Source organism: Cyanistes caeruleus, chromosome 9 (genome assembly GCF_971803275.1).
Source record: "Cyanistes caeruleus chromosome 9, bCyaCae1.hap1.1, whole genome shotgun sequence".
Lineage (NCBI taxonomy): Eukaryota > Metazoa > Chordata > Aves > Passeriformes > Paridae > Cyanistes > Cyanistes caeruleus.
Window position 1 is genome coordinate 857492 of NC_141709.1, and position 142171 is coordinate 999662.

A 142171-nucleotide genomic window follows, 5' to 3' on the forward strand; every position below is an offset into this window, starting at 1 on the left:
ATCCCTCACTGACCCCAGGCAACAAATGAGAGGGACTGTCCACAGGGAGAGCAAGAGCAAAGCCTGTCTTAGAGAACTGGCCTTAACTGCACACTAAATTTGGGTTAATCATGAACACATGCTCCAAGATAAAACTTGAAGGAAGAGCTGAGCATCAAATACACAATGAATCTAATTAACGTGAACACAGCTAATTAGATTTGAATCTGTTCTCAATATTGCGTGTGTGTTCGAAACTGCTGGCTTTATGGGAGTAATTAAAAAAGTTAAGTAGGGTTGGATTCACATATTCAGCAGCCCCAACAATTTCTTTTTAGGCGTGTGGTCTTTCCATAAATTGTTGTTTTATTTTATTTCTTGAAGGAACTGTTATTTGTGGATCATTTGTTCCCCCAGAACTTGACAGATTCGAGTTCCCAGAGGTGCTGCTGCTGTTCCTGCACGGGGAGATGGGGATCTGCAGGAGGAGCCATTTGGCACAGCCATTTAGGGAAAAAAAATATCTCCTGCCTGGGAGATTGCCTGCAGAGCAGCAAGGGAAGGAGCCCAGCAGCTGTTTGGCCAGACAGCTTGGGATGGGCAGATCCAAACTTGGCTCCCAGGTTGGGAAGGATGGAGCCCAAGACAACTGCTGTCCTTGCAGGCTGTGCTCCCTGCCACGAGCCTGCCGCACTCTGGAGCCTGGAGCAGGGCTGCTGAGCACATCTGGGCACACTGGAGGCAGTGGAAAGGTCCCAGGGCCAGCCCAAGGGATGGGAATTGGGATGGGGCAGCATTGCTGGGGGAGAAAGGGCAGCTCCAGGCTCGTGGGAATGTTTTAGTGGTGGGAGTTGGGTTAGGGATGTAGCACAGGCTCTCAGGAAGAATCAGCAGTCACTGTAAGGTACTCACCCCAGCTCTGGGGGGCTGTAGGGGGAGAAGCTGCTGGATTGATGGCTGAAGACATCATGTTTTGCTACTTCCCAGGGTATCTGTGGGTTAAGCAGCCTGCTGGGACAGCCCCTCTCTGTGGGAGGGAACAACCAAGGGATGAAGCCTCTTGGAGCCCCGCTGGGCTGAGCCCACAGATGAGGATGCTCCTGGAGCAGGGCTGTGTGGGACAGTCAGCAAATTCCAGCAGTCCAGCCCCACGGCCAGTGCAGCTCCTGGGGTCCCTTGGAGTGTGCTGCTAGTGATGGAGAGGGTCTCTGTATGCCATGGAAGTTATTTGTGTTGAGATGTATCACTGATCTTAGAGAGGCTCAGCCCACTAATGAAATCGGGCTGAGTCCTTAAAGCTCTTTCTTTCACAGTTTTTTCTGGTTTTTTTACATCAGATCTAAAGGTGAGACTTTTAAAAAAGGAATTGTGATTTTGGTCTGTGTTTTATGCTTCTTACTCCTGCTGCTGCTTTTCACTGTCACATAAAGACTGCTCTGGTTAAGGCTCCTGTCAGTCCCTTTATAGCTGGAAATCCACTGCAGCTGATGCTGCTGGTTAAAGGTTGCCCTTGTGATCTCGTGCTCTGATCAGTGGATCCAGCCTGGACCAAAGCCCTGCACAAACTCTGCACAGTGTGCACAGCCCCTGATCTGCAGTTCACGCTCCATTCCTGCTGCCTCAGGAGCCTCCTGCCCGCTTCTGGTTTTGTTGTGTGGTACCTGAGGGGAAAATCGGATTTTTGTTCAAGCCACGTGTTTACAGAGCGGAGGAAATGAACAGGGTGGGGGAGATGCAATGGAAACTTGCCTGGGAATTTTGAACACTGGCACATCCAGCAGAGGCAGTTGGCTTTACTTAATTAAAATGATCGTTGTGCTGAGATACCTAATTAGATTCAGGCACCTGTAGCCAGACAACCACAGTACTGTGCCTTGGCTCTGGTGGCAGTGCTGCTGCTGCTCTCCCTCCTGGCACCGTGTCAGATGGATGCTCTGCTTCATTGGGCTTCTGCACGTGGTGGGCCCAGCTCAGGGGCAGCCCTGCAGAGCAATTTTCCAGCATGGAAAAAAAAAAATTACCTTGACCTTTTGTGTGCACCTTTCTGCCATGGTGCTCGAGAGTTCAGTTAGTCAAGATCTTCAGCCTGGGAGCTAACACTCGGTGGCCACTGAGACAGCCCTAGCAGCAGCCAAGGGTTTCAGGGGAGTTGGGATTTAAGAACTCCCAGCCCCAAGGTCGGAGGCTGGAAAGGTTGGATTCAGGGGATACGTGTCTTGCTGGGAATGCTCAGCTCATACAAACATCTCTGAGGCTGCAAGGAGCTGGGGCAGGTGTGAGCTGGGCCAGTCATTTCTGCTGCTGGGGATGGACAGAGCCCTGAAGCATGGCCACGTGCAGACCCTGGGCTTTGTGTCACCGCCTGCCACCACGGCACAGAGCTTCCTTCTGCCTCCACCAGCACATCCCAGGGCCTGCAGGCACCTGAGCAGCCCTGCCATTGTGCATGGACATTGCAGGCCTGTATTGCACCCTGCAGAGCCTGCAGAGCCTGTGTTGGACCCCACAGACCCCTCAGGTCTGTATTGCACCCCACAGACCCTGCAGAGCCTATGTTGGACCCCACAGACCCTGCAGAGCCCGTGTTGCACCCCACTGACCCTGCAGAGCTCATGTTGGACCCCACAGATCCTGCAGAGCCCGTGTTGGACCCCACAGACCCTTCAGGCCCCATGTTGGACCCCACAGACCCCTCAGGCCTGTATTGCACCCCACAGACCCTGCAGAGCCTATGTTGGACCCCACAGACCCTGCAGAGCCCATGTTGAACCCCACAGACCCTGCAGAGCTCATGTTGCACCCCACAGACCCTGCAGGCCCCATGTTGCACCCCACAGACCCTGAAGAGCCCATGTTGCACCCCACAGACCCTGCAGAGCTCATGTTGCACCCCACAGACCCTGCAGGCCCCATGTTGCACCCCACAGACCCTGCAGAGCTCATGTTGCACCCCACAGACCCTGCAGGCCCCATGTTGCACCCCACAGACCCTGCAGAGCCCATGTTGCACCCCACAGACCCTGCAGAGCTCATGTTGCACCCCACAGACCCTGAAGAGCCCATGTTGCACCCCACAGACCCTGCAGGCCCCATGTTGCACCCCACAGGCCCTGCAGAGCCCATGTTGGACCCCACAGACCCTGCAGGCCCCATGTTGCACCCCACAGGCCCTGCAGAGCCCATGTTGCACCCCACAGACCCTGCAGAGCCCATGTTGCACCCCACAGACCCTGCAGAGCTCATGTTGCACCCCACAGACCCTGAAGAGCCCATGTTGCACCCCACAGACCCTGCAGAGCCCATGTTGCACCCCACAGACCCTGCAGAGCTCATGTTGCACCCCACAGACCCTGCAGAGCTCATGTTGCACCCCACAGACCCTGAAGAGCCCATGTTGCACCCCACAGACCCTGCAGAGCTCATGTTGCACCCCACAGACCCTGCAGAGCTCATGTTGGACCCCACAGACCCTGCAGGCCCCATGTTGCACCCCACAGACCCTGCAGCCCCTCCCAAGCTGGGGCAGGGGTCTCCAGGGCCCGGCTGGAGCAGCTGAGCCCAGGCAGCTCTGTCAGGGCCTGTGTGTGGGAGCTGGCTGGACTCAGGAGCGGGAGGGTGCCAAGTGCTGACGCGCAGCTTTTCCTTACGATTGATCCGGAGGCAGAGGGAGCTGGGAGTTAATGAAGCTGGCTGTGGATTTAGACAGGTGAGGATTGCTGGTGTTCCCTTAGCGGGGATGAATCACCAGTGATGGCTCCCCATTCCTTGCTGCTGGAATGCCAAGGGCTCCTACAGCCCATGAGCCCCTCGTGAAGGGCCATGAGGCCATGAGGCCATGAGGCCATGAGGCCATGGGGCCATGAGACCATGAGGCCATGAGGCCATGGGGCCATGAGGACATGAGGCCATGAGGCCATGGGGCCATGAGGCCATGGGGCCATGAAGCCATGAGGACATGAGGACATGAGGACATGAGGCCATGAGGCCATGAGGCCATGAAGCCATGAGGCCATGAGGCCATGGGGCCATGAGGCCATGAGGCCATGAGGCCATGAGGCCATGAGGCCATGGGGCCATGAGGCCATGAGGACATGAGGACATAAGGCCATGGCTTTTGGGCAAGGGTGATGTGCCCAGCTCTGCACGGAGAGCGGCAACGGGGCACGACTTTGGGTGCTGGGAAGGAGAGTGACACCCCTGAGCTGCTGGAACAATTTGGTGAGTCACCACGTCCTGAATTTCACTCCAGCCCACCCATCTGTCATGGCTTGGCTGCAAGACAGAGCCGTGAATGAGCGATCTTCCCACACGGAGCAGAGCAGAAGCAGACGGGAATCCGCCCTGCGATTCCAAAGTGGGGGTTTTGATTACCACAGAGCACAATAACTGACAAGCTCCTTGTGGAGTAATTATTGTTGTGAAAGTGGAAGCAGCGGCGCTTGCCTTCGCACGCGCTGCGAGCGCGGCTCTGTCAGCACGAGGAGCAGCTCCCAAAGGGGGATGGCTGCGCACAGCGAGCGCCTCTGGCCAGGGGGAACACGGGGGACAACGGGGAGAGAGGGAAACGTGGCCACGGAGCACTGAAGCCTTTGTCTCCGCAGGGCATGTGGGCTCCTCCGGGAACACCGCCAGGACGTGGCAGGGCTCCAGCAAGAGATCCTGTAGATCATTGTAATGCGCCCGTGTCTTACAACTGCACAGGGTGTGCAGCAAAGGGATGTTGGGATCAGTTGAGCTTTGTCCTTCCCGAGGCTGGGGCTGATCCATCTCGCTGCTGGAAGCCCTCTGACACTGCGGCCGTGCTCAGGAGCCGCGGTGCAGGCAGCAGCGCACGAGGAGGCTGCAGGAGATGAGCGTGCGGTTTGCTCCTCGTGCACAGCCCTCTCTCTCCTGTCAGATGCACAAATTGGAGTTATTGCCACAGTATTTCCCAGTCTTCTTGGAGCCAGAAGCACATCAGTACTTATTTTGTTTAATTTACGCTTAGTTTCCTGCACGGAGCTTCTTGCAGTTCTATCCCCAAAAATATGTTCAGAGGAAAAGGTCAGCTCTTCAGGGCCCAGCACTCTATAAAGCCCACAGTAAGGGAACATAATAGAGCAGACAGAGCAAAATTGGTTTCTCTGTTACTGAAAGCCCCTCGGGTCACTGCCTTGTTTGCCAGGCTCTGAGTAAATCATTTCTCTCCATTTCAAGTGTTTCCCAAAGTACTTCCCAGGGGGTCCCCAGCACCTGCACTGCCCAGCTCAGAGCTGCAGGGTGCAAAAGCCTTGCTCCCAAATCTGACAGTAGGATATAACCGGGTTTGGAAATTTTATTTGACCTTCCTTGCTCGCAAAGGCTTTGCTAGTGGCAAAGTGATATTTCTGTGGGGGAGAACACCCTCTTCATTACTTGGTGAACAGCTCTCTCACTCACTGCTACTGCCTGGGTAGTACCAGGCAATTTTGGAACCAGTTCTTGTCCAAAGTCCATTCCATTTCAGAGCAAATCAAACTCTGGCTGCTTCCTACCAATTGTGTTTCTGGCGTGTGAGGAGCAGAGGCATTTCCAAACAGAGATCTTCCCCTTGAATGCTAATGAATACTGGGTTTTACAGAGCCATCAGAGGCCTCCCCAGATGGTCCAGCATACTGGGCTTTCTTAAAAAGGGTGAGGGAGAGATTACTCTTTTCCTCTCCTAGCTTAGGCATCCTTTTCAAGGTAGGATAGCTCTCAGGTCCCCGATGATTCTGCACATCGTGCTGGGACACCCAGGGGCACCTTGTCTTTCCCAAGAAAAAGAAGCTGGTCCAGCCTCCAGTGAGTGCCAGGCTGGGGAGGGAGGGATGTACAGGGAAGCTGAAGTGAGCCTGGGTGCTTGGGGGAAAGTCTGGTTGTCAGGCTGAGTCCTGTCTCCCCCGAGTCTGGGTAAAACCTTGAACTGTATTCAGGAAGCATCCAAACACGGATGTGTTATCAGCCAACTTCCCTCTCCAAACTCATTTGCAGAAATTAATTTCAAGAAGCATTCTGGAGAAAAAAAGAAATTCTTGCTGTTTCAGTGACCAGAGATGTGTTTAAAAGAACAAAAAAATCCTTATTTCACATAGAATGGAGCACTTGATTCAACTCATAAGCAAACACATTGGTAAGTACTGCAGAACAAACCCATTCTCATTTAAATTTAGGTTGATTTCTAAATGAAACATTTCTAATAGATCACTGGAGCCTTTCAGGATTGTTTCTATTTAACATTATGACTTAGCAACTACCACATTTGGTGAAAGGAAAAACACTTTGCCAAATGTAAAGTCATTTAGGCGAGCCTGAAATGGTGAGCAGCCTCTAAACAGATGGCCATGTTTTCTGAGCCTTGTTTGGGGCCCACTGACACTGAGCTTGAGCTGTTGTCCTGGATGTTTCTCCCAGGCATGGAAAAGCCCCAGGTCTTTCTCTCCATCCATGGGAGGCTGGGCAATGTTTGGCAAGACGTGCAGGCAGGGGACCAGTCATCATGGGGAGGGCTTTAAACCTCTTCCCCATTTCTCTCCCTGCCTCCCACACCCATAAATTATTCACTTCATTGCGGAGATCTCATGAATTATTGATCTCAAATTTGGTGTCTCCTAGCAACATGTTTACTTATTCCACCGCCATCCTTGTCCATCTCTTGGACACACGGGATGCCTCTGGCCCCTCTCCCAGTGGCTCCCCTCGCTCCCCTGCCCCCAGCCAGGTGTCCCAGCGTGGCTGAGCCGCTCTCTCTGGCTCTGTGGGGGACATGGGAAGAGTTTTCTTGAAGCTCTGAAGTGAAACTCTCTCCTAAGGGCAAAACCCGTGGCCTTTGTGCCATCCCAGCCCCACAGGGGATGCTCCTGCCTCTCTTGATCTGGGTCTGCTGCTCCAAAGCTGCTCCCAGAGCCCAGGTCACTGAGCTTGGATCTGGGAGCTGCCTTCAAGAGTTTCCTGCCTCTTGGGAAACAAGGAAAGGAGGATCAAGGAAAACAAACCAGCAGGGTTGAACCTTTTCAAATAGTGCATCTGGAAGGGAAAAAAGACCTTAAAATCACCTCTGTCTTGTAGCAAACTCTTCTGTTGGGTCATTTCCCTGGGAAAGCAGATGAGAAGGAGCTGTGCAGCATCTCCCAGGCACAGACTCCCCAGTATTTCCATCCCTGCAGCTTGCAGGGCCATTGCTGAACCCCTGCCTGCAGCTGGATGGTTTTGAGGTGGGCAGCAGCTGGAGCCAGCTCTGGCAGCTCTTGGAGCTGATCTGTGTGCCCATCTCTGGGGCTCCCCAGGAGGCAGGGTGAGGAGGATGCAGCCCAGCTTCCCTGCTGAGTGATGCTGCATGCCATGCCTGCTTAGGCAGCTCCTTGGCACAGTTTTCCCTGCAGGCACTGTGCTCAGGTGAGTGGGATCCAAGTTTTTTGGGGACTGTCCTGGGGCTGGTGGCCACTGAGCAAAGGGAACCTTGTCCCCCATCCACTCATCCTTTATAGCTCCCCCCTGAAGCTGAGCTTGGTTTTGGGGCTGGCAAGGGCCTGGAGGGTGGATTTGCATCAAGTCTTTCCTTCCAGCTCCTGCTGGAGCAGTCCCACTCTCTGCAGGTACCTGACTGGATCCCCAGAGCCTGTGCTAAGAAGGGGCTGAGGCAGCCCCATGCTACAATCTCCTCTAAAATGCCACCTTCTCTCCCTATGTTTCATGCATAATTCAGAGGTTCCTCTAAAAATAAAGTTCCTCAGGCAGCCTCTGAGGCCTGAGTAATTTGCCTCCCTGATCACAGGAGAGGTGAAGAGCTCTGCTCTCCCTCGGGGCCGCTTGCTCGAGGTCTGGCTTGGTCCCAGCCCTGCCCTCACTGCTGGGGCAGCTCAGGGAGCAGAAACCCTCCTGGCACAGGGCAGGATCACAGCTCTCCCTGCTGTTACTGGGCTCTGCCTTTCTGCAGGGACAGCAGCCCATGAAAAGCATCCACTGACCCTTTTTACTCTCTCCCTCGTTGTCCTACCTGACCTGCAGTGACAGTGACACCCTGGGGGCTCCAGGGGACCGTGTCATGCACAGCAAGAACAGCAGAGGTTGTTTGCTAACAAGACAACAACAACCAGATGACTGCACTGGGCTGTCACACTCTGACTTATACACACAACTGCCTGCTACCAAATCAGGAGCTGTGCAAGGTAGAACACAGTGGGAAAGCGTTCTGGGTGTGCTACATCACCCCCAACGCAAGGTTTAATAGCTCTAGATCAGGTTTAATAAAAAAGGAGCTCTCAGCCTTCCTCCAGTGCCTCCAGCTCCTCTGAGATATTTTGATGGTGTTCTGCTTTAGTGAAGCCAGGCATGCACCTAGGTCCTAATATGCAGCTAGTGGTCATTGTTATTCGTATTCAGTGACACTCAGGATAACATTTAAAAGGTCAGGAAAGTCTCTTCCCTCTTGTTTGGTTGGGTTATTTTTAGCATGCTGGCAACCCAGAGGTTATTGCTAGAAATCCTTTTCAGATCAATGGGCTGATAAAGACCTTCCTTATGCTGCCAGTTATGCCAATTATGTTTCCCCCTGATCCCTGGGACTTTTTCTGCCAATCTGCAGCAATTTCCATGGGTGGGAGTGACAGGTGGGCAGCGAGAGGATGCCAGCTTTTCCTTTGGTTAATGGCCTTGCTGGCAAAGCCCAGGAAAAGCAGAGCATGACTAGAGCAGCTCTGCTCTTTGGCCCTGGCTGTTTCCACCGTGGGCAGCCAAGAAGGGGTGGATTGCTCAGGGAAATGATGGGCAGCAGATGAGAGCCCCTTTGCATTTTCTGCAGGTCCATTAGTCACTTCCTGATTTCCCAAAACAGCAAGCAAAAGATAAAATAAAAATAGTTCTTTTGCGCTGGTGTGACAATAATAAATAGGTCTGGAGTGACTCTGTGCTCTGCTGGGGCAGGGCTGCAATCCTGACATCCTCTGAATAAAGCATCCTACTGCAGGTGCCAGCGTGGTCCCAGGGGCCAGCCCAGGATCTGTGCTGGGAGGGAGGCAAGGGCAGCACAAATCCCTGCAGATTGCACATTCTGACTCCTTTCCCCATGGCAGGGAGTGATCAGCAGGCCCAGCAGCTCAGGGTGCAGTGAGTGCTGAGCATCTGAGTGCCTTTGAAACATTACCAGGCAAGTAATTGAAAAGAGCCCTGTGCCAGCCCCGTGCACACCTCCATCTGCAGGACTCTGTGACAGGCACTGGTGGAGTCTGAGACACACAGTGTGTGCCCTTGTTTCTAATACTTACTTCTAGGATCCAAAGAAACACTGAATTTCATATCACATGAAATTCATGAGCATGTTTTCATGGTGATACATGAGAACAAATGTTAAAGTTAGATAGGAAAAGTGTAAGTGTGTAGATCAGAAAGTTTTTTAAATCACTGGGTGAAAAAGTAGTTTAGAGAACAGGAGACAAGATGAGGATTTAGGGTGTTGTGTCTTGTCCTTCTTCTTTCTTCTTCATGTTCTTCTCCTAGGGGTTTTTGGGTGGTAGTGAGTGATTGGATAAAAGATGTTGGAGTGCAGCACACAAGTGTTGGGTCATTGGGTCACTAAGAAAAATAATTGATTTGGCATCTGTTAATTGTGTAAATGGACATATAAAAGCCCTTGAAGAGGATCTTTGTTGGCCATTTTACCCCTTTTCTATCATAGTGCACATAGCTCCTTGTACCTTGTAATGCTGATAAGAAAAGAATAATCAACTGAGACCAAACAAGAGAAAACTGCCTCCCTCTCGTCAATCTTCAGTTCCAAGGGAAAAAGAACCCAAATGCAGAAGTCCTTAATGGGACAAGGCACGGGTGTGGGGCTGGCTGCTGCAGCCTGACAGACCAGGGGGCTGCAGATGGAGATGAGAAGGCAACCAGGGACTAGGCAGACAATGACTCTTCATTTAAAATATTGTTTCCAGACCGTGGCTATTGGTGTGGGACTTCTCCTCCTGACACTCTGGAAGCTGACCTCATCTCATTTTTCCTGTTTTGCTCTGATCTAACTCCCTGGGGGACAGTGGGGTGAGCCAGGGTCTTGCTGGGGGTCAGGGGTCTCCTTGCTCAGCCTAAGCAGGGATCCACAGCCCCGCAGCGTGGCCTCAGGGAGGCTGGGAAGAGCCTGAGATACATCTCCTTGGACAGGAAATCAATACCTAGCTTTAAGATACTTTTCTATTGCTGTTGATTACTTTATATTATATTAAGAGCCCTTCAGGGCTCTGTCTTGGAAACAGTGCTCTTTAATATCTTCATCAGTGGCAGAGACAGTGACAGCGAGTGCACCTCAGTGAGTCTGCAGATGACACAAAGCCAAGCAGTACATGAGTCAACAAAAGGGAGGGAGGGAGGGAGGGAGGAAGGCTTGGACAATCTTGGGAAGAGGGACAGGAGACCCTGAGGTGTGGGAGAGTGTCCAGCAAAGGGCAAGAAATCTGGGGAAGGATCTGGAGCATTAGCCTGAGGAGGAGTGACTTATTCTCCTTTCTGGAGAAAAGGAGACTCAGGGGGGAACTTTATCACTCTCTATAAATTCCAGAGGCTGTAGCCAGGTGAGGATCAGGCTTTTCTCTCAGGTAATAAGTGACAGGACAAAAGGAAATGGCCCCATGTTGTGCCAGAGGAGGTTTAGGCTGGACACAACAAAAATTTTCTTCCCTGGTCGTCAAGCATTAGAAATAGGCTGCCTAGGGAAGCAGGAATTCTTCTTCATCCCCTGACCTTCTCTGTTGGCCAAAATAATGCTTCTTGCTTTGCAGCTATTGGTTTCAGCATGGAAAACACGTGTAATTGAATTGGAGACAGCTGCTGGGTTTGCACAGAGCCTGCAAGAGTTACTGCAAGACACCCACAGCTGCGTGCACCTGACTGAGCTCCTCATCAGTGCAGGCAGCACCCTCACTGCTTTCATTGGCATGGCCACAGGAGAGGAGATCACCCAGCACAGCTGGGACACAGGAAAGGGAAGGAGCTGGGGAGGTGTGCAAGGTCAGCTGCACCATCTGGTAGATGAAGCTATTGCAGAAATACCCCCGGGGCCTTGGGTGCAGGCAGCGTGACCAGGGCTCCAGGGTTCTCCTTCCCCAGTGTCAGAAAGCACAAACCTTGTTGGGGTCCAGCATGGCTGGAAGGGGCTGAAAATCTGAGAAGTTCCCAGTCTTTCCTAGGCCAGAGAAGGAGGCAAACTCCTTGGGTGTAGAGTGAAGAGACACAAGCCACTGTCCTCAGAGTGCTGGGACATGAGGCAGCTGTTTTTCCCTCTTTAATCCAAGCAGAGCAGGCACCTGACAGGAATGGCAGAGCACAAGAGCCTCGCTCAGATGCCAGGGGGCTGTGCAAGCAGGAAGGCTGCAGGGCCCTTGAGGACTCTTTTATCTCAGGAACAGCAGGATTTGCCTTTTGCTGTATCTTTCCACATAATTACTGGGTGCTGCTGGCTGGAGCACTGCCAGGATCTCAGCACAGCCCTGTCTGTGCCTGTGAGCGGACGGGCAGCAAGGGCTAAATGTGAGAGCACTCGGCCTGAGCTGACCTGAGGGGGGAAACAGCAGCTTCAGATCTCCAGCAGCTGGGAGGGGAAGGCAAATTGTGGCTCACACAAGCTCTGGGCAGCACCTCTGCTCTCCTCCAGCAAAACACACGGTGGGGCAGGCCAGCACCTGACACGGGTTCAGGAGATTTGTGAATGAGGAGATTTGGGGACAGCCCCTGCCCATGTCTGTGCTGGGTGAGAGAAGGTTCTTTGTGCAAACCCAGCTCCCTGCAGAACGTTTGGGTCAGGGCTGGGGAGCAGCTCCACTTTTGCTCAGACACTCCTTTGGGCCCTCCCCGAGCTGCAGCCAAAGCCGTGTCCTGTCTCAGAGAGCATCCCTGTGCAGAGCATCCCATCCCTGCCCTGCCAGCACACAGCTCTGCTGGGCTGTCCCTGCAGGGTGAGCCCCCAGCACACCCTCCCCATCCCATGCCATCCCATGCCATCCCATGCCATCCCATGCCATCCCATGCCATGCCATGCCATGCCATGCCATGCCATGCCATGCCATGCCATGCCATGCCATGCCATCCCATCCCATCCCATCCCATCCCATCCCATCCCATCCCATCCCATCCCATCCCATCCCATCCCATCCCATCCCATGGTTCCCATCCCATCCCATCCCCATCCCATCCCATCCCATCCCATCCCATCCCATCCCATCCCATCCCATCCCATCCCATGGTTCCCATCCCATCCCATGGTTCCCATCCCATCCCATCCCATCCCATCCCATCCCATCCCATGCCATGCCATGCCATGCCATGCCATGCCATGCCATGCCATGCCATGCCATGCCATGCCATGCCATGCCATCCCATCCCATCCCATCCCATCCCATCCCATCCCATCCCATCCCATCCCATGCCCTGCCAGCACACAGCTCTGTTGGGCTGTCCCTGCAGGGTGAGCCCCCAGCACACCCTCCCCACCCTGCCCTGCCCTGCCAGTGCTCCTGTGTGAATTTGGCTTTGCTCTGGTGCCTGCTGCTGCAGCTGCTGGGGATGAGGAGGCTCCTGATGCTGCAGCGTTCCCAGGTCTGTCCCTCTGCAGTACTTCATAAATTCACCTTGGGAATATTTGTTTTAACAGCGTGACCCATTTAGCACGTTGGAATGTCTGCTGCTGAAGTGACAGGTTTAACATTTCCCGTTACCCAGCACAGATTGTGCCACCTCTGGGTAATGTGTGAACAAATCACACTGTTAGGGCTGTGCAATAAACCACTTTTATCTGGTGCTGGGAGAAGCCACCGAGGCCTCACTGACACCACGCTGCCTTTGGAAGCTGGGGGACAAGGCTGGAACCTGCTGATATTGGCTGGCCAGCACTGTGCACAAAGGCTGAGCCCCCAGGAGAGAGGTGGTGCTTTCCCAAATGGGAGAGGGGGTGTCACAGCTCCCAGGGCTGCTGGGAGTGCCACAGAAATGATCTCGGTGTCACCTCAGAGTGGGACAAGTGGCCCAAACACATCAATAAGGAGCAGCAGGTGCAGGCAGGCTCTCTTTGCATCCCCAAACTGGGCCTGGCTGCGTGGCTGCAGGGCTCAGAGAGAGGCAGCTCTGCCCTGGACACACAAGGAGAAGGAGCAGAAGGAGAAAGCTGTGGATATACTGGAGCCAGCCCAGTGCAGGCCAGCAAGACTTTGAGCTGGACTGAGCACAGGTGGGGAGAGGCCAAGACCACCTTGGGGGATGCTGCTGCTGCTGGCTGCAGCTGTGAAATGGGAGAGCAATTGAGGGAACAGATGAATGCCGCTAAGAAATTCAGAGTGAAGCTTCCCAAGGAACAGACCCAAAGGAAATGCAGTGCTTTCCATCATCTCCACATCTCTGTGCTCCCCAAATCCTGCCCCTCTGGGCTGGCAGAGCATCTCCCAGGGGTTTTTGCTCCTACTCCTCCTGGTGCAATCTGTTTCTCTTTAAACAGCACTGCCAGGGGGGAAGGTGAATTATGTCTGCCTTGTGAAGCTGCCAGCTGGAGCCACAATGAACTTTACTTACACCATAAATCTTGTGCCTGACCCCTCTCTCAGCCATGGCTTGGCTACAACATCTCTATTGAGAAGTGGGTTTTGTTTGGTTTTGGGTTTTTGTTTGTTGGTTTTTTTTGGTTGTTGTTGTTTTTTAGGCTTTTGTTGTTTGTGGTTTTTTGGTTTGTTGGTTGGTTTGGTTTTTGGGAGTTTTTTTGGGGAAAAAAAAGTCAAAGGGCAGCACTTTGTCCTGGTCAGGAACAAGAAGCTCACAGCTTCCAGCTGCTGTTTGGGTGAGCATAGGTCAGCCCTAAGCCCCTCTTAGAGGCTCATCCCTCTAAAAACACCCCACTCATGATTGATCAGGGCACTGATCATGCAGGCTTTTATTAATGATGGAGGACTGCTGATCAGCCAGGTAGCAAATAGGGTGTAATTCTCCTAAAGTGCTGTGCAGCTGGGGATGAAGACACTGTCAGGATGCAGAGGAATTATGAGTGCTCATCAGGAGTTTAATGCTGTGCACAAATGGACTGGTGAGATCCTTGGATGAATAAAAAGGAAAAAAGCTGAGGAGAGATACAGCTGCTATTGGCATTTACTGATCTGCCTACACATCTAAAAGCACATGTAGGAAAACCCAGAGAGCTCAAAGAAGGGTCATCTCTAAAAGCCACTTTACAGGGAGAAATGTAATGGTTTCAACCCATTTAGTTTGTCCTGAAGATTGAGATGGCTTGAACAGAGTTTTGTAAAAGTCTGTGTGAGGAGATTGTGCTTCCAAGTCTATTTATTTAAAGGCTTGTTTATATACAGGGCTTTTAAAGCAGGCAAAGCCATAAAAAAGATTAAGGACAGGATGCCCTAATGTTTTTTATGCAGGGAGTGTAATTGACCCTCAGATGTTCCACCACAACTCCAATCAAGCTGTTTCATCGTGTGGCATTTCAAAGACAGATTTTGATGACTCTTCACAGAGCCAGGGTGTAGCTGGAAGGGGCTGTGTGGAACAGAATGGAAAGGATGCTCTGGATGGTCTGAGCAGGGTCCTGCGTGGAACAGGGGGTGCCTGGGACTGTCCCAAGCCCTGCTCATGGCACAACAGCCCAGTGAGTGCTGGGGAGGAGGACAGGGGTGCTGATGGCCCAGGGAAACACCAGCTCAGGACACTGTCCTTGCACCTGAGCCCAGCAGGGACACGGGGGGGGGGGACACGGGCTCTGCTCCTCTCCTCCTGCTCCCTTTATTTTCCTTGTTGCTGGGTAACTCTGTTTGCCCAGCACTGAAGGACTCTGTTTTCAGAAGAATTCAAAACCAAAGCCTTTCTTCTTCAAACATAAGAAATGATTAATCAGAAACTTTGCTTGGTTTTTAGGTTTAGGTTTTTTATGCAGCTACAGGCAGCAGGAAAAAAAAACCCACACCCAAAACCAAAGAAGGAATAAGCTTAAAAACTTTTGAGTACAAACCTGAACAGATCTGTTTGCTGCTCTTGGCTAAACTCATCTTAAAATTAAATCCAGCTTTGAGGTTTTGAGGCTGTCACAGGTGTGGCAGCACTTGAGACAAGCAGAGAGTGAGTCCTTGACGTGGCATTCAAGGGCAGAATCCTGACCAGCCAGGGCTTCTTGTCCTGTTTCCAGACCATGGGCTGATCCCTGCCTCTTCTGCTGCTCCTCCTGCATCATTTGCAAACTGCCAGAGCTTCTCTGTGAGGTCCTACACAAAACCAGGGAAAGCTTCCATTTCTCTCTTCTTTCATGGCCAGCTCAGGGGTCTTAGAGCAGGCTCAAAGTCAGCTTGAAAAATGTCCATCAAGTCAGACCTGCCAGTGCTTTCTGAGGGAACAGGTCTCCTCTTGTCACCTCTGTGTGTCACCTCTGTGTCACCTCTGTGTGTCACTTTTTGTCACCTCTGTGTCACCTCTGCCTTCAGGGGCCTGGGCTTCCCCAGCAGATTTTTCTTTCCCCAGTGCAGATGAGATTAAAATGTTATCTCCATCAAAATGTGGTGGATTTCTCTTCTGCCTGCCACAGCCCAGGTCAGAAGCAGAATTCTGAATTCTGACATATCAGAAGCAGATATCACACCACAACAGAGCCTGTGAAAGGCTAACCACACACCTAAGGGGAAAAAATGTGCAGAATAATGAGCTGAAAGGAGCTGTGAAACTCGTGCCCTGTGGCAGGAGGAAAGAGAAGGGAAGAGAGTTTGCTGTATTTCTCAAACAGAGAGGTGTGAAGCAGCCCAAAGCCTGGCTATCACTCAGCACACACTAAAGCAGGTACAGTGAGCAGGGCAGGGTTTCCAGAAGGCAGCAGGACACTGGCCAGCTCTCACTGGGGAGCAGAAATAAGAGCACACAGGGAAGAGTCCACAAATAACAGCCAAGGATTCAGAAGCTGCAGAGACCCAGAGCAGCGTGCCAATGTCCAGGTGACCTCCCTGAGCTTTGGGCTACACCCTGCTCCTCATCTTCTGCCTGGGAGCTGCTCCCTGCTGTTGGAGTCTGAGACACAGAGTGTGTGCCCTTGTTTTTAATACTTACTTCTAGGATCCAAAGAAACACTGAATTTCATATCACATGAAATTCATGAGCATGTTTTCATGGTGATACATGAGAACAAATGTTAAAGTTAGATAGAAAAAGTGTGTGTAGATTAGAAAGTTTTTTTAAATCACTGGGTGATTTAGAGTAGTTTAGAGAACAGGAGACAAGATGAGGATTTAGGGTGTTGTGTCTTGTCCTTCTTCTTTCTTCTTCATGTTCTTCTCCTAGGGGTTTTTGGGTGGTAGTGAGTGATTGGGTAAAAGATGTTGGAGTGCAGCACACAAGTGTTGGGTCACTGGGTCACTAAGAAAAATAATTGAGTTGGCATCTGTTAATTGGGTAAATGGACATATAAAAGCCCTTGAAGAGGATCTTTGTTGGCCATTTTACCATTTTCTATCATAGTGCACATAGCTCCTTGTACCTTGTAATGCTGATAAGAAAAGAATAATCAACTGAGACCAAACAAGAGAAAACTGCCTCCCTCTCGTCAATCTTCAGTTCCAAGGGAAAAAGAACCCAAATGCAGAAGTCCAGGTGGGAAAAGAGACAGCCTGCCCAGTCCCAGCACAGCACTGCCCAGGCTCAGCGCCGTGCTCGCCTGCTGAGGGCTGCAGCCTCCCTGATCCCATGCAAACTGAGAAACACATCATGCATGGGTTTAGGCAGAGCTGCTTCTTCCCCTTTAGGACATTTTAAAGGCTCTCTTTGGCTGTCTGGGCCCTTGGGTTGGCTCAGGCATGGCTGGGTTTGCTGGCTCACACCAGCTGTGGGTGTTTTCCTTCATGTTTGTAGGAGTCCTTGCTTTTTCCCACCCCCACGCTGCTCAGGCTTCGTTTTCTGCCTCCAAGGCCGAGCAGAAGAGGATTGCAGTCAGAAAATGGGTGTGATTTATTGCACCACCTCCCTGCAGGGAGGGAAGCACCAAAGGGAGGCGTGATTGACACCGGTGTACATAACTCACAAAACCTTCTCATCTTGGTGCTGGTATTAGCAGCTCTCCAGGCCCAAATTCCTCCCAGAGCTTCTCCGTGGGATGACTTCTCCTGTGCATGGCCTGCCTGGACTGCAGCCAGCTCCAGCAGATAAATGGCTAACACGTGAGGAAAAGGAGAGGCAGCTTTTTTCTCAGTGCCTAATGCTTCAAAGCACTGGGTCTGATCCCTGCTGGTGGGGAAGGACAGGTGAGCCAGCATTCCCCCTCCATCCTCCCTGCTCTCCTGGCCAGATTTAAACCCCTCCTTCCCTTGGGATCTGCTCCTCTGAGCAGCTGCCCTGGCTTTTTGCTGCTGCACAATCATGCTTGATGAGTTCCTGGAAATACAGAGCATTATTTCCATTGCAATTTGTTACAGCCACCGAGACGTAAACTCAGGAGGAAAGGAGCAAGAGGATACTGCAGGTAAAGGTTTTCAGCAGGCAGAGGGGGAAAAAGACAGGAAAACGAAACCTTTTCCATCGAATAGCTGAGAAAAGCTGATTGTGAGGCAGCGCTGCTGGGGAGCCACGCCAGCCTCAAGAGCAGATTGCAAGGACAGTGCTGGGAGGAGATCAGGGAAGGGGAGAAGAGGAGATCCTGAAGGGAAGGGATGGCAGGGAAGAGGGGCAGGAGCAGCAGGGCACAGCAGAGGCTGTGGCAGGGCTGGAGAGGAGCAGATTGCACCTGCAGAGGGTCCAGCTGCTGCCTCAGCTCCTGCAGGATGCGCTGCCCTTGCACCCCCTTGGAGGGAGAGAGAGAGGAAATTCTGAACACCCAAAATCAGTGATTCTGCTGCTGAGAGAATTCCTGCCAGCACAATTCCACAAGTGCCTGTGTGACAAAACGTGGCAAGAGGTCTGTGGCAGCCCCAGAGCAGCATCCCAAAGTTTTTACCCCTGCAGGGATGCTGCTAGAGCAGCAGGAGCAATCCTTCAGTGGGAGGAGGAGGCACTTTGCTGGCACTTGGGTAAATTCAAACTGAAACCAGCCTGTGGGTGGCTGCTTGAATCCTTGCCAGTGGGAAAGAAGGTGGAAAAAATAAAATTATTGCTTTGCAAATGACCTTTTTTCTCTTGGGTTTATCTAGATTCTCAATGCTGTTCTCCATCAGCCGGAAAAAAAGACAAAATGAAAGGAGAATTCCTTTAATTAAAACATGTCTGAAAAAGAAAATGTAAGGATGGTGTAAATATCCAACACAATTGGTTTTACAAAGCCAAGGGCCAAGGCTGACTTACATCCTCCCTTAGAAATTTAGTAACTTTGAGTTAACAAGAGCAAACAGGCTCAAACCACAGGGACTGGCATGTGGATGACAGGTCTCTCCTCCCTCCACAGAAGCCTCCTGTGGCTGAAATATTGCCTGAAAAGAGATTTTCTGTGGTTGAAGGGATTTTCTTTTGGGGCTGCAGGTGGGCCAGCAGCTCAGAGCTCCCCAGGCTGCTCCTCTGGCCCTTGGAGACCCGGCAGGGAGGGGGTTCTGTTGCCAGCAGCACCCAGAGGATGCCCCATGAGGGCTCAGAGGTGTTCTCTGCCAAGCAACAGAGCCCTGGAGTTAAGAACACACCGAATAATTCATAGGAAGAAATGAATTATTAAATAACTTCTCATTATTTCCATCCTAATTAGAGACCGTTAATTTCATCTCGGAAAGGTGCTGGGGTGTTCTTGCTGAATCACATTTTGCTGCTCTCAGATTTGAGGGTTTCAACATGTCTGCAGTGCTGGAAGGGAAAAGCAAAGCTGGGAGAGCCAGGGCAGGAACCTCAGGGGCAATTTCTCCATTCGCTCTGCAGTAAAACAGATTATTTAGAAAATGCCTTTTCCCCCAACCCCTGGGCAATTGAAATCACCTTGCTGCACGCAGCCTCAATGCATCGCAGCAGCAGGAGCAGCCTGGAGGCCAGAGGGGCAGTCTGCAGGACATGGAGCTGTGTGTTGGGAAGCCAAAAGGGGTTGGTGGTGGCCAGGTAGTGCTGGGAGCATCCTGGCTGCTGTGGGAGCTGTGTGTGCCAGGCTGGCTGGCACTCTGGGACCTGTCCTGGGGTGGGATGTGGGCTCTGGCAGCTTCCCAGCATCGGCCAGCACCTCCTGGCAATGCTGCTCCTGGAAGGATCACTCCAGGGAAACCCAGTTCTGGTTTGTGTGAGCCTCCTCGTGCTTTTACAGCAGCCCATAAAATGGATCAGGTCTCAAAAGAGATGGGCAGGCAATCAGCAGCTGAGCTGAGCTCTGCCTGCTGCCCTGGCACAGCCTGGCTCCACATCCCGGGCTCCATCAGGGCCTGTCACTGCCCAGCTCTCAGCAGGAGCTGGGGACACTCTGGGGAAACTCCTGGCTGGGGGAAATGCTCCCTTCTCCTAGGAGAGCAGGAGACAGCCACAACTCTATTTTCAGCAGAGGTTTCCAAGGCACTTGTTTAGCAGCAGTGCCAGTGGAAGCTGTTATCACATCGGGGCTGCTGACAGCTCTGTCTGCAGCTGATCTGCAGGGGAAGCACCTCAGAGGCACTGGAGGCACTGTGGAAGGGAGAACAGCAGCTTGGAGCACATTAATCAGAGCCTGAGTGGAGGGACCCTCCTCATCCTTGCTGGACAAGAGCTGTCCCTGCTGGCCAGTGCCAGGGGTCCCCTGGGGTGCTGGATCCTCGCCAGGGTTAGGTGGCAGTGCCAGGATGGTCCCTGCTGAGCATCATCTGCCACATCAGCCAGATCCAAAGCCGATTTCTTGCCGTGCCTGGGGGGTGCAGAGGCTCTGGAGCAGCCCTCCTGGAGGCTGTGCTGCTCTCCCTGCCGTGCTGCTCTCAGCCAGTCATTAGGTAATTACCTGGGAAGTCAATTGGGCTTGCCTGGATCCATTTATTTACCGCACAACCATCCTGCTGATTCCTCCCAGGCCCAGGAGCTGTGAAGAGCTGCTCCCAGGCACCGAGGCAAGAGGCCAGCAAGGCTCAGGATCTGATCCTGATCTGATCTGATCCTGATCTGATACTCCAGGAGACACTGAGCCGCTCTGCTGGAGCAGAAAGCAGCTCCCACCCTCTCTGTGCATCTCTGGGGAGCCTTGTCCTGTGCTCCAGCTGCTGCTGTTCCTGCCCCATCCTGGCTGCCTGCTGCCACATCAGGGCACCCTGGGGAGCTGGCACAGGACACCCAGCCCTGGCCTGGCCCATCCCCATCCCTGCAGAGCCACCAGGGACACCCAGGGGAGCAAGGGAATGCTTGTCCTGCAGAAAGGGACGCGTGCTGCGGGGACACGGGGCCTGGCTGGGCGTAAATCCCCTTCAGCCTTGTTCCAACAGCGTGCTGGAGGAGGCAGCCCAGGGAGCATCCTGTGAAGATTCCAGCCCTACGTCAGTCTCCCATCAATTTCCTGGAGTAATGAAGAGGTAATTAAATTTTGCAGTGGAAGGGAAGCTTCTCGGATGGCGAGAGCATATTGTGGCTGCCGAGCTCATCAGGGGAAATGCCGGGCTCCAAATTAACTGCATTTACTGTTTCATGTACCCTCACTTACAATCCTTGTAATGAATCTGGGAATTAATTGTTTGCCCATTTAAAACAAGTCCCCTCTTGCACCGTGCCGTGCTCCCCTCCTCCCAGCTCTCCGTAATTTGATATTTCAGTTAGAAAACAAATTGACATTCATTGGAAAATCAATCTTTTCATTGTTTAACTCTCATTTCTCTGGGGAGCGCGTGGGAGTGGAATTACATCCTCTGTTTGGAACCCTTCCTGAATGCCTGACTGGGGCTGGGGAGCAGGGGGGTGCTGGCCCCCCAGGACCCTGCTCTGGCAGAGCAGCCCATGCAGGAGAGCACAGCTTCCTCACTGAGGAGCCCATCATGCATGGAACCTGCCATTTATCAGCTGGGATAAAACATCTCCAGGCCAGCTGCCTCACTGGGGATCCCATCATGGAACCCCTCATGGAACCCCTCATGGAACCTGCCATTTATCAGCTGGGATAAAACATCTCCAGCACAGCTTCCTCACTGAGGAGCCCATCATGGAACCCCACATAGAACCTTCCATTTATTTGCTGGGATAAAACACCTCCAGGCCAGCTGCCTCACTGAGGAGCCCATCATGGAACCCCTCATGGAACCCCTCATGGAACCCCTCATGGAAACCCCTCATGGAACCTGCCATTTATCAGCTGGGATAAAACATCTCCAGCACAGCTTCCTCACTGAGGAGCCCATCATGCATGGAACCTGCCATTTATCACCTGGGATAAAACATCTCCAGCCCTGCTGCCTCACTGAGGAGCCCATCATGGAACCCCTCATGGAACCCCTCATGGAACCCCTCATGGAAACCCCTCATGGAACCTGCCATTTATCAGCTGGGATAAAACATCTCCAGCCCAGCTGCCTCACTGAGGAGCCCCTCATGGAACCCCACATAGAACCTTCCATTTATTTGCTGGGATAAAACACCTCCAGGCCAGCTGCCTCACTGAGGAGCCCATCATAGAACCCGCCATTTATCAGCTGGGATAAAACACCTCCAGCACAGCTTCCTCACTGAGGATCCCATCATGGAACCCCTCATGGAATCCCTCATGGAACCTGCCATTTATCAGCTGGGATAAAACTCCTCCAGCCCTGCTGCCTCACTGAGGATCCCCTCATGGAGCCCCTCATGGAGCCCCTCATGGAACCCCTCATGGAACCCCTCATGGAACCTGCCATTTATCAGCTGGGATAAAACATCTCCAGCCCAGCTGCCTCACTGAGGATCCCCTCATGGAACCCCTCATGGAACCCCTCATGGAACCCCTCATGGAACCCCTCATGGAACCCCTCATGGAACCCTTCATGGAACCCTTCATGGAACCCCTCATGGAACCCCTCATGGAACCCCTCATGGAACCCCTCATGGAACCTGCCATTTATCAGCTGGGATAAAACACCTCCAGCCCTGCTGCCTCACTGAGGAGCCCCTCATGGAACCCCTCATGGAGCCCCTCATGGAGCCCCTCATGGAGCGATTTTATCAGCTGGGATAAAATGGGAAGCGCTTGATGCCACAAGGAGCGTGAAGAACAGCCCCAGCCACACCGCCTTGTCCTTGTCCGGGCTGGGGAGGGGAAGGACAAAGCAAATGTGGAATTTTGGGTCAGGCTCCTGCCAGCAGGGTCCCCAGGGTGCCCTCACAGCCCTGCCAGTCCCCTTTGCAGGGGGACAGAGCAGTGCCCAGCAGGGCTTTGCTTTTTCCCTGTAAGTGGGCACTTTCTGAGCACCCCATGCAGCTGGCCTGGCAGTGATCCTCCTGCTTCCCACGGAGACCCTGGCTGCTGGAATAAACTGCTGTTTTTATGGGTAACATTGGTTGTCTTTTACGCTTACTGCTGGAAAATGAATAGCCACTTTTATGCAAAAAGGTTTTACTGCGGTATCAGAAAGTGCTAATGAATACACAGAACCAAATTAAATGGTACCCCATGAGCCAAAATGCCCGGGCAGAAATTTACAGCAAAACGAGTGGCAGGCAAAGATAAAAGCCTGCAACCAAAGTGGGTCATATAATTAATACTGGGGACAATAAATTCTTGAGAAATTGAGCTGTCAGCCCCTTCCATCCAGACTCCCAGCTCCATTTCAAAGCTGAGGGAGTGGTAAATCCCAAATAAAGGAGTTACCACGGCAGATAAAGCCCCAGAGCTAAACCTGTGTTCACAAGGGATGAGGTTTCCCCTCCCAGAGCAGCAAAGGGGCTCCCTGACCTCCTGCCAGAGCTGCAGTGTCTGAAGGGAATCTCCAAGGAAGCCAAAGAGGGACTCTCCAGCAGGGTCTGTGGTCACAGCACGAGGAGTAATGGGTTCAGAAACAGGGAAAATTTAGGTCAAACACAGGGGGAAAATTCTCCACTGTGGGGGTGGTGAGGCACTGGAGAAGGCTGCCCTGAGAAGTTGTGGATGTCCCTGGATCCCTGGCAGTGCCCCAGGCCAGGCTGGACAGGGCTTGGAGCAGCCTGGGACAGTGGGAGGTGTCCCTGCCATGGCAGGGGGTTGGAACAAAATGAGCTTTCAGCCCTTTCCAGCCCAAAGCGTTCCATGGGTGCTTGAAGGGACTGCCTGGGAGCCACCCAGCACACCCAGGGGTGGCTCTGGGGGGAACCAGCCCCATCCCCAGCTCCTCCCAAGGGTCCTGGCAGGCCAAGAGGGAAGGCTGAGGGTCTTTAAGGCACAATTCCAGCCTGCCCCTCAGCCAGCCGTGCCTTTGGGAGCAGTGGCTGTGGGAGACAGCGTGTCACTCACTCTCTGCAGCCCCATAATCACATTCCCTGCCTTTTCTCATCCTCTCACTTAGCAGCACCACATGAGCATCTTTTGTCAGCTGCATATTAGGAGCCATTCGTCATAAAAAATTAAGGGCTGTGAAAATAAAGTGACCTCTCCCAGGGCTTCAATTACACTGGAAGGTAATTGTGTCTTCCCCGGGCCTCCATCAGGGTGTTTGGGAGTCTTCAGGAACAATTTATGTATTTATTACAGTTTAAGTACCCTCAGCTCTTCCCAGTAATGAAAATATACAGCGCAGAACCCAGCAAACAGAGAGGGAGCCCTGTGTAAAATAGGATGGCCATGGAGGAGGGGGCTGTGACCCCCAGCAGCCTCAGAGCTGCTCCCACAACACCTGCACAGGCACAGACAGGCAGCAGGGCAACAACAACCACAGCAAAGGCTCGGGGTGAAGCCCCCCGCTCGGGGACTGCCACCAGGGAAAGGCAGAAAGCCTTTCCCAGGGAAAAAAACACAGATTCATTATTAAAAAGTACAGATTCATTACTGCTCCTGGCACTCAGGGCTGCTGGGAATGGGGACAGAGAGGCAAAGCAGGTTTATTTTATCGGGGGTTGGTTGGGTTTCTTTCTGCAAAGGTTTTTTGGCAGGGGAGGAGCGGGGAATGGCTGCAGGGGCTGGAGGCAGGTTCAGCTCCAAGCACTCGGGGATGGGGATGGGGATGGGATAGGGATGGGATGGGATGGGATGGGGATGGGGATGGGGATGGGGATGGGGATGGGGATGGGGATGGGGATGGGATGGGATGGGGATGGGATGGGGATGGGGATGGGGATGGGGATGGGGATGGGGATGGGGATGGGGATGGGGATGGGGATGGGGATGGGGATGGGATGGGGATGGGATGGGGATGGGGATGGGATGGGGATGGGGATGGGGATGGGGATGGGGATGGGGATGGGGATGGGGATGGGGATGGGGATGGGGATGGGGATGGGATGGGGATGGGGATGGGGATGGGGATGGAGATGGGGATGCGATGGGATGGGGATAGGGATGGGATGGGGATGGGATGGGATGGGGATGGGGATGGGGTGGGGATGGGGATGGGGATGGGATGGGATGGGATGGGGATGGGGATGGGGATGGGGATGGGGATGGGGATGGGATGGGATGGGGATGGGATGGGGATGGGGATGGGGATGGGGATGGGGATGGGGATGGGGATGGGGATGGGGATGGGATGGGGATGGGGATGGGATGGGGATGGGGATGGGATGGGGATGGGGATGGGATGGGGATGGGGATGGGGATGGGGATGGGGATGGGGATGGGGATGGGGATGGGGATGGGGATGGGATGGGGATGGGGATGGGGATGGGGATGGAGATGGGGATGCGATGGGATGGGGATAGGGATGGGATGGGGATGGGATGGGATGGGGATGGGATGGGATGGGGATGGGGATGGGGTGGGGATGGGGATGGGGATGGGATGGGATGGGATGGGGATGGGGATGGGGATGGGGATGGGGATGGGGATGGGATGGGATGGGGATGGGATGGGGATGGGGATGGGGATGGGGATGGGGATGGGGATGGGGATGGGGATGGGGATGGGATGGGGATGGGGATGGGATGGGGATGGGGATGGGATGGGGATGGGGATGGGATGGGGATGGGGATGGGGATGGGGATGGGGATGGGGATGGGGATGGGGATGGGATGGGGATAGGGATGGGATGGGGATGGGATGGGATGGGGATGGGGATGGGGTGGGGATGGGGATGGGGATGGGATGGGATGGGATGGGGATGGGATGGGGATGGGGATGGGGATGGGGATGGGGATGGGGATGGGGATGGGGATAGGGATGGGGATGGGATGGGGATGGGGATGGGATGGGGATGGGATGGGGATGGGATGGGATGGGGATGGGGATGGGGATGGGGATGGGGATGGGGATGGGATAGGGATGGGGATGGGATGGGGATGGGGATGGGATGGGGATGGGGATGGGGATGGGATGGGATGGGGATGGGGATGGGGATGGGATGGGGATGGGGATGGGGATGGGATGGGGATGGGGATGGGGATGGGGATGGGGATGGGGATGGGGATGGGGATGGGATGGGGATGGGGATGGGGATGGGGATGGGGATGGGGATGGGGATGGGGATGGGGATGGGGATGGGGATAGGGATGGGGATGGGGATGGGGATGGGGATAGGGATGGGGATGGGATGGGGATGGGGATGGGGATGGGGATAGGGATGGGGATGGGATGGGATAGGGATGGGATGGGATAGGGATGGGATGGGATAGGGATGGGGATGGGATAGAGCTGGGGCTGGGGATGGAGCTGGAGCTGGGGATGGAGATGGGGCTGGGGCTGGGGATGGAGCTGGTTTTACCCAGGGCTTTCTCCGAAGCAGAGGCAGCACAGCGAGCTCCAGCTCACCTGTGAGGTGCCACAGGTGGGTGCAGGTGAGCCCTGAGCTGCTGCCACGGGAGCTGCTGGCTCTGTCCAGCGCTGCTCCCTCCCTGCCCGGGACAGACCACGAGAGGAGATGCTGGGGAAAAGAAGGTCACTTAGAGCAGCTCCCAGCCTTGAAGGAAGCTCAGAACCCTGGCAGCAAAAGGGGCTTTGTTTCCCCCTCAGCCCGGAGGAGCAGGTCTCACTGCACCTGCACAGCCAAAATATGCTCTGAAGATGCAACAGGAAAAAAAAAACAAAACAAAAAACCAGAGCCTTGCAAGATGCCACTGGAAAAAAGGAAGACAAAAAGCAAACGTGTTTTCTTTTTCTTGTCAGAAAGACACCGAGTCCTACACCCTGGGTGGGAAAGAGATGATTTAAACCCCCGGGCTATCAATCATTCTTCTCACACTTAACAGGCCCTCTGTGCCATAGGAGCACAGGAGCCCGTGGTGGGGATTGCAGCTGACCCAGGATAAACGGGAAAACGGGCCCAGCCACTTGTTTTATGGTTGTAGGAGAATTATACAGCACCTGGGAAAAATCTCCTGCTGCTGCCGAGTTGCAGCATGTCGTGAAGAGGATGCAGTCAGCAATAGATGTACCTGGAAGATCCAAGGGCTGGGGGCACCCTGGAGGAGGGTGTTGCAATAAAAACCCTTTTGGTCACTCATGCAGGTGGCTTCATCTGGCAATTTACATTTTTGTTTGATTTTTTTTTTTTGGCGAGTAAAAAGAAAAGAAAAAAAAAAAAAAGCAGAAAATGAAAGCAGAAATTGGTGCAGGCAGCCTCCCACCCACAGGGTCGTGATGCTGTGGGGGGAAAAAAATCTCCTCTGGGGATGTGTGGGACCAGGGTGAGTGTCAGGAGAATTTCCAGAGGGTTCAGATCTGGTGCAGAAACCACCAAGCCAGATGCAAGAGGATGCTCTACTGCTGCATTGATCTAATTGCTAAAGAAGAGCTAATTGCTTGGGGAGTAGTGTCTGTGATCCGATTATAGTCAGTGGGAGCAGAGGGCAGCCCCAGCCAGCAACAGAGCCTCTCACTGCTTCAAAAACGCTGAAATAAATCAGGGGAAATTACCAGCAAAACTGACTGGGTGGGAAAAAAAACAATAACTAAATGGGTGTGAATGGAAAGTGAAAGAGCTCTTTAAGAAGTGTTGTAGAAACAGTGAAAGGAAGGATTTAGGCAGAAGTTAGCTAGCCTGACAGCTGTTAGAAATCAGAAAACAAGAGCTGGGAAAGGAGAAAGGGAAAGGTGTCTGAAGAAGATGGCATGAGAGGCACGGGAAACTGGGACGAGAAGCGAAGCAATAATAAAGATTTCACTGTTGGTGTAGATGTTCCAAGGAGGAGAATTTAGAGAGTGAGGAAAGAGAGGATCCTCCTGTGGGCAGGAAAGGCTGGCAGTGTGCAAGAGGCGGGCAGGTGTGATTGAAAGAAGGAGGGCATGCATTTATCCCAGCTGAAGGTGATGGATGCTCTCTCTTCTATTTTCACCAAAGAGACATATTTAAAAGTGGCTGACCTAGCTAGCTGCCTCCCTGGAGCCTGCAGCGCTGTCCAGGTCACTCCTGCCCCAGCTTTAGCTGCTGAACCAGCCTGGAGCTGCTTGGGGACACCAAGCCAGGGCAGTGCCACCCTCCTCCTGCTCCCCACGCGTCCTTGGCAGGGCTGGGGGCCCAAGGTGGTGATGGGGACACCTTGTGCCCACCTGTGAACCGGCTGAGAGGGGCCAGGAGCAGCTGGGAGCTGGTGAGATCCCACCAGGCTCCTGGTACAACCAGCAGGAACCAGGTTCTACTTCACAAGAGCAGCTTTCAGGGGGTGGCTGCAGGAGCAGCATCTCCCAGCTGGCTCAGGCGAGGAGCCACGTCCCTGTGCTGGCAGTTCTGGGAGCACCACTGCTCAGCCACTCTTCTGCCAGAGGTTTTGCTCATTTGAGGGACACCACTGGTGTGGGAAGTGTCTGCTCAGTGTCCCACTGCCCTTCCTGTCTGGCAGAAAGCAGCGCAGAGCCCTCTGCCCTGACTTGCAGGTTCCCCAACCACCAGCACATCCCCTGATCCCCTGCTGGACCACAACAACTTCATCGTGGCTTACTTTAGGTTCAAACCTTTCCAGGGTGATCCCAAGGAGAACAGCCCTGAGTTAATGAAGGGTCTTTGTTCTCCTGGCCTCTGGGTGTGCCCCAGCAGCGAAGGTGAAAGTCCTGAGAGCCAGGAATTAACCTCCACAGAGCCTGCCTTTCATTCCTTTGCTGCCATCGATCCTCTTCTCTTAACTGCTTCTTGCTTCCTCCTCTTTTTAAAGGCTCAGAAATGAATGGGCAGCTCAAAAGGAAGCAGTGCTGCTGTAATGAAAAAAGATAGTTCAGTTCTCTGGGGGCCTCCTTTCGTTTGTTTCCATCCGAACACCATTTCCTCCCAACAATATTGGATTAGCCTTAATTCTGACCCGGCTGCAATTTCTACCAGAAAGCTGTTTCAGCTGGGAAATGGGCAGATTTGCTCTTCAGGCCAATGAAAACAGGTCTGCCAGCTTGAAAAGAAGATGTCAAAACCAGGCGCTAAAGATTGCTTAAAATGATAACAGTTGTGCTTGAAGCAAAAATTATACACAAAGTTTTCACCCAGCAATTTTCATCCTCAGAAAGCAAAGTGCTTTACAACAGAGATCGCTGTCAGCAGCCCTGTTTGTAAAGGTGAGCAGAAACAGGGATTTTGCTTTCCTTGCTGTGTTTCTCCAGCCCAAAGCAGCTTGTTAAGCAGCCCAGAGGTGTTCCTGCTCCCCCAGGACGTGTCAGTGCCCACCTGCAACAAACATTCCCAGGCATTGCACCAGAGGTCTGGCACCACAGGGGCCGAGGAAAAGTCTGAATCCTCCTTCTCCCTTTTGTCTTCCCAGCCATGGCTTGAATCTGAGAGGGGCAAGGCAGCTGCTTGGCTTCTGAGCCCTGTTGGCTCCTCCTTGGGCTGCAGAGCCACCAAAACACGTCCTGCTGCCACCAAAACAGGTCCCCAGCTGCCAGCAGACCCTTTCTGAGCTGCACCTCCTGCTCATCCTCATGGAGAGGGTTTCCTCAGCTCAGTTCCATGAGCTTTCCCCATGGAACCCTGGCACCTGCTTCTCCTCACAGCTCCGTCCTCCTGCAGAGATGCCCCAGGAGCGCTGCTGGAATCGCTGCTTTTATCGAGCCCTGGGAGCTGCACCCTCGGCTGGGCTCCTGCTGGGCTTCCCCTCTTCCCCTCCTCTCTGCTGGAGGAAAGCTCAGCCAGGCAATCATTCCTGCAGGAAGTTTAATTGCAGGAATTAAGCCTTTCATCAAACTGCAGTGTGCATCTCTGAGCAGCAGTGCCAGCCCCGAAACACGGGCACACAGCCACCCTCCTGCCCACCGCTGATTTTACTGGCCCACAAGCAGGCAGCTCCACTCTTGGCCAGAAAATCGACTTTTGAAAGAATAAATAACAGCCACAAGCACACAGAGACGCACGAGCAAACCTCTCTGTCCTCAGGAAATATCCTCCCAAGGGCTGTGAGGCTGGCTGTGCCGGGGGATTCTGCTGCCCTGACCCCCTGTTATAAACCCAGATTGGGATATTGGCTTTTCACAAGTATTGAGATGAGTGGTATGTGTTAAATGCTTTTGCTGCGTCTTTTTTCTCCTGCTAGCAAGTTTTAGGCGTAGCTCAAGCAGAATTTTTGGATGTTAGGGCAATGTCCTGTCCGTGCAAAGCCAGAAAACCTCCAGTGGACAAGATGATGCTGTCAACACTCACCCCCTGTAGAAGAAAGAACCCCAGCCCGAATAAAAAGATGATAAAAGAGAATTTAGAATCAAATGTGCATACTCTAAAAAGGTGGACTAAAAAGGGAGTGGCTACACAAACTGGTTCTAGTTCTAGGAAAAGTTTGAATGTGCATTAAACCCCCCCAGCAGGATGGGATTTAAGGGATTTCCAAAGACATCAGGAGTGCTCCTGGCACCCGGCCATTTCAACCCTTTGCTTAATTATCTTTGTCTCCTAATTGTCTTTTTGTTTCTATTAAACCTTTTATCATTTATTAGCGAGTAAAGCTCTTTTTTCACCCCCCCAGGACACAGAGCCCCCACACAGGCAGCCCAGCCCTGCTGGAGCTCAGCTCTGCTCCCCAGGAGCAGCAGAGACTGTCCTGATGTTCTTACCTGGGTAAAAAACTACCTGTACTTATATATTCCTGTATTTATGTATTCCTGTACTTATATATTCCTGTGTTTATATATTCCTATATTTATATATTCCTGTATTTATGTATTCCTGTATTTATATATTACCTGTACTTATACATTCCTGTATTTATATATTCCTGTGTTTATATATTCCTGTATTTATATATTACCTGTACTTATATATTCCTGTATTTATATATTACTTGTATGTACATATTACCTGTATTTATATATTACCTGTATTTATATATTCCTGTATTTATATATTCCTGTATTTATATATTACCTGTATTTATATATTCCTGTATTTATATATTACCTGTATTTATATATTATCTATATTTCCTTACCTGGATTACATATTACCTGTATATATATATATATATATATTACCTATATTTATATATTACCTATATTTCCTTAACTGTTTTACATATTACCTGTGTATATATATTACCTGTATTTATATATTACCTATATTTCCTTACCTATATTACATATTACTTGTATTTATATATTACCTATATTTATATATTCCTATATTTCCTTACCTACATCACATATTACCTATATTTATACATTACCTGTATTTCCTTATCTGTTTTACATATTACCTGTATTTATATATTACCTGTATTTATATATTACCTATATTTATATATTCCTATATTGCCTTACCAACATCACATATTACCTGTATTTATATATTACCTGTATTTATATATTACTATATTTCCTTACCTACATCACATATTACCTGCATTTCCTTACCTGTATTACATATTACCTGTATTTATTTATTACCTATATTTATATATTATCTATATTTCCTTCCCTACATTATTTATATTTTAATTTTATATAAATATATATTTATCTAATTTTTATATTTAATATATATTTTATGTATTTATATATCATATATATAAGACTTATATATTTTATATATAAATCTTATTCACTAATAATCTAATATAAATAATAGAATAGAATAGAATAGAATAGAATAGAATAGAATAGAATAATATAAAAATATAAATAATATAATATGAATAATATAATATAATAAAATATGAATAATATAATATGAATGATATAATATAAATAATATAATATAACATAATAAATATAATATGAAAAAAATAATATGAAAAAAAATAATATGAAAAAAAATAATATGAAAAAAAATAATATGAAAAAATATAATATGAAAAAATATAATATGAAAAAATATAATATGAAAAATATAATATGAAAAAATATAATATAATATAATATAATATAATATAATATAATATAATATATCTAATTCACTGATAATAATTCTTATCAGTGAATAAGAGTGTTATCTTTTATTCACTAATATATCTTAAACTCTAAACTCTATCTCATCCTGTGACTTAACATAATTCTCACATATAATAATTTATTGCTTTATATATAATATAATTATATCATTTAATACGTGTTAAATATGTTATTATATTATATATGACAAATAAATTATTTTATAATTTTTTGTTATTATTATCATTATTATTATTACATTTATATTTATATTTATATTTATATTTATATTTATATTTATATTTATATTTATATTTATATTTATATTTATATTTATATTTATATTTATATTTACATTTACATTTACATTTACATTTACATTTATATTTATATTTATAATTTATATTTATATTTATATTTATATTAATATTTATATTTATATTTATATTTATATTTATATTTATATTTACATTTACATTTACATTTACATTTATATTTATAATTTATATTTATATTTATATTTATATTTTATTTATAAATTTTAGAAATATAAATTTTAGAAATGAAATGTACATTTATAAATTTTATAAGCATCTAATATTCCTATATTTATTATATATTATTATATTTATAAATATATTATGTTTTCTATTATTATATTATATATGACATATAAAGACAATGATAATAAGGATAATGATAATGATATTAATGATGATGATAATAATGATATTAATGATAATGATAATAACGATAATAATTATAATAATGATAATAATGATGATAAATTAAAATTAAAATAAAAATAATAATAAAAATAATAATAAAAAATACTAAAAATAATAAAAATAATAATCCTAAAATATAATAATAATTAATAATAATAATGATAAAGGATTAAATCTGGCAGCAGCAGCAGCAGCAGGCTGAGGTCCTGGCAGGGCACAGGTGTGGCAGGGGAGAGCAGCAGCAGCAGGCTGAGGTCCTGGCAGGGCACAGGTGTGGCAGGGGAGGCTGAGGTCCTGGCAGGGCACAGGTGTGGCAGGGCACAGCAGCAGCAGCAGGCTGAGGTCCTGGCAGGGCACAGGTGTGGCAGGGGAGGGTGAGGTCCTGGCAGGGCACAGGTGTGTCAGGGGACAGCAGCAGCAGGCTGAGGTCCTGGCAGGGCACAGGTGTGTCAGGGGACAGCAGCAGCAGGCTGAGAGCAGGCACCCAGCAAGTGTTGGCTGCTACACCCAGCCCCACCAGCAAGAGAAGCTCTGACCCAAATCTGGAGCATTTTAGACAGCAGAGCCCGGTTCTCCTCCCAGATGGGAGGTGTCATCACCCCTCCCCTCACAGAAGGGGGATCAGTGCTGTGGGATCACTCAGATCAGTCACACTCATCCTCTCCTGGGCCATTAAAGCTCACCCCAATCAGCTTTAAAACAGAGAGTGGGATCTCCATTCCCTTCCACAAAGCTCCCAGCTGGGTTTCTCTCCACGTGTTGGAATGACATTTCTGCCCACTGAAAACACTCCTTGCAAAAGACTCTCTGGATAGTTCATTTGCTGCAAAATAGAACTGACAGCCCAATTAATCTCACAGCCTGTGACTTTTAATCCAGGGCTGTCGGTGTAGGTGCTGTGGGATGAGAAGAGAGAAGAGAGGCTGATAAATACCACGAGATGCTGCTGGAGCTCTCCAGCCTCCCCCTGCTGCCTGGCACCTGCCTGCTCTGCCCCATGTGTGCCTGCCAGCACATCCATGGGCTCCTGGGACAGCCTTGGTGCATTTGGGACATGCTCTGTGCCTCTGGGACATCCTTTGTGCCCCAGGGACATCCTTTGTGCCCCAGGGACATCCTTTGTGCATTTGGGACATCCTTTGTGCTCCTGGGACATCCTTTGTGCCCCAGGGACATCCTCTGTGCCCCTGGGGACATCCTTTGTGCCCCAGGGACATCCTTTGTGCATTTGGGACATCCTTTGTGCCCCAGGGACATCCTTTGTGCCCCTGGGACATCCTCTATGCATTTGGGACATCCTTTGCGCCCCTGGGACATCCTCTGTGCTCTGGGGACATCCTTTGTGCCCCTGGGGACATCCTTTGTGCCCCTGGGACATCCTTTGTGCCCCTGGGACATCCTTTGTGCCTCTGGGACATCCTTTGTGCCTCTGGGACATCCTCTGTGCCCCTGGGACATCCTTTGTGCCCCTGGGACATCCTTTGTGCATTTGGGACATCCTTTGTGTATTTGGGACATCCTTTGTGCCCCAGGGACATCCTTTGTGCGTTTGGGACATCCTTGGTACCCCTGGGACATCCTTGGTGCCCCTGGGACATCCTTTGTGCATTTGGGACATCCTTTGTGCGTTTGGGACATCCTCTGTGCCCCTGGGGACATCCTTTGTGCCCCTGGGGACATCCTTTGTGCATTTGGGACATCCTTTGTGCCTCTGGGACATCCTCTGTGCCCCTGGGGACATCCTTTGTGCCCCTGGGACATCCTCTGTGCTCTGGGGACATCCTTTGTGCATTTGGGACATCCTTTGTGCATTTGGGACATCCTTTGTGCCTCTGGGACATCCTTTGTGCCCCTGAGACATCCTCTGTGCTCTGGGGACATCCTTTGTGCCTCTGGGACATCCTTTGTGCCCCTGGGACATCCTCTGTGCCCCAGGGACATCCTTTGGATGTGTGGATATGTAAATAAGAGATGATATTTTATATAATGTTAAATTTATTTTATAGATACGTATTACATTATTGGCTTTTTGCAAATATTAAAACGAATATGTGTAAGGTTAGAAAACTTTGTTGTATTAAATAGAGTTTCCTTCTACTTCTGTTATTGATGAAACTCAGAAACAGTGGTATAAAATACATATATATGTTGAGCTATGGCATAGTGTTAAAACAAAAACTATTTTTGAATAACCCAAAGACTGAAAAAGATGGTCAGAGACCCCCCTCCATTCTTAGATTATCTTATCCAGATGAGGACAGCAGTGACCAGAGCTCTGGGGGAGGAATTTATTGCATTTCTGGTATCAGGGAATGTGAAACTTGGTGGAGCCAGGAAGATTGATTTATTGAGAAGGGGATGAGTTTAAAACTAAACAAAGAAACATCCAAAACTTGGAATGGAAAAGAATGTTTGAATTATGTGTGAGAATTTATGGATGTGTAGCAGGGTTCTGTTTTTAAGGGACAATCCTTTGTCAGTGAGGTGTGCTCTCTTGGCTGAATGCAATGTATCTGTATATTTTACTTTGTTTTAGCTCCTATTAAACTTTTAAATTCTATATAAAAATACGTGAGCCTCGTTTTTCACCCCCAACCTCCGGCTGCAGGCTGGAGGGGAGAGATCCTCAGGCAGCCTCAGCAAGGGGTTAATTTAGGGGGAGAGATGATCAGCCCCTCTGTGCTGGGCAGGGGAGCAGCCACGCTGCTCTCCTCAGTCCCAGCTCCTCTGCAGAGCTCTGGGAGCTGTTCCTGTGTCCTGAGCTGGGCTCTGCTCCCATCCCAGCAGGATCCCCGGGCATCAAGGACTCACTTTGTGCTGCAGCACGCAGGGAAAAGAGCAGAGGAAATGTTCTTGCAGGGCTGCCGTGCTAAAATATGACCCAAGCTGGGCCATAACTCACCTGCCCTTGTGTTTCACATCACTTCTAGTGAGGTTTGGCATTAATAAATGACCTGTGGCTCCCCTCTGCCCCAGGGAGCTCAGGCTGGCCCTCCTTCAGGCATTCACCCCGGGGAGTGCTCCCATCATTTTCCCCCTCTGCAGCCAGCAAGGGACAAAGCACCAAAGGGACTGGGACCCCTCTGGGCTGGGCTGGGAAAGGTCTGGGCTGTTCCCTGCCCACACACACACACTCACACACACTCCTGTGTGCCCGGGAATCTGCCCATTGCCATGGAAACCGTGCTGAAATCAGGCGCTGCTAACGTTATTCCAATGACTAATTGCTTTATGAACGCTGAGCCAAATTACTGAAACAATTTCCAGGCCCTGGAGATCCGTGTTTAACAGCCAAAGAGCGTCCCTCACCTGCAGGGATGCTGGGCAGGGCTGTGGGAGCACAGCTGGGGACTCTTGCCCAGGTTTGGATGTGTGGCACAGAGGGGTAATTGGGTAAATCCCAATTTTCTGTGCTCCCTGAGAGCTGTTTTGTACCTATTTCATCTGCCTGGGTAGTGCCTAGACTCCAAGCCCCATCCAACCTGGCCTGGACCACTGCCAGGGATCCAGGGGCAGCCCCAGCTCCCCTGGGCACCTGTGCCAGGGCCTGCCCACCCTCCCAGTGAACAATTTCTTCCCAGTATCTAATCTAAACCTGATCTCTTCCAGTTTGAAGCCATTCCCTCATCAAATCCCTCTTTTTCACAAGTAGTGGGAAGAAGCTCCCAGCCTGAGGGAGCTGCAGTGCAGTGTCTGGGATGTTGGGTATGCCACCAGTTCACCATTTCAGAGCATCCAGCAGGCTCCAGAACAAGGCAAAACCCCAGGAAGGAGGTGCTCTGCCCCCAGAGCTGTGGGAGGCACTGGGGGATTGGCCTTTCAGCTATTTTTGGTTTGAAATAACAAACACCATTAAAAGGCCCCAGTCAGAGGCAGCTCACAGGACAGGACAGTGAAGCTCCTGCTCTCAGCAGACAGCTGTGGGTGCAAGGCTCACAGCCTGTGGGCTGCTTTTCTCCGAATCTGCTGCATCCTGGAGTCAGTCTGATGGAAAAAAACCCAAACCAAAACCCAACCAGGCCATGTATGTTTATTCACTTCAATATTTTAAATCCCTTCCTTAAGGATATGTGATAGCTTATTGCACCAGCAATTGATAACTCCTGCCTCCCTGCAGCATCCTAACTGTTTATGGCTCTGTGTTATTTACTGCCTGACACCGAAAAAAGAAACATGATGGGAATTTCTCCAGGAGTTACTCGGGTGCCCCAGAGGCAGCGGGGAGGTGCTGGCACAGCTGTGGTGCACGGAACCCTGGGTGCCCAGCCTGCAGCAGCCATGCCTCCCTCCCTGCATCCTTTCCTGCCTCCCTCATCCCTCCTGCCTCCCTGCATCCTTCCCTGCATCCTTACCTGCATCCCTGCATCCCTCCCTGCATCCCTCCCTGCATCCCTCATCCCTCCTGCATCCCTGCATCCTTCCCTGCATCCCTCCCTGCATCCCTCCCTGAATCCCTACCTGCATCCTTTCCTGCCTCCCTCATCCCTCCTGCATCCCTGCATCCCTCCCTGCATCCCTCCCTGCATCCCTACCTGCATCCTTTCCTGCCTCCCTCATCCCTCCTGCATCCCTGCATCCCTCCCTGCATCCCTCCCTGCCTCCCTGCATCCTTCCCTGCATCCTTCCCTGCCTCTCTGCCTCCCTGCATCCTTCCCTGAATCCCTCCCTGCATCCTTCCCTGCCTCTCTGCATCCCTGCATCCATCCCTGCATCCCTCATCCTCCCTGCATCCCTCCCTGCCTCCCTGCATCCCTCCCTGCATCCATCCCTGCATCCCTGCATCCCTCCCTGCATCCCTCCCTGCATCCCTCCCTGCCTCCCTGCATCCCTCCCTGCCTCCCTGCATCCCTGCATCCATCCCTCCCTGCATCCCTCCCTGCATCCTTCCCTGCCTCTCTGCATCCCTGCATCCATCCCTGCATCCCTCATCCCTCCTGCCTCCCTGCATCCCTGCATCCCTCCCTGCATCCCTCCCTGCATCCCTGCATCCCTCCTGCATCCCTGCATCCCTCCCTGAATCCCTCCCTGCATCCTTCCCTGCCTCTCTGCATCCCTGCATCCATCCCTGCATCCCTCATCCTCCCTGCATCCCTCCCTGCCTCCCTGCATCCCTCCCTGCATCCCTCCCTGCATCCCTTCCTGCATCCCTGCATCAGTCCCTGCATCCCTGCATCCTTCCCTGCATCCCTTCCTGCATCCCTGCATCCCTCCCTGCATCCCTTCCTGCATCCCTGCATCAGTCCCTGCATCCCTGCATCCTTCTCTGCATCCCTTCCTGCATCCCTGCATCCCTCCCTGCATCCCTGCGTCCTTCCCTGCATCCGTCCCTGTTTCCCTGCATCCTTCCCTCCCTCCCTGCATCCTCCTCCGAGCCCTCCGGGATGCAGGCATTGACGGAGCATCATCCCGCTAATGAGTGGCAGCCCCTGATTGCTCCGGGAGGCGTTAATTAATCACATCAGGCCAAGGCTGAGCCGCCCGAGCCGGGAATTATCTCAGAACGTTCCCGCAGGACTCCAGGGCTGCGTTTGGCACAGCAGCCGCGCTCCCAGCTCCCCATCCATCCATCCATCACCAAATGTCAGGCCCTCCTACAGTGACAAGAGCACACCGGCCTTTTATTTTTATTCTTTTCACCGTCAGACAAAAAAAAAATAAAAAAATTAAAAAATTAATATTTCTCCTTTTTTCTTCTTTCTCTCTTTCCCTGTGGCCGCAGACAGGACAGACAGACAGACAGACAGACAGGCGGCTTTCCCCGCGGGCTGCCCCGGGCTCTGGCTCAGCTCCTGCTCATTAATGGGCTCATTTAGGAGCCGTCCCCCGCAGCGCCCATTAACACTCAGCAGAGAGTGCCCCGAGCCCAGAGCTCCGCTAATCAAATGTGCTATTAACACCCTAATCCTTTTCATTAGCCCATTTCATCTGACACTCAGCGTCAGAGATGCTCAGAGATGCTCAGAGATGCCCAGAGATGCCCAGAGATGTTCAGAGATGCCCAGAGATGCCCAGAGATGCCCAGAAATGCTCAGAGATGCCCAGAGATGCCCAGAGATGCCCAGAGATGCTCAGAGATGCTCAGAGATGCTCAGAGATGCCCAGAGATGCTCAGAGATGCTCAGAGATGTTCAGAGATGCTCAGAGATGCCCAGAGATGCCCAGAGATGCCCAGAGATGCTCAGAGATGCTCAGTGATGCTCAGAGATGCCCAGAGATGCCCAGAGATGCTCAGAGATGCCCAGAGATGCCCAGAGATGCCCAGAGATGCCCAGAGATGCCCAGAGATGCCCAGAGATGCTCAGAGATGCTCAGAGATGCCCAGAGATGCTCAGAGATGTGCTCAGAGATGCTCAGAGATGCCCAGAGATGCTCAGAGATGTGCTCAGAGATGCTCAGAGATGCTCAGTGATGCCCAGAGATGCTCAGAGATGTGCCCAGAGATGCCCAGAGATGCCCAGAGATGCTCAGAGATGCTCAGAGATGCTCAGAGATGCTCAGAGATGTTCAGAGATGCTCAGAGATGCCCAGAGATGCTCAGAGATTCCCAGAGATGCTCAGAGATGCCCAGAGATGCCCAGAGATGCTCAGAGATGCTCAGAGATGCCCAGAGATGCCCAGAGATGCCCAAAGATGCGCTCAGAGATGCCCAGAGATGCTCAGAGATGCCCAGAGATGCTCAGAGATGCTCAGAGATGCCCAGAGATGTTCAGAGATGCTCAGAGATGTTCAGAGATGCCCAGAGATGCTCAGAGATGCTCAGAGATGCGCTCAGAGATGCCCAGAGATGCTCAGAGATGCCCAGAGATGCTCAGAGATGCTCAGAGATGCTCAGAGATGCCCAGAGATGCCCAGAGATGCTCAGAGATGCTCAGAGATGCTCAGAGATGCCCAGAGATGCCCAGAGATGCCCAGAGATGCTCAGAGATGCTCAGAGATGCCCAGAGATGCCCAGAGATGCCCAGAGATGCCCAGAGATGCTCAGAGATGCTCAGAGATGCCCAGAGATGCTCAGAGATGCTCAGAGATGTGCTCAGAGATGCTCAGAGATGCTCAGAGATGTGCTCAGAGATGCTCAGAGATATGCTCAGAGATGCCCTGAGATGCCCAGAGATGCCCAGAGATGCCCAGAGATGCTCAGAGATGCTCAGAGATGCTCAGAGATGCCCAGAGATGCTCAGAGATGCTCAGAGATGCTCAGAGATGCTCAGAGATGCCCAGAGATGCCCAGAGATGCTCAGAGATGCTCAGTGATGCTCAGAGATGCCCAGAGATGCTCAGAGATGTGCTCAGAGATGCTCAGAGATGCTCAGAGATGCTCAGAGATGCTCAGAGACGCTCAGAGATGTTCAGAGATGCCCAGAGATGCCCAGAGATGCTCAGAGATGCCCAGAGATGCCCAGAGATGCTCTCAGAGATGCCCAGAGATGCTCAGAGATGCTCAGAGATGTTCAGAGATGCTCAGAGATGCCCAGAGATGCTCAGAGATGCTCAGAGATGCTCAGAGATGCTCAGAGATGCCCAGAGATGTTCAGAGATGCCCAGAGATGCCCAGAGATGCCCAGAGATGCCCAGAGATGCTCAGAGATGCCCAGAGATGCTCAGAGATGTGCCCAGAGATGCCCAGAGATGCTCAGAGATGCCCAGAGATGCCCAGAGATGCTCAGAGATGCCCAGAGATGCTCAGAGATGCTCAGAGATGCTCAGAGATGCTCAGAGATGCTCAGTGATGCCCAGAGATGCCCAGAGATGCTCAGAGATGCTCAGAGATGCTCAGAGATGCTCAGAGATGCTCAGTGATGCTCAGAGATGCCCAGAGATACTCAGAGATGCCCAGAGATGCCCAGAGATGCTCAGAGATGCTCAGAGATGCCCAGAGATGCCCAGAGATGCCCAGAGATGCCCAGAGATGCTCAGAGATGCTCAGAGATGCCCAGAGATGCTCAGAGATGCTCAGAGATGCTCAGAGATGCCCAGAGATGCTCAGAGATGCTCAGAGATGCTCAGAGATGCCCAGAGATGCTCAGAGATGCCCAGAGATGTGCTCAGAGATGCTCAGAGATGTTCAGAGATGCCCAGAGATGCCCAGAGATGCTCAGAGATGCCCAGAGATGTGCTCAGAGATGCTCAGAGATGCCCAGAGATGCTCAGAGATGCTCAGAGATGCCCAGAGATGCCCAGAGATGCTCAGAGATGCCCAGAGATGCCCAGAGATGCTCAGAGATGCTCAGAGATGCCCAGAGATGTTCAGAGATGCTCAGAGATGCTCAGAGATGCTCAGAGATGCCCAGAGATGCTCAGAGATGCCCAGAGATGCCCAGAGATGCTCAGAGATGCTCAGAGATGCTCAGAGATGCCCAGAGATGCTCAGAGATGCTCAGAGATGCCCAGAGATGCTCAGAGATGCTCAGAGATGCTCAGAGATGCTCAGAGATGCTCAGAGATGCCCAGAGATGCTCAGAGATGCTCAGAGATGCCCAGAGATGCCCAGAGATGCCCAGAGATGCTCAGAGATGCCCAGAGATGCTCAGAGATGCGCTCAGAGATGCGCTCAGAGATGCCCAGAGATGCTCAGAGATGCTCAGAGATGCTCAGAGATGCCCAGAGATGCTCAGAGATGCTCAGAGATGTTCAGAGATGCTCAGAGATGCCCAGAGATGCTCAGAGATGCTCAGAGATGCTCAGAGATGTGCTCAGAGATGCCCAGAGTTGCTCAGAGATGCCCAGAGATGCTCAGAGATGCTCAGAGATGCTCAGAGATGCCCAGAGATGCTCAGAGATGCTCAGAGATGCCCAGAGATGTGCTCAGAGATGCCCAGAGATGCTCAGAGATGTTCAGAGATGCGCTCAGAGATGCGCAGAGATGCCCAGAGATGCTCAGAGATGCCCAGAGATGCTCAGAGATGTTCAGAGATGCGCTCAGAGATGCTCAGAGATGCCCAGAGATGCTCAGAGATGCCCAGAGATGCTCAGAGATGCCCAGAGATGCTCAGAGATGTTCAGAGATGCTCAGAGATGCTCAGAGATGCTCAGAGATGCTCAGAGATGCCCAGAGATGCCCAGAGATGCTCAGAGATGCCCAGAGATGCTCAGAGATGTTCAGAGATGCCCAGAGATGTTCAGAGATGCTCAGAGATGCTCAGAGATGCTCAGAGATGCCCAGAGATGCTCAGAGATGCCCAGAGATGCCCAGAGATGCTCAGAGATGCTCAGAGATGCCCAGAGATGTTCAGAGATGCCCAGAGATGTGCTCAGAGATGCTCAGAGATGCCCAGAGATGCGCTCTGTACCGGGGCTGGAGGCCTGTCCTGTGGAAAAATAATCTTTATTATTAAACCCATCATTCCCTTTTATCGGTTTGTTTCTGGAGCTGAAGGGATGTGCAGAGATTCCAGGGATTTTCCCTTCATGTGTGAACGTGTCATCACACAGAGTGTGAGACTGGGAGGGGTCAGGGCAGCAGCAACACCCAAAAATGAAAGGGGAAATAAAAACCCAGCTGAAAACCAGGCCAGTTGATTATTTCATTACATATTACCGGGCTGTATTTTCTAGATGAGCCTCCACAGAAGATCCTGGAGACTGAAATGATTAAAATCTTCAGGTCCATCTGAAATAATTCCTGGTTTCCCTCTTGCTTTGAATGTCAGGAGGGTGAGGTCTCCGAGCTGAGCAGAGAGGCGGAACGAGGAGGGAAATTGAGATTGTTCAGAGGGTGAGGAAGAGCTCTGCTGTGTCAGCCTCACTCCCTGCACAGATCCTGGCTCTCCTCCTCATCACAAACCAGCCTGAACACCATGCTGGGTTCTGCCTGGCAGCTCTGCACCGCCCTGGGGGCTTTGTGTGTCGGGAAAGGTCATAAATCAGCAGATAAACAGGTCTTCATTATTAAATAAGCATCCCTAAATGTATGGACTTCCCACACAAAAACGCACTTGAAACTGCCTTAAAACTTTGTGCTATTAAGGAAATATTTTCTGAAGCAGAACTTTGTGGTGTAACACTCATCTCGAGGAGTAGGCTGCTCTCCAGGAGCAGCTGGGGAAGATGCCCACACTGAGATGCTCCCACTGACAGAGCTGAAATGTTCCCACTGCAGGATAAGCAAAGCTCCCACCTGGATGCAGCTTCTGCCTGCAGCTCCAGGGCTCCCCTGGGAGCAGCCCCGTGTCCAGCAAGGATTCCAGGGCACCAGAACCTTGCTGAGCTCAGCCCAGAGCTGCCTCTGCCCCCTGGCAGGAGAGCAAAGGGGGCACCCAGGCTGGCTGGGCACAGCCCTGTGCCACGCTGCCAGCAGCACCCACCTCGCTCCCCATCCCCAGCAAGGTGGGACAGCACAGCCTGGGGACATCCCCTGCCTTCTCCTGAGCCTGGGGACATCCCCTGCCTTCTCCTGAGCCTGGGGACATCCCTTCTCCTGAGCCTGGGGACATCCCCTGCCTTCTCCTGAGCCTGGGGACATCACTTCACTTCTCCTGAGCCTGGAGACATCCCCTGCCTTCTCCTGACCCTGGGGACACCCCCTGCCTTCTCCTGAGCCTGGGGACATCCCCTGCCTTCTCCTGAGCCTGGGGACATCACTTCTCCTGAGCCTGGGGACATCCCCTGCCTTCTCCTGAGCCTGGGGACATCACTTCTCCTGAGCCTGGGGACATCACTTCACTTCTCCTGAGCCTGGGGACACCCCCTGCCTTCTCCTGAGCCTGGGGACATCCCTTCTCCTGAGCCTGGGGACATCACTTCTCCTGAGCCTGGGGACACCCCCTGCCTTCTCCTGAGCCTGGGGACACCCCCTGCCTTCTCCTGAGCCTGGGGACATCCCCTGCCTTCTTCTGAGCCTGGTGACATCCCTTCTCCTGAGCCTGGGGACATCCCCTGCCTTCTCCTGAGCCTGGGGACATCCCCTGGCTTCTTCTGAGCCTGGGGACATCCCCTGCCTTCTCCTGAGCCTGGGGACATCACTTCTCCTGAGCCTGGGGACATCCCCTCCCTTCTCCTGACCCTGGGGACATCCCCTGGCTTCTTCTGAGCCTGGGGACATCCCCTGCCTTCTCCTGAGCCTGGGGACATCCCTTCTCCTGAGCCTGGGGACATCCCCTCCCTTCTCCTGAGCCTGGGGACATCCCCTGCCTTCTCCCGAGGTGGGAGAGCAGGGACAGGCCCCGTCCCCAGAGCCAGAGGTGGCAGCAGAAGGGATGAGTGGCAGCCACAGTGGGACCCTTAGGGGGACACAGCCCCTTTTTGATCATTTTTTAGCACACAGAGTCCCTGCAGCCAAAACAGCAAAATCCCTGCTCCTTGCTCTGTTCTAACCCACTTTTTCAAGACAATTTCTCAGCAATTGATGGGGGAAAAGAACCCAACTTTAAAAAGCATCTTTACTCTTAGAAATTCAACGCCATCTGCTCCCTCAGCATTGCCCAGGGCATTTGCCTCCCCCTGAGCTGCCAGGGGATGGAAGCTGCTCCCACCTGTGCCCACCCCCGGGCACTGCTGGGTCCCTGGCAGAGAAACAGAGCTCAGAGCCTGGTGCCACGCTCCTGTGCTGGAGGAAATGCTGTTGGGAGAGAGGGAAGATGCAGGGCGCTGCTGGTGGCACTGCAGGAGCTGCCAGGGGCTCCAGGCACAGCAGTGCTGCCCTGGCAGAGGAGGCAGAGCCCTGGGCAGCTCCTGGGTGAGAGCAGCAGCAGCAGCAGCACAGGATGGAGGCAGCAATGCTGGGCTGCACTGGCACAGGGGGTGTCCCCACGAGCTGCTCGGGGCAGATTCAGGATTTCATGCCTACATTAAACACTCACAGCTCGTGCCAGCAGCACAAAACTTTGGCCCCAGGCTCTCTCCTGAAGGGGGTGGGAGAGCTGGTTTTATGAAGCACCATGAGGTGTGAGAGAGCCCTGCTGTGGCACCACAGACCACTGCCACCCCTGTCCCCACGGCCACAGGGGCTGTGGCTGGTGGGCAGCAGCGTGTTCATGCACAGAGTGTGTTCTCCAACCCCTTGGGGCTGGGGTCTTCTCCCTGGGAATCCTCCCAGCCTGGGGGTCCCTGTCCCCAGCGCAGGTGCCAGGGGAGCAGCGGGGCAGGGCATTCCCTGCTGGCTGTCCCCACAGGACCCTCCCAGGATGGCACCTTGGTGTGACACCGTCCCTGCCCAGCCTGCAGCCCCCCTTTCCCCACAGCACTTCCAGTCCCAACCTTTTCATTCACCTTCCCAGCTCTGTGCCCATCCCAGCTGGAGACCCCAGCGTGTCAATGAAAAGCTCTTCCTAACTTAGCAACATGAATTACAGCATCATCTAAAGGCCTAATAAAGGCTGATTCCTAGAACAAATGCTGCCCCCGTGGCTAATCAGCAGAATATTTCCTTCATTGAGAGACAAAATTAATATTGCTGTTTGGCAGACGCAGCGATGCCGAGCAAATAACTCGCAGTCGAGCTTGATTGTTACCACGCCTTTGGTTGCTGGCCTTGGCCTCCAGAGGGAAACAACCAAAAAGGGGGAATACAAATTTATTTCAGGCTCTACAAGGCTGAAATGAATGCAGGCCCTGAAAGTGCAGGGAGCCAGGGTTTAATGGGAGACATCAGCGTGCACAGCACGGGCTGGGCACGCTGCCCCAGCAGGAGAGAACTCGGGCTCACAGCCTGGGCCAGGATATCTGCCCCAGCCCCCAGGCAGCCTGGACCCCTCACTGGGGGCTTTACAGTGTATTTTCATTTTTAAAAGGGGTCTGGGGAGCGAGAAGCCACTGTGTCATTAATCAAGGGTGGTAGCCTGGTCTCCTTGCCAGCGGTTAGCATTAAAAAACACATATTAGCATTTTTAATATTAATCAGTGTAAACAAGAAAGATGCTTCTATAAAAATTAATTAGAAAGCTCCTTTACTTAGAGGACACTAATGAATTAATGTCACATCTCAGGGCTGGGAAGCGTTCATACAGAGTGAACCTCCTCAGGCTCGTGGCTCGCCCACACCTCACTCCACAAGCCAGGGCTCATTCCCTCGGGCCAGGGGCCACCCCTGGCCCAGGAGTCACTGGCCACCTTGTGCCAGCCCCAGGATGAGCTTCAGAGCCCATGGCCAGCCTGAGGCTTCTCCCTGCTGAGCCTTGCCACGGCAGTAATGGTGCAGCCGGGATAAACCGAGTTATTCCAGGGCCTGAGGCTGTCCAGGGATGGGGCAGAGATCCCTGTGCTTGCAGAAAGCACAGCAGCTTTCACCTGCGTGCCATCCCTCCCTGCCACAGCAGCACACTGCACGGCCAGGCTGGCTCAGCAAGGCCTCCATGGAACAGAACCCCAGGAAAAGCGCTGGCCCTGCCTTTCCATGGCCAGATCCCTCGTGGCCCGTGCCCTCCCGGGACCTGGCTGGCAGCACAGCCCTGCCACCCGCTGCCTCATGGCCCGGGAAAGCTGCAAGTGCCACGTGCAGGACGAGAGGCTGCTAGGATTAAACAAACTCCTCCACTCAGCCCCGCCAAGTGCTGGAGATTTTGCCAACTGAGCAGTTGGGAGGGCAGAAAATTCCAGCCTTTTTTTTTACCTAGGGCTTGTATTTGTAAGATGAAGGGTGTTGGTGGCTCCTGCAGGACGGGCCCAGGGCCAGCACAGCCCCTGGCCTGCTCCACTGAGCCACGTCCTCCTCCCAGAGCATCCCCAGCTCTGCTGCCTCCAGAGCAGCTGGGGCTGCTGGAAGAGCAAAGGAGGCATCCTGTGGAACAACCAGGCTGATTTAATAAGGTCAGATGGGAGAAGAAGAGCATTAGCAGGGTCTGAGAGCCTGCTTTGACTCCAGCCCAGCAAATCCCTCGCTCGCTGCTGTCTGCTGCAGGCAGCCACGCTCAAATATTCCTGAGCTGTGCTTGATGCTAAATGAAAGCAGGAGCCACCAAGAGAGCCTGGGGGGCCATGCTGTGCCCCTCCCCGTGCCCAGGGCTTTCCCAGCTGCTTGCAGGCCCTTTGTGGGTGCAGCTGGAGCTCCAGGAGGGCTGTTCTGGGTGAGCACAGGGCTCTCCCAAGCAGCAGCAGCGGGTGCTGGCCCTAAGACTCAGGCTGGGAATAAGGTGGCACCGCTGGCAGTGAGGGTTCCTGCTGCCAGGGAAGGTGACAGATGAGTGGGACACGGCTGGCTCATGGCTGGGGGAGGATGGCAGAGCCTGCTGTGAGCACAGATCCCATCAGAGACAGAGGCTGGGGCTGGGACAGGCAGAGAATGGATGCTCAGACGAGGGTGCACACCTTTGTTTTCCCTGCCTCTCGTTCCTGAGCAGCACAAAGCCTTTTGTGATGGCAGCAGGGCTCTGGCCACGGCCTGGGACACAGCGGGGGTGTGAGGGGCCGCAAGGACAGGGATCTTCCCAGCCTAGAGGTGAGACCAGCAGGGCTGGGGCTGAGCTGAGGAGCAGCAGCCCTGCCAGACTGCTCCATACGAGCTGTGGGCTCCAGGAGGCGAAGCGTGAGGGTGAAAGAGCCGAGGCTCTCGCTGGAAGAGGCTGAGGGTCAGAGGAGAGGGAGCTGAACCATCAGGCATGTGTTCACTCCCACTGAGCCGCTCACACCAACTGCTGTCAGCTCATCCTCCAGCAGGAGCCGGCGCAGGAATCCCACAGGGAACCCAAAACACTCCAAGGAAGAACTGCTCACAGCCACTCTTATTTTTAAACACGGGTTGCAGCCCTTATTTCCCAGCAGGTGCAGCGCTGTCGGGAGCGGTGACTGCAGGAACCTCCTGTTTTGACTGCAGGCTAAATGATGCTCACTTATTTGGGGAGGAGCATTTCCAGCCACGCAGTGAGAGCCAGAGTCATCAGCCAGTTCAGGATTTATGGCCAATTCCATTTCCTGGTGAGATGCCTGGAAAGCGAGCGCCAGTTACATCAGAGCAATGGGTTAAAGTGTGTAAAACACCTCCATGCCGGCCCACCAGAGCCTGCACACACACACAGCTCCCACAAAAACTCCTCTCAAGGCTCTGCTGGACAACAATCCATCGGCAGGGTGTGGTTTAAAGGCTGCAGCAGCATCTCACCTGTCTGCAGTGAGGCACCAGCAGAGCAAAAGGCCATGGGCTCCCAGCCCTGTGAGGAGGAGCTGTGACAGGGGCTTCCCATGGACAGGCAGTGCTGGCAGCTGTCCCCAGGTGGGCACCTGGGACAGCTCTTCCCTGCCAGGGATATCTCACAAGCACGTGCACCTCTTCCAGGTGCTGATTTAACCCTGGTTTCCTGCTTTTCCAGCATCACTTAGTTCCCAACAGGATCCGAGCCCAAACTACACCCTTCAGGATGCACCAACAAGGAGAAGTGCTTCAAACAAAGCAGAAAGCAAACCAAGCCCTGCTGCCCACCCCAGATGTTTGGACAGCATCAGCAGCAGCTTCCCCCACCACGTGAGCTCACTGCACACAGTGTGGCACTCACAGCTCCCAGAGCCACTGCTCTTCTCTGCTCAGCTCCATCAACAATCCCCTGCTTCCACAAGGGAGCTACAACCCATGGGGGTATGGCAAAGGGCAAACCTGTTAACAGCTTGTCCTCAGCCTGTAGTGGGTGCTTACAGCACTCTGCGTTTCTGTGCTGTTTCACATTTCAGAAGCTGCAGGAGCCCGTGGATGGCAGGCTGTGCTTGAGTCACCCTCCTCCTGCCACACACCAAGCAGGGCACAGCACAGCTCTCCCGGGGCAGCAATCCCCCTCTGCAGCATCCTCAGCTGCTGACACAGGGCCAGGCCCCAGTGGCCAAAGGAAAACAGCACAAGTACCGTGGTAACGGTGTGAGGTGACAAACATCCATTTGTTCCGAGGTTGTAGCACATTAAGTGTAACTGTGGTCCCTCAGTTCACTTTCCTGCCCTCACTGCAGCTGGTGTTAACCCAGGGATATTTTCTTGGGCTTTCAAGTGGTGTTTATCATTCATCATCTCCCAGCAGCAGCAGCAGCACAGAGACAGCTGATGGCTCACCAGGCTCACGAGGACCGGAGAGCTCCATTCCAGAGGCATTGATATGCCTCAGAAGCTGTCACCAGTCACCAAGGCACGACCAGAGCTCAGCCCCTGTGTGTCCAGCTCCCAGGGAGGTGCTGGGATTTTTGAAAGGAAAAATCACCCTCCAAAACTCGGTGTGGGAGAGCACCAAGCCCCCATAGCACCTCCTGCTTCGTGCTCCCAGGGAATCACTCATCCCCAAGTGACTCCTGTCACCTTAGGTGCACAGCAGGACAATAAATCCTGGCACCCAGCACTCAGCCAGCCCTGAGAAGCCACAGCAGGGCATGAGCCAGACCTGCACTTCAATCTCAGGGCTCTTGCCATGCTCAAGAATATTTGCCCACCCTTCTCTGCTGAATATCCCAGGAGAAGAAAAGATCTTCTAAGGGCAACATTTTAAACCTAAATGCGATGCAGTATGAAAATTTCCTCATATAAAAGCTAAAGGAGGATATAAAATACTCAAGGAGAGGGAGACTGGTGCTGCCACTCTTGTTAGTTCTGGGATATACTGCTTTGCTCCCATTCATGAATAATTTTCTGTGAAATCTGTGTCTGAATGAGTCCTTTCATGCATTAAATGTCAGCAGTCCTGGAGCTGCCCAAAGTTGTAGCAGCCTGAAACGGGCAGCCTGCACCTACAGAGAGGGTTTGGGAAGCAGAGTGGTGTGGACTGGCTTTTGAAAGCTGTGGAGATTCTTCCAGGAGCAGCAGCCTGGGACCACCTGCCCCAGACGTGGATCTTGGCAGTCCCAGGGGGTTTTTCTGCTCCAGGACTGTCAGTGCTGCTGCCAGCAGGAACACTGCTGTGAGTGACAGCCTCGCACAGCACACACAAACACCCTGCTCCCAGGGGCTGCTTCCCCAGACAGAAGAAATCCCACTGCTCACAGCAATCCACAAATGAAAAGCAGACCGGTTTCTTCCAATATTATTTATTCCTCAAAGCGTCCAACTGGAATATAAAAATATTCCTTGGTGAAAGCAAACCAGGAAAGGGTTGGAAATTAAGGCCAAAGGAAAAGCATTTCACTGCTCCAAGGGAGCAGAGAGAGCTTGGAGACTCCTCAAGCTTGGAAGTTAAGGTTGTATTTCTGTATCACAGAAACTCCTTATAGCAGGTCCATAAGTTATCCATCTCTTTGTGACTCATAACCTGATGGAAGGGGTTTCTAGTTTGTTCTCTTTGAGAACCCAATTACTTCAAGTGCATCACACCACTAAATGAAATCAGTGCAGTGCTTTATTTATTATTAGGCATTTGTTTTTCTTTATTGTGACTACATTATAGCTGCCACAAATACTCCAAGCAGCTGAATTAAAACAACACTCTCGAATATTTCCAATCTCTCTAAGCCTTGGTATTTTTCATGTTCTCCAATACTCGGATTTTTCTGACTAATGAACTCTTCCAATTGCTGGGAAATATTGAATGCAATTAGTACTTCAATGCTCAGCCCCAGTGTACGCCGTGCTTAGCAGCTGAGCACCGAGAAAGAGCCCAGTGCTTGGCAGAAGAACTGGAAATCCACAAGATAAAAGGGAGATTTATGCACACTCCCAGCGAGGCCTGAGGCAGAATTTAATTGGCAAGGTGAGCAGTAACGGGGCTGCAGGGAGAGCACCGAGGCTGTGGCCCCAGCACAGCTCCCAGAGCAGGCACAGGCTACAACTCCCAGGCTCAAGAATTAGAAATTACATTTGGCTCCTCAGCCTGTGCTCCAATGTGACCGAGCCACTCTGCTCCTTTGCTTCTCTGAGGTTTCTCAGCCAGGTTTCTCTCCTCAGGGGGAGACACAGATCACTCCCTCCAAGCCCTCCGCAATCCCATCCAGCCTGCGCCGGCACTCGCGCCGCAGCCGCTGCAGCTCTCTCTGCAGGCTGGCCTCTCTCAGCTGCAGCTCTGCCAGCACCTCTGCAGCACTGACAGCTGCAGCAGCCTCCTGGGCACAGGCAGCAGTGCCTGCTCTGCTGGCAGCAGTGCCTGCTCTGCTGGCAGCCCCTGTGCTCCGCAGCACCAGCCTGCCCGAGCCGTGCGTTTTGTTCCTCCTTGGAGCACCGAGGGATGCGAGGCCCCTGAGCTTGAGTTCAACGCTCTCCTGCACCTTCCTGGCAGTGGCAGAGAACCTCTCCTTCTGTAGCTCCTCTCTCGCTGCCACCTGTAGAGGGGAGAAAAAGAACAGCAAGGGGAGAGTGTGGTACATTTCTGTGAGAGCAATCCTCCCCCCAGGAAACAACACAACACGTCACGTTTGGGCTAGGATGCACTGAAGAGAAGAGCCAAGTGTGAGTGCAGACCGAAGTGTCAGTGTAAACTGAATTAAACCAGCTTTCAGCCAGGCCTCAGCACCCAGAGAGCTGCCTGCAGTCGTTTGTTTGCAGATTGCCAGTCCAGCAGCCCCTCCAGCGATGATTTATTTACGTACAAGGCTCTGCAGGCTTCCCCTGCTGGGGAGTGGGTGCGTGGCCTTCAGAGCAAAGCACAGCAAAAGGGAGAGCCAGCAGAGTGACCTTCATCCCTGTCCTGCTCCAAGCCACCAGCCTGTCAGAACAGATTGGCTGCCTCGAGAACAACAGCATCATTTCCTTTTGCAAGTGCTTTCTGCACCTGGCAATGCTGAGAAGTAGGGGTGACAACTGCAACTGAGCAATTCCTTAATTCTCAGCTCTCATTATGGGGTAACAATTAGGAAAAGGTAAAAAAATGGAGCAGAGACAAGCAGAGGCCAAGAGCAAAATGAGTACCAGGCAGCACACTTTCACTGAAGGCAGGCCCCAATAAAATGAAAGCTTTTCTTGTGACAGCATCACAGTCTGGATTATAAAAGCAATTGTATATACTGGGATTTTTCCAAAGCATTTGATTTAATGTTCTCTAACAATTTGATTTGAAGAACTAGCAAGATGGTAATTGCCTTGCCAATTTTACTAGTGGATTAAATATGAATTCAGTGACTCATCTCAAAATGCACTTGTCAGTGGGGAAATATCTGTAAAAGAGGCACCCTGCTAAGGCCCACAGGGAAATGGCTCTTGGCCCAATGGGATTTTCTGTTTCTGCTATGGCAAAAAGCTGCCAAATCAACTCAGTCAAAAAGCAGCAAAGTTTCCCAAAAGTGATGCTGCCTCTGCAACCTGCCCAAATCCCAGAGCTCCCCTGAGACTTGTGCGCTGCTCTGGAGTTTGTGCCTCAAAAAGCCACAAGGGAACAGAGAGTAGTGACCCAGAGCCCAGAAAAACCTCAGAATATGAAACTTAGAGAGTTCAAAATATTCCATTCATGGAGACAGATACGTGGTTTGTTTTACTTCCTAAAAGGAAGTGGGGAAAGAAGGTGGGAGAGGTCAGCCTTTGCTGACAAAGCCATAAGGAGATCAAATGGATGAAAAATTCCAGTTAAGATATTCAGCTTCAGAGTAAGACACTGTTTCCTGCTGTGAGGATAATGAACCATGAAATGCTTCACTGCAGCTCCAGGGATGAATCCTCTGGCCAAAGCTCAGCTCAGGTCAAGCTCAGTGCTAATGATCCCCCTTGCAGCCTTGAAATCGCTCTGCAGCCCCTCGCTTTCCCACCCCTGGGCCAAGCTGAACAGCTCCTTGGGGCTTGAAATCTGCAGAGCTGCATGAAGACCTCAGTGCCTCAGACATCACGGCTTTGACAAGCTCCCTGTAAAGTCAGGGATGTTTTGGCAGCTCTCTGAAGCACCAGAGATCAGACAGAGCTCAAAGCAGCCCCAGCTGCAAGGACAAGAGCTCTAAGGTAGCGAAGCACCTGCAGCATCTCCCACTGTCGAGCTACAGCTGCTCAGGGTCAGACCAGCTGCTGTCTGTGAGAGGAAAGGGATTTTTATCCCCCAGATCAGGGGGGGTTTATTACTGAAACGAGTTCAGAAGGATATGAGACGTGCAGGGGATCAGTCTGCACTCTCTCCAATCAAACACTGCAGGTGTGACCGCTGCAGTCACACAGATTCCTCCCCTGACACCAACTTCACTGGGCTCACTCATCCCACACCTTCCTTCAGAGTATCTTCATGAGTTTTGCAGCCAAGTAATTAATCCTCTCCATGGTCTTCTGATGAGTTATTCTCACCCCTCAGCCTCTGCTTAAAGAAGATTAAGAAAATCAATCAAATCAGCAAAGGAGTAAATTTCTCTGAATTTTTACCAACACATTAAAGGCTTTATCGATGCAGAACCATCTGTTAAAGGAGACCTCTGTTGATTAAGGCATTTGAACAGAGAATAGAAGCTGAGAGAAGTCTATCTTTGTCCTTGTCCAAGAATCAGGGGTCCCTCTTTATCATAATCCCCAGGGAATCCCAGGGACATCTCTTGCTGTTGGCTGTAAGAATAACTGAGGTGCAATTCTCTAACACCGCTTCAGAAGGAACAAAACTGAAAAAATAAATTCAATTCTACCTGCTCTCCCCACAGCCAATGAATAAATGGAAAATGATGTTTGCACAAAGTGGATTTAACACTGGAATCCAGGATGGGAAAAATTTCCCGTCAGTTACAAACAACAACATCACTCAGCAAACAGAGCCCACAAGGTGTTATTTATTTTTCCCATTAAACTCCAGTAGAAGCACAGTAAGGCTGTACAAAAGCATTCTTAATGAAACATAGGTTTTCATACTCCCCACCAGTCAAAACCGGAGAATTTTATTATCCACTAAGCACGGCACATGATGGAGGAGCAGCACGCTCCTCTCAGCTCTGAGTGCACTGAGTTCTAACCCACAGCAGCAGCAGGGAAAGGAATTACTACAGGCAAGCAGGAGCAGATGCAAGGGCAAGGATAACAGCCCTACAGGCAGGAAAACAGAAGTGGAACACAACCTACACCCGAGTGGCAGAAGGATGTTGCACATGCTGTCTTCCATGAAGAGGGCCAGTATTTCCTGGGATAACATTAGATCAACTTAAGAGGGGAAATGAAAAAAATTATCAATATTAAATAAGACAACAAGTTCAGCAAAGCACTGTTTATTTCCTATCAGCACAATCTGGAGTTGGAAAGCTGACTCCAGCTCTGTTCCTCTTGGAAGGCTCTGCAAACATATGTATGGCCACAAATACTCTTGTTGCAGTTTATAGATTTCAATTGCTAAAAATCTCCAAGGGTTATCTTCAAGCAATATCCTTTACTCCTCACATCCTGAATGCTTGTGAAAATACTCAATAATCTCCTCCTGTATGGTTAATTGATGCTCTTTAACAGCTTGCTGTCTCCCATTAGTCAGCACACAATGATTATTCTACTCTGCAAAACAATCTCAGTAGACCACTTTGTATTAAACAAACATATTGTAAAAGATTAGGAGCCTCAGCATTTTGTGCCTGCCCGTTTCTATCCCACAGCTCTGCCTTTCAGCCTCAATCTACCAGCTGGAATTTGAATTCCCAATTAGGTGCGTGGTGCTGTCTGAAAACCGCTGCACATCCTCTCCAAATAAATACAACAACATGATAATCATCTTTTCCACTTGTACAGAACCATCCTCATCCCAAAGGGATGCACTTGGAGAAATTCCACTCCAACCACACAGGGAATCAGCTGATGAAGAATCAGCATCTTCTGCTCTGCAGTGGCTTGGCTTCTCCCTTCCCAGCTCTTCATTCCACGGCTGCTCTTCGGGCCAGGGCGGTGGCCAAGCTGCCCTGAGTGTGCCCAGATGTTCTCCTTTTGACGACTTCAGTCTTCAAAAGGTGTTAGGAACTAAAAGCCAAGGGGAAAACTGTACTAACTTTGATGCTCCAAGGAGAAGCCAACAAACCAGTGGAGTTGCAGGGAGCAATATTTCACCCGGGATCAGACTGAGAAGGGACCGAAGGGAGCTGGGCTGTGCTCCCCAGAGCTGGCACGGTGCAAGGGGGCTGCAGTGTGCACAGACCCTGCTGCCATAGCCACAGGCACTGCAATAAAACAGCAATAAACACACCATGAAATGCAGCACAGGCTGCAGGGGGGGCACAGACAGGTGGCCTCTGGAACCCAGCAGGCAGGACCTGCCTCAGGTATGGAAAGGATTCGCCATCTCCCTGGGACATCACTGCCTTCACAAAACCATTCAGGCTGGCACCTGCTTGAGGAAAATGGCAAGCCAAAGCAGAAAAGGATGGGCCCAGACCAGAGCTGGAAAGGGGAACATGCAAAGGGGAGGCACAAACAGCAGGCTGAGCAGGCAGCTTGGTTAATCCACCGTGCTGGATTAACTCCTGCACCCATGCACAGAAGAGGCTCTGAGCCTGCAAACACCTACACAGGATCACCTCCCCCAGCACCTCCTCAGCCCAGCCCTCTCTGAAATGCCTTCTACCCAAAGGTAGCTGTCTGACTGAACAGAATAGCTGATTTTCAGGACTATTGTAGACTATTCAGGACTATATTATAGACTATTTTCAGTCCTGGGAATCCTCTGGCTTTGAAGAAATCTTGTAACAATGACTGCCGTGGGCAAATCATGGCAATGGGAACAATTGCAGGTTTTGAATAAGCTGCCTTCCAGTTTCTTTGCACGTTCCACAGCTCTGAGGCCAGAGCAGTGTTACCCACATTCACCTCCCATGACCATGTGGCAATTTGCCCCAGTTTTCCTGCTGCCCATCCAGTGAAGCTCTGCTTCCATCAGCTGCTTGGATGCCCCACCACACTCATCTCACTTGACCCCTCCTCAAAAAGGATCAACCTTCCAGCCCCTCAGCTCCCTCACATTTGCCTGCATCTCCCTGGCAATGAGCTTCCCAGAGCTCTGTTTCATTCCATAGGGATCATGCCAGAGCAGCCAATCTCTCTCTCTCTCTCCCATTTTTAAGAACTCACTAATAAAAAGTGCAGTAAAAATTATGCATAAATCAGTTCTTTTTCTGCTGAGAAGCACGCTGAACGTGAATTTATTCAGAGAGGATGTAACCACCACGCCAGACATCCCAAAGAGATGCTAAGAGATCTTGATAACCACATCATGTTACTTAAATCATTTCCAGTAATGGCCTAGCTAAAGTGACAATCCCCCAAATGCTGGGAGTCAACATTTCAGCTTGTTAAAGCTTCACATGGCTGAAAGCCATGAACCTGGAGCCGACACCAGGATTTTCAGGTTCACAGGAACCTGGAAGCCTCGCAGCTGCATCCCTGGAAGAAGCCACTAGCCAGAGATGAAGGTTTAAAAAGCAGCAGCAGGGAAAGGTCCAAACCTCTACTTCCAGGAAGAGGAGGGGGAATCATAGGAGCATTTCCATTTTGTGATCCTACTGCTGCCAGCTCCAGAGAGGGAACAGCAATCAAATGGCTGGAATTTCTTTTGAAGGGGATGGTGAAGACCAGAATCGTGTCATTGCTTTTAAATCACAATCTCTTCATGTTACTCTAGGAGTTTTGCAGGAACAGTTAGAACAGTATTGTTCAGAAAAACACAGTGCACAAGCCTAGAAACAGCACATTTTCTGTCTCCAGTCCTATCTGTCCACTCCTCCTCTCATATTTCCCCTATGAACAGGGAGAAGACCCCATCTGCACAGAGGATGAAATGCAAATTCTCCTTGCCAAGCTGTGCAGATACTACAGACTGTGATGACTGCCAGAAAACACAATGAGCCTGGGAGCCTCCTTTGTGCTCCCAGACACAAGGAACAAACAGAAAAATCTCAGATCTTGTCTTTTGGGGCTGGGGAGTGAAAGGAAATTAGGAAATATAAACAGACACAGTATCCAAGCCACCAAGTCATGCTCCTTTGCCACCAGGGCATAATAACCCAACACATTTCATAAACTCTGAAAACACCAAATAGCATCTGACTTGCAGAATTCTGTATTCCTAGAGGATGCTCATTTCCGAGTTTTATTTTAAACCCATCATGTCTAAGAAGGCCCCCATGCCTGGGGAGTTGAAAAGGATGAAGTGAAATAATTACAATAGCAATAACTAATAACAATAGAGGATTAATGAAGGGTCAGACTGCAGGAGCAGCAGAGACCTGCCAGGCCAGTCAGTGCACTCCAAACAGCACAGCACAACATCTCCAGCCTGGAGGAGCTGCCCAGAGCTCTCAGCCTCCATGGGAACTGAGCAGATTCTAATTCAGCAGACAAGCATCAATTTTAGATAAAGATCTACGAGTGAAAAACGGCAGCGGGATAAGCGCGGAGACGTCGCTGGGATGGATGCTGTGCAGAAATCCTGACAGCTGGCCACTGGAAACCAGGAATGGCAAATCAACAACACTGCTTTAGGAGCTCTCTCTTCCCAGAGTGGAATCCAAACCAGTCCAGGGGCTGAACCTCACAAGCACTTGTCTTTAACCAGCACAGACACTTCATAAAGGATCGTTACTTATACCCTGCGTTGCCTTACAGCTTTGTGTTTTTTCCACTGCCACCCCCCAAGAAATGCCTTGCAGAGCTGCAATCCCAGCTCACAGTCTACCTGGGATGCACAAAAAGGGATAAACAAGGATCTGCAGACTACTGTTCAGAAAGCCCTCCTCATCAGCACTGAGAAAACAGCACCAAGTGCAAAAGAAATGAACAAAAGGAAAGAATAAGCAGAATTGGTATCAACGACACACTAGAGGGAAGAGCAAAGTCCACTCTTAGTACAGGAGAAATACCTGCAAATATTAAAAGAAAGTAGAATATAACCAAAACAGGCAGAGGGATCCCAGGATTCCCAGCCACAAGCCCTTTGTGTCCCAGTGCAAGGCTTTCCTGGCTGTTCCACACGCCTTGCCATGAAAAGCAGCACCCAAAGAGGATGCCCAAGCAGAGTTTGTCTCAAACATCATCAGAGACAGCAGGAACTGAACATGCCAGCACTGCTTCTCTTTGTACACAACAAAAATCAGCAACCCAAGAGGCCTGTGTGACCACAAAGACATAAAAACAAAGCTTTTGGCACACACAAATAGGGTGAGGGATTTAGCCTTCTTTAACAATAAACAATAATTTGGCTGGGGCACCGATTTCTTTTGACAAAAATGTTTGCTCCTTTTTTTTTTTTTTTTCCTTTGAACAATGGTGGTTGAGGGTATGACAAATGCTTTCCTTCCTTAGCTGCAGACAGTGACCCATTCAGCCTCAGAGGAGCAGAGAAAGGCACTTTTTCAAGGGATGCTGTGAATGCATAATTGAGGGAAAACCAAATCCTGCAGCTCCTACTGCTGGGAAAAATTATAGAGCAGGGGGGACAGGACCCTGCAGAGCCCACAAAGTTCAAACATTTGCTGAGAAGGAAAATCAGGCCCCCAACCTTCAGAAAATAATCTAAAGGCATTTGCTGCTTATATACAAAAGCCCACAGGTTGAAGCAAAAGCAATATCTGAAATCAGCTGTTCTGGAAACACTACAACACTGAGTAAGCAGGTGTTGTACTATAAAAAAAACACCTTGCCCTAATTTCAAATTCATGTCTTACAGTAACTCGCCCAAATGTAATTTCAAGGCTGTAAGAAAGTCAGAGAGTTAGTACTGCAGCTTTATAAACCTTGTCTCATTGAATCAAGCTTCTCTGCTGTCAGCTTTCAAGGGTTTTAATTTTCTGCTGCAATTTCTACACACTCAAGACTAACCAGTTTAAAAAGCTAGAAACCATCACTTTCTATTTTAATAGCTGAAGACTTCCCACACTGTCCTGCCTAAATGAGGTTTCTTTCTTCTGGTGAGACCATTGATTGTACACAAAGAGACTCAGAATAGCCCATTTAATGCCAGTTTTCATGCATTTGAGGATTAAAGTCATAATGAATGGTTTGGATAGTCTAATCTATCACAAAGCACAGGCTACAGTCTCTCACCTGGTAATTTCTGCAATGTTCTGCTACATTTTGTTAAACTAGAAACATGTTGTTTTGGGTTTCTAAACACAGACTCCAGCAGATCCAAATACTACCCTATCACTGCACTACCCCTGCAGTGAAATGCAATTATGGTTCAAAACACGCCCCTTGTCAGCAAATTCCACCTCAGCCACTGGCTCTGCTCATTCCACCTTCCATCTGAAGTCTGACACCCCCAAAATTCCACTTCTCCCCAGGAATCTGCAGAACACGGTCCAGCTATGAACTCTGCCTTGGTTAAATTACACTTTTCTCACTTCTCAAAAAGCCAGACCAAGTTAATTCCTTCATCACCCTTCCATGAATCCCTTGCAACCATTTCCCAGCTGTGATGGTGGTCTAAGTGGTGCCAGCACATTTCATTAAACTCTGAACTGTGATCTGGGTCTGATCTGTCCTTCAATGACCAGTGGCAGATCGCAACCTAACAACTTCTCCATGACCCATTACCCTCTGTTTCCAAAGGCCATAAAATGGAAAGGTTTGAATAAAACAAAAATCAAAGTGACCTGAGGTACAGGAATTGGTACTTCTTACTCAACCCAACCCCAGCAACTGGAAGAAACCCAAATGATGTCTTTTTGTTTAACAATAATTACAGCAGCTAAAGCAAAATATCACCTTAATATAATCACTAATTTTTAACACTTGTTATGAGTTCAGCAGGAGGAAAAATCTCAGTCCTTTGGAACTGGTGGTGAATAAATGAAAGGGGTGATCCCAAAGCAACATTAAAGGGGGCATTATTTGTCCCATAAACTCTGAAGATATTTTAGAAGGGCTATAAAGCTGAGCTATAGCAACTGACAGAAGATGTAATTATACAAGCAGCTGCATTCCAAATTTTGCCGGGATCTGCAATTTCCTGCAATTAGGGAGGAATGTATGCATCTCCAATCTTGTGCATTTTAAAGGAAGACATTCACCATCAGAATGCTGGCACCTATTGTTGTTCCATAACAACCTGACAGGAAGAAGCCAGGGAGAAGCTGGTTACCTATCTCATCTAGGATCAGGTCTGATAACTAAAAATACAGTTTTAATACCCAGAACACCCTTAGCTGCATCTGACAAGAGCTGGCACTGCTGTTCCCCTCTTCAATTAAACACCAGATAGTGCAGAGCACTCCCTAAGCCTCCACATCAGCATCCACACTGCTCTCCCCAGTGGAAAGATGCTGAGGGAGCACAGTGATGGAAAGCTAGATGCTAATTAAAGCATTTGACTCAGATAATTTCATAATGAGGAGATCTTGTCGGGATGGATAACGTGTTTTGGGGTTTGCTTGGTTTGTTTCGGGAGCTTTTCACTTTGGTTTTCCTTTAAGATGATCCAGTGGCTCTGTACTTCAGACTCACGTCTCTAAGTGCATTGATGGGAGACAGAAAAGTCAATTTAGCTTAAGGTAAAGGAAAGGGATACAGGATTAAGAAAAGAGAAGAACATTCATATTTTCCAGCATCTTTACCAGAAGAATACAAATAGCAACACAAAAATACAACTGACAGAAGCACTGCCTGAGTGCTGAGCCTCCCAAGAGGGAAATGAATCCTCTCAGGCTCCCCAGGACAGCCTGAGAGCTCCTTCCCAAGAGATGCAAGCCTGCCTCTCTCTGGCCTGAGAGGTGGGACAGCTCCAAGCAGGAGCAGCAAACTTGCAGACTCTTCACCAGTGTGAAAAACGAGGTTCACATAATTTTTATAGAATTTAAAAGTTTAATAAAAAAAACAACTAGGAGATAAAAATAAAGTATACAGATAGGGCTGGGTGTCTCTGCATTCACCTCACTGACAAAGGATTGTCCCTTAAAAACAGAACCCTGCTACATATCCATAAATTCTCACACATATTCATACATTCTTCTTAGGATCTTTTGTGTTCTCCTGTTTAGTTTTCTCTTGCCCCCTTCCCAATAGATCAATCTTCTTGGTGCCATCGAGATTTACATTCCCTGATACCAGAAATGCAATAAATTCCTTCCCCCAGAGTTCTGGGCACTGCTGTCTTCATCTGGGTAACAGAGTTTACAAATGCAGGAGTTCTCTAGTTATTTTTTTCCTCAGTCTTTGGGTTATACAAACAAAAGCAGTTTTTATTTTAATACTATGCCATAACCTAACATATATGTATTATACTACTATTTCTAAATTTCATCAATAACAGAAATAAAGAAAACCGTATTAATACAACAGAATTTCTCATTCTTATACACATAACATTCATTTTAATATTTGAGAAAAGCCAACAATATAAAATGTATCTTTAACAACCAGCAACTGCAAGGAGACACAGCCCAGCCTTGTGAAAGTCCCATGTGCCACACAATCCTGAATGCACACCCCTGGAAATAAGAGGGGGGGAAAAACAACCCTATTTTCCTCTCCAAATTAGAAATCTTGAGCATTTTACAGTAATTTTAAAAGTTCTGTTCTATCATTCCAGCCTCTCATACTGCATTTATTTTTAACTGCAGTTTTATCTCTAGACTTTCCCAAGTCCTTGAATTCAATTAGAAGATCACAGAAATTAAAGTAGGAATAGGCACATACTGAAAATATATGATATGAAAACCAGAATATGTCAGTGTAAGTAATTTAGACACTTGCAAAGAGGCTGAAGTGCTACTCTGAAAAAGACCCTGACAACTACAAATTACAAAGGAAGGCAACAGACAAGTATTGCTTTGGATAATAAATTGCTCACTTACTTTTCAATTTGTTCTAGCAAACTTTTATCTCGGGCAGCAGAGACAAACACTGATGATAGATCATCTCAGATCTAAGTGGCCTGCAGAGGCTTGGAGGGTCCCACTTTGCTTTCAGAATACTTTCATCACTGCACAACATGAAAGTAGCCACTTCAGAAAGAGTGCTGCTTGAGCCTTGCACTTCTCTGTGTCATCCTGCTTCGAGAGAACAGGATGTGAAACTTGAAATTCAAGCAATGGGGTCCCTGTATGGACAGCCAACAAAAGCAGTGCTGATACAAACCACTCCAAAAATACAGAGATGAGAGGAAGGTATTACACTACCTAGCCATACAAATTTTCAGAAAATGGTTTTTCTTACCCAGCAATTACAAATAAAAAGAAAGCCCCCACCAAAAAAAAAACCAAACCCCAAAACTCCATGACTTATAGGGGATTTCTTCACCCCCAAACTGGTTTTGTTTGCAGTTAGAAAAGAGTCCCTTGTGCCTTCCAGGGGCTTTCCAAGACCACTGCAGAACATCCCCCAGCAGCCAGCCCTGCAGCTCCCACCCCAGCTCTCAGGGAAGGCAGGAGCTGTGCATCCCCAGCAGCAAAGGCCATTCCAGCCTATCCACAGCTATGGCACCAGGAAAATGAACTTCAACTCCCAGGGGGAGATTTTCTACAGAAAACATTTTCAGAGGTTCAGTGCAGACATTTCCTAGAGCTAGTTCTCTTCCAGTGCTCTCAGGAGTGTGGTGGAGGTGAGGCTGCCTGCGTGGCCCCTGTGATTCTCACAGCAGCCAAAGGCCAGCCCCTACAGCCAGCCTGCAAAGGGAGACAATCAAACAGCTCTCAGGGCTTGCAGAGAGCCAGTCAAATGAAGAAAAACGGTGAGTTTGGAGCTCAGAAGAGTACTGAGGCTTTATTTAGATGCATTTCTGGCTGGAGAGAATAGATGTGACAACAGTAAATTACAGATGTACTTTTATGTCGGCTCTTCCACAAGCACAGGGAACAAAGACAGAAACAAGGTGGATGCTTTCTTCTCCTATGATCAAGTACCCTTGATTTCAGGCAGGCAACTGAGAGAACAAGGCCAAGGTTTCAGGAAAAAAGGAAACAGCAAAGCTGAGCTTTGAATGCCTAGATGCAAAGAATCCTTCTAAAAGCACCTCTGTCAGCTCACCATAAACAAAAACCAAACCACATCCCAAGCAGCGCTGCGAAGCACTCAGTGACCCCAGCTCCTGCTGGCAGAGGGGGAACCCATCCCCACAGTCTGCCTGGAGCTTCACAGCCAGCCAGGCACCTCCTGCAAGCTCAAAACCCCCTTGGAAAGGGGCAGTAAAACACACTGAGAGTGTTTCAGGGAGAGCTAGCTAAAAGGCAGCCTCTGGCTGTGCTGCTTAACACGGCCTCTGTCAGCCAGGATTAGCTGGGACCCCGAGGTGCTGCCCTTGTGGAGGACGTGTGCTGCTGTGCCTCACCACTTGCAGGACAAAATCCAGCAGCTCTGTGGTTTCTGGTCCCTCAAATCCCACCCATCAGCCTCGAAAGGTTTTCAAAAGAGCAGTGGTGCTTCTGTATCTGAGCCCTGCAGACATCCCTAGTCTTCATCCTTGTTTTATTGTGTGCTTTAACTGTGAGAGCCTAAGTGCTACACTCATTTCTTAAAAATGCTCTAAAACATTTACAGTGGCTGCAAAACACATTCTCTCATTGCAATGGGGTTTTTTTTTTTTACACTTTATCGTTAAATAAAGCTCATCTGAAATTTATTGGAGTATAATTCTCCAGCTGCATTTATTACGTGTTTCATTGCCTTGGTCAGCATCCAACATCTTCGTAAATAATGCAAGTGAAATATTAACACTGGTTATTTATTATACTTTAACTGATCCTGTCACCTGAGCAAACATTCTGCATTTTGGCAAAGGAAGGGAAAGCAGCATCTTCTGGGAAGCAAGAAAAACTTTCACCCACGCTTCCTTCAAAGCCCAGAGCTCTGCACACAGAACAGGAGACGGCACTCAAGTTTTTAATGTTCCTCTCCTCCCTAAGGAGCTGCAGTCTTTTAGCCTACATAAGCCCCATGAAAAATGTCAAGCTAGGTAATTTATTTCCAGTTAGGGTTTTTGTGTGTGTTTGAAATCAGTTTGCTGATTTAGCCACTGGTACACACAGTGCCTGTGTCTCACAGCTCGTCACTCTTTCAGCAATCTGCACAAAAAGTTGCATCTGCAAAGGAAGAATAAACACTTATCTTTCCAACTCTTTGTATGCTGCAAGCTTAACGTTGACTATTCAAGCCTGGCCAGCCTCCACAGAGTTTTCAGAAGCAAGCAAGAGTCTTTCAAACAATCTTCCAGCTGTGCTTATGTACAGTAACTTTTCACCAGCCCTACAGCAGGCTAACTTGGGCCTTCAGGTCTAAAGCAGATTTTAGATCCTGCTGTCAAAAGGAGAAGCAGGCATGATTCCTTCTCTCCTTCCATCACAAGAGAGAGCAGGCTGCCTTCCATGGACAATCACCTGGATCTCTACAGGCACTTACCAGAAACAAGCAGCCCCGGATCTCCTGCTAGGAATATTGATGAGTGAGCCATAAACCAATGCAAGAAAATCCAAGAGCAAAGAGTGACTATAAAGATCAGTATTTACTTCCCACTGTTTGCAGCAGCTCCATGTTTTCTAATAGCCTAAATCTGCTAGAGCCACAGCAATTCCACCAGCAGCAAATTTAATCCTGCATCTAAGTCAGAAGTGCACGGAAGAGCCAGTGGGCTCGTCCCTCCTTGCCATCCTGCTGGCTGTGTCCCCCACTGCTCCTCTGATGGATGTTTTGGTTGATCTCTGTGGGTTTGCTCCCCTACCCAGGCATCTGGGCCCAGCCAACCATGCACTTCCAAAAGCTGCTCTTGTGGTCTTGCTAGTTCTTCAATTCCTTTTCGCATGAGGAGCTCCGCTGACAGCTGCTCAGGGCTCCAGATGGAGCCTTGCAAACACAAAGTGGAACACAGAAGCGTTCTGGGACCAGGAAAGGGAATGTGCTGACTGAGAAAATACACCAGCACTGAGCCATTCCCCACCTCTCCTCCACTTCCTCCAGCCCAGACAGCAGGGATAATTAACTGCTCACTACACTAACATCTTCATATTAGCAACAAGCCCCGGGAGCTACGGTGAACAGCAGCAACAGCGAAGATGAAACGGGAACAGTGTGCTCACAAAAAAACCAGGAAGAAACCCAAAATAAAAAGGTGTTTTTGACAAGCCCCAGGGAGTTCTTCAGTGAGAGCTCAGCTGTAGCTTTGCCACAGATCCCTGGTTTAGGGCAGAGGAAACACAGCCCGGCCCTGCACCAGTGCAGAAGGAACTCAGCCCACCGGGAGCCAGCCCCTCACCATTCCCACATTTCAGAGAGAAACAAGACTTTATCTTTTCCTAGCAGTGGCTACCAGGGACCCACAGCTCCTCACCACCCTCTCCAATCATTATGAGGCATAAAGAAAAACCTTGGAAGTTGATTTTTCTGAGTAGATAAAAATCAACTCAATCTCGGTAAGAGAAACCAAAAAAACCCAACCACACGCAGAAGGATGTAGGACCATGTCCCAGCATCAGCTTCTGGAGCTGCTTCCCTATTCCAAATATTGAAGCCTTAAATCAAAATTATTCAAAAGCCATTTAGTCTTTTATAAATGTAAGAACCTTTGAGGAAAGATCTCTCTTTGTAGACTCTGGCAGTGTGCTGTGAAGAGCTGGCAATGGCAAAGTGTTTACAGGAAGCACAGAACTCTTGGTGTGGAGTGAAACTGCCCCTGTGCTTCAATCCCAGCACTTTCACCTGACTGGGTGCCCCAGGCTGTCCCTGCCACCCCTGCAGGCCACCCTGTCCCCAGGGAGAGAAAACACAACACCCCTGTGCTGTACAGCCCCTCCCCAACAGACTGAGACTCCAAAGGGCATCTCTCCTGGCATGGGGCAGCCCTGAATCCTCCCATCCCCATCCAGGAGGCAGCTGCAAGGCTTTGGGAAGGCTGGGGATGGCTGAATGGAAGGGAGGAAATGGATTAGGAGAAAAAATACAGGAACAAAGAGAAAATGTGTGTTTCAGTGCTCTCCCACTGTGATTAGGGAGGTCAGGGACTGCAGTCTCACCTGGGTACTCAGACACACCAGCCAAGGAGGCACAGTCCCCAGAGTTTCTGGGTGGAATTCTGCTGTGGAAAGAGCCTGTTCTAGCCCAGATTAATGGCTCTAAGCCTTCCTGGTCTGTGCCTCAGAGATGTGTGCACGAGCAGGCTCCATCCCCATCGTACCACCAAATCAAAGGAGCCTGGCTTGCTTTTAAATGCCAGAGAACACAGAGGGTCCCAGGATACAACATCACAGCTTTCAACAAGAGCTGGGAATGGTACAAGTGTTCCCCTGATGCAAACTGGAACAATCACTATTTGGAGTTAAACACTCTGCATTCCAGCCTGTGGATGCCAAATGTTTTAACACAGATTGAAATCAAACCCTCCCCTCTAACTGAGGAGCAGGTAACAGAATATTCAGAAAGGAAAAAAAAACCAAACAAACAAGTTCTCCTCTGGGATTAGGAGATTTAATCTTTTACAGTTAAGTTTGTTTCTGAGAGCAGAAATGCTCTTAAAACTTAACCATTTCCCCCCCTCTTTTTGATCATTTCCAGATCCCCAAAATGTCACCAAAGAAATGATTATTTGCCCAGTACTGCACAGAAAAGAGCAAAGCTAACAGAAAGCAAGCCCCATATTCAGATCACACCTCTGTCATGTGCCTTTTCTCCTCCAAGATACTGAACACATTGCTGCCTAGGGATGGGTATCCAGTTAAAACGTCCTATTAATCAGGGTTTTACTAATCACCCAAATCCCATGGCAGCATTCAAATTCCTTCTAGTGAATGTCCCCCAAAGGTTAAGTCATTTCAGGGTCATTCCAAGAACATAACCAAACAAACAGCTGGGGGTATGCAGAAACAAACAGAAGAAAATAAAGGAATGAAAAATGTAACAAAAACAGAAAAAAAAGCAAAATAATTTTCTTAATTTTAAGAGACTTAAGACTGATAGTTTTAATTGCCAGAACAACAGTGCACAAACTTTCAACAAATAGATTCGTTGCCCCTGAAACCACATCCTGAACTGTAAGAAATTATGTTTAGTGGTGCAAACCAGGCATTGTGGCATAGCAATGACTTCAACACATCTGAAATACCTCTACACAGTCCAAAATAAATAGATTAATCAACTGCAGGCTTTCCTAAATGAAAGATGCTTCAACAGGTTTTCAAGCCCAATCCACAGTCTTAGAGCAGGTCGAGTAATTTCCTCTAGGTTCACCCATTTCACCCATCACAAAAACCAAGGGGCATCAGAAGAACATTAAAAAATACTTCCTCTTGCTCCACTGGGATGCCCCTCTCCATTCTCTCCTCTTCTTATGCAAGGAGCCCAGAAAGTGTCCTCAGAGAAACCCTTTCACAGCTTGGGTCATCACTGCATCCCCTCTGGGCTCCTTTCCAGCTCAAACACTTTTTTTTTTTTCTTAATTTATGAATGGGACTAGCACCACACATCACATTCCAGAAACAGATGGGAATATTTTAAGTTTTGTTTTTTTTCCACTCCCCTCACAGTTTTAGAATCCAGTTTGCTATTTCTGACCGCTGACCTTTCCACTGAGCTCGCTCACGTGCCCACGACAGCCTGAAGAAACACGTGTAAAATGATGATGCTCCCTTCGGATGTCTTAGCCTGGATTTATCTCCATGCAGTTTTTCTGACATTTTACCACTTCACTACTCGGCACAAGGCCCCTCAGTAATCCTCTGCTGTTGTTTTTATGGATTCAGGCTCCTCTCTCCACGTGGGCACCTCGCCATGCTGCCCTGCATCGCTTTTACACGGCCTGGCTTTTGGCTCCACCAGTGACCACCTCCACAAACCCATCCCAGCCGCCTCCTCCCGGCTTCCTGCCGCTGCCTGCTCGTGGGGGAGAGGGAAGACAGCCACGTGGGCAGTTTATTTTTGCTGAGAACCTTCCCAGGGCCTTCACCAAACGCCATCTGCAAACGGGATTAAGCGGCAGCGGCGCGGCCGCCCGTGCCCACGCGCTCGCTGGTCCCTGCAGAGAGCTCCAGCAGATCCCAGCTCTCACTTCTCTCGGCAGGAACCTCACTTCTCTCCCCCAGTGGATCACGTTTCACCACTGCTCTCAATTCTCCTGCTCACAAGAGCTTCTACCCAGTTGCCTGGCACGGGCACCGGGCCTGCTGGCAACAGCAGACGCAAACACTCTGTGGATTATCGGGTTCTCTGTCAGGTACAAGGCAGTGGACACAAGAGCTGTAATAAACCGTGCTGTCCCTCAGCTGGGCATGCCTGTGAGAGCCAAGATAATTCCCAGATGTCTCAGGGCTGCAAGATACAGAGTAAGAGATAACGGCTCCAGCTACCGCTGTGTCTTCTCTTTGTTTGATTAAAAAAATAATATAGAAGGAAAGATTTGATAAGCTTATTTCTGCAGGGAAAAGAAGGGGTCAGGAACACAGAGTTGATAGAGGAGCCTGTGTTCAGCAGGTATCCTGGCTGGGGAAAAAAGGACAGGCCACAGGAAGAAAGCATCACGCAAGCAGCAGCACTATGCAAAGCAAGGCTTGATATAAAGAGGATTGATGGAGAGTCATCTGACCCCAAGCATTCCAAAAAAATGCTGTCATGTAGCATTACAAAACAATTCTGTTCCAGGGCATGTGTAGAAGAGAAGGCATTTGTGGTAAACCAGCCTTTTAACAACACACTTAAGAAGCACTCCATTTATCACAGTCACAAACTCATATGACATCCAGAAAATCTCAGTAACACTGGAACATGACCAATCATTACTCAAATCCAATCAGTGCATCTACTTCAAAGAAGAAGTCATCAGCTAAATATTTTTGGACTCAAAAACCCTAAATTTAAGTATTAAAAATAAAAAAATATAAAAATAAAAGAGCGTGATATTACATAATACCTAACTTCATATTTAACAGCATGTATATTGTTACATGTAGGAGAAGTCAGAACATATCTTGCTTTAGAAATCATGCACTGGAAATTTTATTTTTAGAATTCGAGGTTGTCCCACAACATTCACGTCCATTTTGCCCAGGAACAACCAAATCTGATGATTCTAGAGATCTGCCTAGTCCAGTACCCCGTCACTGACAGTGAGTGACAGTAAGTGCCCAGAGAAGACTCTAAGACAAATGTAAATACATACAAATACTTCCTCAGAATATTCCCCCAGCCTGCCATGATTTGTTCTCCCACTAACTCATAAGGTTGCAATTTGTATCTGCATATTTTATAGTCTCTGATGGATTTCAACTTCCAAGAATGTGTACAGCAGATTTTAAATCTGTGTTCGTTGCTTATACCCACGGTGCCCTGTGGGAAGAAGTTTTGTACTCTGTGTGAAGCAGCAGCTCCCTGTGCCTTCCCTTTCCCACTGATCCTAATTAGTTCCTTATGCCTAAGGTGGAAGAGAGCAATTAGCTCTCCACACACTTTTTCCATGCCAGATGCCTTTTGAACTCTTGGGCAAATACTTTTTGATCTGACACTCTGCCATTTCCCATTTTGTCGACTGATCTGCAATCCTGTCTACCAACATCCCAATCTAAAACCACACGCTGCTCCGTCCTGAAAAGGCAAAAAATCAAATACTCAGGGCTAAAAAAACCCCTCTCCTGAGTAAAGGCAGACACAAAGTGGTGATACAGCAATTTTATTACTGCTCTGTCTGTCCCAACTGTTTCTTTCACTTTTTCTCCAGCCACAGGCATTGCAGATTCTCTGGAAGCCTTCTCTCCACTTGCTGCCTGGAAAGAATCTCCAGTTTTTTATGCCTGCATCTTCATTGTTCACCTTGTGCCAGTGTGTTGGTACTCAGATTCACCTTCCACATCTACATGACCATCTCCTTTATCTGTGCCCCACCACCTGCTCTGGGTGCTCCCCAGTGTCTCCCCATCCTCGAACAGCAAATAGCAGGCCCACTTCCTTCGTGTCACCTGCTCTCCTCCACAGCCAGCCTCCCACAGCCAGGCTGTTCTGCCATCAAATCTTGCGCTCAGTCTCTTCCCTCACTTCACAGGTTTCAAATTCCTCTCATTCCTTCCCCCATCAGACATTTCAAAGACTCCTAATTCAATGAAAGACGACAAGCTGTGGCCTCTTTCCCTGTAAATCATTTTCTCACTGTAACCATTACCGCTGCTTTCAGCCTGCTGCATCCATCCCCTCTGGGGGCTGCCATGATTTCCTCCTCTTTCTCTCCTCTCCTCTGCAGCACCTAGCCTTTGAAGCCTTCCCTTCCAAGAGAATGTTTTGTTTCAGCACAGATGCCTGCTCTGTGTTTGAAGGAGCACTGGGCACGCTGTGGGCAGCAGGGAGCTGCAGCTGTGACACCCTGACTGCAGCAAGGGTGGCACAGAGAGGCCACAGGGACCTGCCCTGGGATGGGCCACGGGCAGAGAGCTGCAAAAGGCAGGATGCTAAAAACCTCCAGTGGGGTCAGGAGCACCCCAAGCCTTACCTTCTCCCACCAGGCAGCTTTTCTCTGAGCTACACGCTGCTGCAGCTGCTCCTGGAGAGCCACCAGGTCCCTGGAGAGTCTGTCCATCTGTCCAGTCAGCTTGTCAGCCCAGGGGCAGCTGGAGGTCACCTCTGGCAGCCTTCTTTTCTCCACATCAGCATCCTGGGACTCACACATATTTCCCTCTTCAGCCATGTTATCCAACACAGTTTCCTAAACAAAAAAAACAATAAAAGTTACTTTTCAGCAGGAGCTAAAATGGTTTCCCCCCTCCTCCTGGTAATTCATTGCTAGGAATTCACTGCTGCCATCTCAATATACAAATCTCCACAATTTCAGAGTTATTTTAAGAGAGAACCCCCTCAGTTCACTATAACATATTTCCAAGTTAACAGAAAACTTATGTTGCTAACCTAGCTTATTTTAGAAAGCACTGCACAGTCAGCTACTCTCCACTGCACTAAAGCATGAAGTAACACTCCTGAGATGGAGGTGATCAGCACTGCAGCAGCTCTAGATATGCCCTTCCTATCAAATCCTGAGCCTGGATGCACTTCCAGGGCTTTTTGTAACAAAGGGATGACCAGGGAGGTACATGTTTACACCTGCTCTGACATCCTCAGGATCACTTGTGCCAGTGGAACACCCCAGAAGCTGAGGAACACCCAGGGATCCCTGCCCCAGACTGGGCAGCTCTGCTTGACCATGACCATCTAGCTGCTTTGATAATTAACAGTGCAATTACCTCCCAAGGTAGCAACTGCTATTTCAAATACTCCAGGAAAAAAAAAAAACAAAACAAAACCAAAAGCATTTCAACAAAACATTCAGAACTCATGTATACACTCTGGTGCACAGGCTGTGCAGAAATACACATTTTCCAAGCCAGAATAGCACAGCATAACTAAAGGACATAGGCCTCACTCACAGACTATTAAATATTTATTTCCATACTGTTACCAAGAAGACATTCAATAGGAGAGGTCATAATCTCTTTTAAGGACATAATTTGCATTCAAAATTATCTTTAGCAACTGAAGAAGTAATTTAGAAGCGCTGGCAGGAAATTCAGCAGTTGAGCAGCGTGGTCTGTACACGAGCAAGGAAAAAGCAAGTGCATAATTACTGGCACAGCAGCAACACTGCTGGAGGAGACGTCAGAGAGCCACAAGTCAGCAATGTCACACTGCTAAAGTCAAGTGCTGTGGCACAAAGTATAAACACAAGTCTCAGTGGTGGAAGAGTGCTGACTGTAATGCTGACATACAGGTGAGGCACCTGAAGTCAAACACAGGCGATCGGGAGGGAAAGTCCCAGATGAGAGCAGCAGCAGACATCAAAAGCTCAAAGGAACGGCCTACAAGGACACACAAAGACATCAAAACTTTTGCTCAGCCTAGAAACAGGGACTGGGAAGGCAGTGACATGCTAACAGCCTTCACTTACATAAAAGATTGCTATAAAGAGGATGGGAAATTTTATTTTTTCTCCTCTTTCTCTCTTTTCTCAGAAGGTAGGTTAAAAACTCTGGCTTAATTCACAGCAAGAGATTCTTAGACTCATACAAGAAAAAGCTTCATAAGACAGCTAAGAATGGCACAGGACACCCTGCAAAAGCTCCTCTCTAGGCAAGCACTGGTGCTGGGAATTGGCACAGAGCAGCACTGAGGGCAGCAGCTCCTGCTGAGCCATGGCCCAGCTCCTGGGAGCACAGGCACGGCAGGGACACGGACAGGAGAAGCAGCTGCAGGGAAATAAAGCAAAGGGCTTTGGTTTCTTGGGCTTTGGGGGTTCTTCTGTTTCTGTCTGATTTTGAAATGGATTAAATGACAGAATTGTAAGGTAGCAGTAACCTCCAGACAATGTTCTCGCCAGGAATTGGACCCAATGATTCCTGTGGATCCCTTCCAGCTGAGGATGATGCCTGCAGTCATTCCAGGTCCTGCAGCGGTGCCATGCTCTGTTGTGGCAGAACCACCCCATCCATCAGCTCAGCAATGCAAAACACAAGTCTGGTAGAAAGAGAAAACTGTCTTTTCAAAGCACATCTCATCCCCATCCACCCTACTGCATCCAGGAACAACCAGCATCATCAGTGAAATGGCAAATTCACCATCCAGCACACTGAACAGTTTAAAAAGATGCTGCTGGTCAGTTTTCAAGTATTTATTTAGAACTTCAGAAAGCAGGCTAACACTCTTGAACACATCAAAGGCAAATGTTTTGGCAGATACACAGAAATAACTGCAGTTATATTTTATCTATTGGGAGCCAGGCCTGTGCTAATGTTGATGCTTTCCAAAAAACCGTAAGATGGTAAACATGTAAAGCAAAAACCATTAGAGAACTAATGGAAATTGGAAGTACCCTTCAAGACAGGTGAGGTAATTTCACACTGGCCTTTGCCTTGCTCTTAGTTTAGTTTAGTTTAGGAAAAGGCACATGGGCAATTAGCAGTCAGCTCACTGATTCTGGAAATTCTGTAAGCTCATACAGCTAATGTGGTGTGCTAAAGAATTATTTCAGCAACACTGAACGGGCAAAAGTCGTAGAGAGAAGTGAGATGGATGGCATCGTTTGCACTCACTTGAGAAATCCTAAGATGCACAGAGAAAGGGTTATTGATTTTCTTATGATCATTCAACACAGTTCAAGGGGAAATCAGCAATGTCAACACACTATTTGGCTGGGGAAAAAATGAAGTTGTTTTCAATATCAGCCGCCTGCAAATTTAGTTGTTCTCAAGACTGCAATAAAGCTTAGAGGCCCTCTTCTGAAAAGCCATTTAATTTTACAAAAATGTGCAACTGCTATGTTTAAAAACTATTAAAAAATATGAAGATCAGACCTTTTCATTTGTGTTATCTATATGAAATTCTGCCATTCTGCCTTGCTATTCCTCAGCTTGGCTGGGTGAGTCCTACTGAAGAAAACAGGAATGAAAGAGAACTATGAAAACACTCCTTACTTTACTGAGATTTTTTTTTTTCCTTTTTCTCAAGTGCTGTTGAACAGATGGTTTGCAACATTTCATTTTGTGGGACTTAAGGGCCTTTGGAAGTAGCCACCTATGTTCAAGTCATGAAAGATGCTGATCAAATCAGTTTGAGTCCTTACCATCCACTGCCAGTAAACTGCTTCCAGCTGCTTCCATTCCAGGAAGGCTTCCAGCTGCAGGGTCTCAGACTCCAGGAGCTGCAACAGCTGCAGGAGACAAAGGAAAGGAAATCAGGTAATATTGGTCACTGGAGAACCACATGAAATGTGTGCTGAGGTATAAAAAGAGTGTGAGTGGTACATGGGACAGCACTGGGTGGCTTTACGAGAACATTTTAAAAACAGATGGGGAAAAGTGAAATAAAACTCTTCTCCCGTTATCACTGATTTATCCCTCACCCCAAATGCACCAACTTCATGAGCTTTTCCACGCATAAATGTGAGTTTCCACATTGTTTTGAGGGAACAGAGGCATGCAGTTCTGATATACATGCTTAGTGTGTGACCAGCTTCAAGTCTTCTGTGCTTCTTGACTACCAAAATCAGCTGTTTCTCCAGAGGTATTTCCCCATCTATCCCTTCACTCTGAAACAGCATAGAGGAGCTCCCTCTAAAATGTTATGTATTTTATAAACTGTATGATCTGCTGCATGAGGAATCCCTCCCTTTGCCTAAGAGAACTCAAAGGAAAGATGGTGCATCATAGCTATGCAAATTATAATTTTTTTTCACAAATATATGCATGATACACATGTATGCACACACATATATGGTGGAGGGGACATTCCAAGACTAAATATTTATATATCAGTATAAAAAAAATAAACCTCTTGTAAAGAATAAGACAAACAAATTTGCTATAAACCAGAGCTCGCCAGCTTTAACAATTTTGGTTCTGACCACACATTTGAAATGAACAATTTTAACACAAATCTGACATCAAAAGCAACTTCTTAAGATGACCATAAAGAGTGTAGGGCCTTGAGGAGAATGGTAAGGACCAGACCAGTACCAGCTAAATCCATTTTACACAGACAACTATCTTCTGCTGGCTTTGTTTTTCTTTAGTTACTTAGTACATAACATAATTTAAGTAAGTGCAAAGCATGACTTGACTTTGCAATTTTATTATGCAGATATTACTTGAAGATAAAGGAACCAAGGAAAGGAAACCACTTTGCAAGAGTAACTGCTGGAAATTTAGAGCAGTTTGCTCTAAAACACTGCTGGATCCAAAATACAATTATTACACATTTGCTCACACACCAGACACTTGGCATTACGCTTAATGACTCTGCTAGTTTCAAGCTCAGCTGGGATATAAAAGGTGGAAGAATGGCTTTCTGTCTCCTTTTTCCTTTTCTCTTTCGCTTTTTTTTCATAGGTACATCTACAGCACAAATGGCTTGCATTATGGAATCTGAGGCTTGCAATAAAACCCAGCCAAAAAGTTGATTAAATATTCAGGCCACAGCGAAGTTACTTGACTTTAAAGCAGCTTTGTAATGTGATCACGAGCTGCGTGTGATTGCAGTATGAACATGTCTTATTACAGCTAAAGAGGGCTGAAGCTTGGGATGGGGAGTTTTTTTCATTCTGAGCCTTCAAAAAGAAGAGTGATCTTAATAAAAACACAGTCATCATCTTTATTCTCACTGCAATGTTAGAAGTGCCATATGCCACATGCCTCCACAGCACAACTGAAAGGATCTGCTTCTGAAACCAAACCTCTACAGGATCTGCTGCACTTAAACTGACCTTAACAACAATCAAAGCTCCCTGAGCAGTCTCCTAATCTCAAACCCTTTGGGATCTTTTGTATTTGGGTGCTTTTGGTGCCTTTTTTCTTTAAACTGTTTCACTAGTTACACAAAACCTGAACAGCTTGTGTGAAAGCATTCACCTGACTCACCTCTTACAGCATCCTCACCTTTCACTAAGGTGTTAACACCCTCAAACAGCAGCCCAGCAGCTTGTGCTGGATTGCTTCAGCCATAAATCAGTGATGGGGTGACTCCAGCCATCCCAGGAGGACAGAACCCAGAGCTGGAATACACCGTGGTTCCTGCAACAGCCAACATTTGAGTTTCCTCCCTGGGGAGTGCCTGTGGGCACAATATCCTCTGCCATCCTCTGCACAGGCCTTGCAAGGCTTTGATGTTATTGCAGCACGGAGAATAAAGCAGAACGCCATAAAGAAGTAATGTACTACAAATATCCCTGAGATAGCTACCTGAGCAAAAATCATGGAAACAAATAAATGTTCAAGGTTGGGAAGGGACAACGGGTTGCTGGATTTGGGCACAGTGTCCACGTGCCCCAGGGGTGGCAGGGTTTCACTCAGACATGCCTGCACTGAGGATTTAACATTTCTGTCAGGCAGATTCCCTCCCCCAGCCTCATCCTTCACACGAGCTTTTCGTCTTCTTTAACAAACTCTGCTTTTTGTGACTTTGAGGCCACAGTGGTCTCTGTTTTCTTAGGTCACACATCACAGAGCTGCTGTTCCAGAAACCAAAGCCCAAGCTGTACCTCTGCATTCCGCCCCCCCAAACACAGCACCACTTCTTGCTGGTTTACCACCACCAAGAGCTCACACACACACACACACACCACGAGCAGTTCCACCTCTGATGCTACATGAACCTCTCAAAATCCAAAACAAATTCCCAAGCTGTGATAAAGCTGCCTGCCCATTTCTGGTGAGCTAAGGACCCGATGTCACGCCTCCTAATGAAATTCAGACTGAAGTCTGTAGAAGAGCATCCATTTTGTTTCATGAAAAGAGGAAGCAAGCCAAAAAAGTGCCTCATGTGGGTATCTAAGTGATGCTTAAGGATAATGCCTGGAAATTGTGTTTCCCTCTACACAAAATTATGACAACCAAATCCATTCCCTTCATTCTTCTGGAGGAAGTTCTTGCTCTAAAATATTTACACTGACTGAAAAAGTAATGACAAATTCTAATTGCTAATCTCTGTGGAGAGGCAGTTCCATGATGAATGCTGAGAGCAAATGATTTGCAGGAACAACTTTGCAGGAACAGGTCCAACCCTGCCCATGCTGTGATATTCAACAAGAGGCCAAAGCTGAATCTTCCTCAGCACCCACAAGTGTAACTCACGTGTAGTTTAAACATATTTGCAATTACTTTTTTTCTGTAGAGATATTCATCTCTTTCGTATTATTTACCACCATATTAGAAAAGTCATTAGTGCTTGTAGACTGTTATGGAAATCAATATTTAATAAATTTGCAGCATAATGCACCCTTTTCACAGGCTCAGTTCCAGAGAGCTCCCCACAACAAGTATTTAATCTCCCATGCCCACAGCTCATAACTCAACTACCACAGCACTGGCAAAACTATTTTTAATCAAAAATTGCCCTGCCTAAATGTTCAGAAAATCATTTTATTGTAAGACAGACAAAAAAAACAAATGGTCTTTCAGCAATAAATTCTGTTTCTTGGCTCGGAGACAAAACACTGCTAATTCATCACCCTTCATGTAATGTCTGTAGACAGAAAACTTGCACTGGACTCCTGAGCCCTGCACACCTCACCCAAATGCCAGCATCTCTAGAGAATTACTCAAGGCTTGAGACAGGGTTGGCTTAGCAGGAAAGCTTATATGGAGAAACTATCTACTCAATAATTGTTTAGTAGGGGATGGCTTTATTCACTGTGCACTTGGGTAATCTGAATTCTAGCTCTGAATATCTCACAAGCACAGGAGAGAAGCTAAGTGGAGAAGGTCATTCCCAAAAAATGCAAAGAAAAGGGGTAAACACTCATGAAAGTTATACCATTTATGGTACCAGAAATCAACCATAACTGGGATTAAGGCTTTAGAGACCTGACCAAGCATCAGATGAAGCCAAAAGAATTCAACATATCTTCTCCTCTACCAATACAAAATTCCCTTAGCTGAAAAAACCTGCAAACCCTGACAAATGAAAGCCTCTCAGCAGGCAGGTTTTTAGGTTTAAATTTGATTTAAAATGATACACACAACCCAAACTGAACTTTGGCACAGCTGAGTTTTGAAACCCCCTTCACCAAAAAAAAAAACTGAGAAAATCTCAGTATCACAACCATCTCAGGCTGGGACAAACAAACAAACAAATAAACAAACAAACAACACTGTAGGTGGACACACTCAGTGCTCCAAGTTTCAATTCCACATTGTGATTTTTTCCAGAAGCAAAGCTGGTTTCCACACATCCCTTGAAGGCTAAAACAAAAATAAATAGGCCTGAAAACTAGAAAGTCACGCTGGAGTAGTGTGAAATACAAGCAGCTGAAGAGCACAAACCTACAGAACAATAAGCAGCCTCTAGGCACGAGGCAAATAAAGACCTTCTCTAATTTCTCTGCCTGTGAAACATCACTGAGAGCCAAGACTGAGCAGGAGGAGCCCTGCAGCCCAACCATCACGAGGCAGTGGATCTGAAAGGCTCTGGGAGGACAGAAGTGGATGAGAATTACTTCCAGCACCAGCTACAGATCCCACAGGGACCTTGACCAACACCCCAGCAGGGACAGGAAAAGACCTCTGGCTGCAGAAAATGGAATTTCTGTGTCTGCTGAGCATCACCTCTTTTGGAATTGTAATGGTGAGGGGAGGGCTGTGCTGTAAGGGAAAGCAGACTTGAATCTTTTGCAGAGACACAACACACAAAATACAAAACACAGCAGTTTTAGGGGCAGGAGTATCATTTCAAATGCCTGGATATATGCAAAATATCAAACACCCAAACCAAAATATGTGACTTTTCCACCCACCAATGCCAGTTTTATGCCACCACAGCTCAAACTCCAACTGGGCTATCTCAGTTTTACACTGCTGAGAGCAGGAAATCAAACCACTAGTTAAAAACTTAAATGACAAAGATCATCATTATAAAACATAATTGCTATTTGTGGAGGGATTCAGAAAAAAAGCTGTTTAAAATGCAACTGAAAAGAAAATGATATTTAAAACAAACAGAATGAGGCATTTGGCAGATAAAAATTGTATTACAGCTTTCACATTGATAGGCAGTGAACTGGGATGTATTAATTACATTCATTTGCAGAGGAACGGGTCAATGAAGGGACTGCTTGGCATTCTCCCCATGGAAACGTATTAAAACACAGAAAAAATAGCAGGAAAAAGAAGTTTTATACTTCAACAGCCAAGATCAATATATGTAAGAATGAAAAAGGTACACATTTCCTTCCCCTAGAGGTACTGATGATTTTGGGTGCCTAACCTGGCACCCCTGAAGAGCCCAATTTTCAGGCTATACCAAGTACCTTTAGCTCAGTTAAAGCACATCCAGCAGATACCAAAAAACCACAATTTACTTTAGAGAAATCTCAGCTAGAGGATTTCAAAGAAAAGCATCAAATTGTATCACAGTACTGCCTGACAGCTGTTATTATTGTACTGCCAACCAAAACCCCCATGCAGCTGATGTCAAAAAAAGACCATTATTCTCCTGCTTTTATTCAGGCTGTCCCTGTACACAGAACAAAGCATTATCCATACCCATTTTTTTCCTTTCCTCCCCTCCATATACTTGCCCATTTCCCTGTATTTTTTACAGGCCATGGACAATTAATTAAAAAATTTATTCATTATGTGGATTAGTCTAAAACTGCAACCTGATGAGTACATTTTCTCCCAGCCTAGCTCTTTGACAAGCCATCATAGACTATTTGTGCATGCAGGTATTTTCACACATTTTAATATGTGTTACTGACTAGAGAAACTACTAATTTAAAGTCTGCTATAGTTTCTCATGTCAATTAATTTCTCCTGCTAGTCTCTTTCCCACTCTTTTAAATTAAGCAACAAACTTTAAAAAGAGCCACAAATCCAAAATCTCTTGCAAAACATGAATAACAGCTGATTTTATAACTCTATTTCCTGTGCTATTTAAAAAAACAAAAATACCTGCCAGTAGAGCTGAGTTAACATTATGGGCCAATTGCACAAAAAGTTTAATTTTACAAGGCTATAAAAACAGCTCTCCCAGTCCCCTCACAATCTGAGCTACATTCTCACATCCAGAAAAGCAGTACAGTTCAGTTCATCTTTCCAGCAGCAGTTCAGGTGTGGCCAGAGCCTTTGCAATATATGAATTTAACTGTGGTCTGCTGCTTTAGTGAGCAGTGAGGCTGGAGAATGCAGTGGTCCTGTCCTGCTTGACTTTCTGGATGGGTTAAGTGTGTTTTTGATTCAGAGGTGGATGCAGGACAACACAAGGTCCCAGTTAGGGATCACAAGATCATCATAGTTCTGGGGCACTTCAGGATCAGCCCTTATCAATAGCTGCACTTTGGCTAAGAAATGACATCAGTGGCTGTCTTTGGCTATTTTTGTACAGAAGAAGAGTGAGAAACCTCTTTTCTGGCAGAAACTGATACCTCATTTCTCTCTGGCATGAAAACAACAGTGTGGACTCCACAAGCAGCTCTGCACTTTCTAGTGGCTACTGTTAGCTTCAAGGCACAATTCAAGAGATGAGTCAGGAGCTTTAAAGCTCCTCACCCAAACATTTTTTTCCTGATATTTAATTTGTTCCTTCAGGGTACAATAGCCCAGATAAGATCCTAGGCTGCACCAGGAGAACCCCTTCTGACTCCATCACCAAAAACTACCAGCAAGTAAGGCACTCTCATTCTGTGGTCTCCTCTGACAGAAAATTAAGAGGCAGCACAGCATGACCAGGGGATTTGGATGTGGATACAAGACACACCTCTCACCACACCAGCCTCAGCTGCTAAGTGGCAATTCCATCTTCAGCTTACAGATATCAGATATGGTGCTGGTCCAACCTTTACTGTAGCATAGATGGGACCACAGTGCCTGCCTGTCCTCCCTGTGCTGACCCAAAGCATCACCTGAGCTGGACAGCTTGCTCCCCACACTGGGTTTGCCAGCACTTCCACCAGGAAAAGAAAAAAATATATAATGCCAACCGATGAAAAAATACCTCAGCCTTGTCTCTCCAGCTTATTAATTCCAGCTGCATCGTCTCAGACGGAATTACATTATAGTATATCACTGTCATTGTCACTGTCACAGCATTCAAATTACGTTAAGTATGGCATAAAACAAGCAAAAGCACAAAAGCAGCAGTGGAGCTCAGCATCACTCCATCAGTTCTGCCGCTGGCAGTCACAACCACGTGCTCAATCAGTGCACTATGGATATACTGTGTTTCAGAGACACCTTCCTTTCTTATGGTGGAGGAGTCTAACATATTGCTGCTACATAGTCCAACAATTTATGGAGTCCATGATAAACCACTGCATCATTTTTCAAGGTCCAAGAACTCTATAAGCTTGGTCAGTAAAATGTGCTAAGAAATAACTCATCCCCAAAAAAATGGTGATGGCAACTACAGAACTGCAGCTCTATTAAGTACTTTTTTTTTTGGTATGGATAAGTTTAGCTGAAAGCAATATTAGTGACAAATTGCAGCCTGGGGAAATTTTCAGATCAAGGTAATAATGCTATGAGGCAGAATGATTTGCTTTAGTGTTGCTATATAATGCTGCCAGTTCCCTCCAACTGGACACTAACTGCAGCCAGAGGCCACCTTGCTTAAAAAAATATCTAAAGAAATATTTTAGCACTAAACCTGTCTGGAGTAATAAAAAAAAGCAAAAATCCCAGAGCATCCTTCCCAAGAAGGGGCACTGGGAAAGTGAAATTGGGTAAAAAGTTCAACAACTAAATGATTCATGGCTGATGACAAGGTAGTGCCTTCGAGCTGAAGGAGCTGGTCTCAAGCTCACACTGCTGAAACAGGAGGTGGGAAGGCATTTCTGGAGGTCTCTAATTCAATCTCCTGCTTAAAGGTGTTCAGGGCCCTGCCCAGCACGTCCTAAACACCAACACCACAGATGTCACCCCTTCTCCTGGTTCCAGAGTTTGATCAATTCTTGGCAAATTTTTCCTGTTTAACATGGTCAGATTTTCTCATGTTCCAACTCGTGCCTGCTGCCCCTTCTCCTGTCCCAGTGCACCCCTGAGAAGGGTTTGGTCCATGCTCCAGCTCTGACCACCTCAGTGGCCTTCCTGGATTTGCTCCTGGTCCTTGTGCTGGGACAGGGACACCAAGCACTCAGGCTGGCAGGGACTTGGCAGCGGGCAGGATTCCTGTCCTGGCCCTGAAAGGGAATTGCCAGAGGGGCAGAATTCCAGCCCTGGCCCTCACAGGGATTCCTGTCCTGGCCCTCAGGGATTCCAGCCCCTGCCGTCACAGGGAATTACCAGAGGGGCAGGATTCCTGTCCTGGCCCTGAAAGGGAATTGCCAGAGGGGCAGGATTCCAGCCTTGGCCCTCACAGAGATTCCTGTCCTGGCCCTCACAGAGATTCCTGTCCTGGCCCTCAGGGATTCCAGCCCCTGCCCTCACAGGGAATTGCCAGAGGGGCAGGATTCCTGTCCTGGCCCTCACAGGGATTCCTGCCATGGCCCTCACAGGGATTCCTGTCCTGGCCCTCACAGGGAATTGCCAGAGGGGCAGGATTCCTGTCCTGGCCCCTCACAGGGAATTGCCAGAGGGGCAGAATTCCAGCCCTGGCCCTCACAGGGATTCCTGTTCTGGCCCCTCACAGGGAATTGCCAGAGGGGCAGGATTCCTATCCTGGCCCCTCACAGGGAATTACCAGAGGGGCAGGATTCCTGTCCTGGCCCTCACAGGGAATTGCCAGAGGGGCAGGATTCCAGCCCTGGCCCTCACAGGGAATTGCCAGAGGGGCAGGATTCCAGCCCTGGCCCTCACAGGGAATTGCCAGAGGGGCAGGATTCCTATCCTGGCCCCTCACAGGGAATTGCCAGAGGGGCAGGATTCCTATCCTGGCCCCTCACAGGGAATTGCCAGAGGGGCAGGATTCCTGTTCTGGCCCTCACAGGGAATTGCCAGAGGGGCAGGATTCCTATCCTGGCCCCTCACAGGGAATTGCCAGAGGGGCAGGATTCCAGCCCTGGCCCTCACAGGGAATTTGCAGAGGGGCAGGATTCCAGCCCTGGCCCCTCACAGCATTCCAGCTGACAGTGGATGCAGTCAGCCCCTCTGCCTGGGCACACTGCTGACCCCTGGGCAGCCCCCTGCCCACCTGAGCCCCCAGGTACTGGGGCACTGGAGCACAAGCTTACCCCAGAGGAACACCACTAACAGCCAGACTCCAATTTGAGCTCAGTGGCTCAAACAATTTTCCATTTCTCCCTTATGCAACCCATCTGTAACCAATTTGGCCATAAGGATGTCGGGGTTTTCCTTTAGTGATAAACACAGGCACACTCTCTGTGCCTACCTGCCTTTCTCAAAGCTCCTTGATGACATGCCTCTGTGTCCTCCTGGGATGGGCTACTCCACTCTGCTTTCAAAGAGAACCGGCAGCAGGATCTGAGGGGACTGCAGAGGTGGAAAGTGCCTGTCCCAGAGCAGGTGGAACAGAAGCAGCTGGCAACAGCATGCATCAAAGGAGCAGAAACCATCTGATGCCACAGCCAGTTGCAGGGAAGGAGAATTGTTTTGATCATATTCACCTTTTGAGATTTAGAGCAGTTTAGCTCCTGCAGAGGCTTCTTTCTTTCTACAGCAGGAGAAAAAGCCATTCATACGCTTCTAGCCTCTCCAATCTCCCTCAATTAACTCTCCTTTCTGCTGTCAAGCCTAAAATTCCACTCTGACCTCCACCTACTCCATAGCTCCAGATAAAGCTTGTCCATCTACCAGACAGGATTTGCAAGCCAAGCCCCCCTCCAGATAAACTAAAATCCAAATAAAACCCCCAGCAGCAGCAGCAGCAGCAGCACAGGGATGGGCAGAGAAGTCAGGACAGGAACTCCTCACCCAAAACAACAGGTCCACTGCCTGCCCCAAGAGGAGACTACACAAAATATTCAAAGGCAAGTCATTTATATTAAACATTTTTTTCAGCCTTCCCTTCTAAAATCGACTTGAGTCTGCCTTAGAAACTCCTGATATACATTATCTCACACAATTTGACTGCTCTTGCTTCCACAGTGCACAGCCAGGGATTTCCAAGCCTTGCCTCTCTTAAGAAGGATCTGGAACTTGGCTATAAGCAGACACTGTGTAAAAGCAGCTTTGAAGCCATTTGACCTCTGTAATTCTTCCTGATTTTACACGGATGACAAGAGTTGAATCTGTTCTGCCTCGCTGTTGCAAATGAGTATGTGGATCCACTGTTTCCCAGAGGTTTTAATAACTCCTACAGCAAACCAAGTTTTATGTGAAAAATGTCAGGAAACAAACTGAAAACCATTTGCCTACAGCATTTCAGAAGGAGGATGACATGGCAGCCTACCCTCTCCTCCTGTAAAGTGAACCATTAAAAAAGGCAGGAATAATATTCTTTGTTCCTGCCATGCAGCACAGGGTGGGCAGCACATGCTGTCACTGACAGCTCCTTTGCTTTCTTAGCACTTATTCTTGCCTTGCAATGAAATGTGAGGAAGAAAAATTACATCTGAATTGCCCAGCATTCTCTGGATTTCTGTTTTAAATTGTTTTCTCAGTAGCCACTCTCCTATTCTATCTGGAAATACATAACAACCACCAAATCACCCTTTGTAAGACTGTACCCACTGCTGCTCCAGGAACTGTGGAATGGGGTTCCCATGTACACAGGCAGAAGGAACAAAATCCACCAGAGCTTTTTCCAATCCCAACAACCTTCAGTGCACCAAGCTTGAAACCAACGGAGCCTTCTCACAGAAAAGCAATGAGTTATAACTATCCTGAATTTTAAAGATGATCAAGGCAGTCCCACTAAGAAGACACAACACTTAAAGGGATTGTGTTGAGCATCTTCACACAGATGTAAATGTGGATTTCCAACAGAGCTTATCCTCCCTGGGAGCTCTGGAACCCCACCCACACCAGCACAGCAATTCTGCCCTGCACAGCGCCACAGCAGCCATTCTGCTCCTGACATTACACCACCAAAACACCAGAGACAGCCAGAGGGAAAGAATAAACCTTTCAACCAACACAACTCAGGGAGGTTTAAAGCCAGTTCTTGCTCCATATCATTCCTCTGAGCGATGCCAGGGCACCAAGGAGAAAGCAGCAGTCCAGGAGTCTCTGGCAGGGTCAGAAGTCAGCTCAGAAAAGGGCTGCCTGCACTCCTGACCCTGCTCATCACACAGCAGCATCAAGGGTCTATTTCATTTTAGCCTGCAGGTGACTTTCACATTAAACCCATCCTTACAACCTCTTTTGAACAACCACCATCACAATCCCAGTACTCTGGATCATTCAGCTCCCTCAAGCTTTCTTGTGTGAGCCTCCAGGCCTCCTGCATTTAGGTGCTGGAGCCCCATACATAATGCAATACATCATCAGATCTGCTCTCCCCTGCAATATTAATGCCTGCTCCCATGTTATTTCTCACCAACCTGACTACCATGCATGTAAAATGTCTAAAGTAACTGTGGTTGGAAGAGCAACACAAAACATTAAGTCATTTAACAGGGGGGAAAAAAGCCTTGCCTTTCAGTGGCAGTGCTGTTCAGAGCACATGGCAGCGAGCCTGTTTTACACCTCTAATGTACAACCCAGCAGGATAAATGCTAAAGTTGGAAACTGCAGCACTCAGAGTTAAAAAGTGCCAGAATTCAAGCTGCCTGAACAACACTAATTTGACCCTCCCATGTGTATAAAGTCTAGAATTATGCAACTAAACTGTTTCCCTTCATAATCTGTCTCACCAAGGGCACAGACTGGCTGGTGCTCACTCCACATGATATTCCTTTTTCCTTTCAAATGGCACAGTATTCTGTTTGTTCTTCAGAGGGAAGCCTTATTTGTCACAAATCATTCAAATCCCATTCTAAAGGCAAAATTTTTATCTTGAAAATAAACAAGTTATCCTCCCTAACGACCCATGTGAGACAAGATAATAGCATTGCTGCCGTGTCACAAATGGGAAATGAAAACAAGGAGATGTAAGTAAAACGCTTCCCTTGCTTTTGGATGCCTTAACTGAGACTTCCAAGATGTGATTTTCAGGAAATTTAGAAGTTACTATAAAGCACTTCATGATACATCTACCCAGCACAGCTCAACAACTTGCACAGCCCACCAGGGAAGGTTTAGTTTAAGCAACATACTGAGGGTAATTTGAGAATCCAAAGGCACAGAAGTCTGGCAGCACTCCAGGACAAGGGACAACTGCCTCAGCTGCTGAGGCATCCTTCCTCCCCCAATGGTTCTCCCACCCTTCTTCACCTTCATCAGCCACGTTCTTCAGCTGTGACCCACAAACAAGCACCCTGCCCTCTGACAGACACCGTGGCTCCCAATAAACAGACCTCACGCTCCAAAGCGGTGATCTCCTTCAGATTACTGAAAACTTCCATGATTTTGGAAAGATACTTTTGAAAGCTCCTCCTGCAGCATCAGGAGGTTGTGCACTCAGACCATCACTGGAGGAGGATGACATTTCCTGCAAGAGGGTGACTTCTCAGACTCCCACAAGGAGCAAGACGCTGATTCAAGTCTTTAGACAAGATCTTCCCCATTCACAGCTCCCTGTCCTAATTTTCCTCTCCAATCTTGGTCTTCCTGTTTATATTCATCCCCTTAAGCCTCACCAGGTTTTTCTTCACCCCTATAATCTGAATTCTTTCACATCAGAACTACCTTGCTTCCACAATGCCCTCATTCAGGCTTCTTGTCCATGAGCTTCTCCCAGCTCCTGATTTCCACTGGACAAAGGCCAGAGCAAAAAGGTTCTTCACTATCCATCCTACCCCTTCCCAGAGTCCTGCTTCAGCTCCCAACACACTCCACATTCCCTGTGTTCTTCAATGAATAATGCTGGAATGGTTTAGTAAAAGCAAGTTAAAGACAGGAAGAGAGGAAAACACTTTAAAAGGACAAAGCATTTGCTATTTCTATTCCCAGTGCTGTGGTGAGCATAATTATGCAAATTCAAAAAATTGTCATAATTGACCTTTTCAAAACATGTGTGTCCATGGGCCTAAGATACAATTCTTTGGTGAACCTTGAAATTTATTAAAGGTCAGCAGCTCTAAAACTTAATTTCATTTAATCATTAAAGAACTTATTTAACATGCAGCCATCCCAAATCATCAAGGAATAACAAATTTGCTTAAAAAACAGGTAAAAATTTTGATGCATTTGACTACAGCAAAACCTGTGGTGTTAAAAAGCTGTGAAAAAATTGAAAAGTTTTTGCTACAGAACCTAGCAGTTTAGTTGTTCATTCTGAAAATGTAACAATGCCAAAATCCAAAGGTCCAAGTCCATCTGAAGCCCTGGAAGCAGATCTGGTAAATGGTCAGAAGTCACTACTGATTCAGACAGAGTTAATCCCAGCAGAGTGTAGAGTAAGTCTAAAATCTCATTCTGTTTGGACTCTCCAGGGCTTGGCTGTCTCTTCCAAGCTCCTGCTCCAAGAACTGTCACAGATCTTTGTGCTCCTTTGGGGAAAACTGTTCTCCACCTTTACAATCTCACTGCAGCAACACAGTCTCTGCCCACCTCCAAAACTGGTTCTTTCTGTGAAAAGCTCACACAGATCCTGGCACAACTGCTGGTGAAATGAAGCTCCATGAAGATTTCTCTGACATCAGGACTGGCCAAAGAGGGATTTTGGACAGAACTGGCACAAAAAGAAAACCAAAACAGGAAAACCCCACATTTTCACAAACATTCACAAGCCCCAATGTAGCTACTCTTATCTTATTTTTTATGCAGGAGCCATTTGAGAAATTTCAAGTTGTTTTTGTGGTTTTTTTCCACCACAACAAATAGACAAAGCTGCCCTTAATTACAACAGGAGCTACAACACAAAATACTGATCCTGTTCCAGGACAGAAATGACAGAACTGTGGCTTTCAGCAAGGGAATGAAACAATAAACTTATAAACAGCTGAGGGCCACACCAAACCCAATTTGCTGCCAGAGCACCACGGAAGATCATGGATCTATGACAATTTCTAGCAATGAAGGCAGTTTGTCCTTGGAGCTCAAGGTCATTTCTTCACTGAACACCAAATCTTTTTTTCTGGAATTTATATGCATTTACAATTACTTTGTTTCCCCAACTTAAATCTTTCACCCAGCAGCACCACAGTCTATAGGATGAATGTCATTTTTTTTTTTTTCCATCAGTATCTACACTCTGAGAAATGTGTTGCTTGAACTGTTTCTTGTACAACAGATGGAAGGACGTTATAAAATATCAGATGGCTCCCTTAACAGGCTCTTTGAAATTCAAATAAGGTTACATATCCTTCACCTCGCCATACAAGACCACAACAGGGTTGATTACAGAAATACTAGCACAGGTCTGTGTCAAATCAATAACGTGACACGGTGTCAAGCTTATCAGAGGGGTTTAAATGTTTATTTGCATTTAGTGCCTGCCTGCAGCGCCTGTCACCACCAGGAACATTCCAGGAAGTCCCAAACAGCCAACACAAGGACACCAAATATAGCCTGGGACACAGCAGCTGGAACTGCCACAGTTATTCCATTCTCATCCAAGAGGGTGAACAACCTGGGATCCATTTCTGGAGATAATGCAATAGCACAGTAATTATCCAGCAGCCAGACAAATAACTTGTGTTAGCTGGCAGACCTTTCTTTTGCAGCTCTGCCCCTACACACGTTCCAGGAGGTGGTGCTGTCCCTTGGAAGCACTGAAATCACTGGTTTCTCTTTGCAGACAAAAGCTTCAGCAGATACGGGGCACTTTTTATGCCAGTGCACGAGCTGAAGACTCAACTTTCATGAAAAAGTAACTGTTAAATGCACATTCAGTGTTCCTGAGAATTCCAAGCCTCCCAGCTCCTAATCTGAATGTACTTGTTCTGGAGAGAACAGCAGCTCTTTAATGCTCTGCATGAATTCAAACCACGGGCTGTTACTCACAGAGAATAAACCTGTTGTGTCACCCATCTGTAACAGCCATCTGGGACAGATGTTTTAAATGGAAACTGCCACAAGATTTAGGGTTCACTATCAACCTACCTTACACCTTTGTGAACCAGTATCACAATGTCTATTTATAACACCTTGAGCAGTTAGTTACCCCTCGGATGGCCCAAGGAGAAATGATGGATCCCAGCTGGCTGAAGGACAGTACTTCACACTGGTGCCCTTCCCTGAGAAATCAACAGTCCAGAAAGCAGATCAGTGCTGTGCCTGTACCATCCCACCCCATCCCTGCTGCTGGGAGAGCTGAAGCTCACTTGAATCTTTTATGGGCATGGAATTGACCATATATTATGTATGCAAAGTCAGACAGACTATTTGTTTGCTCTCATTTCCTTGCTACCAAGAACCTTGGTTTCTTAAGCCAAATAAATCACCTTTAAAGCATGTTAACGATCAACAAACATAAACATTCTTCACAAAATTCTGAAACAAAATTATTAGCTATTCACATCCTTCTATAAATTTCACTGCATGTCCATCTGGCAGACAGCTGCATTATTTATTTGCTGTCACACTCAGTAAATTGATTTACTGGCATTTAAATGTGTCATCTTTACTCATTACAATTTCAGGGATCGCTCCAGCACTGCCAACATTGCACCAATGACCTGAGTTTCAACTTTTAATCTCTCCTAAGATTGAATTCCACATGCAAAGCAGTATATGAAGAGACAGAGGAAACTGAAGGACTAAGGTGCTTTGATTTAAAGTTCACTGACCTCTACACACTAACAATTTGGTGAGAAGGTTGATTTAATGACTCAAATGCAACGTACACTTTTTTGAGCGCAAGGTAAACTTCAGAACTGGCAACACTGCTGTGCAGAATTCAGGTGAGTGGACTTGATGGACAGGGAAGAGGAATGAGGCCACATCCTTGGAGAGGATTAGTGCCCTGGAAAGTTTGGGGCAGGTGTGGTTTACCCTGAGCCACATCACCTGCATGCTGTCCCAAGTGTGCATCTATCAGCTGCGGTGCCAGGGACCAGAACTCCAGCCCTGGAGATATTTGGGGCTGGCAAACAGCAGCAGCCCCCACCTCAGCCCAGCTGCCATTTAAACACAAGCAGCACCCTCCAGCTGGGAAAACCCAGCAGAGCACAAGAGACTCGAGGTGCCCTGGGCTGTATTCCAGGACACTGAGTGAGAAGTGCAAGAGACTTCCAAGAAAAGAAGCAATGACCCACCAGGAGCTCCCCCATTTGTGTGCTCCAGCACAGCCCCGGGCAAACAGCCCCAGGACCATCCCCACTGCCCGAAGCACTTCTGTGCTGCCTCTGGAAAATGCACTCCAGCTGAAATAACACCTCCTCCCCTCCACTGACAGCCCCAGGCAGCCAAACAGAGCCCTGACCTGCAGCTCACAGCCACACACATGAATACAGCCAAACCTCAGGAAAAGTTGGGGTTTTGATCACGCCTCGCTGGAGAAAAACGTAATTAAAACCATTAGGTTTGGAAAACTTCCAGCCCTATGAATCTGACAAAGACATTTATGGTGATAGAAGAATAATAATGTCCAGTAAAATCCCCGGACATAAAAGCACTAAAAGTGTTTTACAGTCAAAAATCCAAGGAAAGAACATTTAAAATAAGTTAATATGCATCTTCTATAGAAAAGGAGCAGCGTGACTTTTATATTTCATAACGTGAAGCTTGGCTTCACAGCTATCTGTATCCTATCACACTTTTCCTGTCAGACTAAACATCTCTTGTTTTGATGCAAACAGAGCAATTCCTCTCACAGGGTATTTTTGATGAAAATGAACTTGAGGCTTAAAAAAGAAGAGCCCAAGTCCCTTCTGTGACAGCGAATTTCTGACGCTTCGATCCACTCTGTGCTGCCAGGCTTCAAAGGACACCCAGGATGAGAAGGGATTCATGACACCATCCAGCAAGAGGGGTGCATTTACAGTACAGCATATTAACATGCTTGCTCTTTTTATTGATCCGTGCAGGAGGTTCTTAGTTGAGGTAAAATTAAGAGAAATGTCTCATTTACTTGAAAAAAAAAAACAATTTCACAGTTTTTGGAGAAAACATTTGGCAGAGTGCTGCCATCTGCACCAATATTTGAAAACCAAGCCATTCAAATATGCATAATTTACTTAATCTTAGCAAGATATTTGAAAATTAGAGGCCTTTTATTATCTTTTCCAAAGCAGCATCACTTTGCATATTGAGTATTAGATCCATCTGGAAAAGTGACACTCAAAACAACAATGCCTTTTCAAGCCCATACCACCTTGTTGTACCAGGCTCTTCCTACACACTGAGCATATGACTTCCAGAAGCTGCTTTTGGAAAACAAGGGTAAGGGGAAACCAAATCTACAAAGAAAGTTCAAATAGTGACAACACGACAATTATAAGCCTCTCAAAAGCATCTACACTTGAGTGTTGTGCTGACTTCCTGCAGTTTCTCCTGTTTATTTTAGAATCAGGCACAAGAGAGCAGCTTAGAACTCCTTTAGTGAACAGGTTTGAGAGCTTTAAGAGGTTAAGAATTTCACAGCTGATTATACTGACAAATAATTCCAATTTTGGATCAGTCCAAGCAGTAAGCGACATAAGAAAGGAATTTCCAAGACACATGCACTGGAGCTGGAGCCTGTTTGGCATTGCACCTGTCAGAGCCCAGAAACTGAAGATAGATTGTGGCCACTTGGAGTTTATTTAAAGAAAACATCTTCTGTCACCTGCCTCTCTGTCATCACCCTGGTTTTGTTTCCTGTATTTGCTGTTTGAGCCAGGGAAAGGTGGAATGAAGAGTTTGCTGATTTGAACTAAACAACACAGCTGCCCACCAAACCTTCTTGACTGTGGCACTCTACCTGACCACAGTGCTTCCAGTACAGAAAAAATCCTTCCATTTTATCCTGAGACCTGGAGCAGGCACCCAGGAAAGGGAGCAGACTGCAAGGAAAAGCTCCTGGAATGATTCATTACCAAAGCAGTCAAAACCAAATACAATATGAGAGTGTCATTAAGCTTTATTGCAACACGTCAGTGACACACTCAGGGTAAGGCTTTGGGGAAAAAAGGTTGTTGCAAATGTGCACAGCCTGGAAGTTTTTAGTACCAGCCTGCCAGGCCTTTACAGGCATTTGCTAAGATCTGGAAGATCAGATCTTAGCAAATCTTAGCAAATCTGGAAGCAGATCTTAGCAAGATCTACAGCCTTCAGAGCAAGGTGAGCCAACCACAGGAGGGGCACTGCCAAACACAAGTGAAAAAGAAATCCCAAACTGACTCAAGGCTGTTTGCTGCAGAAAAACAATAAATTTCCAGGAAAATGTTCCGAACAGATGAATCTTACCAAGAGGCTGGATATGAACTGTTCATCCAAGAAATGCTCAGCAATGAAAGATTAACGTGCAATTTACTTTAGGGGCTTTGAACATAAAACCATCCTCCCACCTTCAAATCTACTTTCCTGAATTTCTTTGTGCAGAATATTTACAATGCCCACTTTCATTCTTAAGCAAACAGCAGAAAGAATATCTTCTTTGAGCAAACAGGTCTGGACAGACTGCAGAAATTTGCCAAATATTGATTTTGTTAGGGATGAGCTTGAAATTTCCATCTTGTTTCATTTTCACACTGAATGAACTTTTAGAAAGTGATCTTTTAAAACAAATGTATTACAGTGCATTAAAAGAAGAGAATTAAACCACTTCAGATAATTAACTGAAACACCTATGATAACTGAGTAATTGAGAACAGTAGGAATTTTATCCTTCATAAATATCCTTTGTCCTAAGAGGTTCTGTCTTGCTCAGGCAGGGCCACAGGCAGACACTGGCAGGATACAACAGCAAGTCAGCCAACTTATCTAGACTGATTTATTCTACAAGCTTTTTCTCCAGTAGCACTTTCAGTCAGGTCTCTTCCCACTCCTTGTCTATCAGGTTTTATAAAACTTACCCTGATACCTTTGGATTTATGTTCTAGCAAACCAGATTTGGTGAATACAAATAAGTGAAGAAACTGAAAATTCAATATATAAGCCTTTATTTCTACTGAGCACTAAGTTAAAATACTGTTATAGGGAATGCAGTCTCCACAATGTTTGTGTAAAGCATGCTGAGCATCCAAGAATCACAGGAGAAGCATTCATTACCTGCTTGCAGTTCTCTGGCTGCCTAATGAGATCTGTTTCTGTGACAGAAAAATGTCTGAGGTTCTGGTCCATATGGGAGCCACTTGTGAATAAATGGATCTGGAAGAGATAATAATAATTTAAAAGATCTTTGTCAGTTGAAGGAGCAGATCATTAATGACCAGCCAGCCCTGGGTTGGCAGGGTGATGTGACAGTGCTTACAAACCCTTTCCCAGCGGGTCCAAGTGTGGCACAGCTGCCAGGATGGAAGGGATGCACATGCACCACAATCAGTGCAGGAAATGCTCCACCTGCCACAACCACACACAGGAACTGCAACCACAGCTGCCACAGCAAAACTGAAGCTTTCTCCCTTCATCCTGTCTTGAAGACTTTTTCCTTTCCTTTTAAGCAGAAAATGCTACCTGGGTACAGCAAGGTTCTTTTTTGCTGCTCTATACTGCTGCCTTTGGCTTACTAAGACCTTGTCCCAGCTGCACTGGTGATGGTATCATCAATTACTTGATGAAGAAGCTTCCCAAGTTAGTCAAGGGAACAATAAAAAGCAATTCCTCCTATTCAGAGCTGATCCCTTTGTTACTGTAATAACTGCAGCTGCCAAACAAGATAGCAGTGCACATTTGTCAGACAATCACTCATATTTCATTAATATTTCTACCAGAAGACAGAGAATGTTTCCTGCTTTTCTTCCTTTATTCAAATACCAACTTTATCACTCACTTGGGTATTGACAACTATTTTAAAGTTGACAGGCACTGGGTAATTATCAACCCTTCCGTGAAACTTCAGAATATTTTAGCGTTCCTTCCCCAAAACTCACTGCTGGTGACAACCATCTGTCACATGTGCAGAGCTATGCCAGTTTAAAAATAAAAGAGCACCTCCCCACACAATGTTCTTCCTTTCCACTTGCCACTCCTCTCTCTCCCTGCTGCATTCTTGTGTAACTCTGGCTGCCAAACCTTTGGGTCCCCAGCACTGAATTTCAGCCCCTTTTTCCAAGGTAGGTGGCAGCAGCAAACCTGGGTGAAGCCCAGAACAAATGAAGTAAAGCTGTAACAACAGAGGGATGAGGTGTTCCCCTGAGACCTGACTAGCTGGGCACTGAAATAACCCAGTATTTGTATTTTCACATGATAATTGAGAACTAACAGAAGATAAACAAGGCTTGAAGAGGGAAAGAGCACCAAAGCAGAAGTAGCAGGTGAGAGGCAGAACGTGCACAGCTGATGCTCCTGGCACTGGAACACCCCGAGGTGGAGGCAGGTCTGACTGAACCTCACCTCAACCTTTGCAGGAGAGCACAGGCACACTCAGCACCTCTTCTGGGGAGTTCCCAGCACCAATTCCTAAATGCCCTTGAGCTCAGACAAGCTGCTCTCCCCTGCAGGGTGCCTAATTCACCTAGAGAAGATGAAAATGGGGCTCACTCATGGTTCTCCCACATTTGTGCAAGAGAAAAAAATTCTGCTGCATTAAAGAATGTTCTTCTGAGCTCTAATAGCAAATTCACCTTAGGGGAAAAAAGGGAAGATTTTCAAAACAAATAGACAAAAAAATATATAAATAAACAAGGTAGCAATTCCCATAGCAACATGGCTGATTTTTCATGTCAGGATACAGATGCATCTAACAATTGCAGTTTAGCTCACTCATAAATTACTGACAATGAGGTAATTACCCAGCACCAGTCCCTGCCCTCTGTTATTCAGAGATCAAGACTTTGTCCTTGTCCCTCTGCTCTTACTACCTCAGAACAGAGGTACAACCCATCCAATCCACTGCACTACATCTTCTTTTCTATTGCTGATGTTAGAGGGGTCACAAGAAACCACTCCATTCACAGGTGGTAATTCCCAGTGCTGCTCTGCATTCTTCCTGACAATACAACCCTTGTTCTTCATTTCCAAGCATATTGAAACCATTATTGTTCCTTTACCATGATCTGATAGCTCCAATTATGTTAAACTCTTCTTCTATCACCGAGTATTCAATTTAAAATCATTTTATTCTTACTAACCCGTATGCACAGCTCATAATCAGATATTCACCTGCTTAAATAAAAAAAAAAAAAAAAAATCATCTCTGAACCTGATCTAACTTCAGGATGAAGGAAAGCTGAAAATACCCCCAGGAAATCCATCAGTCTTGCAGAAACTCACCTGTTCCTCTATTTTTTATAACATGCTGATTTTGGCACAGTGCATTTAACAGAGCCCCCCCCAAAAATGGAAGTTTTAAACTATGCAGGTTCCTGTTTTGCTGAAACCATGCAAGGCCTCTCACCTACATTTTTTTAAGGCAAAGTGGTAACTCAAAACTAAATCAAAACAACTGCTCTCTCCTGTGAATTCAAGAGGGATCAAAACCCAGGCAGATATTTTTCAGGCACTTGACAGAAAGAAAAAGAGAACAGAAGGAAGCAAGAGATGTGCCTTAACACAGCCATTTATTCTCCACGTATTTGGAGGCATACCAGGTAAATTTGTACCACTGAGAATTTCGAGGGAATTAGAATGGTATTACCACATTATACTCTCAAAGAGAGCCAACCTGTCCGTGTTGAGAAGCCATTAAAATGTTATTCAACAGCTCATAGCCTCAGGCTGCAAACTTCTCAGAAACAGAAGAGGTTAAGATTTCCCTCAGGAAGGTTTCCTCCTATAGCAGGACATGTGTGCCTCTGTAAGCTTCAACACACCTGGGAGCAGCCAGCAAAGGGACAGCCAGGCAGGTCACCTAACAAGCAATTCCCAGCACAGGAGCAGCTGCAGCTGCAGGGAAGCTTCCCTCTCCTGGGAACTGCAGAACTTCATCCCACCGAGCTCAGGTGGCCGCAGCCAGGACAGGGGAGACAGAGGACACAGCAATGTTCACACTAAAATACAGAGTGGAAGGAAGAGCAGTCATCTTCTGGGTAAAAACATTTTTTCCAAGTGTGTTGTGTTTTTCTCAGAAAGGCCCAAATAGAGAAAATGGCATTTTGGAGCCCGTGTGAGTCACAGAATGAAATCTGCAGAAGTGTCGCCGCTCGTTGACAAAAATTACAGCTCCTGATCAGCAGTAAATAAGATTGTTCCACAGCTGAGACACAGAACCTGGTACGTTATTAAACAGAGCCAGTAAAAGCCATAATTATCATTTTGTAGAGAAAGCCCTCTGTAAATCTGTCAGCATAATTAAAAAGCATAACACTCATTAGCCTTTTGCATACTGTGTTTGGGGTTTATTAGAGGAAAGCAGCGGCTCATACAGAGGTCATATTGGGTCAGTTCCATCTTCTAACACATAGAATAGTTTAAAAGTTTTGGAATTAATGCAGTAGTAAAAGCAATTCCTCTAGAAAGAGTCACAAAATATCAATTATTGTTTCTACAGCTGTTCAATGGTGTAAGTATGTTATATTTTGTGTAACTGCTAACATTAATGTGGCACTGTAATGAAGTCCTCCCAAGGTCACATTTACCTTCCTATTCTACTTCTAATTCAGACTAAAATACAAATCAGAGCACTGCACTTTATTACAGCTCTGAGCAGAACTCCCACAGCTGCACACATAATATCAGTGTGGGTTCACATGTGGAGGAGTTGGGCTCAGTTCCATCCTCCCGTGGTGGCAGCCCTGACTGTGACAATCACCACCAGCACCACTGCTGCCTTTGGCTTAGCCCAGCAGTGACTGCTGCAGAAAACAGCAATGACAGCTTTGGGAAACTGCATGAACAGAGACACAATTCTCCCTGCTGCTTATTCCTCCAGACTCTGCAAATCGTGGTCCTGCAGCATAACTAACCTGTCTCTTGTCTGGCTGTCCTCACTTTAGCACACATTTTGCCTTAAAGAGCCACAAAGGGAAAAAAAAAAAATAAATAAATCCAAGTTTATTTCAAAGCACAGCTTCCACAGGAGGGTCATCATCTCCTCATCTCCCCTGTCAACAAGTTTAGCATGTTGCCCCATCAGCACATCTCTTCATTAGCTCATCTGGACCCTGAGAAGATCTCTGCTTGTGCTCCAGCTCCCAGGTTTGACCTGCTCTTAATTCTTCCTCGGCCTCATTAACTGCGAGCCGAGGCACTGGAGCTGCCTAATGATTTGTTACTGTCAGGTCTCACATAAATCACAGCCCTGATGATGAGTTATGGAGGCATTTGCCTCACCTACTAGAAAAACCAGCATACCTTAAACAGAGGTAGTTTATCAGGGGGAGAAGATGCCAATCATTTCATTTTGAGCCACCTCTCCCAGCCCCACCACTGTGATCACAGTGCAAAAAGCCAAGGACTGCACAGGCACTTCCAGGGAATCACCACCTCTGCCCCCACATCAGCAGAGGTCAGAGAGAAGCAAAAGGTGCTTTTAGATGCTGCACACACAGCACCTGATCCCTCTTCCCCAGGGCTGTCAGTCAGACATCTGCCCTAGCAATCAGCTCATGGAAAGAACAAAATCTAACCTCATTATAGTTTTTAGCACTGCTCTGTCAGACACAGGATTCAAACCAAGAAGGCATCTTCATTCAAAGGTGAAGATGATTCTGACAACTTTCTGATGTGTGTTTTGGGAAGAAATTTCCCCAAACTGTTTTTAGTCTCAAAAAACGGTTTTCTGTGAAGATTTGGAGTACAGTAATAGCTGGCTCCATTTAAATTATTTAAAGATATACAAATGGAGAAAGGGGGAAAGCAACAATTAACTTTTAGGACTACCTTAAGAACTGTATTTTTTCATTTGTTTCTGGAGTCACCATCACTGTTGACTTTGGGACTGAAGGCTGGTTCCACCCTCAACAGGCACAGATTAAACAGGCACCTGAACACTCACAAATGGGAAGAGAACTGGAACTTCAGCAGTGCAGAGACCATGACTCATTCCTGATTTAAAAGCAGGTGAATTTTGGATGCTGCTGAGATGCCCCCTTGTACTTTTTGGAAAGAGACTTTGCACTTATTTTGGTATTACTGTCAATATTTAACATTTTGAATCCACGTTTCCAATGAACTTAAGAGTTCTGCATGGCTACTTCTTGTCTGGGGAGCCAGAATGGTCTGTCTTGTTCCTACTGGGCATTTTCTGAGAAAAACGGCAGCAGCCTGTGGTTGCAGAAGTGACTAATGTGCCAACCTGCAAAAGAGACTTTTATTCAATCACAGCCTTACAAACACTGAACATTTTCTCACCCTTCTGCCACACTGGGGAAAGAGAGAGGTGCTTCTATTCAGAGCAATTCAGTCTTATCTACAGGAAATGCAGAACTGGCAAACAAGAATCATTTCTACGTTTAGCTCTAGCTGACAGGGCTTTTAAACAATAAACCATGTCACAGTGAGTTAGAAGGAGCATTTACCTTGTGCAGAAGTTTGCAGTGCTCTTGGTGCTGAGCGTGCAAAGTGCACCACTGCAGCCTCAGCCTCCCGTTTAACCACTGCAGGTATCGAACATCCACTCTGTCCTCAGCTCCTGCTTCACCTGGGCCTTCCTGGCTGGTGGGCAGCTCATCTTCACACTGAGAGCAGGAAAGAATACCAGACCTCAATGAGTTTCAATGTTTTCAAGTCATTCAGGAGTGAACAAACAAGATATATAGGCCAAAGAGGAGGAAAACCGCCCTCAAATGAAGTCGGTTCCAGCAGTAGAGAGAAATTAGAATACAGGACTGGGAACAGCCTAAACAAGGAGAGAAGTGTGGAATAAACACCAGCTTCTCAGCTGTGACGTGGTGAGCTGTCTCCTCTCCCATCTTTCATTTTCCACACCGAGGAAGACACAGTGTTCCTGAGACAGCAAGCATGTTCTTTACCCAGATGGGGAAAATTGACTAGACCCTAATATGTCAAAGAACATAAAAAACAGATTTAGCTCCTGCAGTGTCTCCCCGAGACCCTATTTTGTAAATCAACAACTTATACAGGGACAAAATCGTGGGCCTCTGCTTGCCCAGCTGTTTTCTTTTCTCCATCCAGCATTTCCCATCTGGCAGGACTGAGGGAAAGGAAAAATCATGCAGCTGGCAGAGACCAGGACTCCACAGAGGCTACAGCTCTATCACCTGTCTTGTTTGTTTTGCCTTTTTCCAGAGTCATTTGGAAGGAAGAAGAGAGAAGCAAAGAGTTTCCATTTGTTCATCCTGTCCCACTTTCCTTCTGCTGCAGATAAAAAGCCAACAGCAGCCAAACACCTTCATCTTCTGCATGAGATTTCTGCAGCACATTTCTGTCCCACCTCTTTCCCAGGGAGCACGGGGGACTCCACCTCCCCCAGCCCCTGGCACAAAGAGATCATTCACATGTACAAACAGATCTCTTGGTTTTCAGCTAACACTCCTGCAGATTGCAAATGAAAAGGGGAAAGAGACAGGGGTAGTTTTACTCCTGATGCCAGTAATTCCATTTAAAGCAAAGCCTCCCATTTCATGCAGTCTGCAGGAATTGCACACAATAATCACAACCCATCATTCCAAACATTTTTACCACAACATGTCATAAGAAGTAGGAGTAACACAGAACTGCAAAGACCTGGTTATTCAGAATGGATGTTTGCCAGTCTGAAAGGAAGTGTCTCCCTTAAAGTAATTTCTTTAAAGTGGAAATTTAAAAAGTCTACTTGAAACATGACTGTTTTCAAGAAAACACTTAGGCAGATATTTGGACCCATAGACCTTTATGGTATTTAAACATATGTCCTTCCCTGCTTCACAGATTTCCACGTTCAGTAAAATCCTAAAAAGATCCAGCTGGCAGGCAAAGATGGAATGTGGCTCCAATTTGGATCCTAAACAAACAACAAAAACCGTAAAACAAAGCAATTTGATCTTGCCTTAAATGCAGATTTTAACAGAAATGTGTCTACAACCATGGTCAAATAACCCTCTAACACTTGTTTTAACCTAAATATCTCCAGCTGACAGGGCCTCTATTACAGTGAGTGTTCCTATTATTTATAAGCACAAAAATGCTGTTCTGGTCACACACCAAACTGTATCAATATTACAGCTTTGTTCCCTTTTGCTCTGTGGCTCAGATAAACACATGCTATAAATCACAGAGGTGTAGGGCTGCTAAAGGGCTTCTTTTAAAGGCACAGGTTCATCTTTAACATAAAAAAAGGGGAAAAAAAAAAAAAAGAAAAATGAGTTTGTGCCACCTCCAGTGTCCCTCATTTTCCTCTGCTCCTTTGTGTCCAGGCTCCTAAACCAAGGCACTGTGTCCCAGGATGCTGCAGTCCAAGCTAAGCACCCCCACAGATTTTTGGGACAAGCCCCTGTTCTGCCCTAGGATGGTTTCTGGACCAGGAAAGCATGCAGCTATGATTATCAAGCTGTCCATTAGCATGATAAGGCAAGCAGCTGGGTGCTAGTCACAGCAGCAGAGAAAACCCACGTGTAAAGAACATTAACACACCTCACATAAGCAGCCAGAAACAGACTTGGGAATCCCAGGTTAAAACCTGCATTGTCCATAATTTACAGTTCTACTCCAACTTCCCTGGTTAGAGGTTTCAGAACAGCACAAATACTGCTCTCCTGGGGATTTATTTCAGGAAGGAATGGCATTAGACTCGATTGCTTTGGCAGTGCAGTGACAAACACCATGCAGAGCTAATTTTATTGTAGCAACCTGCCTTATTAATATTAAAATAAGGAAGCCAGCCAATGCATTTTTAACAGGATCTCTCCATTATTTATTTCACAAACTGCACAAAAAATTTACTTCTGCTATGAAATACTTAGCCTGGCATAAAGTAAACAAGGTAAAAAAAAAAAAAAAAGGTCTTGCATATTATACTGTGACCTCAATTTCCAGTCCCATCTTTACAATCTAAGACTATTTACTGCTCTCCCAGTGGGTGAAAAATCACTAAAACACCAGCCCAAGCTACAGGCTTTGCTTCAAGCATCACTGTGAATTTATCTAATCGATGCAGCAATCCAGCTACACACCTACATTCACTCTGAGATACAGAAGTGTGTATTTTTTAATCCAGTTCACAAAGAGAGCAGCCAAGGCAGCTCCCCAGAGACCTCAACAGCCTTGCCACACTTGGAATGCTCCACACCACTTTTGGAAGAGATCATTCCACAGCCACTTTGTTCTGCTTGCAAACTCCTTGCTGCAATTGCTGCTTCTCTTTGATCCCTTTTCAGAGAAGGGACAGCTGCAGGAGTTGGTGCCACAGCCTTGCAGTACAAAAGCCACAGGTGCAAATATCAGTGCCCTCACCACCATGCTGAGGTTCTTCTCCCATTGCTGGAGGTACCTGAGCTGCTCTGGTCCCACTGGGCGATGTGGACCTGATCCAATTTAATCCATTTAGGAAAATTGATTAAGCAGAAGATAGAATCAAAACTCCTCATTTCCACTCCCACCATAAGTCACCCCAAAGAAGCTTTCTATCCTGAAGGCTCCAAGTACTGCTGTTAGAACTTTTCAGTATCCCCTCGCTGGCAAGACTAAGGAAAGCAAGCACAAGCCTGATCAAAGTGACAGGCAGATATTGACACGAGCTCTCTCCAAGCCAGCTGCTGAACCATCCCCCTGCCCACACCTCAGCAGAACCTGCTCCCTGTGCTAAAACATCCAGGAGAAAGAAACAGCTAAGCCCCAGAACAAATACACATTCCAAGACACCACCCATCACCATCCTACTAAAGGCAGCTCATAAATACACCTCTGGCTTACTCAGACCTGAACATGGTTTATGTCCTAAAAGCACACATTGAACAGTTTCTGCAAGGCAGCCTAGAATTCAGCCTTTATCACACAAGTTTTGCCCTAAATATTCCATCCTAAGGTATTTCAAGTCAAATTACAAGAAAAAAAAAGGTGTCAGATCATTCCCAAAAAGTGTGAATAGGTTTGTGGTTAGACAATGCAGCAAGTGCATAAAAAATAACAACACAACACTGCCAAAATCCACCTGGCAGAATTGCTCTGAGCAGACAAGTCAGAGCCATGAAATACAGTGAACTGAAAGAAGCCATCAGATATGGAAGTGCTCAGAGGAAAAGAATAAGGGGTGGAGAAAGGAGGGTGTGAAAAAGACACGGTGCTACATCAATTTTCAGTCCCATTCCACCTATCTGAGGAAAAAACTCGCATGCAACGTGCTTGGAGAGAAATTAAAGATTAAGAAGTTTCAACTTCAACAGCAGAAATGAAGCTGTTCTTTTTGGTTTGAAATCCAAAGCAATCCCACCTTATCAGAAATCACAGTGCAGGTGTACCAACAGTGGATGGAGATAAATTAAACAAGCACTTCATCGTATAAATACTTTATCAAAGAACAACACAGGCACCAGTGTGTTTGCAGACATGTGAGAAGGCAGCACTTTTTCCATTAGTTCTCTATTTGAGGATTTTAGTGACTTGGTACAGAGCTCTTGCTCCGTTCATACACTTTGAATTACACAAACTCCAAAATCTGATTTAATTTAATGCAGAATTCCTTGTAGGTCTGGCAACATGATGTAAGCAGGACTGCAGAGGAAACACTGCTGTGCAACTTCTTCTAGACTTTCCATGCTATTCCTACTGATCTAGGAATCTTTCAGGCTTATAAATCCTTAGCTTAATAAACTCACTGTGTCCTGTGAAGGCACTGGGAGGAGAAGGCTGTGCCTGGCTGTCCCAGAGATGCTCTGCTCTGACTGTGAGCTGGACAGACGCCAGGACAGACCCCAGCTCATCCCCACCGAGCTGTGGCTTTGCCAGGCATCTTCCAAACCCCTGCAAGCACCAGCTCTGTGCCTCCACGTCTGGACAGCCAGGGAACAACCTGCTGCTCACACTGCCCATGGAGAGCAGGGCTGCTGGGACACAGGAAAGATGTTTAACCCATGGAGAGAGGCACTGGGTCAGCTCCTGATCCTCCAGCAGAGCAACACAAAGCAACAACTGAGCCCTCCAAGGCATCCCCAGCCCGCTGCTCACCTGCCCTGGGCTTGCTCTGGGCCCAGGCAGAAAATATTTACTCAGTCACCACTCAGACCTTAAGCACACAGCCTGCTATCACAAAGGTGGGCAGGAGCATATTTAGATCCTCACTGCAGGGCTCAGGAAAGGCAAGGCAATCACATAAATCAAGCCAATAAAGCAGCTTTTACTGAGCACTCGTTCTGAACCGCTCATAATTCAGACAATGGTTTTGATGTGACATAACATATGTTAACTTCTGTAATTACACATCTTTAAACAGAACATAATTTTATTTTTTTTTTTTTAATTAAATACCATAGCCAGAAATAACAGTATCAGACATGCTTTCTTAATTAATACAGCCATATATCTATCTGCAGGAGGGGAAAATGTGAAAAGGAACAATCTGAACAGATGAATGTGAAAGGGACAGAACTATTTTCATTAATAGCACCATAAACAACACTAAATGGATTTCCTCCCAGACAAGGCAGGATCCAGATTAGATTTATGCAGGGAAAGATAGATGGTGTAAAAACCCATTCCCACATGGTGCACATACCAATTAAATCTCCAGATATTTGCATAGAAGAGTAAGTTTTCCACCAACATAAGTGCCCACAACATCAAAATCACGTTCATATTGCATTCAGCAATTAAAATGAAAAAAAAAATGAAGTCCTGTGTTTCTGCAAGGCCTTTTAGCTTTTAAATTTCTATGCCTTTTGTAAGAATTACTACTCACAACAGCACTCCCAAGAGTTTACTCTTGGCAAAGAGTGAAAAAGAGAAGGTGCTGAGGGAAGAGAGAAAATGTGAACACGGCTCTTAGCCGTGCCTGCCTTGTTCAAACAAGTCTCTCTGGCAGTAGCCACGGGCCTGAGGCACCAAATCACATCAGTCCTTTATCCCACTCATTTGGGAGGTTATTTAAGAGCTCTGCACTACAGCAAAAGCACTGTGCCTTTAAAAGAGCTCAGCAGCTCTGCCTAATCCTCAGAGCTGCAAGCTTTTAAAAGAACTGCTCAAATCCCAGTGCTCACTGCATTTATATTCAGACAAAATAGGGAAACTAAATACCCTAAGAGCACACGTGACAGGGTGTCCCTTAACTGGGGGGGCTCATGAAATGCAACACACAGATAATGACAATGCCCTGCTCTGCTTTTCCCCCTGCCTGCAGCTCCAGCTCCCCTTGCCCACGGCCATCCCCTCGCTGTGGCAAGAGGGACAGCCCCTGGAACTCCTGGAACTCCTGGAAACAGCACCAGGAGAGGGCAGGCACAGCTCTGCCATGCCCCTCTCCACACATTCCTTAAGGAAAAGTCCTCCTGAGGGAAAAGTGCTTCATTTCAAAGCGTCCTCTGAGGTGAGTTAAACCCAGGTTGCTCTCAGTGGGACACCAAAAACCGATGCTCACGTTTAACTCCAAAAGATAATCAGAAGGTACCAAAGGCACTGGCTGCTCCCTGGCACTGGAGGGCAGGAGAGGCACTGAAACATCTCAGAATCCCTCTTGTTTCCCCAACAGCCGAGGAAGGAGCTCCCTGTGCTGGATTTTCCAGTATGACCACGGTAAATATTCCTATTAGCACGCCACTCCTCATCTTCTCCTCACCCAGCTCAAGTGCCTGCTGCTGAACCCCATCCAGAACACATCAGCTGGAATGTCAAGCTCAAGAAATTCTGCAATTCAGGCATTACCAGAGACACATTATAATCCTTTCCTATCAGTTCAGACCTGTCTTTTAGAGTGTTTTACTTTGACATGCTGTCTGGGAAATAAAAAAACAGCAGAAAAACAAACACCTCTTAATTGTGCATTCACTGTGCCAAGCAAAGAGAAATGCTGGAGACTGCACATCTTCCAGTGTAGCACAGGAAGAAGGTACCATGACATGTTCAAAGTGTGCTACAAAAGACTTGTCAGCCACACTGAGCTGAGGAAAACTCTGCAGGAGAAACTTCAGGGATGCTCAGACTTCACAGATGGCTTTTAAAAAAAAAGAGTGTTCCTTAGCAGCTACTGAATCCAACAGTAATAGCAGGAAAAGGGCAAAAACATAAATGGTGAGAGGTGCAAGGAAGACAGGAGGACAAAGAGAATGGAAGTGTAAGCTGAGGGAATGAGGGAGGAAAACCAAAAAAATGAAAGCTGACAGCCTAATACAGCCCATAAAGACCTGGAAAGTAATTACACTTCTGAGTCAGAATCAATAAGGTTAATAAAATTCCCTCCTCTATCCTCACTGGAATTGATGAAGACATGGGAAAAAATGCAGAAAACTACTTTTCACTGCAACTGGTGCCCAAGGTTTCCTGGTTTTCTGCTGGGGGAAACATCGAGCTTGGCTGCTACTTTAACACTTTCCTTTAATAACATGGTTTATGGAACAGCAGTGACTGTCAGGTTTTCTGTAAAAAAAAAGGCATTTCAACAAGATTAGACCAAGCATAAGCCTTACACTATACTGGAAACAGCCAGTGAGCCAAAAATTAAACCATGACGAAGAAAAGATTAATCAAATTGCAAACCTGAGGGTCAGAAGGCATGTTTATCTTCATTTTTGCCCACCAGAAGTAATTAAACTGAGTTCACTTTGGCATGCTAGAATTCCAAGCACAAGAGACATAATAGCTCTATTTATTGATCACTATAAATTCAAAAAAGGGGAGGGGCATCCAATTTTACTCAGAGGGCCAGAAGCAGACAGAGGGAATTAGTGGGAAACAGAACCAGTGTTTGTACAACATCTCCTGATGATCATGAGGGATTTGACATCACTACACCCATTTGAAAAGCTCGACAGCCTCCACATAATTAAATTACAGGGCACACAGATTAATTTCAGCTGGAGAAATAAAAGCAGCACAGGCAGTACTCCTCCCTGGAAAGAGAAATGCTATTACCTGCACAAACCATCACAGGCCTGGAGAAAGCTGGGATGGCATCACTGAAATATAAAAGGCGAGGTAAATACGAATCAGTCAAATACTGAATGTGCTAAAAAGGCAAGTTTGTATCAATTATATGCTTCTCAAAGAGAATGAGAACTCCCCAGGTGTGCCTCTCAGGTTCAGTGAAGGAGACAGTCTCAGCTACAGGTTTTCATTTGTGTCTTGTACACTGGGATTTGTGATGTGTGAACAGGAATCGATAAGTGGCACTTGAGAATAATCTGCCTGTACATGATCACCAAAGCAACAGAAGATGTTGAGGCAGACATCACAACAGTGCATTTCTGAGCTGGAAATCCACAAGGGGTGTCAGAAGCCTTTGAAAACCACGTCCATCAATTACTGGCCCGGTGCTTTAATGTGGTTAACAGGCGAGAATTCCCCAGCAAACACTCCAGTACCTCAGTGTGAGCCTCCAGCTCAGCTTCTACTTAAATCTTTATAGATCCCACAGAGTTACTGATTACTTCTTCTAAGGGTTTGGCCCTTGCAAGGTTTGAACTTTCACTCACTGCCTCTGGAGTCGCCAACCTGCTGGCAGATGAGCACAGTAAATTCAGAGAACTTGCACTGCTGCAGCCCAGCTCCAAAGTTTATCATGGATTATGGATCTTCTTCTCCTGCACAGCAACACAGTTTGCTCCTTTAACTGCTTCCCCTCACCAGCATCCTGGCTCAGGAGAGCCTGCAGCACTGCCCTGCCAAAAACCAGAGCTGGAGGTGGCCTGAAGGGATCTCTTACCTAACACACAAAAACCCCCAGAACCCCCCCAGGCTACCAACCCTGCCTGTCCCTGCCTCACCCTGAGTTCTGACTGCATTAGCACTGCCTCTCACCACCTCCCATCATCTCTGAGCCTCCCATTTCAGCAAACACTTAACTTTTCATTCTCAAGATGTAAGTGCATGTAAAAGTCAGTTTGTGGAAGCTTTTCCCAGCTCAGGCTCACAAGATTAAGAATTCCAAGCAAAGCTAGAGCTCCTTGTCCATCATGTGTCATGAATACCCTTGTACCTCTAAAAATCCTTTAGAGCTGATGGAAGTGTTCAATTTGCAGGGAAAGAAAACTGTGTTGCTAAGGAACTGCAAAGGGAAAAAAAAGGCCAGAGTGTGGTAGCCTGAAATGAAATTATTTCAATTAATTGGCCCTTATATGTTGGGTATTTGGCACATTACCAGCAATTCAGCAGGCTTTGTTTTAAACTTGGGCTGAAAGAACAGTGAGAACATGATTGCACACTTAATTTAGGGATTAGCTCCTTTCTCTCTTCTCACACAACAGACCCTGCTCATCTTTGTGGATTTCAGACAAAATTTTAAAAGCAAACCACATGAATATCAGTTTGAACTAGAGCCAAGCTTACAGTTATTGAGACTCCTTTCCTTTTAAATGAAGACAAAGGGTAAGGAGTTTCTCCAAATTTATTCTCAGTGGTAGACCAACAGATGTGCTTTTCCAGCAAGGAAAAAGGCTTTCACACTTTGTTCATTTTGGCAGAGATCTCAGCCATGCACAGAACCAAATGTACTTCAATGGATTTTTTTTGTTTTGCAACATTTTCACTTCAGGAAAATATTTTCTTTTTTTTTGTAATTATTAAAGAGTCCATTCAGTGAAAGATTTTTCTTTCAAGTTCTCAACTGAGATTTCATTTCAGTTGTTTTAAAGAGCATTTCCTTTTCTTCCATTTTTTGAGACAGATCTTTCCCAAGTGAAGATTTTTTTTTCCTCTTCTTTTACCTTTTCCCTTCACTTTACTGAAATAGAAGAGAGTTAAGACTGCAGGGATTACACTTCTGGTGTGTTAACTTACAAGATGTCAGGCAGCAAAGTCACCTCACCTTCCCCATCCCTTACTGAGGTTTTGGGGTTTTATTGCTGAACACTGGATGATGAGCAGGCTTTGCCACCTGGTTATCTCACAAAATCAGCAAACAAAACTTAACACTTTCACACAACAAACAATTCTTCATGAGTGGTTTACAAGGTGATTCACTGTCCAAAGTGAGGTGGGTGACCCACCCATCTCCTCACCCACCCTTGCCTCCTTGCCAGTGCATTCCTACATCTTCATCTGGTTGTCTCCCAAAAGCTGAATTTATTGGTTTTGCAATGTCTAGTTGATCAAATAAAAGACAAAACCTCTCCCTCAAAATTCCATTTGTTTTAACTTTCTTGTGATGAAGAATCTCAAAGCCCACTAGCTATGCTGTAACTACATTTTTATTTTTTTTTCCTTGTAAATATCTAATTTTATTGGAGCATGAAGACTCCTGGATGAACACCATACAATAAATGTTTCCATTAATACAATGAACTTTACATACACGAGCTAACCCCAACTTCCAGTCTACACAATTTTTGTCTGGTCTATTGAAAAATCATTTCAGACTTTTAAGCCTTTCCAAACGCTGTTTTGGACAGTTATTGAATAAAAACATTTAATATGCATGTTTTTTGAGAAATACAAGTACAGCAGGTGAGAACTGCAGTGAAAGGCACACCAGTATGTGTGGCCATGAGAGATAACATTGTGTTACCATAGTTCTTTCATTCCTTTTTGGGAAATGCAAAACTTAAAGCCTTCAGAGAAAATAACACGAGTGCTGCCCCATTCCCTGAATTCATGTCACATTTTGCTTGTCACTCTTTTGTAACAGAAATAAAGGACACAAAAACAGAACCTGCTACCAACAGATGAAAAACGAGAAAAAGGTAAAAGAGAAGTTTAAAGTAAAAAGTTCTCCAGCAACGTTGGGATTTTTTCTGAAATCTCAAGGCACCCTTGACATAAGTGGATGGAACTGCCTCTCACAGCTCAGCCTCTTATGCTCCCTCTTCTGTGCAGCAAATAATTGCAGTGCTGCAAGAGTGGTCCCTCTCCTCAAAACACTTCTTGCAACGTTGTTAAAAAGGGGATTCTTTCCTTTGAACTGTTTTCCATTTGTACAAGTGTTTTCCTTCAGAAGACACTGTTTTTATATTACAGCTTTCCAAACTTTCACTTTCCTGCCTTGCTGCCCCCTAAAAAGGCTCTAGAAAGCCAAGGGAAAAACAAATGTGGGTTCATGAAAGAACACAGACCTGAGACACCACAAGATTATCAGCAGGTCGGGTTTCCAACCTACAATGTCCTTTGCCAAAACACTAAGAAATTCTGTGAGCCATTTTAGACCAGAATGAGCTGTAATTAGTGTCTGACTAGAGGATGGTTACTTCAGAACAGATTTTCTATGTACTAACAGCTTTTATTAAGGGAAAAAAACAACATACTCCACTGTGTTCTCCAAGAGGTTACAAGGTCATTAGTTACCTCAAGAGCAGGAGCTGCCATTTGAGACCTTGTTGTTTGCAAAAAGTATTATTTGCCTTACCCTTAGCTGCTCTGCCCAGCAGTGCCAGGACAGCCAGCACTCATTGCTAACCCGTCTGCCTGCCCTGCAGAACCACTCTTGGCTCGGTCTGGGAGCCCAAAACCAAGCAGCAGAGATTGAAGAGATAAACTCACACTCCTCCACAGTGGTCTCACCTAGACTGGCAATCAGGGATGGGAATTTGATAAAGAACCCAGATAACCTGCACACAGAAAGCTCAGAGAAGGGAAAGGAAAGAGATTCTGGCCTTTTTTAAAGCTGAACCACTTGGCTGCCAAGGCACCAGGACAGCACCCATCACACACTGCTGGTAACACAGCTGCTCTTACAGGTGTGCACAGGGATGGGAGAACCCATTGTAAGAGAGACAGAGCTGCAGGCAACCTCACCCCTGATGAGTTAGAGCAGTGCTAATTAACACACAGTGATAATTGCCCTTCACAGGTCACAGCCCTGCCCAACAAGGGATGGGTGCTGGGTCACACAACGCGGCCAGAGAGCGACCAGCGCTTGTGTAACCCGGAAATGCACAACAAAACCTTAAGACAAGGTTTAAACCCTGACCCTAACCCTAATTGTTAAACAATTGTTAAACCCTAACCCTAAACTGTTAATACAGACAAGGGACAGCTCTTGGTTTGATACTCCAGGAAGGGTTTCTTGACTGAAGAGGGCCCAGGGACAAAGACAAAGACAGGCTGAGGGTCCAGGATTATATATGGGGAAGAAGGGGCGGATGGCAGGCTCAAGGGCCAATGGGAACAGGGAAAAGTGTTGCAGAGGCGGGGCCAGGGATGGGAACAACCAATAGGAGAACAGGGGTGGAGCACTGCAGCAAACGGGGGCCAATGGGGATTGAGGGAAGGGAGAACATTCCATGGAAAGGGGGTTGAACTGCAGTGACATCAACTTGATAAACCAATGGGGGAACAAAGGTAACAACACATTATCATACAGCTGCAAAGACCTGTGGGAGTGAGGCCTTCTCTCAGCCCAGCCTAAGGGGTGTTAATTGTTACAGCTCTCCGGGGTCAGGCAAGGCATGAGGAGTTTAGTGAGGGGCCCCTGGGCCTCCAGAGATGGGTGATGTAAAAGAGTGATTAGCCAGTCTGAGATGGAATTTGCTGGAGGGGAGGAGGGCTAGGCTGTCATGGGAGGGACAGGAAGGGGCTGGCCAGCTGGAGAAGAAGGAAAAGGAAGGAGAAGGAGTCAGTGCTGTGTGGAGCTGCCCTGGGAAGTTCACAGAGAGAAGGGATGAAAGTTTTAGTGCAGGACAGTGTGGGACCGGCGCTCGTGTGACCCCACAGCCAATTGGTGCCCCCTGTGAGGAGCGGGACACGAGCCTGCTCACCGTGCACACAGAGGCCTGGTCCCCAGTCTGCACTCTGTTCCGAGCCAGGAGCTGCTCCAGGAGGCCCAGGCTGTGCAGCAGCCAGGAGAACGCCAGCAGCAGCTCCCGGCTGCCCGCGGAGCCGTCGGCGGGGAGCCGCTGCAGCTGTGGCCGGCCGTAGCCGTGGTACCACAGCGCCGCCTTCACAAAGCTCACCTGGGCACCTGAAAGAACAAAATATCTGAGAGTTACACACAGCACCAGTGCATTCATCCATGCTGCAGTGCATTCATTCACACAGCAGTGCATTCATCCATGCTGCAGTCATTCATCCACGCTGCAGTGCATTCATCCACACAGCAGTGCATTCATCCATGCTGCAGTGCATTCATCCACACAGCAGTGCATTCATCCACACATTCATCCATGCAGCAGTGCATTCATTCACACAGCAGTGCATTCATCCAGGCATTCATCCACACAGCAGTGCATTCATCCAGCACCAGTGCTTTCATCCACACAGCAGTGCATTCATCCAGCACCAGTGCTTTCATCCACACAGCAGTGCATTCATCCACACAGCAGTGCATTCATCCACACAGCAGTGCATTCATCCAGGCATTCATCCACGCAGCAGTGCATTCATCCAGACATTCATCCACGCAGCAGTGCATTCATCCACGCTGCAGTGCATTCATCCACGCTGCAGTGCATTCATCCACACAGCAGTGCATGCATCCAGACATTCATCCACGCAGCAGTGCATTCATCCACGCAGCAGTGCATTCATCCACGCTGCAGTGCATTCATCCACACAGCAGTGCATTCATCCACACAGCAGTGCATTCATCCACACATTCATCCACACAGCAGTGCATTCATCCATGCTGCAGTGCATTCATCCATGCATTCGTCCACGCAGCTCCAGAAACTGCAGCTTTCTCTGAGGGCAGTATTTTTAATCCAGCCTCAGGAAGGATTAGTGGGGACATGGTCTTTATCAACAAGCGGTGAAGGACAGGAGGGAAGGGTAAAAGCTTTCTTTATAGTGCCCCATTCTGATTACAGGGAAAAGAAGAAATTCAAAGCTGGATCAAGACCAGTAATGGCCTGTTGGAAATGACCAAAGGTAACCAGCCACCCCCACTACAATGGGACTTCAATTCACCTATTCATTTTTCATGAGTCACCAAGCATGCCATGAATTAGTAAACACTCTGAATCACTTTACTCCTGAACTAAACTGGAATTTAGAGATAGGAGTTTCAGAGCCTGCTGCAAATCTCTGAGCACCAGAGAGCAGAGATAACGCAGCACAGCACATGGGCTGTTAAATTCTTGGGAATGCTCTGATCCATATTCCTTCACACCAGCAAATGTTACCTGACAGCTACTGCAGGACTGTAAAATACTGAGGAAACATAAAGAAAGTTATTATTTAAAAAGGGCTCTTCCCAGTAAGCCTTGGCTCTGTACTAAGTCAAAAACAGAACAAAGAGCATAGTTAGGGGGACAATGAAAACAACACATACTGGCTAAGAACCAACAGCTGTAAAAGGAAGACCTGCTCAAAAAGTTTCTGGAGTTCTCCAAGGGCAACAAGAAGTAAGTGATTAAGGAAGATTCAACCAATGCAAGACATTCAGACTTCCCACTGGGATTCAGCTTGCACAAAGAAACCAAGGGACTGCAGTGGAAGGAAAGGAAAAGCCCTTGAATCAATGACAAGTGCCCAGCAGACAAGAACCAGAGGGCAGGAACAAATAGTGGTTTCACATGAGGGCTCTGTGCTAAACAGCTGCTGTTCAAACAGCTCTAGATGACACTTAGACAATGTGACAGTGACAGAAACTTGGTGCTGGTGTGATAGTAGTAGTAAAGAATGCAGGCAAGATCATGAAGGACTGCAGAACCTTGAGCCCAAGCTTTAAAAAGACAGATAAAAGTATTTTTAGAAAAAATGAAAAGTTATGTGCACAAAGAAAGAAATGTTCCTAACTTTACTGACTTATGATGTAAGACTGGGCCTGGAACTGCTCAGTGGGCTGAGGAACACAATCTCAGATGATTAGATTTTTAATGACAGTATCACAATTGGTTCTGACAGGCATCCAAAGGCAAACTCAGCGTGGGAAACCTAGCAGGGACACTAAACAGAACACAAATACCCACCGTGAGCCTTATTTCTTCACTCCCATAAAGGCTACAGAAGATTTGGAAAGAAATAAAGGAGAAGAACAATCACAAGTACAGAACAGCTGCATGGTAAGAAGCTATGAAGTAGGCCAAGGAGATGAGCAAGAATGGATATGACAAAACTCTTCAAAATCCTGAGTGCTGTGCAATGAGTGAAGAGTGGATGATTTGTTTGCACAACACCCAACACAAGAACTGTGAGCCACCAAAGTTAGCGAGCATGTGAGCCAAAACAAGAGATGCTCTTCACACACGTAGCAAAATTCTGAAATTGCTCACTGTGGTACACTATGGACTCTTAAAGAGTCACTCAGGCTCAAGGAGGAACTGGATTTACAGAACAGCAGTTCGTGGAAAGTTATGAAACACAAATATATCTTCTCTGGATTGGAAAGTCTGAGATGTGAACTGCTAGAGGCTGAAGGAATATTCCCCCGTGCCATGAAAGCATCCTTCTAGATTTGCTCTTTTCTTTCCCTTGGGCATTCACTTTGACAGCTGTCACAGCTGGGTGGAGCTAAAGGAATCTACAATTTGATGCAGTTTAGGCATTTTTACAAAGCAAAAGACCTAAATCATTCAATTTGCTCCTTCCACAGACCCTGTGAATTAAACAAGAAGCTTCCCTTCCCCATGTCAGGGTGGCAGAAATGCCTATGGCTTGATAAAAATCTGGCTGTAGATGTGCACTCCAGTCCCTCAAGCACAAGAGGAACATGGAGATATTACAGATTGTATTTTGATCACTCGTGAACATCCTTACAGGAGCAGGGTTTTCATGTCATCCTTTCCTTTTTTGTGTGCATCTGTCAAGAAAGGAACTGCCATAACAGGTAATGGCAGAAATACTCCAAAAGGAAGGATGATCAGTACATGCTTTCCTCCTTTTTCAAAGCAAATAAGCATCACATGCTGCCATCTGCAGTCCAAGGAGCTCCTCAGAAAATCACAGTGGAGGAAAGGAGAGCAAGTCAGGTGGTTTGTTTTTTCCTTTTATCACCATTTCCCTGCTCTGATATATCACTCAGGCCATACCCACCAAGGCAATTCACCACCTGAATTTCTGTGTTGTTCTGGTCTTTTATCTCCCTCTCTTTCATCTCTCCCTCTGCAAGACGCTGCCCTCATGGGAGAGGGTACAGCTGGTGTAGCAGGCAGGAACTGGGAGTGAGCAGTCAAGGCATGGATCTGGAACTGGGGCTCAAAGGCCCCTCCTGTGACCCAAAGTCCCTTTGTTTTCCTCATCTCTAGAGAGCTAAAGTTAAAAGGCAAAAATATAAATGGCAGTAAAGATCATGTGAGTACTCAGGAGCAAGATGGATTCTTGCAACCACGAGAGAGAAGAAAACATCCCTCAGATAGAAGATAACACCAGACACCTCTATGACATCTTCTTAAGGCATTAGGATTAGGAAATTTATACAGAAAGGCCTTCACAAGGCTTCCACCTAATCCCCTTCTCCACAGATATTATTTCTAAAAGTATATTCAGCAAGTCAGACCAAGCTGGGGATGAACCTCAGGGTTCAGCTCGCTTAGGGCTACACTCAAGCTGTGCTCTTCCCCTGTGAGTCCTGACAAATATTTTCAGTGATTTACAAGATGATATTCAAATAAGGGCTATGCACCAGCCTGGCAGGCTAAAATGGAAAGGAACTACAAGCACAGACATAGATACATTACTCCATGCACTCAGACAAGAAACACCTGCATAGGCAGTGGTGTTATGGGAAACTACTGCTTCAGAAACAACATTTTCTGCTACATTTGTCAAACAAACAAAAATCTATTGCGGCTCCAGACCTCCTTCTCATGCTATAAAAACCAAAGAGCAATTCCAGCAAAGAAATGTTTCCTCCAACTATCCAAATGCATACTGCACTGCTACCTGGTGTAGCTGTCAGGTTGTCAACCAAGTTCATCGGCCCCTGTGAAGAACGAGCAGCATGAAACCATCAACCATGATTTCACCAGCAAGGTTATGCCCAGAGTATTCACACAGCTTACCCTGACTCTCCACTGTCCACTGCTGGATTTTACAGTAAGTTCACACCAAAGTTTACAGTTAAGTGCCTTCCACTGTGAGAAGAAAAAATTCTTGCAGAACAAGAAACCAGGAGCCAGCTGCAGAATTTTATAACCACTGACTGGCAGGCTTCAGTGGGATTCCTGAACCTGCCGAAGATCAGTGTCTCCTTTTGAAAAACAAAGGATAAAGGATCACTGGAGAATGGCTTCTCTCTTCCAGAAAGCTGCTTCTATGCACACAGTAACCCCTACACCAAAGGAATCTTCACAGCCTTCCTCTGGGATCTGGCAACTGCTGCTCTCCTTGTTTTAACCAAGGTAATTAAGAGGTTGTACCAAAAGAGCAAAGAAAAGGAAAGCTTGATCTGCGGACTAAGGCACTAGACTTGGATTAGAAGAATCTGTTTCAATTCTCTGTTGTGTAACAGGATCCTACACAAACCTGAGAAAGTTATTTAGTGCCTATGCCCAAGGCTTATTTCATTTGCATTGAGTACACAAGAGAGCAGAGCTGGGGCAGAGAAGAAAAGCAGTAAAATATTGATCATGTTCACAGCAGACAACTCATTCACTTGCCAAGCAAAAATAATTAGTGTCATTTGAAAAACAGTACAGCTCTCCAGCCTGAATTTCAGCTTTAATCACCAAATTGTGACTAAAAAGGTTTCTCAGAAGTCAGCTGAGCAGTTCTCAGCAGAACCACACATTGCTACCTCACAACAGACCTCACAGTGGAGGCTGTGTTTGCTCTCTCCAGAGCCAGGAGCCTGCTACACACACTTGGAAATTAAATTCTGTCCCCAAATGCTGCAGGCAATTAGCATGGGAGCAGCCAGGATCCAGTGAGGTTGCACATGGGCAGGACCACATCCACAGTGCTGTGGGAGACAGACAATCAATAGACTGTGCCATACACACAGCAGATTGTGGGTGAGTGGAAAAACAGAAACAGCCAAATGAAAAATAGCAGTCCTGTGAGTAACAGGACTTCCTGCTGAGCTACCAGCAGAACTATGCTGGTTTTGCTCTGCATTCCACAATGCTTAACCTTTCTTAATTCCATTTACGGAGCCACCAGACTCGCAGCTAATCAGGGGCTCACACAGTGTTGTTTATATTCCAAAAGTGAATATAAAGTGGATTTGGTATGAGGAGACCTTGATTCATCACAATACAATTCTCACACAGTGAAAAGGCCCTAGATAGACATGTTTCAAGGGAGAAGATGGGGACTGGTGTTGTACTTGGAATAATGTACATTTAAGAAGTCAATAGTCTTCTGCTACTTTGAGAAGCCAATCTGCATTCAGCTCCTCTCTGCTGCAGTGGCCCTGTCCATAAAGATGTTATTCATCTTTATGAATAACATAAATAATCTGCCTAAAATAATCACACACGGTCTATTTCGTGTTTTGTCTAAAACTTCATTCCAAAACACTGCCTTTAGAGTTCTCACCTTGCAATTCCTGGCTCTGGCACAGGACTAGATAAGGAAAAATCATACAAATGGGAAAAGAAGGAATCAGAGGAAAACCAAATCTACCTCTGTCTTTGCAGATAATGAGAATGTTTAACATCATTGCAGAGATTTACCTGCAATAAAATGTCACAGGGATGCAAGAGCCTGTGGAAACATCCCAATTTCCAGGACAAAGCAGATCAAAGAGCAGCAAACCTGCCTCACAGCACTTTTACTCCCCAGTAAACCTGGCACCCAGTACCTTGGTGGCACAGGTGCTCAAAATGGAGCACCCACAACAAGTGAGGGAGGGAGCAAGGAGCCAAAGGTGCTACAAAAGCAGTCCCAGTCCTTCCTCAGGACAGGTGGAAACTGCAGCCAGCCAGAATGTTACCTATGGCATCAGACTCCGTCCACCTGCCCCCGTGGATCTGCTTCAGAAGCACATACAGCAACCTCCAGAAGTCCAGGCTCTGCAGAAGAGAAGGGTGGGAGATCAGCAGGAGAAACATCTGCCATATTATTTAGTCTTAATTAGGTAATTAAGCCCATATCTGAACATCACACATGGAACAGCACACCTGCTGATGCAGCCAACACCATTTGGTCAGGGAGGTTCATGTACTGCCTGCCTCATGAACACAGGATCTATGGAAAGGAGCACCCAGAAGGAAAAGGGTTATTGCTGGCTGTGCACAACACCCAGCACTCCTGCTGTGAGATCCGTGTGTACAGGAGCATTCCAAAATCTGCTCTGATACAACCACACATGGCACAGCAGTCACACTGCTAAGATCTGACCACGACAGCGTCAGAAACTCCCAAACCAGAGGCCCAAGGAAGGAGCTGGAATGGGAATCCTTCCTTGGCCGCACAAGGACAGCGTGCTGACAAACACAGTGATTCTTACACCAGGAATTTCAGTCAACACTCGTAAAATCCTTAAAATAGCTGAGGGAGGGAGGTACCCTGAGTGCGAGCTGAAAACCTTGGAGGCAATGCAGCAAGACCCGAGCTGGGCCAGGGTAAAGGGCAGCAAAGCCAAGGTGACACAGAGCAGGTGCCACTTGAGCCCAGGCTGAAACACCGAGCCACTGTAAAACACAGCCAGCCCTTCCCAGAGCAGCGGGCCTGACAAGAGGTGCCCAACCCAGGGCTGGGATCACACAGGGCTGGGATCACACAGGGCTGGGATCACACAGGGCTGGGATCACACCGAGCTGGGATCACACCGAGCTGGGATCACACAGGGCTGGGATCACACAGGGCTGGGATCACACAGGGCTGGGATCACACCGAGCTGGGATCACACAGGGCTGGGATCACACAGGACTGGGATCACACAGGGCTGGGATCACACAGGGCTGGGATCACACAGGGCTGGGATCACACAGGGCTGGGATCACACCAAACAGGGATCACACAGAGCTGGGATCACACAGGGCTGGGATCACACAGGGCTGGGATCACACAGGGCTGGGATCACACAGGGCTGGGATCACACAGGGCTGGGATCACACAGGGCTGGGATCACACCAAACAGGGATCACACAGAGCTGGGATCACACAGGGCTGGGATCACACCAAACAGGGATCACACCAGGGCTGGGATCACACAGGGCTGGGATCACACCAGGGCTGGGATCACACAGAGCTGGGATCACACAGAGCTGGGATCACACCAGGGCTGGGATCACACGGAGCTGGGATCACACTGCAGCCCCGCATGCCGTCCCTGCCCAAGGCTCGGTCCCTGCCCGATGCTCGGTCCCTGCCCGATGCTCGGTCCCTGCCCGGGGCTCGGTGCTGCCCGATGCTCGGTCCCTGCCCGAGGCTCGGTCCCTGCCCGGGGCTCGGTCCCTGCCCGGGGCTCGGTCCCTGCCCGAGGCTCGGTCCCTGCCCGATGCTCGGTCCCTGCCCGAGGCTCGGTCCCTGCCCGGGGCTCGGTGCTGCCCGATGCTCGGTGCCTGTCGCGCTGCCATCCAGCCCCTGTCCCGGCCCAGCCGCTCTCGGCTGTGCCCTGCTCGCCGCTGGCCCGGCTGTGTCCGGCCCGAGCGGCCGGCGCTCACCGCCTGCGGCCGGTCGAACTTGGCTCGGCGCAGGGTGTCGGGAGCGGGCCGGGCTCGGGGCGGCAGGGCCCGGCACAGCGCCCCGACGGCGGCGGGCAGCGCCGGGCCCCGCTCCCGGTGCTCCCGGTTCTGCTCCCGGTTCCGCTCCCGCTGCCGCCCGTGCATCCCGCGCCTCCCGCCGCTGCCGGAGCGCCCTTCCGGGCCGGCCGCCCCTCGCAGCGCCCCCTGGCCGCGGGGAGGGGGCACTGCGGGCCCGCCAGCCCTGCCTGCCGCCCTGCACGGGCCTGCATTTACCCGGGTGGCCTGCATGGGCCTGCATGGGCCTGCATGGGCCTGCATCTTCCTGCATGGGCCTGCACCATCCTGCATGGGCCTGCATGGGCCTGCATCGTCCTGCATGGGCCTGCATCTTCCTGCATGGGCCTGCACCGTCCTGCATGGGCCTGCACCATCCTGCATGGGCCTGCACCATCCTGCATGGGCCTGCATGGGCCTGCACCATCCTGCATGGGCCTGCACCATCCTGCATGGGCCTGCATCGTCCTGCATGGGCCTGCATGGGCCTGCACCATCCTGCATGGGCCTGCACCGTCCTGCATGGGCCTGCATGGGCCTGCACCATCCTGCATGGGCCTGCACCGTCCTGCATGGGCCTGCATGGGCCTTCACCATCCTGCATGGCTCTGCATGGCTCTGCATCATCCCGCATGGCTCTGCATCATCCTGCATGGGCCTGCATAGCTCTGCATCGCTCTGCATGTCCTGGATATCCCTGCGTCTCCCTGCCTGTCACCCTGCATCTCCCTGGATGTCCCTGCATGTCCCTGCATCTCCCTGGATGTCCCTGCATCTCCCCACATCTCCCGGACCCTCGGTGCTCCCGACGCTCTTTTCACGTGGCTTGGGGCACAGGACGCTCCTGGGCAGTGACCCAAGGACGAGTGGGACACACCACACATGTCACCTCCCCGAGCCATGGACGTGCCTCCTGCTCCGGCAAAAAACACCCAGGGAAGCGCTGGAGCTTCCTCCAGCTGGACAGAGCTGCTGCAAAACCCGGCTTTGGCTCTTGCAAAGCACAGCTCTGCTGCAGCCAGAACAGCTCCTGGGGCGCTGGGAGAGCAGGGTTTGGCTGGTCTGGGGATATTCCTGCCTCTTGCTTGCCAGCTCGGGTCCCCAGGCATATAACCCCCGAAATAAAACAATCCCATGAATTAATCCTTGGGGGGCCGTGGGGAGGAGAAACAGAGCTGCTGTTTGGGAGAGGCCCGAGTTCCTGAGAGAAGTCCACCCCTGAGCAGGGTTTACAGAACCAAAACTGGCACAGAGATGGATTCCTGCTGTGCATTTAGAGAGAGAGCACGGCCACTCTGAGCCAGGGACGCGGGTCTGCTCCTCCAGCGCTGCGGGGATCCCGCCTGTGCAGGACATGAGACCTGCTGGAAGCACCCTCTGATGGTTTCTTGGCCAGTTCCCCAGTTCATAGCCCATTTAATGTGTTCACTGTGCATCTAGCATGATGCCTTCACTTTTTTTTCCCCACCAGTATCTGAACATGAAACAACACGTGAAATTCCTTCCCGCTGTGGAGCAGGCTCTTGGAGCCAAACGCCTGCTCGCAATGAGGAGAGAAATCACAGTGGTCCAAAGAGACCTCCAGCCAACGTGAACTGTGTTTGCACTCTTTCCCTCTGGTTGCTCCTCTCCTGCCTCCCACCCCTGTGCTGGGAGCTTTAGAGCTCTCCCAGTCCTGTGGATCCTGGCTCCTGCTCCAGCCAGCCCTGAAAGGACCCCTGGGTGTGAGTTATCCAGGCTTAAGGATTTTTAAGATATCTTCTCTAGCAGCTGTTGTCTCACATCCTCCTTTCCTAATGGCCTGGAAAGCATTTTCCTTATGCCTCATCCAGTTCTATCTCAGCAATCTGTATCCACTTCTTCACTCTCGTTCCTAGCAGGCTTGGCATTTCCACATGGTTCCTTGCCTTTGGTTTCCAACAGCCCATAAAGTCCTTTTTTATTGCCCAGAGCCTTATCGAACCGGGACAATCCTCTGCTGTGTTTGGCATCCCTCTTGGCTTTCCATGCCTTGCTGCTATCGGGCGCTGTCTGCTCCCTCCATGACACATCCCTTGTCTATTTTCCCGTCTCTGCTGCAGTCTCCAGGCAGGAGGACCTTCAGCTGCAGCCAATTTCCTGTGTTTTCTTGACCACTCCATAAACCCAGCTCAAAGCTATCCCTGTCCCCACACACATTCCTCTGTCTAGGCCTTTCCTCCCCAGGGCAGCTGCCGAGACAAGGGCTCTGCTGCACGGCCCGGTGCACGCACAGTGAGTGGTTCTGTCCATCACCCCCACTCCGGGCTCCTGTCCCCCAGCCAACACCCCCAGGCCAGCCAACATCACCACTCAGCAGCTGGGATTCACCATCCCAGCACACCCGTGCCACCTCCCCATCCCGCTGGCCAAACCAGCCCCATGGCACCCCAGCACAGGGCTGGCTGTCCTGCTGGCCAGCATCCCTAACACCCCAGCACAGGGCTGTGCATCCTGCTGGCCAGCATCCCCTGCACCCCAGCACAGGGCTGGCTGTCCTGCTGGCCATCATCCCCTGCACCCCAGCACAGGGCTGGCTGCCCTGCTGGCCAGCATCCCCTGCCCCCCAGCACAGGGCTGCACTGCTGGCCAGCATCCCCTGCCCCCCAGCACAGGGCTGCACTGCTGGCCAGCATCCCCTGCACCCCAGCACAGGGCTGTGCATCCTGCTGGCCAGCATCCCCTGCACCCCAGCACAGGGCTGGCTGTCCTGCTGGCCATCATCCCCTGCCCCTTGCCCCATCACTCAGCCCCATGCAGGCACAGGAGGCTGGCTCTGGGCAGGGCTGGCATGTGGCCACGGGCGGGCTGTAGCCCAGGCAGACGATCCCAGGCTCTCTGGCACGGCACAGCCTGGCGGGTGCTCGGTACCAGCCTGTGGGGCCCCCTTATCTGCTCTGCCAGCTGCCCAGGCACCATTCCCAGCGTGGGAGAAGCCAATGGGAAGGTGATGGGAAGGCGAGGGGAAGGAGATGGGAAGGAGATGGGAAGGAGATGGGAAGGTGATGGGAAGGCGATGGGAAGGAGATGGGAAGGAGATGGGAAGGTGATGGGAAGGCGAGGGGAAGGAGATGGGAAGGAGATGGGAAGGAGATGGGAAGGTGATGGGAAGGCGAGGGGAAGGAGATGGGAAGGAGATGGGAAGGTGATGGGAAGGAGATGGGAAGGAGATGGGAAGGTGATGGGAAGGCGAGGGGAAGGAGATGGGAAGGAGATGGGAAAGCGATGGGAAGCTGATGGGAAGCTGATGGGAAGGAGAGGGGAAGGAGATGGGAAGGAGATGGGAAGCTGATTGGAAGGAGATGGGAAGGTGATGGGAAGGCGATGGGAAGCTGATGGGAAGCCAATGGGAAGGTGATGGGAAGGAGATGGGAAGGAGATGGGAAGCTGATGGTTTCCTGCTGCAGACATGGACCGTGGGCTATGGGCAGCCAAAGGAGGTGACGGTGTGCCAGCCCCCAGCGTGCCAGGCCAGCAGGGACGGCGATGGCTGCACCCAGGCCACCCTCAGCTCCCCTCTCCCGAGCAATAGCATCCAGGCAGATGGGAACCAGCAGTGGCTGGCTGACTTCAGCACTGATGTCATCGTGGGGACTGGGAGCCTCCCTGTAGAAAGGAAGCAGGACAGAGCTGGCTTATCAGCTGCTCCTCTGAGAGGCACTGAGGCAGATTTGGGGCGAGCACAGCAGTGAGGACCACGACGGGAAGGGAAAGTCCAGGCACGTAGTGAGGGCCAGGGGTGCTCCAGCTGGGAGAGGCCACTGGCCTTTGTCCTCTCTGGGTTCCCGGGCTGGTGTGGTGCTCACAGCCAGTTTTCAGCACAATGTCTCAGCTGTGGTCATTTCCGTGCCGGTGACTCGGTGGGGCCGAGGTTTGCACCGGTGCCACGGCAGCTCAGAACCACACACGGCCCTGCTGCGTGTGCAGGGCTGCCAGAGATGGCCTGTCCCATTGACAGAGATGGCCTGTCCCATTGCCAGATGGCCTGTCCCATTTGCAGAGATGGCCTGTCCCATTGCCAGATGGCCTGTCCCATTGCCAGATGGCCTGTCCCATTGCCAGAGATGGCCTGTCTCATTGCAGAGATGGCCTGTCCCATTGCAGAGATGGCCTGTCCCATTGCAGAGATGGCCTGTCCCATTTGCAGAGATGGCCTGTCCCATTGCCTCATGCCGATTGCACGCGATAGCAGCCATCCCTGCCCGCTCCTGATGTCACCCCAGCGCCGCTCTGCCAAGGGAAGGTGTGAGCTCTCCTCCTGCAAAAACAACTCCTTTGGTCTTCTGGGTTTTTTCCTTAATGCTTTTATCCCCGTGAAGGCATGGGCGGGAGCCAGCCTGTCTCCTGGCCTGGCCCCATCAGCGCTTCCCACGCTCCAGCGCCAGCTCGGGTGGCTGGAGTTCCGCTCCTCTCCCTGCCCTCTCCTCTCCCTCTCCTTCCCGCAGGGTGGTATCTGCTGAGCAGCCCCCAGAGCAGAGCACAGCCTCCCTCCCTGCCTGCTGGAGGGAGGCCTTGGCTGGCCAGAGCATTCCACACCCTGAGCAGCTCGGGCAGGCTGCACCGCTTCCTACTGCCAGCGCTTCCAGCTCCTTCCCTGCCCTCCTGGCCCTGTCACACACACTTGCTCTTCCCTCACCGGGACATCAGGTTGTGGGAAGAGTGGGAGAAGTGGCCTGGCAGCGTGGCCACAATGCTGGCAGAAAGGAGCCAAGCGAGCACAGGGCTGTGGGCACGGATTGCCTGCATGGATGGGCTGCAGCAATGCTCCACAAATGCTCTCGTGCAGGTTTGCCCGGACACAGGTCAGCAGCAGGCCGTGTGTGGGCTGTGGCACCAAGATTCAAGGTCAGCTCCCAGCAGTTGGGTGGTTAAGAAAGGCGTTGCTGGTGTTTCAGGCCCTCTGATGCAGTGAAATGGGAGGGATTAGAAAAGAGGTCTGAGGTTTCAGCACTTCTCTTCTCCGGAGTTTCACCCTCTTTAATAGCCAAGTTCCTCTGCACAGAGGGAAACTCCCTCTGACCTCCTCCCCCTTTAACCTAGACTCACCAAAAGAAGACAGAGGACTTCACTGGGAAGTCCTTGTACCTTTCCCTCTTGTAAACTCTCCCTTTTTTACTGAAAACACCACAGGAGGTGTGAAAGTAAAATTCAGCTCTAGGTGCCTGATGTCAACTTTTCTGCTTCCCTCCTTGCTTGGACAAGCCACCCAGGACCTGGCAAACACCCCCAGTGTTTCTGCACCCTGCTCCTCTCCAGCACTGGATCCCCAGCAGCAGGAAGGGCTGAGAGCAGAGCAGCCTGTGCCCTCCTCTCCTCGCTCCATCACTAGACTTCCAGAACCTCAGTTCATGGTCCCACTCCTCGTTACGCCCCTGCTTGTCACACCCAGAGTCCCTCTGCCTCCTTCAGTGTTTGCTGGAGGTGTTGTTCCCCACCAGGAAGGAGCTTTGGCCCCCCTTTTTCCCCTCTGCAGAGCTGTTTCCGTTGCTGAGATGGGGGTTCCCCAAACCACTGCTCTGCAGAGCTGGGTGGGAAGTCCCATCTCCCCACGCCATCTGGCAGGGCTGCTGTGCCTGACATCAGCTGCACGGCCCCTCTCAGCACACTGCACCAGGAGGCAGATTTCTGAGGCTCTAGGAGATGGGCAGACACTTCTTTGACCTAAAAGATACCAGAGCTCTTTGAGCTTAGCCCAAATCAGCCATAAAAATCCCCAAAGTGATGGCACACCAGAAACCACCCAGCTGCAGCCTGGCTTCATCGCCATGAGCTCTGCACAGCTCAGAGCAGGAACCCCCTGCACAGATGAGACACAAAACCACCCCAAGGGAAGGAAGAGGTAGAAGTGTCACCTCAAATGTCCCCATCAGCGCTGGCAGAGGGGGGTGAGTGGCCCCAGTGGTGTCCCAGCAAGGCAGAGGTGACCCAGGCACCCGTGTTAGTCCGGCTGTGACCTGAGGGGACACAGCCCTGTGCAGGGGCTGAGCCTGCTGCCTTCCCTCAGGATAGCCCTGAGGAGAGCCCTGCCATCGGGCACCAGCCTGAGCTGTCTCCCTTGGCACAGGGAAACATCCCCTGCTTCACATTAATCTGTCAGTCTGTGCCAAGAGGGTCAGACCCTCACAGTGTCTGCTCTGTGCCCCCACGGCTCAAGAGCCCCCTTTCTGCTCCCTTTCTGCTCCCTTTCTGCCCCCTTTCTGCTCCCTTTCTGCCCCCTTTCTGCTCCCTTTCTGCTCCCTTTCTGCTCCCTTTCTGCCCCTTTTTTCCTCCCTTTCTGCCCCCTTTCTGCTCCCTTTCTCCTCCCTCTCTGCCCCCTTCTGCTCCCTTTCTGCTCCCTTTCTCCTCCCTTTCTGCCCCCTTTCTGCCCCTTTCTGCTCCCTTTCTGCTCCCTTTCTGCTCCCTTTCTGCTCCCTTTCTGCCCCTTTCTGCCCCTTTCTGCTCCCTTTCTGCCCCTTTCTGCCCCTTTCTCCTCCCTTTCTGCTCCCTTTCTGCTCCTTTCTGCCCCCTTACTCCTCCCTTTCTGCCCCCTTTCTGCTCCTTTCTGCCCCCTTTCTGCTCCCTTTCTCCTCCCTTTCTGCCCCCTTCTGCCCCCTTTCTGCTCCTTTCTGCCCCTTTTTTCCTCCCTTTCTGCTCCCTTTCTGCTCCTTTCTGCCCCTTTCTCCTCCCTTTCTGCCCCCTTTCTGCTCCTTTCTGCCCCTTTTTTCCTCCCTTTCTCCTCCCTTTCTGCTCCCTTTCTGCCCCCTTTCTGCCCCTTTCTCCTCCCTTTCTGCTCCCTTTCTGCCCCCTTTCTGCCCCTTTTTTCCTCCCTTTCTGCCCCCTTTCTGCTCCTTTCTGCCCCTTTTTTCCTCCCTTTCTCCTCCCTTTCTGCTCCCTTTCTGCCCCCTTTCTGCCCCTTTTTTCCTCCCTTTCTGCCCCCTTTCTGCCCCCTTTCTGCTCCCTTTCTGCCCCCTTTCTGCCCCTTTTTTCCTCCCTTTCTGCTCCCTTTCTGCCCCCTTTCTGCTCCCTTTCTGCTCCTTTCTGCTCCCTGTACAGAAGTCACAAAGCTGGGACAGGGAGCAGCAGCAGTTAAGTTTCTAAACCCATCCGGTTTTCTGTCTTTGCCAAAATCTCTTCTGCTTCCCTACCCAGGGCGTTGGGGCTCGCCCACACCCAGCTGCCAGAGGAACTGTGATGTTGTTTGTTTTTTTGTCACAGTGATGAAGTGTTTATAGCAACTATCACTCCACAACCCACGGTCTGATCTCAGCCCAAGCTTAGGAAATAATGGCAGAGGAAGCACAGCCCCTTTCTTCAGGGTCACCAACGGTGGCATTTCAGGTCACCAAAGCAGGAAGTTTTGTGCTGGGCACCAGCACCAAATAACTTTTGCTGTCCCAGAATGGGCAGAAAGCTGGGATTTGCCCTCAGCATCTCGCTCTCCCTGCTGCAGGAGCAGCACAGCCAGGGCATCACCACACTGGGAGGGGAGGGACCATCCCCGCCTGTGCCAAGCTCCCACCAAGGCTCAGAACCAAGAGCATCAGAGATGAGAGGCACTGGAAACCACAGTGCTGCCTGTCTGTGCAGTCACACCGCAGCACACAGAGATTTACTGTTCAAATGGAGAACAGAGTGTGTCTGCTGACAGCTCACCTCCCTGGCACCCACCGAGCATCCCGGGGAGGCCTGGCTCGGGCCTGGATTTCCTATCCAAATGAGATACAGCTGTTTCTGCTTCCTCTCCAAAGACCAAAGCAAGTTTAAAAAAAAAAAAAAAAAAAGAAAATCAATTTATCATATACTTTCTTTGTCCGAGGCTCCTTGTGGATGTGACCTGTGCCTGAACTGCCCATCTGTCCATCAAGGCTGGATCAGGCAGAGAGCGTGGCTTGTGCAAGCACAGCTCTTGGAGAGGAATATCCCAGCACAAAGTCCTGGGGCTAAAAGCCACCTCAGTGGGAGCTCCTACTGCAGGGCAAGTAGAGAAACAGGACTCTTAGAAGGAGATTTTGGCAGTCAATACCAAGGGGCTTGTGCCCAGCCCCTGTTTTTTAGCACACACACATATTCCCCTGTGCAGCACAGTGAGGCTCCTGCAGGATCAGGCTTAGCTGCAGCTGCACGGGCCTGGCACAGCTCAGCTCCTTCATCCCTGCATGCACCCAGGACAGGGAGAGATGTCAGGGCCAGGGACCAAGCAAAAGGGATTCCTGGGCACACACAGCAAACAGCAGCTCACAGCACACAGCAGAGCACTGCCTCCTGGCCCAGCTGCAGCCACTGCCAGTGACAAGGGATGGATCACCCCAGCCTCCCCCTGTGCAGCCCCTGCTCTTCCATACCTCCCACTGCTTCCTTCCTCATCCCTGCTGGCCCAGCCCCTGGTACTTGGAATAAACTGCTTCTGAAATTGTATTTCCCTGCTGGGAAGGACCCTGAGCCCACAGGTCCTTTTCCCAGCTGGACACACTTATGCAGATCCCGAGGATGCCGAGGCTGGTGTCTGTCATTGCTTTAAATGCCCGAGGGAAAGCACTGTCCCAGTGGCACGGTGGAGGCTGCTGAGATTATATCACTAGTTTGCTTTGAAGCTCAGCTGGCAGGGAAAGGCATGTCCCAGTGACCAGAGGCGGGCTGGCAGAGAGGGACAGCGTGTGGATGGCCAGGAGCCACGGCTCCATGGGTGCATGGAGGTTCCCCCTGCAAAGGCAGCAGCAGAGCAGGAGGTTCTGAGGAGCCCTGGCTGGCTGGGAAGGCTGCTGGCAGCCCAGCAGCAATAGCCAGGGCTTGTCTCTGACACAGACGCCTGTGTTTGTTGTGCTGTCGGGGTGGGAGGTGAGGCAGCGCCTCGCAGCACCGAGCAAGTTTTAATTGGAAGTTTTGAGATGCTTATCAGATCAGGCTGCTTCTGACACCAAGGATTTTGACACTGGACATGTGTCTCTGACCCCTGAGGGTTTTGGCCAAGTCCCAGGCAGGCTGATGTGCCAGTAAAATGCAGAGCAGCCTCTAAGGAAGTGCATGCATAAAGTGTAGACAAAAATATCCCAGTGGGTGCCGAGATATCTCTGAATATGTAAATGGAGTTGTTCAGGTTAGGGAAAGACACGGTTAAGAAACCATTTTAGAAACATTCCTCAAGTTGACGCCTTTGACATCTGTCAGGGCCGTTTTTCCAGCCAGGCAGAAACGTTGAAACACGAGAGAGGAAAGCTCTTGGGAGCCAGCTCTGGCTTTCCAACACCACAGCTCTGTGTCCCTGCCCGGGGAGGCAGGAACCTCCCGCTTCCCTCGGCCTTCTCATGTGGCTGCTCGGACCAAAAGCAGCCAACACCAGCTTGTCCTGATGTGACAGTCACAGTGAGACCCCTCTGTGCCCCAGCTGAGGGGCACACACAGCCTGGGGCTCAACCCAGAGGCCACAGGGGCATCAAGCGCTTCACAGGCGAGTCGTGTTACAGAGAGCACAGCTGCTACAGGAGGGAAGCATCTTTTCATTTATTAAAGACTCAGAATACAACTGTGGGCCCGGCCACGAGAGCTGGATGCCCAAAGCAGAGATAGCTTTTGGCTGGAAGAGCGCGGTCTCCTCTCCAGGCAGCCTTCAGCAATGTCAGCCAAATTTCCTACCCGGCGGGGCAACCCAGCGTCCCCACCCTGGCAGCACTCCATGTGGAGCAGAGCCTCCCTCCACACCAGCCCAGCCTTGGTTACTTATTGCTTTGAACGTGCTAGTCTAGTACAGGGTGAATGAAGAACAGAAATGCATGTCTGTCGCGGTGTGTTTGTGCTGCCTTCAGGCTGGGCCGGGAGCCCTGGATGTCAGACCTGGAGAGGGGTGGAAGAGAGGAGTGGATGAAGGCAGGCTGGGCTGGGAGCAGCGATATCCCAGGGACACAGCAGCGCTCCAGGACAGCTCCTGTCCTTGCCAGCCAGCCACAGAGCGATAGCCTTTGGCAGCCGGTGCCCGGTGCTGCCGGTCAGCTGGGGCTGGTGGAGAGGAGCAGCAGCTGGCACCCAGCTCCTGAGCCCTGCTGGAAGGGCTGGGGTCACAGGCAGCCCAACCAGGCCTGCCTTCCCCCCTGGCCTGAGGGAGCACAGCCCCAGCCAGCCCCTGGAGGGGAGCTCCGAGGGAAGGACCAACCTGAGGTTTATTTGAATGTGTGGCTCTCAGCTCCTCCCCGGCCGAACCCTGGAAGAGATGGAGCGGGGTCAGCAGTGCCATGGCATGGTGAGCACACCCCGAGGGCTGCAGTGAGCCCCCTCACTGCCCCCACCACCCCGCCACGAGCACCCACCTTTGGGCCCGAACAAGGCAGCGTAGCACGGGTGGTTGCAGTAGGGTTTGCCATCGTGCTGCAGGGAGAGAGAAAGAGCATCACCTCTGCTTGTCCCAGCCCTCAGCTAGCTGCAGGGGACAGGGACCTCCTGGGCAGCAAGCCTCACCTCTGCATGGCCTCCAGATGTCAGGGTCTTGTTACACTTCTCACATCTCAAGCAGGGCCGGTGCCAGTCCTTCCCCAGAGAAGTCACCTTCTCGGCTGCCGTGAAAGGAGCTGCGTTAGTTGAGGCACTGAACAGGCACAAGTTAGTTTTGGCAGATTGGCTGCCTCGTCACCAACCCTAGGGAGGGCATTTTTGGGCATTTTCTCAAGTCTGTCTGTCCAGGACAGAGGGGACTGTGTTCAAAGCCAAGTGCTGGCTGTGCACACACAATGCCACGCACATCCAGGAGCCCTGGTGCCGCGCCCAGGCTGAGCACGGCTGCATCCATGAGGATGGACTGACTTCCACCCCGTCTTCCAAAGACCTGAGGACCTCCCCTCTTCCAACACCAGCCTGCAAGGAGATTACTTTCTCCCCAGTGAGCTGGAGCCCAAGAAATCACTAGAGTTGGCAGGGGTGAAAGTGGACGCTGGCGAGGACCGGGGAAGCAAAGCCATTGCCACACCCTGCCAACACAAACCAGTCCCCTCCAGCCTCAGCTGGGGTTCTGCTGGCACCATGGCAAACCAGAGCAGAGCTGGAGCCTGGAGAGCTTCAGGCAGCATGGGAGGGACAATGTCCTGCAGCCAGGACGTGTTCATGGAGAGAGGGGGGAGCACAGGGGGCCTTTGAATTGGAGCACGGCAGGGGAGAAGGGTATTTTCTGCAGGCATGTGTGCTGTTCATGTTGGCAGCCGAGCTCCTGGGAATTTATTGAGTGATTGAACAGAGCTGTCCACAGGAGTTGTGTCAAAGCCAGGTCTGAACGCTGTCCCCATGCCCTCAGATGGGGCCAAGCCAGTGTGGGCACTGTGTGCCCTGGGGGGCCCTGGGCAGCCTGAAGGGCTTCTTTGCAGTCCAAATATGCCCAAAACAGCCTGAGCAAGGAGCAGGCTGGCGGCTGCAGAGGTGGGAGCGGGGGCAGTGCCCAAATGCCACAGGGCAGCCCTGCTGCCATTCCCCAGTGGCACAAAGGGCCTCCTGTGCCCGCAGCCTGCCAGGAGCACAGCGTCCTCCCCCTGGGTGCCCCGTGGAGCCTGAGCCTGGCCCGAGGCAGGACCCTCTGATCACAGGGCTTCCACACCTCCCCACCTCTTGCACACGCATTTGCACCAACACTTGGGCAGGAGCTCTGCCAAGGCTCGTTACACACTCAGCACGAAGGCAAAACTCCTGCAGACCCCATCCCCAGTCCTCTCAGCATCGTCTCCTCCCACCCCTGCTCTCTGCCACCAAGATTTAGCCTGAGGCACGCCCAAGCAGGACCGCCAGGCTCCGAAAGCCTCAGGGTGCCCCGGAGCCAGGCTTGCTCTGCCTCCTCTGCCAGCGCTCTGGATAATCTGCAGGCACACAAATCTGGCATCCAGCTTGGTCCTCCAACAGCTTCTGAACCCTCCTCAGCCTCTGCATCAACAGAGACATTTCGTAATAAGTGCAAGCGCGATAAGTGCAAGGTCAAACCCCTCCTTGGTCAAACGGTGCCGTCCCAGCTCCTGCAGGGCCACACCTGCGGGCACGGCAAACCCAGCTCACCCTGAGCAGACAGCACAGCCCCAGGGAAAGGCACACACTGCCACCAGCACCTTCCTGCCTCCTGCTATCGAGCCACAAATGAGGCAAGCCAGGACCCTGAGTCGCAGAAGGGAGCCACAAACCCTCTTGTGCCGAAACCCCCATCGCAAAGCCTGGCTGCAAGCAGTGAGCTCATGGCACAGAAACCTTCCCCAAGCCCCAGCAGCCCTTTGGGTGGTGCCCCAGGGTGGGCATGGCAAACAGGCACAGGGAGCAGCTCCTGCCTTTGAGCCCCCAGCTCCTAGGCTGAGCACAAATAGTTGGGGCACAGGCAGAAGCAGAGCAGAAATGAAGCGGAGAAGTCAGTGATGGCACCTGGGTTCCAGACCTCCCATCTCGAGTAAATTAGAAAGCAGGGAGTGTCTCCAGGCTGCTCCCAGTCTCGAGTTCAGCTATGCCAGGCCAGTGGAGAGGTCTGGCAGAGGAACCTGCCTGTTCCACAGGCTGATAGCAGAGTGAGAAGCTCAAACCCCACAAATACCCTCAGACAGGACAGCAGGTCCGTGGCCCCAGAAAGGGCAGGAGCTTTGGGGCCCCGGTTTGGAGGGAAGACATCTACGGGAAGCCCAGCCCAAGGAGGCTCACACCTACACTGCCACAGGGGCTCAGAAATAACAGCCCAGAGGTGTCAAACCACACACAACAACGTCTGGGCTGTGCCAAACCACACACGACAACCTGTGGGACACCCACTGAGCCAGGCACTTGCCCGAGGGCAGGATTTGCCATGGGGAAGGTGCTTCCTTCACCTGCCCAGGCTTTCAGAGCAGCCAGCTGGGCCTTTGGGCTCCAGACTGGCTGGGAAGGAAGTGGGGCTGGGCTCCCGAGCTGCTCTGGAAGCACCCAGGGCAGCCAGGCATCTCCTCGGGGGTGCATGTCTAGGATCAGCCCCCCGGAGCACCCCGGGGACCCGCGGCGCAGGGCTCAGCAGCTTTGGGATACCCGGGGAATTTGCAGGGATGGGGGCGGCTGGGGAGGGGCAGGAAGCCCTTACCGAAGTAGACCTCCTTCTGGCAGCGGGGACACTTGGGCATGCTGTCGGCTCGGTTGGGCTCGGCTCTCCGCTCGCACCGGCTGTGGGATGCTCCACGCCGGCCCCGCCGAAGTCACTGCCCGCCCGCCCCGCCCAGATGTGCGCCCCGCCCCGCCCAGATGTGCGCCCCGCCCCGCCCAGATGTGCGCCCCGCCCCGCCCAGATGTGCGCCCCGCCCCGCCCAGATGTGCCCCCCGCTCCCGGGACGGGGTCCTGCCCCCCTTCCAGCCCTACACCTCCTGCACCCCTTGCCCCCCGCAGTCCCTCCAGCCCCTGGCAGGGCGCAGCCCCCCGCAGCCCCGTCCCCTGAGAGTGCCCGAGAGCCCCGGGAGCAGCGGGAGCTGTGATTGACACCTGTCAATCAACCACGCTCCCAGATAAAGATTCCTGGGGTGCTGCCCACCTCCGAGCACAGATAGGTTTTTCTCCCAAGGGAGTGTAAGACTGGACCCTCAGGGAGGCTCCCCCGGCCATGGGGAATTTTGGGGTGCAGGAGCTGCAGGACTGTACCAGGACATTGGGAATGGCGTGGGTGCGGCACACGGCTCCGCTCGCTGCCCAGAGCCAGCCCACTTGTGTCACCGACTTTGTCATTTTATTAGGAGGGAGGACTTGTTGTTCCTTCGTGCTTGGCTGTGAAGGAAATGAAAAGCCTATCCAAAGGTCTGTTTTGTATGAAACAATCCTCCCCAGGGCACGTTGCTGTGCTGGAAAGGTCAGGAGGGCTTGTGAAAGCCAGCGCCGGGACGCCAAGTGACTGCGTCCCGAAATGCGAGGCATCCCCCGCCGACACAAACGGGGCCCTGCTGACACCGGATCCCACCGTGGGTGCAGGAGGAGAGGCGGCAGGCTGTGCCCAGAGGTTCCTGTTCAGCTTTAGGGACTGCTTTAGGAGCCAGCCTGGCTCCAGCAGCCTCCCTTCCCAGCACCATCCCCCTGCTGATGCTTCCCGCTGCTGCCAGCGGTCCCAGCCTTTCATCCCACTGCGGGCTGGGGAGCTCCATCCTGCTCCAAGGGCAGCGCTGGGCTCGGCAGGGTGGCCAGTACCACCCTGGCAGGATGTCACCGGCAGCAGCTCCCGCCTGAGGCGTGACTCATGCTGAGATGCTGAGACAGTGTCTTACAGTATGGGAGGGACAGACAGACAGACGTGTCCTGCGAGGGCTCTGCTCCCCATTCTTCCTGCCCTGAGGCACCAGGACATGCAGGCACCCATATTTCATCCCCTGTACGCACTCACTGAGTGCCCAGCTGGGTTACCCGCTCCAGGGAATCCCTTCTGCACACCACGGGGTGCAGCTGGCACCCTGATGAAATACAAGGGACAAGGCACATCCTCTCCTGGCTCTGGTGGCCCTGCTTCCCCTCCTACACGGTGCCAGGCTGCTTTGGGGCCACTGACTGCCTCGGACAGACGCCTTCAGCTGCACTCCCTTTTAAGGCAGGTTTTGTGCTGGCCAGAGGCTGAAAACTGCCCTCCTGTGAGTGTGCTCCAGCTGGCCAGCCCTGCAGCCAGTCCCCATGGACCACTCTGGCCAGCTCCTCCTGTGGCAGGACTGCTCCCAGCCCAGCTGGGGCTGCAGGTGCCTCTGCACGGCACCACACACCGAGTGACCCGGCCAAAGCAGAGCCTGGTGTCCCCATGGGCTTCCTGGAGATGCTTCTGCTCACCCAAGAGAGCAGGCGCAGGACCAGGGCCACTCTCACAAAGTAGGCACCACTGAGCCACATGGTGCTCTCTGCCAGCCCTGCCTGCATGGGGCTGTGTGTCTTCTGGTCCCTCGTGGCTCTTCAGTGCTCCTGGCTGGCCCTGCTGGTCCCTTGTGGCTCCTCGATGCTCCTGGCTGGCCCTGCTGGTCCCTCGTGGCTCCTCGATGCTCCTGGCTGGCCCTGCTGGTCCCTCGTGGCTCTTCAGTGCTCCTGGCTGGCCCTGCTGGTCCCTCGTGGCTCCTCGATGCTCCTGGCTGGCCCTGCTGGTCCCTTGTGGCTCCTCGATGCTCCTGGCTGGCCCTCTTGGCGTACCAGAACCCAGGGACCTTGGGCCCTGCTCAGCCTGCTTCCCAAGGAGTGAGCCAAAGCGTGGTGGTGGTGTGCCCTGCAAACCTACACAAATCCCAGCAAGCCAATCTCAGGGGGAAGGCTGCTGTGGGACACAGCCCTGGATCCTGCACACCATGGGAGCTGTACCAGCAGGCAGGCACAGAGCTGGGGCAGTGCAGCAAAGCCATCTGGCAGAGAGCCCCAGCAGGGAGGGAGGAAGGGCTCCAGGTGCTCCTGGAGCACGGCAGCATCTCAGGAGCCCGTGGGACACAGCCTCCTGCCCATTTTACAGGGAACAAGTCCATAAACACTCGGAATGCCGGTGTGCAGAGCCCATCAGCGCTCTGCGATGGAGCACTACACTGAGACCCCACTGTGCTGGAGGGAGCTGGCTGCAAACACTGCAGCAGGCTGACATTTGGGGTCACGGCTCCTTCTGCCATCCAGGGTCCCCCCAGGACACAAAACCAAGCTTCAACGGCGTGGGAGCCTTCTTGGAGTGGCAGCGGGCAGCTCATCCCTCTTCACTGGGGTGCTGCCCATGGTGCTGTGCCCACACATCCAGACAAGGTCATCCAGTGAGCAGCTCCAGTGCTGGGCAGAGACGGCACCAGGGAGCAGCAGAAGGGCAGGGGTGGTATTTTCAGCAAACCCAGGTCCCACCCAAAGCATCATTTCAAATCAAGGTTCATAGCCTGACAGGGAAACAACCCAGCCAAAGCAACCTCTTCAGCAAACCACAGCTTTATCTTATCTGCAGACCTTGTTCCAGCTAATTTAACCATTAGACCGAGCATGCCTCAGCTGTCAGTGCCCTCTGATAGGAATCTGTGGGTGAGGCTCTATCCTGAAGCATCAGGCGCCAGCGCTCCTCGATGGCATGGCAACAGCGCTCGGAAAACCTGGGCTGTCCCATTTGTTTGTTTGGGTGCTGTTGTTATGGCCAGGGCTATCCCCTCCCTTGGCAGGAGCCAGCACCAACCCCTCAGCTCCATCTGTGTCATATTTTGTGCAAGGTCCCTCCAGCCCCCAAGAGTTCCTTGACTCCTGAGGCAAGAGCTGCGAGTCAGGAGCTCCTGGGTGTGCCAGAGCTGCCTGCCCAAGTCTCCCTCAAGCATCTTGGCCGCTGGTGACTACTGCAGTAACAATTGGAAAAGCCACTGGCATTTTTGCAGGCAGGGCGGTGACATAAGCCGATTTGGGTTTGTTTTGCTAGCACAGCAAGAAAAAACCAGCTATTTCCATGCAGCAGACTGGCCCATCTGCCCGGGCAGCAGCTCCAGGCTCCCCCTCCTGCCTCACCTTGCTGGAGTGGGGTAGGGGCTTCCAGAGTTCTCACAGCCCCAGGACCCTTGCACAGAGGGAGAGGATGCAGCAGCGAGGGTGTGACCAGGGTCACACCCCGGTCCAGCATCATCCCAGCACTCTCACAACTGCGAGTCCTGCGAAATCTCCCTCCCTGGCCGTGCTTCAGCCCACGCTTGTGCAAGTCAAAGGCCCTCCCAGCCAAGACCGTTTGTCGTAAAATATGCGCTGCACAACCCAGCGTGGAGCTCTAATTTGACAAGAAAATTACAGGATGGCTCAGAACAAGCCTGGCAGGAGCTGGGGGGAGCTGCCAGGCGCGTGATCCCATCAAAAGGCCGGCGGAGCTGCTCGGTGTGCCCTGCAACGGGGGCTGGCGGGCTCTCCCCCCACTCCCCTCCATCACCTCCGGATTTGCACGTGGCTAATCCCATTACCAGACAGACAGGAAAACAACGGCTGTCAGGGCAAATTACACCCCAAGGAAAACCTCTGGGATACGTCTTCATAGAGCTGACAGGCGAGCGCTGGCCGGGAGTAATTGCGAGCGAGACAGCAGCAGGAAAGGCCTTCCAGGAGTGGGGGGCTTGGGGAAGGGGCTTGGTTGGAAAGGGGCACTCAGTGGGTCTGTGGCACACACACACACCAGCACACTGGTGCTGGATGGTTTGAGGCTGTGAAACGCTCGCTGTCGCCCCACGATCCGCGCTCGCTGCCCTTGGGGACACAGGGCAGAGCCGTCGTGGCACGGGCAATCACATGGCTGCTTCCAGCTGAAGCTGTAAAAACGCTTCCAGCCCACTTCAGGCAGCTGGCTGCCCCCACAGCCCCTTGCCAGGTCAGCTCTCACGCTCAGAGGCAGGCTGTGGATTATGGCCACGGGGTTCATGTTGCACTGCACGAGCAATAACAAACACAGAGCCGCGGGCCAGCTCCCGGCTGGATGGAGCACCTGGGGACACAACAGGGACACGGCTGGGACTTCCATCCCTGGGACTAAAGGGTGTGGCAGCTCTTGCCTGCCTTTCCAAGCCTGCCAGGACGTGGAAAATCTCCTCCAATTTTACCCAGGCTCCCCCGGTCTCCCTGAGCACAGTCTGGCCAAAGTCTCCGCTGCCATCTGCCCTTTTCCGCAAGCTTTCCATTAGCGGCAGCCCGGGGAAACCTCCTGGCTAAATCCTGCTGGGGGAGGATTTGGTACATTTTCCTGGCGTGGCCTGGCTGTTTCTATTGTGGCTATCAAATGGAGCCAGGATTGTCAAGGAAGCAAAGTCTGCTGCTTTGGAAAGCTGCCCGGTGTCCAGGAGGCGTTGCCTCTGCCTGCCAGGGAGATGCACACAGGGGCTGCCAGGGACTGTGGACACTACTCAGGGGCTACTCACAGTGGATCTGTGCCAGGAGTCACCTCCCCAGCCTCCCTGGCAGCACTGCTTGCCCTGGGCTGGGTCCAGGCTGTTGATGCCACACCTTTTATTCCAGGTTAAAAATTCACTGGGGGTGAGGCAAAGGGGTGCAGAAGTGTTTGCTCTCTCTGTGAGCACACTGCTCAGCGTGCTCATGCCGTGGCCAGGATGTGACTACTGTGCTCTGACATCCCCAGGCACGACAGAGGGATTGCCCAGAGCAGGAGAGAGGAGAAGTCACAGGTTTGCACAGCCATTAGCAGGCTGCACACCTCCATCCGCAGGTATTCCTCCCCAGCAGTCTGCCCCAGGGCACTCCGGGAGCCCCTTGAGCCCCCCGGGATGGTTCCCTGCTGCCCACCCTCCCTGAAATCCTAGAGGCTGATGAAGAGCTCTGCCTGCATCCTGGGCTGTTCCCTCGTGATGTCCCCAAGCAGCAACACAGGTGAGGGGGAGCTGGAGCCTGCACCAGCCACTCTCCCTGCGTGACACTCCAGGGCACTGCCCTGGCAGGGGGATTTACAGCCCAAATCCTCCTCCTCTGCTTGGTTTTGTGCCATTCCTTCTCCATCACTGCCTGCTCCCCTACACCCTCTCCAGTATTTACACCCAGTTCTTTAACTGGGACCAAGCCAGGCCAGGCAGAGCCCCTCTGCTGACTCCAGGGAGCAGCTGAGCCAGCTCTTGGCCCTTGTGGAAACAAGCTGTGCTTACTGTGTGACTTTTAATATCCCATCTTAAATCACATCTTCCAGCACTTCATCCCTTTTGGCTCCTGCTTATTGACTTCCCAGCAAATGCTTTAAATCTGCCTGGCTTCCCTGCCTGGCTGTGCTGCTCTGGCCCCCAGCATCTCTCCCAGAGCCATCCTGTCCTGTCTTCAGCACCCCTCTACAGCGTGCTGGCTGCATCTCCCCTCCCTGCAGGGACTGGCTCACATGTGGCCAGGGCTGCCCCCTTCATTCCTACCCCTACAACTCCTTTCCTGGTGTTTCCCAGGTGTGCAGCGTGCTGTGCCTCTCTAGGAGCAGCCTTTGTGCCCTCTCCATCCCTTTCCTGGGATGCTGAGATCTGGTTGCTGAGAACCTCTGCTAGGTGACAATCCTGCTCCTCCCGCAGCCTGGGGACACCCAGGCTGGCACCCATCACCCAGAATAGTTTCACCATCTGGTGAGTTCTCTGCTGGCTCCCAGGGAACCTGGAATGGCCAGGACAAATTCACAGGGCTTGGGGGATTTCCAAGCAAAGCTGCATCCACTTTGTTCTCTATTTTCATCTGTACCCTGGAGAGCACGTCTGTAATCACCAGGGCCCTCTGACTTTTTTTATCCCACTAGCAAGTCCAAGCTGAAAAAAAAAAAATAAAATATTTGACATCCCTAAGGGGAAGGATGTTTTCCAAGCCTCAAGTAAAGGAGCACTTTCAGCTCACATAGGCCTCCCAAAAATAAATACAAAAATGCACCAAGGATCAGAGGCCAGAGCTGCCTTCCCTGCTTGAGCAGATGCCACCCTGCTGTTTGTGTGCCCTGGTGCCCACGCTGATCCACGAGCACAGGGACAGCCCCAGCCCCTCAGCACACACAGATAATCCTGTGCAGGACCCCAAATGCCTCCTGCAGCCTTCAGGTACCTGCTCTTAACACCCACCCTGCTGTACCTGGGGGACACTTTGTGTCACAAGAGGTGCCCAGCCCCTGCACCTACCTGAGGGTGGGGGACATTTCCCACCCAGAGCTGAGCAGCCAGGTTGTGCCCTTTGGTGTGGCAGGATGCTGTGTGATATTTGCTCTGTTCTCTCATGGAGCAGAGCTGAATTTTGTCTATTTTTAATTTCATTGCATTCCTTCAGCAAAACCCTCATGGGGAAAAGAAAGGATTAAAAAAAAAGAAGAAAAAAAAAAAAAAAAAAAAAGAAAGAGAAAGGAAATTGAGGGGAAAGCCAGCCCATGGTGGGATCCTGCTGGCATTGCTGAGCCTGGCTGGTGCAGGGTATGGGGCCAGCTAGGTGCTGGGGAGCAAAATCAGCCTGTGCAGGCCATCCCCCTGCTGCAGGGGATTGCCACAGGCTAGCAGAGAGGCTGGCTTATTAAGCTGATTAATTAATGATGGGAAATAGGAGTTGCAAGGGGAGGTGGATTGGTACCGAGGGCGTTGCTGGGATGAGGGATGGGGACCCCTCAGCACCGCTGCTGCTGCACGGGGCAAACTTGGCACGTTTTGGCTGTGAGGAGCCAGCTGCGGTCAGGGGAAGGGCTGGCAGAGCGACACCGCTCTGATTTACATCGCAGCCTTGTCCCTAAAGCATCCTCGGGGTCAGATCTCCATGGAAACCCCACCGAAACACCAACACACTGAGCCCGTTCCCCCAGCCGGGAGCTGCTCTGCCGAGCCCTCTGTGCCTGGGAAAGGGCTTTGTGCAGCTGGGATCGCTGCCAGCAGGGACAAAGCCCAGCTCTGCCGGCTGCCTGAGCCCGGAATGCCGCTGCTGTCCCTGTCCTGCAGCTGTGCCCGCTGCATGGCCCAGCTGTGCCCGGGCAGCAGCAATGCCAGGGGCTGTGGCTGGCTGCCAGCCCCTTCTCCTGCATTCAGCACACAGCAACATCTCTGGGTGCCCCAGCAGACATCCTGGGGGGATGCCTGGTCCCCAGGGGGACACAGCCAGCAGACAGCCCCAACGGGGTTCCTGTGAGAGCGTGACAGAGGGGACGAGCCCGAGCAGCAGTTCCCAGAAGCGCTGTTTGGCTTGGCAGCCCAGGGCTCCGTGCTTTGGGCTCTCCAGACGCCCAGCTCCGAGGGGGAATAGCTGGATGTCTAAAACCAGGCCTGGGATCTGGCTGGGGACCCCAGGGGCTGGCCAATGCCCTCAGCCTGCATTCCTGCCCTGCTGCTGCCAGGCTGAGCTCTCCCTGTGGCAGCCCCACTCGGGCACTGGGCTGGGGGGAACGATGGCACCTGCTCTTTAACTTCTCTCTGCTGGTTCCCCGCTCCCCAAAGCTGGGGAGGACCCATCCCACCCCACCCCATCCCATCTGCAGGGCCAGCACAGCTTCCTACAAGCCTGTTGTGCTTGCAGAGCAGGGAGCAGCTCCTCAGCAGGAGCTTGGGCTCAGCTGGAGCTGCTCAGGAGGAGCCAGCTGGGACAGGAGCAGGCAGCAGGGTCCCGCCTTGTCACGGGAGCCGAGGGATGCTGTGAGGTGTGCATGGCTTCCCACACCTCCAGCCGGAGCTGAGCTGCACAACACATCTCTCAAAACCTTTATTGTCTGCAAATAACAAAAGCCAGCCCTGCAGCAGCACAGGGAGCCTGAAGAGAGCGGGGTGCTGGCACCCAGGGCTGCTGCCCGGGGGTCCCCTGCCCCCTCCCCGTTCTGCTGGGCAGCAGCAGGGCTGGGTGTGCACAGAGGGACGGGTGAGATGGGGGCACGTGTCATTCTCCAAAGCCAGGAGCACATTTACAACTGCTTATAAATAAACAACAACAAAGAGAAACCTCTGGCTCTGGGAAGCAGGGGGAGGTCCTGCTGCCCAGGCCACCAGCCCAATGCGCTCTGTCCTCCAAAGGTGGGGAGAGGAGAGGAGAGGCCCCTCCGCCAGGGCTGCAGCTGCCAGGTGCCCCCTGGCACAGGCTGTGCCACCAACCTAAAGCAGCCTGCAGAGCGGGCTGGGGCACCTGCCTGGCTGCACCTGCCTGGCTGCACCTGCAGGGATTCAAAGATTGGGATGTGGGGAGGTGCCAGACCTAACAGTGGACGGGGCCAGCTGTGGGACCCAGGCACGGTGAGGGTCAGGGCGTGGAGCCTGGCAAGGGCCAGGAGAAGGGCAGTGCTGCCAGGTGTCACACATCTCCAACAGCTGGTGAGGAAGAGGGCTGGGCACCCCCAAGCACTGAGGGACAGCATGGAGCACCATCCCATGGCGGGACTCCTGCCACCACTTTGCCCCATCATTTCACCCCTTTGGGTGCCATCCACCCTGCCCTGCACACAGGGACATCCCCACACCTGCCCTGCTGGGGGGCCTGGGGAGGGCAGAGCGCATTGGGAACCACCAGAGACACCTTCTACCTTTGCCTTAAAACACTGAAGCTTATATTAGAGACTATGATAATAACCCCGGGGCAGGCAGGGCTGTCCTGCCCGGAGTGGGGACAGCAGAGAGGGCACAGCTCTGTGGCCAGCCTGGTGAGGGTCTGCTCGGGCTGGGAGCAGGAGGTTAGTACAGGAGGGGCACAGAGCGTGCAGCAGGCAGGTGAGGACACCATCTAGGGCTGGTTCTTCACCTCGGGGTCTTTGTCGTAGATGTAGCTTCCCACGGCCCCGGTGTTGACACCTGCACCGGGCAAGAAACAGGAGGGTGAGGACACAGGTGGGCAGGTGGCTGCTCCAGAGGATGTCCCCTCTGGGTGGTGGCACAAGCACTGAGAATGGCAGGCCAGGCAGGGCTGGTGCCCCTGGCCTGGTGCCCACCCCGTGTGCCCCAGGCGCTCACCCTTTGGGCCGAAGAGGATCCCGTAGCAGGGCTTGTGGCAGTACGGCTGTCCATCGTGCTGTGTGGGGCACAGAGAAAAACCTGTCACCTGGCCTGGGGACCAGGGAAAACCCAGTCCCCAGGACACATCCACCCTGCTCTCTTCTTCCCCTGCAGACACCCCAAGAACCCCAGCGCTTCCCCAGGCTGAGGGGCTGCTCCTCCCAGCCCTGCCCTCCTGCAAAGGCAGTGGGTGCCATCAGGATGGCCTGGGATGTCCCAGCTGTGCCCCACTGGCATCCCCAGGTGTGCAGGCCAGGGTTCTGAGGCTGGCACCCCCTTACCTCAGCGTGGCCCCCCGGGGTCAGCGTCTTGCTGCAGCGCTCACAGCGTAGGCAGGGACGGTGCCAGTCCTTCCCCAGAGAGGTCACCTTCTCAGCTGGAGTGGGACAGGGAGAGAGGGTCACACCAGCCCACATGCCAAGGGGGAGCATTCCCCATGGGGATATCACAAAACCCCAGGAGAGCCCTCAGGATCTCCAGCCACCCACGTCCCTCCCACCCTGCTGGTGCCTCGCAGGTGACACAGAATGGCTGAGGACAGCTATTGCCACGTGGGAGGTGACAGCAGGGGACACAATGCAGATAAATCCCTGCAGCCAGAAGTATATCCAAGAGGACCCTCCCCTGAAGGCCCCTCAGGCACATCCCTCTCTGATCCAAACCCCGCTCACGGCCTCTTTGCGTGCCCCAGGGTTCCTGCACAGAGACCAGACCCATGGGCCATGGGACTCTGTGGCTCTATGCCACCCTGTGGGGCCATGCCACCCTGTGGGTCTGTGCCACCCCATGGGCCATGCCACCCTGTGGGGCCATGCCACCTGAGGCAGACACACACTGCTGCTCACCACCTTACCAAAATAGACCCTCTTGCCACAGCGTGGGCACATGTTGGGCTCCCCGGTGAAGGTGGTGACACTGGAGGCTGGAAGAAAAGAGAACACGTGCCTGGGAAGTGGGGGGACATCTCAGCCAGGACACAAACCCTGCACCCACACTGTCACCACACGTGTGGCTCTGCACTGGCTGCCCACATGGCAAAGGGCCAGGCTGTCATGTCCTGCCCCTCACCTTTGCTGGGTCCCTTGGGAGGTGCAGCATTCACCTTCCTCTCCTCCACCTTCACTGGGTGCTCGATGGGTCCTGGAGCCGTTTGCCCCTCGATCTGTGGCTTGTCGTAGATGTAGGAGCCGGCCCCGCCGATGTTCACCCCTGCAGAGGGACACAGAGAGGTGGCCTGGGAGCCCTTGGGGTCTCCAGCGTCCCCCCAGCCCCATGTCCCACCTCCCCCAGCCCGCTGAGCCAGGGGTCACTGCTGCACTTCAGCCCCAGCTTGCTTTCTCCTGACCCAGGCTTTCTCCAGCCGCAGCTGGGATAGGAGAGTAACTCCACCTTCTGTCTGAATGGGAATTTGTCCTCTTAAGTATTAAAATAAAAAATAATAAAAAAAAAAAAAAGGCAGCTGTCAGAATAGATTCCTCCCTCCTTCCTTCCCTCCAGCAGCTCTTCCCTCCCTCTGCACAAGCAGACAGCAGGCCTGGGACTGCAGTTTGCTGGCCTGATGCTCAGCCACTGCTAGCCTGGCTCCTGGGCTGTTGCTGAGGCCACCAGCGAGGGGTGAGGGGACCAGGTGAGGGGACCTGGCCCCTCCACAGCCCCGAGCACCACAGGCAAAGGGGACAGGACATACCTTTGGGGCCGAAGAGTGTGGCGTAGCAGGGCTTGTGGCAGAAGGGCTTCCCATCGTGCTGGGGAGAGAGGGCAGCGTTAGGATGCTGAGCGGCCCCCACGGTTCCCTCAGGAGCACCTTCATCCTCTGGTGTTCACAGACCACCATGGCCGTGCCTACACCCTAAAATGCACCCACTTTGGGGTCTGCAGCACCAGCCTAACCCAACCTGAGCCCTTGGGGGGTTTGGGCTGTTGTGCACAGTGGGGATGCAGCCCAGTCATGGACACTGGGCCCAGCCATGGACACCAGGCCCAGCCAGGGACACCGGGCTCAGCCATGGACACCGGGCTCAGCCATGGACACCGGGCTCAGCCATGGACACAGGGCCCAGCCATGGACACCGGGCTCAGCCATGGACACAGGGCTCAGCCATGGACACCGGGCCCAGCCATGGACACCGGGCCCAGCCATGGACACCGGGCCCAGCCATGGACACCGGGCTCAGCCATGGACACCGGGCTCAGCCATGGACACCGGGCTCAGCCATGGACACCGGGCCCAGCCATGGACACCAGGCTCAGCCAGGCATGGCCTCAGCCCCTCGGCATCCTGTGCACAGCCAGGCTGCTCTCAGTGCTCGGTGGGAGCTCTGAGCTTGGCCTTTCCCTGTCCTTGGCCCGAGATCAGAGGCCCTGCAGGGGCTCGGGGCCCAGCCCAGCTGCTATCGACCCCGCTATCGTCTGGGCCCATTATCGCAGGAAGGCACGAGGCGGGCGATAAACCCCGGAACTGCCCACAGCCACTTCTCATGGGCCAGCTGGAACCCAGTCCAAGAGAAAAGAAAGAGCACTTGTGGCTGGAGCAGGGGGCCAGCACACACTGCCCTGGGCAGAAACCCCCTGGGAGCCTGTGCCAGCCCCATTGACTGCTCAACCCCCTCAGCACCTCCTGCCCCATGTTCCTGCCCCATGTTCCTGCCCCGTGTTCCTGCCCCATGTTCCTGCCCCATGTTCCTGCCCCGTGTTCCTGCCCCGTGTTCCTGCCCCGTGTTCCTGCCCCGTGTTCCTGCCCCATGTTCCTGCCCCATGTTCCTGCCCCGTGTTCCTGCCCCGTGTTCCTGCCCCGTGTTCCTGCCCCATGTTCCTGCCCCATGTTCCTACTCCATGTTCCTGCCCCATGTTCCTGCCCCATGTTCCTACTCCATGTTCCTGCCCCGTGTTCCTGCCCCATGTTCCTGCCCCATGTTCCTGCCCCATGTTCCTGCCCCATGTTCCTGCCCCATGTTCCTGCCCCGTGTAGCTGCCCCATTCTCCTGCTCCATGTTCCTGCCCCATGTTCCTGCCCCATGTTCCTGCCCCATGCTCCTGCCCCATGTTCCTGCCCCATTCTCCTGCCCCATGTTCCTGCCCCGTGTTCCTGCCCCATGTTCCTGCCCCGTGTTCCTGCCCCATGTTCCTGCCCCGTGCTCCTGCCCCGTGCCCCCTGTTCCACC

The 142171-nt window shown here is 50.0% G+C and overlaps 3 protein-coding genes and 2 long non-coding RNA genes across 7 annotated transcripts in view; 1 reads left to right on the top strand and 4 right to left on the bottom strand.

The window, feature by feature from the left end:
• The window catches only part of LOC147651421 (uncharacterized), a 6432-nt gene extending 1928 nt beyond the window's left edge, over positions 1 to 4504 (bottom strand). The window contains exons 1-3 of the long non-coding RNA XR_015273675.1: positions 3209 to 4504; positions 1729 to 3149; positions 1 to 1640 (exon numbers count right to left, since the gene is read on the bottom strand). The exon at positions 1 to 1640 is cut by the window's left edge and continues 1928 nt beyond it. This is a non-coding gene — a long non-coding RNA (uncharacterized LOC147651421). The remainder of the gene's footprint in view (positions 1641 to 1728; positions 3150 to 3208) is intronic.
• A 44386-nt stretch (positions 4505 to 48890) lies between these two features.
• Positions 48891 to 118795, bottom strand: TEDC1 (tubulin epsilon and delta complex 1). The gene is made up of 8 exons (XM_086901475.1): positions 116568 to 118795; positions 114893 to 114971; positions 108837 to 109039; positions 96585 to 96743; positions 91237 to 91335; positions 72237 to 72323; positions 69120 to 69332; positions 48891 to 50130 (listed from the first exon to the last, which is right to left on the bottom strand). Exons 1-8 carry the CDS (start codon positions 117324 to 117326, stop codon positions 49756 to 49758), a joined length of 1974 nt encoding a protein of 657 aa, XP_086757601.1. The 5' UTR covers positions 117327 to 118795; the 3' UTR covers positions 48891 to 49755.
• On the top strand, positions 108431 to 112071 carry LOC147651422 (uncharacterized). Its single transcript, XR_015290332.1, has 3 exons — positions 108431 to 108520; positions 109884 to 109944; positions 110923 to 112071. It is a non-coding gene; the product is annotated as an uncharacterized LOC147651422 (long non-coding RNA).
• A 7318-nt stretch (positions 118796 to 126113) lies between the features above and the next one.
• Positions 126114 to 129780, bottom strand: CRIP1 (cysteine rich protein 1). The gene is made up of 5 exons (XM_023931842.2): positions 129691 to 129780; positions 127086 to 127180; positions 126938 to 126995; positions 126784 to 126831; positions 126114 to 126467 (listed from the first exon to the last, which is right to left on the bottom strand). The coding sequence occupies exons 1-4, from the start codon at positions 129728 to 129730 to the stop codon at positions 126791 to 126793; spliced, it is 234 nt and encodes a 77-aa protein (XP_023787610.1). The 5' UTR covers positions 129731 to 129780; the 3' UTR covers positions 126114 to 126467; positions 126784 to 126790.
• Positions 129781 to 137723: 7943 nt separating this feature from the next.
• Positions 137724 to 142171, bottom strand: part of CRIP2 (cysteine rich protein 2) — a 14844-nt gene continuing 10396 nt past the window's right edge. For 2 of the 3 annotated variants that reach the window (XM_086901476.1, XM_086901477.1), the window contains 6 exons: positions 140698 to 140755; positions 140079 to 140219; positions 139864 to 139932; positions 139292 to 139386; positions 138969 to 139026; positions 137724 to 138809 (listed from right to left, as the gene is read on the bottom strand). In XM_086901476.1, coding sequence (XP_086757602.1) covers positions 138742 to 138809; positions 138969 to 139026; positions 139292 to 139386; positions 139864 to 139932; positions 140079 to 140219; positions 140698 to 140755 — 489 coding nt within the window. In that variant the 3' untranslated portion in view covers positions 137724 to 138741. Of the gene's footprint in view, positions 138810 to 138968; positions 139027 to 139291; positions 139387 to 139863; positions 139933 to 140078; positions 140220 to 140697; positions 141047 to 141156; positions 141376 to 142171 lie in introns of those variants that run through there. The other variant, XM_086901478.1, reaches the window with a different exon arrangement.

What these genes read in the sequence shown, in the direction of transcription:
- TEDC1 (XM_086901475.1), bottom strand. Translation starts at nt 117,326, where the DNA reads ATGCAGAGCGATGCAGAGCTATGCAGGCCCATGCAGGATGATGCAGAG. An exon ending in AGTTCGACCGGCCGCAGGCG is followed by an intron (nt 114,972 to 116,567) that starts GTGAGCGCCGGC and finishes TCTCTTCTGCAG; the next exon opens with AGCCTGGACTTCTGGAGGTT. An exon ending in ACTGCAAACTTCTGCACAAG is followed by an intron (nt 91,336 to 96,584) that starts GTAAATGCTCCT and finishes TATCTCTTCCAG; the next exon opens with ATCCATTTATTCACAAGTGG.
- CRIP1 (XM_023931842.2), bottom strand. Translation starts at nt 129,730, where the DNA reads ATGCCCAAGTGTCCCCGCTGCCAGAAGGAGGTCTACTTCG. An exon ending in CATCTGGAGGCCATGCAGAG is followed by an intron (nt 126,996 to 127,085) that starts GTGAGGCTTGCT and finishes CTCTCCCTGCAG; the next exon opens with CACGATGGCAAACCCTACTG. An exon ending in TGCCTTGTTCGGGCCCAAAG is followed by an intron (nt 126,832 to 126,937) that starts GTGGGTGCTCGT and finishes CATCTCTTCCAG; the next exon opens with GGTTCGGCCGGGGAGGAGCT.